The 144,179-nt window shown below is 43.8% G+C and overlaps 3 protein-coding genes across 4 annotated transcripts; 1 reads left to right on the top strand and 2 right to left on the bottom strand.

The window, feature by feature from the left end:
- Nucleotides 1-23,525: 23,525 nt before the first annotated feature.
- Nucleotides 23,526-64,198, bottom strand: LOC149466272 (uncharacterized). Its single transcript, XM_089672724.1, has 8 exons — nt 64,084-64,198; nt 58,502-58,620; nt 58,295-58,392; nt 54,297-54,408; nt 52,885-52,982; nt 51,177-51,288; nt 40,820-41,899; nt 23,526-24,734 (listed from the first exon to the last, which is right to left on the bottom strand). The coding sequence occupies exons 2-8, from the start codon at nt 58,617-58,619 to the stop codon at nt 23,644-23,646; spliced, it is 2,709 nt and encodes a 902-aa protein (XP_089528850.1). The 5' UTR covers nt 58,620; nt 64,084-64,198; the 3' UTR covers nt 23,526-23,643.
- A 9,144-nt stretch (nt 64,199-73,342) lies between these two features.
- LOC149466270 (uncharacterized) lies at nt 73,343-132,827 on the top strand. The gene is given in 14 exon segments (XM_089672723.1): nt 73,343-74,395; nt 74,982-75,173; nt 75,260-75,383; nt 75,493-75,653; nt 75,782-75,872; nt 78,256-79,246; nt 92,378-92,588; nt 97,927-98,035; nt 123,353-123,548; nt 123,668-123,716; nt 125,502-125,636; nt 129,571-129,685; nt 129,964-130,065; nt 130,672-132,827. Coding segments are annotated over 14 exon segments (4,728 nt in total). The 5' UTR covers nt 73,343-74,299.
- LOC149466271 (uncharacterized) lies at nt 100,006-122,994 on the bottom strand. 2 transcript variants are annotated; one of them, XM_089672913.1, is made up of 8 exons: nt 122,954-122,994; nt 122,386-122,517; nt 114,018-114,217; nt 113,823-113,931; nt 112,598-112,690; nt 111,708-111,826; nt 108,361-108,448; nt 100,006-104,447 (listed from the first exon to the last, which is right to left on the bottom strand). In XM_089672913.1, exons 2-8 carry the CDS (start codon nt 122,417-122,419, stop codon nt 103,018-103,020), a joined length of 2,073 nt encoding a protein of 690 aa, XP_089529039.1. In that variant the 5' UTR covers nt 122,420-122,517; nt 122,954-122,994; the 3' UTR covers nt 100,006-103,017. The 2 variants fall into 2 exon arrangements, with proteins under 2 accessions (XP_089529039.1, XP_089529038.1); XM_089672912.1 differs by having other exon boundaries at nt 122,851-122,972.
- Nucleotides 132,828-144,179: the final 11,352 nt, after the last annotated feature.

Genomic DNA, 144,179 nt, shown 5'->3' with positions numbered 1-144,179 from the left:
AAAAAAAAAAAAAAAAGTTATAATCCTACACCCACCGTTGATCCAGAGGAAGGCAAAAAACCCAGCAAAGCATAATCCAATTTGCTCCTGCAGGAGAAAAAATTCCTTCCTGATCCCCCGAGAGGCGATCAGATATTCCCTGAATCAACTTTATCTATAAATGTTAGTATCCAGTTATATTCTGTGTATCTAAGGCTCAAGGTTTTTTACCTTCATGCATTCTATGCATGATGGTAAAAAACCTGTGTGCAGCAGCTCCCCCCAGCCCCCTCATTACTTACCTGAGCCTCATCACGATCCAGCCTCGGTTGTTTCAGGTCTCTGCCCCCTTATTGGTTGAGACAGCAAGCGGGAGCCATTGACTCTCACTGCTGTCAATCTCAGCCAATGTGGAGAGAGAAGGGGTGGGGCCAAATCGTGGCTCTGTGTGTCAATGGACACATGGAGCAGCGGCTGCCCCCATAGCCAGCTGCTTGCTGTGGGGGCACCCAACAGACAGGAGAGCCTGTGGGGGATCTGAGAAGAGGAGGATCAGGGCTGCTCTGTGCAAAACCAATGCACACAGCAGGTAAGTATAGACATGTTTATTATTAAAAAAAAAAATCGGATCCTGAAATCCGATTCCTTTAAAGGAGGTTTGGCAAATATTTATGGGTAATTTATTGTACAATACTACAAGAGGTGCAGTGACAAAACTAAGCACATGGAAAGTCTCTGAAAAGTGTCCGAAGCTGGACTCATGTGCTTTAGTCCACCGTGTTCCAAATTATTATGCAAATGATATTTTTCTCATTTACCTAAATAATTGATGTATATAACAGTCAGCATAATTCTCATGTTATCAACTATTAAGAGTACAATTCAGATTTTATTGAACAAACCTCCTAATGATGACAGTATTTATTTTAAACATAAAACACGTACAATGCACTGTTCCAAATTATTACGCACAGTAAATTTCAAAACACTTTATAGGTTGTAAAGAACTGAAAATTGTCATTTGTTGTGTTTGCAGCATATTTACTGAAATCAAAAGCTATTTCAATCAAACTTTTAACAACATTTAACTTTTTAAACATTTTAACAGGTCATGTTACATTGTAACATAGGACCCCTTATTTGATAGCAGCTTCACAAGTCTTGCATCCATTGAACTTGTGAGTTTTTAGACAGTTTCTGCTTGAATTTGTTTGCAAGATGTCAGAATAGCCTCCCAGAGCTGCTGTTTCGATGTAAACTGCCTCCCACTCTCATAGATCTTTTGCTTGAGGATGCTCCAAAGGTTCTCAATAGGACTGAGGTCAGGGGAGGATGGAGGCCACACCGTGACTTTCTCTCCTTTTATCCCCATAGCAGCCATTGATGCAGAGGTATTCTTTGCAGCATGAGATGGTGCATTGTCATGCATGAAAATTATTTTATTACAGAAAGCATAGTTCTTCCTTCTGTACCAGGGAAGAAAGTGGTCTGTCATAAACTCCACATACTTTGCATTGGTCATCTTTACACCTTCGGGGGCTCTAAAGGGGCCGACCCGCTCTGTTCCCATGATTCCGGCCCAAAACATCACTCCACCACCGCCTTGCTGACGTCGCAGCATTGTTGGAACAGGGTGGCCGTCCACCAACCATCCATTACTCTATCCATCTGGACCATCCAGGGTTGCACGGCACTCATCAGTGAACAGGACATTTTGAAAATTAGTCTTCATGTATTTTTCTGCCCAATGCAGCCATTTCTGCTTGTTAGTGGTGGCCGAATAGAAGGTTTATGCACAGTTGCAAGACTCTGGAGGACTCTACACCTTGATGTCCGTGGGACTCCAGAGGCACCAGCAGCTTCAAATATCTGCTGCTATGTAATGGTATTTTAGCAGCTGCTCTCTTGATCCGATGCATGGATCTGGCAGAAATCTTCCTCAATGTGCCTGCACGAACCCGTCTGTGCTCTGAATCAGCCACAAATCTCTTAATAGTGCGATGATCACGCTTAAGTTTTCGTGAAATATCTAATGTTTCCATACCTCGTCCAAGGCATTGAACTATTTCACTCTTTTCGGCAGCAGAGAGATCCTTTTTCTTCCCCATATTGCTTGATAATGTGGAACACCCTCCTTTAGTAGTTTTTCCTTAAATTGGGCTCACCGGCCAATCTAATTATCACAGGTGTCTGAGATTGTTTTCAGTGATCAAAAGAGCCCTGACACACAATGCCATCCATGAGTTAAACTGAAAAACAAAATATTTAATCTTTGTGACACTTTAGTAGAATTTGCATAATAATTTGGAATGCGGTGTAGTTTGGGGCAGCAAAACTAAACCTATTAAGTTTCATTGCCACATGTAACTATGAGCTCATGATTCCATAAATTCCCTAAATGCTGGTCAAGGCATATGTTCATACTGGGATATCTTAAGAGAGTCAGCTCATAATGTAAACCTAGAGGTGCTCATACATAAACCAACAGTAGGTTCAAGAAGGCCCTATACCGGAGACACTCAATTCTGGATTCAAGTACCCTTGGGTTACAACATTGATTTCTTAAAACAGAAAGCATTTCCTTATAACTTACAGCAAAATCCCCAAAAACAAGGAGCTCAGTCGCTATGAATAGGTGAGTCGTGCAAATAATTTTTTTTTTGTCCATTTTAGCCATATTTTGTACTGATGAGGGCTAAGAGTCCTGAAACAGCTGTATGCAAGTTGGTATTCATGGTTCCGTACAATTATGGCTTTAGCTGATCTTATACACCAGCAGTTCTGGATGCACTGACGGCTAAAGGGCCAAAAAGGAATGACTTGCCTGACTCCATCCATTTACCCATAAACTCCTTGTTTTTGGGTTCTGTGCTGGAACCTTTTGTTTTTGGGAAGGCAATGCTTTATTTCACAGGACTTGAGGTCCAAAGACAGGCTCTAGCCCAAGACCTCCACACTGTTTGTTAGTGGGGCTGCACATCACCTTGAGGTGCCAACAGAGAGATGTGTGTTGGGGTATTTCAGAGCTTGACCTTGCTAGCTGAAGTCAGTATTTGTATATTTGAGCCCTCTGGGTCTTAAAGTCTAACTCCACTTTTTATATCATGTTACACTGGACTGGACTGAACTGGACTGGCCTGGCCTTGGGTAGCCCCTAAAGAGGGAGGTCTCTAGCTTCTGCCTAGGTAGGCCTAGGTGTACTTTGCCTGTCAGGAGTGTTGCTTCAGGAGAGCCCCTCACGGAGTACTTGATGGACTGGCCTTGAGTAGTCCCTAAAGAGGTAGGTCCAATAGCTTCTGCCTAGGTAGGCCTAGGTATACTTTGCCTCTGGCAGGAGCCTTGCTTCAGGAGAGCCCCTCAATAAGTAACTGATGGACTGGCCTTGGGTAATCCCTAATGAGGGAGGTCCAATAGCTTCTGCCTAGGTAGGCCTAGGTAACTAAGCACCACACTGAGGAGCGTAAAAAAAAATGACATCACAGGTTACACCCATATTTAGGGTGTAATGTGGTTGCAAGCAGCCCCTCACTGCTGACAGGGTTTGAGGGTTCTTCTCTCCCGCAGCAACTGTTACTCGAAACAAATTAACTATGCCACAAAGAAGTTGTTCTCAATGGAACACAAGTGCAGTAATCACTACCTTCACAATCCATTGACACTTCCTCCAGCTCTGTACCTGGAGGTCCGTACCCTGGTATAGACAAGGAGCTGGAAGAAGAGCCTGTGCATTGCACCCATGATCACGGTTGCAATGTTTTGCCGGCTCATTTGCAAAAAAAAACCCTAAAAAGATGCACTTTTTGTGCTGCAAATATGAGTGCATTTATTATTTTTTTCAAAAAGTGGAGTTAGCCTTTAAAGTGTACCCAAAATCATTACATTCATTTCACATTGTATTTCAATGTTTTCTAGTCTACGCCTATTAATCTGAACGATCTTAAAAGTTTGTAAACTTACTTTATAAAGATCCCCACACATTTACACCCTCGAATTCTGCAACACGCGATCTTTGTGCCCTATGAATAGGCACTGTTGTCTTGCACAGAGCCTGCCTTCTGAACTGATAGGAGGCAAGAGTCCGTACAGGAATCACTGTTTGCAGGCATCAGGGTACCATGGGATACATAGTCCTTAAAAATGGAAAGCAAAAAAGCGGAGGAGAAGCTGCAAAGCATGCCGGGAATGCAAGAAGTTGTGGAATGAGATGACCAGCAGACAGGCAAAATATTTAGTCCTCACGCACACCGGACATTTTTACAGCGGCTGTTTTTGGCTTTTGACTTTTTTTTTCTACCGCCAATAAACCCCCCAGCATGTTATCCTATGTTTCCATTCACACATAGACTGGAATCAACATTTTTTGACTGGGACGTTTTTTGGCTGGACTAGTGGGTTTCTAGCAGAGTTTTTTAGCTGTAAAAATGCAGAAAAATGTGGTAAACCGCCTCAAACCAGTGTTTCTGGATGTTTTGACAAAAACATTTTTTTTTGTTAAAAAGAAAGCTAAACGCAAATGCAGAAAAACACTAAAAAAAGCTGAAAAACGCACGTTTTTGTCAAGGTCCTACCTTTTCCCAGAGGTTATGTTACTCCATGTGCTGGCATCCATCTTGGATTTTGGCTGAGCATGATGGGAATCTTTTATGCCTTCAGGTCTCTGAGGTCCATCCCCCAGAGGGGTGTGGCTGAGTACATATAAGCCTGGGATCTGCACATGCTCTTTGCACTTGTGTCTTGTGTCTTTGTCTTGCTACAGCTCTGTGTATACGCTCGTGACTCTTCTGGTATTCTGACTCGGCTTGTGACTAAGACCATTCTCTGTGTTTCCTTTTGATCTGACCTTCCGTTGCTGAACCCGGCCCGTGACCTGTGATTCTGTCTACTGTTCTGTACTGTTTTGTCCCGTTGTTGTTGACCCGGCTTGCCTGACTACGCTATTGTCATTCTCACCAGCTACACGCCATTGGCGGCGGCCATTACCGCAGCCGGGGTTTCTCGGGGGCCGCGACTTGGTTCCTGGCTGCGTCAAGTCCATCCCCACCATCAGGGGCCCTGGTGAAGGGCAGCCTGGGACTTAGACTCCGCGCCCTGAGGGACTTCGGTCTGTTGGTCGTGACTTGTCGTCAGCCAGTGCATTACCCTGCCACTAGGCCTACCTGTCCGTTCCACAGCCCTGCCCAGACATTACACAAGTGCCATGAATCCTGACGGTGCAGGTACGCCTTCACTTCCAATGTTGGTCGCCAGACTGGATCAGCAGGATCTCCTGTTGGATCAGTTCGCTCAGGCGTTGCAAACTCTGCTGGCACGCACCGCGCACCTTACTCCTGGTGTTATTAGGCCGGTCGTCACTCCGGTGGTCGCTCCCGCTGCTGTTCCGCTTGTTGCGCCTACCGCCGTGGCTGCTGCGGCACCCGCGGCGCCCAGAGGTATGACTGGTTCAGCCCCTCTTCCACAGCGCTTTGGGGGTGAGCCGAGTCAGTGTCGTGGGTTCCTCATCCAGGTGGGGATTTACTTTGAATTAATACCCCACGCTTTTCCGACTGAGAGGTCAAAGGTGGGTTTCCTAATATCGCTACTCTCAGACAAGGCCTTGGCCTGGGCGAATCCCTTATGGGAGAGGAATGACCCAGTGATTCACAAATTTTCTGGTTTTGTCGATGCCTTCCGTAGGGTATTCGACGTACCGGCTCGCTCCTCCTCGGCTGCCAAGCTGCTCATGTCTATGCATCAGGGTTCACGGACCATGGCCGAGTACGCCATAGAGTTTCGTACCCTGGCAGCAGAGGTGGGTTGGAACAATGAGGCTCTGGTGGCTGCTTTTTCTCAGGGTCTTTCTGATGCATTGAAGGATGAGATCGCAGCCAAGGAATTGCCTGTGGAGCTGGAAGCACTAATTTCCTTCCTGATCCTGATTGATACCAGGCTCAGGGAGAGGCCTTCACTCAAGGAACGCCTGCAGAGGCCTTCCAATCGACTGGCACCTGCGTTTTCTGTCCCACCCATTCCTCCCTCTCCTGCCACACCTCCTGGGGATAGATTGTCTGGTGGTGAGCCCATGCAGCTGGGGTTTGCTCGCCTTTCCAAGGGAGAGCGGGCCGCTCGGCGTCGGGAGGGTCGCTGCCTGTACTGTGGTCTTGGTGGGCACTTTCGGCAGTCCTGTCCGGTCCGTCCGGGAAACGCTCGCACCTGAGATCCTGTCGGGGACAGATCTTGGGTGGAGTCTCCTCGTCCCCGGCGTTCCGCAGAGATAAGCCACTGATCACCGTTGTCCTCTCTTGGGCGGAGGGCTCGGTGACGGCCCAGGCGTTGGTAGATTCTGGGGCCGGCGGGTTGTTTATGGACAGCTTGTTTGCTGCCCAGCACTCCATTCCCCTGCAGGCTCGAGTTACCCCATTGGTTCTCGAGGCGATAGATGGCAGGCCCCTGCAACCACCGCAGGTTACCCACAAGACTATGCCAGTTGAAGTAGCTATTGGGGCTGTTCACAGGGAGTTGGCCTGTTTCCAGGTGATTTCTTCCCCGCACTATTCGGTGGTTTTGGGGTATCCCTGGCTCCAGATGCACAATCCAACCTTCAATTGGCAAACTGCCGAGATTCTCTCGTGGTCTCCACAGTGTGGGGCCGGGTGCATCCGTGGGCCGGTTAAGGTGTTGTGTGCCTCCTCGGACTCTGCGTTGCCCACTGATTATGGGGAGTACCAGGACGTGTTTGATAAGGTACGCGCTGGTGCCTTACCTGCTCATCGTCCTCACGACTGCGCCATATCCTTGCAACCCGGTGCCACTCCTCCACGTGGCAGGGTGTATCCTCTCTCGGTTGCGGAGAATAAGGCCATGGAGGAGTATGTTGCGGATGCGCTTTCCCGGGGGCACATTCGTAAGTCTACTTCCCCAGCAGGAGCGGGCTTTTTCTTTGTAAAGAAGAAGGGTGGTGAATTGAGGCCTTGCATTCATTATAGGGGTCTCAATCGAATCACCACTAAGAATGCATACCCGATACCCTTGATTACTGAGTTGTTCGACCGCCTTAAGGGGGCAACAGTCTTTACCAAACTTGACCTTAGGGCGGCGTACAACCTCCTACGGATCAAACAGGGGGATGAGTGGAAGACCGCGTTTAACACCAGAACCGGTCACTACGAATACCTGGTGATGCCCTTCGGGTTGTGTAACGCGCCTGCAGTTTTTCAGGAATTCATAAATGATGTCCTTCGTGACTTGTTGCAGCAGTGCGTGGTAGTTTACTTGGATGACATCCTGGTTTACTCTGCCTCCATGGAGTCCCATATCCAGGATGTCAAGCAGGTGCTGCAACGATTACGTGAGAACGAACTTTTTTGTAAACTTGAGAAGTGCGAATTCCATCTATCCCAAGTTGCCTTTTTCGGCTACATCATTTCTGCGGAGGGATTCTCCATGGACCCTCAGAAGGTTTCGGCGGTTCTGCAGTGGCCTCGTCCCAATGGTCTTCGGCCCATTCAGCGCTTTTTGGGTTTTGCCAACTACTATCGGAAGTTCATCAGGAACTTCTCCACGCTGGCAAAACCTCTCTCAGACCTAACCAAGAAGGGCAGTAATCCTCACGAGTGGCCATCCGAGGCCATCGTAGCTTTTGAGGCTCTGAAATCCACCTTCGCTTCAGCTCCGATACTGTCTCATCCCAATCCTGGATTGCCCTTCGTCCTTGAGGTTGATGCATCCGAGACGGGAGTAGGCGCTCTCCTGTCTCAACGTCGGTCGCCCGATCGACCCCTACTTCCCTGTGGGTTCTACTCCAGGAAGCTTTCCTCTGCAGAGTGCAACTACCAGATTGGAGATAGGGAGTTGTTGGCAATCATTCTGGCTCTCAAGGAATGGAGGCACCTGCTCGAGGGCTCCGCGGTTCCGGTCCTCATTCTTACCGATCATAAGAACCTGACTTATCTTTCGGAGGCCAAAAGATTGACACCCCATCAGGCCAGATGGGCCTTGTTCTTGTCGCGGTTCAACTATGTGGTCTCCTATTTGCCTGGTTCCAAGAATGTCAGGGCTGATGCATTATCGCGGCAATACTCTGAGTTGTCCAGGGAGGACTCTGAGCCAACCTCGGTCATACCTCCGGATCAGATCCTGGCTGCCATTCGTACCAGTCTGACTTCTCCCCTTGGGGAGCAGATTTTGGCGGCTCAGACTGACGCTCCTCCCGAGAGACCGGAGGGTAGATGTTTTGTACCCGAGGGGTTGCGCACCCGTCTGCTGCGTACCTACCATAACTCCAAAACTGCCGGGCATCCGGGGAGGAACCAGTTGTCTTGGGTCGTCTCTCGGTTGTTCTGGTGGCCAACTCTCCGTGCCGACATCGCCTCTTATGTAGCGGCATGTTCGATCTGTGCCCAGAATAAATCTCCACGGCATCTTCCAATGGGTCTTCTGCAACCCATTCCCAATGGGGAGCGTCCTTGGTCACACCTGGGCATGGACTTTATTGTAGACCTCCCTGTGTCTCGGGGTCATACGGTCATCCTCATGGTCGTCGATCGTTTTTCCAAAATGTGCCATTGTATTCCACTCAGGAAATTACCAACAGCGCAAGAACTGGCCACGGTCTTTTCCAGGGAGATTTTTCGCCTGCATGGGTTGCCCAAGGTGATTGTCTCGGACCGCGGGAGTCAGTTCGTGTCCAGATTCTGGCGCGCCTTCTGCTCCCAGTTGGGTATTAGTCTCTCCTTTTCTTCAGCCTACCACCCGCAGTCCAATGGGGCTGCGGAGCGTTCCAATCAAGCCTTAGAACAATTCCTTCGGTGTTATATCTCGGACCATCAGGACGATTGGGCCGATCTCCTGCCTTGGGCAGAGTTTGCCAGGAACTCAGCGGTCAACTCCTCCTCCGGGATGTCCCCCTTCATGGCCAACTATGGGTACCAACCCGCGATATTACCTGAGAGGTTCTCACCACAGGACATTCCGGCTGTGGAGAACCATCTTGCTGCCCTGCGTTCTTCATGGGCGCAGATCCAGAGGGCTTTGAGGGACTCGGCTCAGCGTCAGAAGTTCCAGGCTGATCGCAGACGGTTGCCCGCTCCTTCATACCAGGTCGGCGATCGGGTGTGGTTGTCTACTCGTAACCTCAATCTTCGGGTTCCCACACCCAAACTAGCTCCCCGTTTTGTCGGTCCTTTTCGCATTCTCCGCAAGGTGAATCCGGTGGCCTATGCCCTTGCCCTTCCACCTGGGATGCGGATCTCCAATATCTTTCATGTATCACTGTTGAAACCTCTGATCTGCAATCGCTTCACTACCTCTCTGCCTCGGCCCCGTCCCATTCGGGTTGACGGTCATGAGGAGTATGAGGTGAGCCGGATCCTGGACTCTCGATTGGTGCGCGGCCGATTACAGTTCCTGGTTCATTGGTGCGGTTATGGTCCCGAGGAGCGTTCCTGGGTTCCTTCCGCGGATGTCCATGCTCCTGCCCTCCTCCGCGCGTTTCGTACCCGCTTTCCTCAGAAACCTTTTGTTGAGCCACGGAGGGGGAGGGGCCCTTGAGGAGGAGGTACTGTCAAGGTCCTACCTTTTCCCAGAGGTTATGTTACTCCATGTGCTGGCATCCATCTTGGATTTCTGCTGAGCATGATGGGAATCTTTTATGCCTTCAGGTCTCTGAGGTCCATCCCCCAGAGGGGTGTGGCTGAGTACATATAAGCCTGGGATCTGCACATGCTCTTTGCACTTGTGTCTTGTGTCTTTGTCTTGCTACAGCTCTGTGTATACGCTCGTGACTCTTCTGGTATTCTGACTCGGCTTGTGACTAAGACCATTCTCTGTGTTTCCCTTTGATCTGACCTTCCGTTGCTGAACCCGGCCCGTGACCTGTGATTCTCTGTCTACTGTTCTGTACTGTTTTGTCCCGTTGTTGTTGACCCGGCTTGCCTGACTACGCTATTGTCATTCTCACCAGCTACACGCCATTGGCGGCGGCCATTACCGCAGCCGGGGTGTCTCGGGGGCCGCAACCTGGTTCCTGGCTGCGTCAAGTCCATCCCCACCATCAGGGGCCCTGGTGAAGGGCAGCCTGGGACCTAGACTCCGCGCCCTGAGGGACTTCGGTCTGTTGGTCGTGACTTGTCGTCAGCCAGTGCATTACCCTGCCACTAGGCCTACCTGTCCGTTCCACAGCCCTGCCCAGACAGTTTTTAACATGACTTTACACAGCTAACATTACCAGCATAATCAAAACGTCCCGTGTGCATGGAGCCTTACTAAAAGGAGATTTTTCAAGTAAGCCTTTTTGTAATGTTCTTACAATGCTGTGACTACAGGACTCTTAAGACGCCTTTCATACTCTGAAAGCCTTCCCGAGGTTGGTACTCCTTAGTCTTGCTTGCATTGTACCATGCATATTCATTCGTATCCACAAAACACCTCAATATTTTATTACAACAGTTGCAAAGCCAAATGCTAAGATGCAATGGTGGACAATAATTTAGACATTGCTTCCCTTCCAGTGTGCAAACCAGGCCTCCATCAGCAGCATCCACACAAACACACATCTTTGGCGAAAATGTGTTGCAAAACTTTAATAGAGACTCAGACCTGCATCTGTTAACTACTGTAGATATTGAGATTGGCTATTGCAGGGATGTCAAACTGGCGGCCCTCCAGCTGTTGCAAAACTACAAGTCCCATCATGCCTCTGCCTTTGGGAGTCATGCTTGTAACTGTCAATCTTGCAATGCCTCATGGGACTTGTAGTTTGGCAACAGCTGGAGGGCTGCCAGTTTGACACCCATGGGCTATTGCTATGTACTTAATACAATCTTCCAACATGAACCCTAAGTTGGGCTTTCTGCCTCCGCTGTAATTCTATGTAAGAAACCTGCAGCAGCTATATTGGTAATGAACCTCCGGATGCAGAAAATTTAACAATAGCGACAGGACGCCATATTTCTTACAGCTTTGCGCAAACTTCTAGGGAAAGGCAGTGACGGAGGGGAGGGATGAGGGTGATTTTAAAAAACGTTGTCTATAAACCGAAGACTTACGAGAAAATTGTAGGCAATTATGGAAAAACTATTACTGACATTGATTCACAAATTAAATAGATGTGCAGATATTTAGGGGTTTGGCGATAAGTGATTGAGTGATTTTTTTCCCATTCAGTCATTAATGAAATTCGTAGCTTGGATCAGATTAAAGTAAAGGGTTATTATGTTGAAATTTTAGGATGGATTGGGTTGTGTTAGTTTCTAATGAAGGTGGATGTGACCATAGCTTGGAGTATTAGGAGAAAATATGACATAACGCTCAAGTTTTTCTTTTCTGCTTCTTGAGCTCCTATAGACAATGACTTTGTACATTTCATATTGCTCACCGGTAATTTATTTCTCTCTGTATATATCCTTAGCCATGCTGTGCACATCTTTTTACTCTTTCAGTGCTAAAATTCCAAATTTTCTTTGGTGTCCATGGCCACATGGGAGGCTGCCTCAAGCTCCAATGATTTTCCTGCTGAAAGACTGACCTAATAAACTTAGGAACATTTGTGAACTGGTGTCCACTATCTTCTTTATTGTGATCTGTATCAAGTGTTCCTTACTAAGATCTTAAAGGATAAGTTCACCTTTGGGCACGTTACATGTTCCCAATGCCGCAGCCGTCGCCCGGTCACCCTCCCCATGATAGAAGTATGGTGAAAGGTTCCCCGTATTAGCTGTCACTTTTTAAAAAACAGCACAGCTATCCTGGGCTCCGCCCACACAGCCACATCATTCATTCTCAGTGTTATGTGAATGAATGAACTACAAGTCCTGACAGCCTTAGCGGCTGTCGGCTTGTAGTTCTCAATGAACTACCACGGTGTTGTGGAAGTTACATAATTAGTCTGGCTGAAAAAAAGACAAAAGTCCTTCCAGTGCAACCATTAAAAAAAAAAAAAGTTATAATCTTATACCCACAGTTGATCCAGAGGAAGGTAAAAACCCAGCAAAGCACAATCCAATTTGCTCCTGCAGAAAAAAAAACTCCTTCCTGATCCCCCGAGAGGCAATAGGATATTCCCTGGATCAACTTTACCTATAAATGTTATATCCAGTTATATTCTGTGTATCCAAGAAAGAATCCAGGACTTTCCTACAGCAACCCACTGAGCTGACCAGAACCAACTCTTGAGGGAGTCTGTTCCACAGCTCTTACTGTGAAGAAGCCTTTCCGTATTTGGAGATTAAATCTCTTTTCCTCCAGACGTAAAGAGCGCCCCCTTGTCCTCTGTGATGACCTCAGGGTGAATACACCAAGTTCACTATATGAACCACTGATGCATTTATACATGGAGATCAAATCCCCCCTTGTGTATTATACATGGAGATCATATCCCCCTTATGTATTATACATGGTGATCATATCCCCCCTTATGTATTATACATGGAGATCATATCCCCCCTTATGTATTATACATGGTGATCATATCCCCCCTTATGTACAGTTGCAAGAAAAAGTATGTGAACCCCTTGAGATTACGTGAAGTTTTGCATGAATTGGGCATAAAATGTGCTCTGAACGTCATCTAAGTCACAACAATAGAAGAACACAGTCTGCTGAACATAATACTACACAAACATTAGATGTAGCCATGGTTTAATTGCACATAACACGTAAACATTCACAGTGCAGGGAGGAAAAAGTATGTGAACCTTTGGACTTAATAACTGGTTGACCCTCCTTTGGCAGCAATAACCTCAACCAAACGTTTCCTGTAGTTGCAGATCAGACCTGCACAACGATCTGGAGTAATTTTGGACCACTCCTCTTCACAAAACTGTTTCAGTGTAGCAATATTCTTGGGATGTCTGGTGTGAATCGCTCTCTTAAGGTCATGCTACAGCATTTCAATCGGGTTGAGGTCAGGACTCTGACTGGGCCACTCCAGAAGGCGTATTCTGTGCTGTTGCAGCCATTGTTTTGTTGAATTACTTGTATGCTTTGGGTCATTGTCCTGTTGCATCACCCATCCTCTGCGGAGCTTCAGTTGGCGGACAGATGGTCGTACGTTTTCCTGCAAAATGTCTTGATAAACTCTGGAATTCATTTTCCCATCAATGACAACAATCCATCCAGGCCCTGAGGCAGCAAAGCAGCCCCAAACCATGATGCTCCCTCCGCCATGTTTTACAGTGGGGATGAGGTTTTGATGTTGGTGTGCTGTGCCTTTTTTTCTCCACACATAGTGTTGTGTGTTCTTCCCAAACAACTCAATCTTGGTTTCATCTGCTGTGGAACATCCAGGTGCTCTTTTGCAAACTTCAAACGTGGTGCAATATTCTTTTTGGACAGCAATGGCTTCCTCCGTGGTGTCCTCCCATGTACTCCTTTCTTGTTTAATGTTTTCCTTATTGTAGATGTGTCAACAAAAATGTTAGCATGTGCCAGAGATTTCTGTAGGTCTTTAGCTGACACTCTGGGATTCTTCTTTACCTCATGCAGCATTCTGCGCTGTGCTCTTGCAGTCATTTTTACAGGACGACCATGCCTAGGGAGAGTAGCAACAGTGCTAAACTTTCTCCATTTGTAGACAGTCTGTCTTACCGTGGACACATGAACATCAAGGCTTTTGGAGATACTTTTGTAACCCTTTCCAGCTTCATGCAAGTCAACAATTCTTGATCTTAGGTCTTCTGAGAGCTCTTTTCTGCGAGGCATGGTTCACATCAGACAGTGCTTCTTGAAACCAGTAAACCCAAAACAGGTGTGTGTTTTTTAAGGGCAGGACAGCTGTCACCAACACACCCAATATCACACTGATTGGAGTCAAGGTTGGCTCACTCCTGGCTCCAATTAGCTCTGGGAGAAGTCATTAAGCGAGGGCCTCACATACTTTTTCCTCCCTGCACTGTGAATGTTTACATGTTATGTGCAATTAAACCATGGCTACATCTAATGTTTGTGTAGTATTATGTTCAGCAGACTGTGTTCTTCTATTGTTGTGACTTAGATGACGTTCAGAGCACATTTTATGCCCAATTCATGCAAAACTCCACGTAATCCCAAGGGGTTCACATACTTTTTCTTGCAACTGTATTATACATGGAGATCATATCCCCCCTTATGTATTATACATGGAGATCGTATCCCCCTTATGTATTATACATGGAGATCGTATCCCCCTTAAGTATTATACTTGGAGATCGTATCCCCCCCTTATGTATTATACTTGGAGATCGTATCCCCACTTATGTATTATACATGGTGATCGTATTCCCCCCTTATGTATTATACATGGTGATCATATCCAATGAGCAATGGTAGGCAATGAGCATACCCCTGAGGATGTGCTGTCGCATAAAATGCGGTGCTGAAGTCGCTACCGAGGAGCGGTGGCCATCTTGTTTCTGATTCACAGCCATCCTAACATCCAGAGAGGGAGCCTCCATTAGATACAGAGGACTGTACCCACCTATCCCATAAAAGGGAACTCTGGATGACCTTGATACCAGTAAATCCACACCTCAGACCCCATCCACCCATAGAGGAAAGGCTTAGGATTCCTGCCATCATCCCATGATGACCATTTGATAACATCTAATTTAATTACTAACGCGTATTTACTGCGCTTTCTGGTGAGTGCGCATTGCTTATACACCTATATGCACATCCACTGGGTCCAGGAAGACGCATGATTAATGAGCACCATAGTCACCTGATGAACTTTTATATGATTTATCAACAATCAGTATTTTATGTTTATATGCTAACTTATAGACATTTTTTTGATCTTCGCTCCACACATCATTTTATTATATTTTTTTGAGGTTTTCTTGGTTACCTTGTGCTTGGCTGCTTTTATTTAAATTTATTCATTTTCTTTATTTATTTGGTTTCATTGGGCGCTCACATCTACCTATTCTTTATCATATCCCCCCTTATGTATTATACATGGAGATCATATTTCCCTTATGTATTATACATGGTGATCGTATCCCCTCTTATGTATTATACATGGAGATCATATCCCCCCTTATGTATCATACATGGTGATCATATCCCCCCTTATGTATTATACATGGTGATCGTATCCCCCTTATGTATCATACATGGTGATCATATCCCCCCTTATGTATTATACATGGAGAGCATATCCCCCTTATGTATTATACATGGTGATCGTATCCCCCCTATGTAATATACATGGTGATCATATCCGCCTCTATGTAATATACAGTCAGGTCCATAAATATTGGGACATCAACACAATTCTAACATTTTTGGCTCTATACACCACCACAATGGATTTGAAATAAAACGAACAAGATGTGCTTTAACTGCAGACTGTCAGCTTTAATTTGAGGGTATTTACATCCAAATAAGTTGAACGTTGTAGGAATTAAACAGTTTGCATATGTGCCTCCAACTTGTTCAGGGACCAAAAGTAATGGGACAATTGGCTTCTCAGCTGTTCCATGGCCAGGTGTGTATTATTCCCTCATTATCCCAATTACAATGAGCAAATAAAAGGTCCAGAGTTCATTTCAAGTGTGCTATTTGCATTTGGAATCTGTTGCTGTAAACTCTCAAGATGAGATCCAAAGAGCTGTCACTATCAGTGAAGCAAGCCATCATTAGGCTGAAAAAACAAACCCATCCGAGAGATAGCAAAAACATTAGGCGTGGCTAAAACAACTGTTTGGAACATTCTTAAAAAGAAGGAATGCATTGGTGAGCTCAGCAACACCAAAAGACCCGGAAGACCACAGAAAACAACTGTGGTGGATGACCGAAGAATTCTTTCCCTGGTGAAGAAAACACCCTTCACAACAATTGGCCAGATCAAGAACACTCTCCAGGAGGTAGGTGTATGTGTGTCAAAGTCAACAATCAAGAGAAGACTTCACCAGAGTGAATACAGAGGGTTCACCACAAGATGGAAACCATTGGTGAGCCTCAAAAACAGGAAGGCCAGATTGGAGTTTGCCAAACGACATCTAAAAAAGCCTTCACAGTTCTGGAACAACATCCTATGGACAGATGAGACCAAGATCAACTTGTACCAGAGTGATGGGAAGAGAAGAGTATGGAGAAGGAAAGGAACTGCTCATGATCCTAAGCAAACCACCTCATCAGTGAAGCATGGTGGTGGTAGTGTCATGACGTGGGCATGTATGGCTGCCAATGGAACTGGTTCTCTTGTATTTATTGATGATGTGACTGCTGACAAAAGCAGCAGGATGAATTCTGAAGTGTTTCGGGCAATATTATCTGCTCATATTCAGCCAAATGCTTCAGAACTCATTGGACGCCGCTTCACAGTGTGGATGGACAATGACCCAAAGCATACTGCAAAAGCAACCAAAGAGTTTTTTAAGGGAAAGAAGGGGAATGTTATGCAATGGCCAAGTCAATCACCTGACCTGAATCTGATTGAGCATGCATTTCACTTGCTGAAGACAAAACTGAAGGGAAAATGCCCCAAGAACAAGCAGGAACTGAAGACAGTTGCAGTAGAGGCCTGGCAGAGCACCAGGGATGAAACCCAGCGTCTGGTGATGCCTATGTGTTCCAGACATCAGGCTGTAATTGACTGCAAAGGATTTGCAACCAAGTTTTAAAAAGTGAAAGTTTGATTTATGATTATTATTCTGTCCCATTACTTTTGGTCCCTTAACAAGTGGGAGGCACATATGCAAACTGTTGTAATTCCTACACCGTTCACCTGATTTGGATGTAAATACCCTAAAATTAAAGCTAACCGTCTGAAGTTAAAGCACATCTTGTTTGTTTCATTTCAAATCCATTGTGGTGGTGTAAAGAGCCAAAAATGTTAGAATTGTGTCGATGTCCCAATATTTATGGACCTGACTGTACATGGTGATCGTATCCCCCCTTATGTATTATACATGGAGATCGTATCCCCCTTATGTATTATACATGGAGATCGTATCCCCCTTATGTATTATACCTGGAGATCGTATCCCCCTTATGTATTATACATGGTGATCGTATCCCCCCTTATGTATTATACATGGTGATCGTATCCCCCCTTATGTATTATACATGGAGATCATATCCCTCCTTATGTATTATACATGGAGATCTATCCCCCCTTATGTATTATACATGGAGATCGTATCCCCCCTTATGCATTATACATGGAGATCATATCCCCCCCTTATGTATTATACATGGAGATCATGTCCACTTTAATCTCCTCTTCTCTAGAGAGAATTCAGTGCCTCTAATCTTTCCTCATAGCTGAGCTCCTCCATGCCTTGTATTAGTTTAGTATAAATTTCAAGGAGTGGAAACTGCATTTATATATCGACATACTCCCCTGCTACATTTATATACTTATCCCAGTGTTTAACTAATGCCTGGAAAGCTTCGGCATAGAAAGATTTGTCAGTGCGCCTGAACTATCCTAGGACAGCCGGCTTCACTTCCTCATCGTGTTCATCGTTCCCGCAGAAAGATTTGTCTCTTGTGCGATTTCAAGATAGGTTATGGATCGATTATCCAGGATCAGGCAGTCCACGCACTGACTGTTCACAGGAATGATTGCTGTGGGCTGGGAACCACCATGGCCAAGATCCTCACTGATGGACGTACGGCCATCTTTGAAATGTTTCCACCATTCAAATGTCTTACTGCAGTTGAGCGCCGCATCACCGTACTGTGCTTTAAGTCTTCTATGGATATTTGTGGGTTTTACACCTTCTTGCACTTCACCACCACAAGTTGTTATACAAGAAACTTCACCACAAGTTGTTCCATACATGCACTAACACCGTTATCTGCCATCTTGATTACCGGTCTCTGGATTGGCACGGGTCATGTGCGCCTCCTATCAGTAATAGGACACACTTGGCACTTACTACTGCGTGTAGTACCACCAAGCTAGCATCCATTTTTATACCTGGAAAGTGAAAGTCTCGGTTTGACTTGACCACCCCTCGTAAAATCAATAATTTAAAAAACCCTGTGGGAATGGTGGAAGGTCCTCACAATAGTCACAGTTGCCATGGAGAGCTGGGAGATTACCAATGGAGCCCCCAAGAGAAGAGAGTGTGAGGTGACTTCACACTCCAACATCTACCAAATACTGAAATATCAGCTTTAGGTTTACACACTGTTGAAAGTGTAGGTTCAACATTTCAGAATAAATTAAAAGGTCGGTTCCAGCCCTTTGGGTCTGGTACGGATTTTAAGGAAAATCCCAACGCCAAAATTAAAAAAAAAAAAAAGGCCCTTGGGTCTGGTATTAATTTTGGGGGAACACCATGCCAAAACTTAAAAAAAATGGCATGGGGTCCTCCCAAATCCATACCAGACCTAAGGGTCTGGCATGGATTTTAAGGAAAAACCAAAACCAAAATAAAAAAAAAAAAAAATGGCCCTTAGGTCTGGTACTAATTTTGGGGGAACCCCCACGCCAAAACTTTTAAAAAATGGCATGGGGTCTCCCATATCCAAATTTGGGGGGACTCCACGCTGGTTTTTGAAAAAGAATTTGGCACAGGGTTCCCCTTAAAATCAATGCCAGTTCTGAAAAAATACCACGTGATCAGTGGTGTATTTAGGTTTTGTGCTGTCTTAGGCAACACAAAAATCGTCTGCCCCCACAGACACGACCAACACAACCCCTCCTTCCACCTCCTGCAGAGAAAGCCTGACATTGACCAATAACACCCCTACCCCCCACCTGGGAGAGCCTTCTACTAAACCCCCCCCCCCAGCCACAGAGAGACACTCATCTTCACAGCTCTGGATATCCCCGGGAACGAGAGTCAGTCTCTACATACACCATCAAGCAGCCCATATCCTCTCAGATCCCACCTGGTTCCCATGGTGTGTGTGTCCCTTCTTTCATCCCTTCTTTTGGGGAGAGGTGCTGACCCCCTGAAAAATGCCGACCTAGGCAAGTGCCTTGTTTGCCTTGTGGTAAATACACCCTTGCATGTGATATCGCCAGCAAAACCCTGGTGATAAATATTGCATCGTTTGTTTAACTTTTTATTCCATTTGTGAATTGGACTTCACAGCTTGCCGCATGGTTTTTTGCAATATTTACTGGCACATTTTTAATTCTGCATTAAAAAATGCAGAATTGTTTTTTTTTTTTTGTGAATTGGACATTTTTCTTTTACCGCATTCGATAAAAGCAATCCACTGAGCTGGCCTGAACCAACCAACATCTGTTTGCTGACCATAGACCAAGTACAAGTTGATGTTCATCAAAGAAAACTTTTCTATACAAGAATATCCGTACAACAGGCTTTTTCAACAAAAGAACCCCTTGGGGTTTAACCACTTTATATACATGGGCCGGACAGGAGCAGTGCAGAGGCAGGTGGCCGTTCATAAATTGCGCCCACCATTTTAGCCTGTGCGTGCTCCCTGGGAGCACGCAGCACCGCGATCTGGTGCCCGCTGTGTACTCCGGACACAGATGAACACCGATTGCTGTACGGGACCTCTGTGAGAGGTCCCGATCATGTGATCACTGATTGGCCAATCAGTGATCACATGAATAGTAATAAGCAAGGTGTCACTTCTGACATCATTGCTTACTACGTGTGAAATCTGTGAATGATCACAGAGATCACATGGTACAGGGCTATTCACAACAGCCTTGCACCATGTGACAAGCTGTGACCAATCACAGCTCTCACAGTATTTCTCAATGGCTGCAAGAATGCAGCCAGAGAGAAGGAGAAATTATTGCTTTTACAGCCTTTATGGGTGTAAAAACAATCAGTGTGAAAAATAAAATCTTCATGGTGACACTGTACTGCCAGGGTGACAGTATGTTTAAAAAAACAAACAAATAATAATATAAAAAAAATAAAAAATGTAAAACAATGTTTTGAAAAATTATAATTTTTGGTTATAAACTAATTTGGGTTATTTTTATTTACTAAAAAGATAGCTGAATACATTTTGGCCAAGATTTATGAAGAAAGCATATTTATTTGCAAAATGTTATAAGAAAAACACTTTTTTTCAAAATGTTTGGACTTTTTCATTTATATAGCAAAAAAAAATCCCAGTGGTGAATAAATACCACCAAAATAAAGTTTTATCTGTCTCAAAAAAATGCTAAAAATTCATATGGGTACAGCATTGCATGACCGCACAATTGTCCTTAAAAGTGTGACAGCGCTGAAAGCTGAAAATTGGCCTGGACAGGAAAGGGGTGAAAGTGGTTAAGAACTTTTAGCAGCATATCGCTCAATTTGTGGACCTCCTGCCCATTTAATCGGTATAGACTTAATATATCTTCTATCTATAGTCGATCTATATTCGTAGAGTACAAGAAACTGGTCACTGACAATGCTTTTGAGGACACGTATATAAATCTACTCCACTGCTTGAGTCCTCGTTTTTTTTTTTTGCTGGTGTCCTAAGATGGACATCTTCTCCCTTATGGAGAAATCAGTTTAAAGGGCCCTTGTTTGGAGATAAGTGTGTGCTTCAGCCAGGAAAGGTGAACAGCTTGAGAGATGAGACTCCATATTGGAGAGATTTCATAACCACAGGACTGGGAGAGTTGGGACAGCTGGACAAATCTTCAGAACTGAGGTAACTAGCGAACCTAAGGGACGGGAGGGATTCTATAAGTCTTGGAAGAGTGAGAGAGCCTGGGTTGCCAGGAGAACCCCTATCTAGAGGCCAGGAGTGGGCCCATGCAGTGACGTGCTGTAATTAGGTTTGAGCCAGGAGAGCCAGAGAGCTGGGTCTGAGGGACCAGAGCCAATAGCTGTGGTGCTGCTAAGAGCCAGGTGGTGTGGCATTTTTCAGCTCTCCCCTTAGGAGGTACTTCATCTTGGATGGATTGGTGACTGGTGGTAGGAAGTAGGCGGATATGTTCCAAGGAGTCATTTCCATTCAATGCTGGCTTGCTTTTTACTTCTGGTGAGTGCATAGTGGTGGAGGAGTATCACCAAAGTCACAGTTATTACTGGTCATTACTGGTTAACATCAGTTTTTGGACTATTTTCGGTCATTTTTGGCACATTTTTTGGGACATATAGTGAATCACATTCATATTTTTGCTATTCATATGTTGGACGTTTATTTTTGGTTATTATTCTTTTCATCATTTTGTTACACTACAATATTGTCCGGTATATTCATGGATATTGATTACAATTGGAACAGAAGACTCCCATATGGAAGAAAAATATATTTTAAAAATATTCTTCCCCAATATTTATTTCAGATACTTATATAGCGCCGTCAATTTAAGCAGCGCTTTACATATATATTGTACATTCACATATATATATTTCCAAATATATTGACATATATTTGAAATGCTACAATTTTGGCCATATTCAGTATATTTCAATATGTATATACATATATACAGTATATATGTATATATATAAATACACACACACACATATATATATATACACATACACACACTGTATGTTGAAATGCGTTTTTATTACAAAATATATGAAAAATATTTTTAAAAATACATTTCAAATATACTGTGTCTTTAAAAATACAAAACTACATTTTTGGAATGCATTTACAAATATATGTTAAAATGACTTTTTTATATGTTAAAAAAATCTGAAGAATATATTTAAAGAAAATATATTTTTTTAAATATATTCAGATTTTTTTTAACATATAAAAAAGTCATTTTAACATATATTTGTAAATGCATTCCAAAAAAAATATAGATTTGTATTTTTAAAAGACATACAGTATATTTGAAATGCATTTTTTTAAAATATTGTTCATATATTTTGTACTAAAAACGCATTTCAACATACAATATATATACAGGTAACAAAATGAGATTAGCAGCATGGCCTTTAAGAGACTGCTTCTAATCTCAGTTTGTTACCTGTATGAAAGACATCTGGTAGCCAGAAATCCTACTGAATGATAGGGGATCAAATACTTATTTCCCTCATGAACATGCAAATCAGTCATCATTTGTTAGACATGCATTTCTGCTGAATTTTTTGTTGCTATTCTGTCTCTGTGTTACAATACATTTACCATTTGATTTTTAGACCGATCATTTCTTTGTGAGTGGGAAAACATTAAAAATCAGCAGGTGATCAAATACGCATTTCCTTCACTGTATATATATTTATTGAAATATATTTTGAAATATATTGAATACGACCAAAATTGTAGCATTTCAAATATATGTCAATATATTTGAGAAGAATATTTTTTAAATATATTTCAAATACATTTTTCTTCCATGTGGGCTGCCCTGATACAAAACTTTTGTTATTTTAATGCCTGTAAATCCTTCAGAATTCGAATTTTCCTGGTAAGTCCTTTATACGAAAAGCATCCTCTGCTAAAACAGTGACCACTATTAGTCCTCTCTGCTAATGTTCTTGAAGTCATTGATCACAAGGAAACTACTTTGGGTCTTAATTTTAGCATTATCATTAACGTGTATTTTTTTTTTATTGCAAATATTTTCTGTTACATTTTTTAACTCCACTTCAAGTCCGGATACTTTTACCCCCTTCCTGTCCAGGCCAATTTTCAGCTTTCAGCGCTATCACACTTTGAATGACAATTGCGTGGTCGTGCAACACTGTACCCATAGAAATTTTTATCATTTATTTGAGACAGCTTTCTTTTGGTGGTACTTAATCACCTCTGGGTTTTTTATTTTTTGCTAAACAAACCAGAAACTGAAAATTTTGAAAAAAAAAACATTTTTTTTCTTAGTTTCTGTTATAAAATTTTGTAAATAAGTGATTTTTCTCCTTCACTGATGTGCGCTAATGAGGCTGCTGTGATGTGCACTGATAGGCTGCTGTGATGGGCACTGATAGGTGGCACTGATAGACTGCACTGATGGGCACTGACTGGCACTGTTAGGTGTTACTGACTGGCACTGTTAGGTGGCACTGATAGGCAGCACTGATGCACACTGATAGGCGGCACTGATAGGTGGCACTGACTGGCATTGATAGGTGGCACTGAAAGGCAGCTCAGATGGGCACTGATATCTGACATTGATGTGCACTGGTAGGCACTGATATGTTGCACTGATGGGCACTGGCAGGTGGCATTGATGGACACTAATAGGTGGCACTGATGGGGCTACACTGATCATCAGTGTCCTGATGATCAGTGTACATATCCCCTCTGAGGAATGCTGATTACCGGCTCTCCTCTCCTCTCGAGCTGTCAGTGTGACAGCTCGTGAGGAGAGAAATGCCGATAACCAGCATTTCCCTATTTACATGCGATCAGCTGTGATTGGACACAGCTGATCACATGACTAAGCCGTCTTCTTTGGCTCTTTCCATTGATCAGTGATCCGCTGTGTCCCAGTGATCTGTGATCTGCTGTGTCTAACCACGAACGCGTGGTTAGAGTGGGAGGACGTCAGGAACAAGAGAACTGCATAGCGCCCGTCATTTCCTTATATGGCGGGCGGGAGGCGGTTAAAAACGCTTCTAAACACAAACAAACGCAGCTACATTTTCTAGCAGTCAGTTTCCATCGTTCAGAAGAGTTTTCCAAACGCCCCGCGTACATGGGCCCTAAGGAAACAGATTTTTTAAAAATAAGTCAATAAGGCATAATGGCAAAGTAAATTCAAAGTTTAATGGACCTTGCAAAAAAAAAGATCAAAACTTCAATACTCACTCACAAATTTTGTAGAAGTAAATAAAAGAAGCTGTCTATTCATTCACTTACTCAGCTGCCACTACTTGAAGCAAGGTCCTCTTGGCTGTTGTGGGAACCGAGATGTGACTTCCAGTGAAATTTCTGAGAAAACCGTTTCCCACATTCAGAACATGAATAAGGCTTCTCCCCCAAATGAATGGCTTCATGTCTGATAAGAGAAGACGTCCGGGCGAAGGGTTTCCCACAACTGGAACATGAATATGGCTTCTCCCCCGTATGAATTCTTCGATGTTCAACCAAATCCTTTCTTTTGGCAAAACGCCGACCACAGTCTGCACAGGAAAATGGGTTCTCTCCGGTGTGAGTTCGTTCGTGCGAAAGGAGACCGCTCTTTCCAGTAAAATACTTCCCGCATTTGGAACATGAAAATGGTTTCTCACCAGTGTGAGACCTCTGATGGAAAAGAAGGCTTTCTTTCCGAGTAAAATATTTGCCGCATTCGTTGCAGGAAAATGGCTTTACCCCAGTGTGAGTTCTTTGGTGTGTAACAAGACCTAATCTCTGGCTGAAGCATTTCCCACATTCTGAACAGGCAAACGGCTTTTCGCCGGTGTGGGTCCTCTGGTGGGAAGTTAGACTGGTCCTCTGGGTAAAATATTTTCCACATTCGGAACAGAAAAATGGTTTCTCTCCGGTGTGAATCTTCTGGTGTCGAATAAGAGCCGAGTTGAGCGTAAAACATTTGCCACATTCGGAACATGAAAATGGCTTCAACCCCGTGTGGATTTGCTTGTGTTTGGTGTAGGACGAGCTAAGAGAAAAACATTTGCCGCAATCCAAACATGAATAAGTCTTCTTTATGGCATCAGTTTTGTTTTGTGAGAAGAGCTTCGCCCGTTCGGTAAAACATTCGCGAGACTCAAAACTCGGGAATACTTCCTTCCCCCTATGAAGTATATGATGGGTGACAGCAGGTAGGTGATCATTACAACTACCTCCATGTGTAGAGGGATCAAGTGGTCCATGGAGCAGTACTGGATGGATCTTTGGGGCAATGGGATTTCCATCTAAAGGATAAGATTCAAGGTCATCAGCTTCAACGGTGTCATCTGAAGACCTAATGGGATGTTTCTGGATGCTGTACCTCCTGTATCGTCCATCTAGAGAAATTAAGAAGAAAGAGAAAAGAAAAATAATAACTGTGGTCTAGTACGACATCGTGAAATTGAAGAGCGGTTGATGTCCCTAAATATATTTGTCCTCCATAAATCTGAATAGACTTCTTGACACCATCATCGAGGATCCTTAACCACCTGACCCTTTAAGAGTTTCAGAAGCCTGGAGACGGGCGGGGTTTTAGGGTCATGTGACCACCGTGATTTACCGTCACATGATCGGAAAAAGTCCCGATCGAAAGGGGAGATTGGGACCTTTCCGTGTGTCACGGACATATGTGCTGGGAGCGCAGGCTCTCAGCACATATGTATTTTCTAATTGCACGCAAATATGCGGCTGCTCGGCGTCAAGGGGTTAAACACTTTTCTACCGGGCACTTCTACCCCCTTCCTGCCCAGGCCAATTTTCAGCTTTCAGCGGCTGTCGCACTTTGAATGACAAATTGCGCCGTCATGCAACACATTTTTATCATTTTTTTCAGACAAATAGAGCTTTCTTTTGGTGGTATTTACTCGCTGCTGGGGGTTTTATTTTTTGCGCTATAAACAAAAAAAAGAGCAAAAAATTTGAAAAAAAAAGGTTTTTGTTTCTTTCTATTATAAAATTTTGCAAACAGGTAATTTTTCTCCTTCACTGATGTGCGTTGATGAGGCTGCACTGATAGGCAGCACTGATGGGCACTGATGAGGTGGCACAGATAGGCAGCACTGATAGGTGGCACTGATGGGCAGCACTGATGATTGGGCACTGATGGGTGGCACTGCAGGGCACAGGTGGGTGGCACTGATTATCAGGGCACTGATGATCAATGCCGATCCCTTCGCTGACAATTGCCAGTTCTCGGCAGTACTTTCCTCATGCTATCACAGTGTGAGGAAAGTGCAGCCAATAACCAGCAACTGTATTTATCCGGGGATCTGCTGTGTCATTGGGCACAGCTGATCATGTGATAAAAGGCCGCCTTAATTGGCCGTTTACCGTATCGTGATCAGCTGTGTCTGTAGGCGATGGGTGCGCTCCGCTGGCGGTGCGTTATGGAATGACGTCCATGGACATCATCCCAGGATTACACAACCACGCTGTAGCCGTCCTTCGGTACCCGGTTAAACACCCTTGATGAAGCATCCAATTGTGATGAGTGGTTATCTTGCAAAACTACCATTGAATCTATAGCCCAAAGCAAGAGTCACATTTCTTGAACCGTGCAAGGATCTGCCCTTGTGCTAAGATCTTGTGGTCTCACTGATTTTAAGGTCTTTTCCACCATGTCCTGGCTTTCCACTATCCATTGCATCTTACATTCATGGAGCTCTCTAAACTCCTGGTCAATACCTCCCAACTTTTATTCAGTCAAGGCACCCTTTAAAATTCTGCACAAATCTCAAGGACCCCATAAAAAATGTAGAAACTATACTAATAGTTTTACATAACGCAGCCACATTCGCACAACCAACCAACACATCCAACATCTCTTAGATTGTAAGCTCCAAGGAGCAGGACCCTCCTAACCCTGACACCCCGTGTCCTAGAGGGATCCCACAGGTATGTTAACCACCTCCCATCCGCCATATAGTCCAATGACGGGCGCAAGGCGGTTCTCTCGTTCTGGGAGGACATCATATGATGTCCTTCCATTCTCACCGCGCATGCGCGCTCAGGGAGCGCACAGCGCGGAGATCGGCGGTGCGCTGTGTGCCTCGGACACAGCGGATCACCGATCCACGGAAAGAGCTGAAGATGTCGGCTCGGTCATGTGATCAGCTGTGTCCAATCACAGCTGATCACATGTAAACAGGGAAATGCCGGTTATCGGCATTTCTCTCCTCATGAGCTGTCACGCCGACAGAGGAGAGGAGAAGAGAGCCGGTAATCGGCATTCCGCGGAGGGGACATCTACACTGATCATCAGAGCACTGATGATCAGTGTGCCCTGATGATCAATGTAGCCCCAGCAGTGCCACTTGTCAGTGTTCCTCAGTGCCACATCAATGCCACATATCAGTGCCTACCAGTGCACATCAATGCCACATATCAGTGCCCATCTGAGCTGCCTTTCAGTGTCACCCATCAGTGCAAATCAGTGCCACCTATCAGTGCACATCAGTGCCACCTATCAGTGCCAGTCAGTGCCGTCTTTCAGTGCCCATTAGTGATGCCTGTCAATGCCCATCAGTGCCACCTACCAATGCCTCCTCATCAGTGCCACCTTTCACTGTCCATCAGTGCAGCCTATCAGTACCCATCACTGCAGCCTCATTAGCGCACATCAGTGAAGGAGAAAAAAATCACTTATTTACAAAATTTTATAACAAAAACTAAGAAAAAACATTATTTTTTTCCAAATTTTCAGCGGTTTTTGGTTTGTTTAAGAAAAAATAAAAAACCCAGAGGTGATTAAATACCACCAAAATAAAGCTCTATCTGTCTCAAAAAAAATGATAAAAATTTCATATGGGTACAGTGTTGCATGACTGCACAATTGTCAAAGTGTGACAGCGCTGAAAGCTGGAAATTCTCCTGGGCAGGAAGGAGGTATAAGTGCCCAGTAGGCAAGGGGTTAAAGGAGTAGTTACATGAGTCCGAGCTGGACAAGCGTAACTATGTATAAAATGTCCAGTTTATCAGGTGTCAATGTAGGGGTTCTTCAATGTCACAATGATTGGTTTTGGGGATTCTCCACCAGAGGAAGTGGTGGTGGCACAATTAAATATAACATGGACTATGTTGTCTCGTGATTATCTTTTGTTATATGTATTGAGTTTCTTGCCTATGATAGTTTGATGTTTGGGGTTTTTTTTTTTTGTTTGTTTTGGATCCCCTTTTCTGTATTATGTACCCTTATTTTTTGTTTAGTTTTTTTGTTTGAACTCCTGTTATTATTTATATCTTCCTTGTTCTGTTTTTGTTTGTGTTTCATAAATGCAAAAAATAAACACCTTTAAAAAAAAAAAAAATTTAACATGGACTGCATATCTTTTTTTTTTTTACTAGAATTTGTGTCACCTCAATAACTGGTAGGTTTGATTAATGGCGTGATAAATCCTGGGAATTACTCTGTCTACCCTTGCTGATGGAAGGAGGTTTGCACTCAAAATCTCACGATACATGGCCCCATTCATTCTGTCCTGTACATGGAACAGTCGTCCTGGTCCCTTTGCGGAGAAACAGCTCCAAAGCATGATGTTGCCACCCCCATGCTTCACAGTAGGTATGGTGTTCTTTGGATGCATTCTCTCTCCTCCAAATACGACGAGTTGTGTTTCTACCAAACAGTTCTATTTTGGTTTCATCTGACCATATGACATTCTCCCAATCCTCTTCTGGATCATCCAAATGCTCTCTAGCAAACTTCAGATGGGTCCGGACATGTACTGGCTTAAGCAGGGGGACACATCTGGCACTGCAGGATCTGAGTCCCTGGCGGCGTAGTGTGTTACTGATGGTAGCCTTTGTTACGTTGGTCCCAGCTCTCTGCAGGTCATTCACTAGGTCCCCCCAAGTGGTCCTGGGATTTTTGCTCACCGTTCTTGTGATCATTTTGACCCCACGGGGTGAGATCTTGCGTGGAGCCCCAGATCGAGGGAGATTATCAGTGGTCTTGTATGTCTTCCATTTTCTAATTATTGCTCCCACAGTTGATTTGTTCACACCAAGCTGCTTGCCTATTGCAGATTGTCTTCCCAGCCTGGTGCAGGTCTAAAATTTTGTTTCTGGTGTCCTTCGACAGCTCTTTGGTCTTCACCATAGTGGAGTTTGGAGTGTGACTGTTTGAGGTTGTGGACAGGTGTCTTTTATACTGATAACAAGTTAAAACAGGTGCCATTGATACAGGTAATGAGTGCAGGACAGAGGAGCCTCTTAACCACTTGCCTACCAGGCACTTATACCCCCTTCCTTACCAGGCCAATTTTCAGCTTTCAGCGCTGCCGCACTTTGATTGACAATTGCGCGGTCATGCAACATTGTACCCATATGAAATTTTGATCATTTTTTTCTCACAAATAGAGCTTTCTTTTGGTGGTATTTAATCGCCACTGGGCGCTTTACTTTTTGCGCTATAAATTAAAAAAAGTGCAAAAAATTTGAAAAAAAAAAAAAAAGTTTATTTGTTTCTTTTATAAAATTTTTCAAACAGGTATTTTTTCTCCTTCACTGATTTGCGTTGATGAGGCGGCACTGATGGGCACTGATAGGCGGCACTGATGGGCACTGATAGGCAGCACTAAAGGGCACTGATAGGCAGTACTAATGAGGTGGCACGGATAGGCGGCACTGATAGACAGCACTAATTAGGGGTCACGGATAGGCGGCACTGATATGCAGCACTGATAGGCGGCACTGATAGGTGACACTGATGATGGGTACTGATAGACGGCACTGACTGGCATCACTTCTGGGCACTGACTGGCGGCACTGACTGGCACAACCCCTGGGCACTGACTGGTGGCACTGACTGGCAGCACTGGTGGGTGGCACTGGTGGGTGGCACTGGTGGACAGCACTGGTGGGTGGGCACAGGTGGGTGGCACTGGTGGGCACAGGTGGGTGGCGCTGGTGGGCACAGGTGGGTGGGCACAGGTGGGTGGCACTGCTGGGCACATGTAGGTGGCACTGCTGGGCACAGGTAGGTGGCACTGCAGAGTGGCACAGGTGGGGGCACTGCTGGGCACAGGTGGGGGCACTGCTGGGAATGGGTGGGCGGGGCTAGTGGGCGCACAGCTGATCGGAACTTGCGGGGGTCACTGCTGGGCACCGATCATCAGGGCACTGATCATCAGTGCCCTGATGATCGGTGCCGATCCCCGCTCTGACAACTGCCGGTTCTCGGCAGTACTTTCCTCACGATCTGACAGCGTGAGGAAAGTGCAGCCGAGAACCGGCACTTGCATTTTCCTGTGATCAGCGTGTCATTGGACACCGCTGATCACGTGGTAAAAGGCCGGTGGAATCGGCCTTTCACCACATCTCGTGATCAGCTGTGTCCGTAGGACACAGCGATCACGGAGATCGCCGGGTGCGCGCCCCCTGGGGCGCGCAGGAGAGCGCGTTCTGGGAGGACGTCATATGACGTCCACTCAGAACTGGCCGGCCGCGGTGAAGCCGTCATTCGGCTATGCGCGGTCAGCAAGTGGTTAAAGAAGAAGGTACAGGTCTGTGAGAGCCAGAAATCTTGCTTGTTTGTAGGTGACCAAATACTTATTTTCCACCATAATTTGCAAATAAATTCTTTCCAAATCAGCCAATGTGATTGTCTGGATTTTTTTTCTCATTTTTTCTCTCATAGTTGAGGTCTACCTATGATGTCAATTACAGGCCTCTCTCATCTTTTTAAGTGGGAGAACTTGCACAATTGGTGGCTGACTAAATACTTTTTTGCCCCACTGTATTTGAAAAACCACATCCCCTTCTAAAATATATTATCCCCTTCACGTCTAAGGGTAAAACAAATCTTAATGCTGAAGCACAATTTTGCAACGTTGACGTGTTAGTAAAACCGTACATATCACCACAACTACTTTGTACATCCAGGTGGATTATACCGCTTTTCAGGACAAATTGGGCTTTCATTTGGTGGTAAATGGTAATAGATATTGCCTGATTTTTATTATCAAAGGAAAACTGACCCAAAATAGGAAAAAAATAATAATTTTTTTAAATTTAGCTGTGTGTTTCTAGTTACTACCATAACCTACCACCAAAGAACAACCCAAAATACATTTTCCAGCTCTTGACGATCGCAGCGATACTATATATGTGTATGTTATTTGTTGTTTGTACCCATAGTACAGCCCAGAAACAATAGTGCGCATTTTTTTTTTTTACCTAAAACACACTGACACCAATTTTTTCTGACAAATCCTGACCTTTGACCTTGACCCACTTACCCTGGCACTGAACTAGATCAAACCTTGATCTAGGTATTTTTTCTTTTCTTTTTTAATATTTATTTATCTTGTTGGTTTTTTTTTTGCCTTTCCCAAACATTTGTTTTTTTTCCCTCTATGCCAGGAGTTAGAGAGATACAATGTATCTCTCTCCTCCATTCATAGAGAAAAAAAAACAAGGGGGGTCAGGCTGTACAGTGACTGATCACTGTGATAGCCAATCAGAGGTTATCACAGCCATCATTTGACCCGGAATCGGGAATCCCGGGTCCCAATCGTTAGAACGGGACCTGGGGCTCTCAGTGACGGTGCGCTCCCAGCAGAAAGACATGTACGCAAACATGCGGACCCATGGAAAAAAAGCCCAGTTCTGCAAGGCCGCATATTTGTGTTACGTCAGTGTCAAGGGGTAAAAAAAAAGGAAAAAAAAAATAAAAAAAAAAAAAAATAGGAGGGGAAAAAAAAGGAAGAAAAAAAAAAGAAAAACTCTCAGGAAGACAGGTGAGGTCTTACATGTTTCTTGTAATATATATATACACACACACATTTTATATATATATATATATATATATATATATATATATATATATATATATATATATATATATATATATATATATATATATATACATACATACATACACACATACGGGTGGACAAAATTATGGAAACATCAGGTGAAAGAACAAAATCCTAATATGGTGTTGGACCGAAAAAAAAAGAACAAACAAAAAACAACAACAGTAACCCTATCCTTTATCCCTATCACTTCTGGTTTCAATGTCTCGGATAGCCCAGAGGTTGCTGCCATAGATACAATTTTCAAAGTGTAGTAAACCTTTGAATTTCTGCTTGCGTCAAGCAGATATGCAGACAATACGTCCTTGTCCTATAGCGAGCATAAACGTGGCATGGTAAGGCACTTACTTAAATTTTCCTGACTACAAAGAAGGTATGGTGTATGTAAAAGAAAAAGGTAACCAAATCTAGGACATCTGGATATGTGTTCCTGAAGTCAATATGTGAAAGAAGAACATATTTGGAAGAACATTGGTTTCAAATATTTTTTATGGCAAGACATCATAAAATTGAAGAGCTGTTGCTGTCACTAAATATAATTATTCTCCAAAAATTTTAATTGACTTCTTGACACCATCATCGAGCATCCTTAACCACTTCAAGTCCGGACACTTTCACCCCCTTCCTGTCCAGGCCAATTTGCAGCGCTATCACAATTTGAATGACAATTGCGCGGTCATGCAACACTGTACCCATATGAATTTTTTTACATTTTTTTTGAGACAGATAAAACTTTATTTTGGTGGTATTTATTCACCACTGGGATTTTTATTTTTTTGCTTTGTAACTGAAAAAGTCCACAAATTTTGAAAAAAAAAGTGTTTTTCTTATACAATTTTGCAGATAAATAATCTTTCTTCATAAATCTTGGCCAAAGTGTATTCAGCTATCTTTTCAGTAAAAAAAAAATAACCCAAATTAGTTTATAACCAAAAATTATAATTTTTCAAAAATTTTTTTTACATTTTTATATTATTATTTATGGGGTTTTTTTTAACATACTGCCACCCTAGCATAGTGACACTACTTGGGGGGGGGGGGGGGGTGATGAAGGTTTTTTTTTTCTTTTTTTTACACTGATTGCTTTTACACCCATAAAGGCTGTAAAAGCAATAATTTCTCCTTCTCTCTGGCTGCATTCCTGCTGCTGTTGTGAATGGCCCTGTACCATGTGACCTCTGTGATCATTCGCAGATTTCACACATAGTAAGCAATGATGTCAGGAAGTGACGTCTTGTTTACTACTATTCATGTGATCACTAATTGGCCAATCAGTGATCACATGAATCGGGACCTCACACAGAGGTCCTGTACTGCGATCGGTGTTCTGAAGGACACAGCGGGCATCGATCACAGTGCAGCGCGCTACCAGGGAGCACGCACAGACAAGGAATGCGGGGGGATGTTTAGAAACGTCCACCCGGTTGCGAGCTACTGTCCAGCCATTTATCTACATGGGCCGGACAGGAAGTGGTTAAACACACTTGATGAAGCATCTAAATTTGATTTGAGACGTTATCCTGCAAACCTACCACTAAATCTACAGCCCAAAGCAAGAGTCACAATTCTCATTGGGTTAGTATATTTTTTATGGCAAATGTCTTGCCATGTATTACTAGAGAAAGTTCCTGAAGTACAAACTTTACAAAAGGCTTCACAGGTAGGAAGGTAGAAAAGGATGAGTAGTGTCTTTCACTTTCTTCATCTACTCATTGCCGGTGTTTAATTCTTTCATTTAGGTATGTTTTTCAACTCACAATGTCTTTTTTTAACCTCTTGTGACAGCATCCATTTGTAGGACTTTATACAAAAATTTCAATAAAATCAGCGAAAGGAAAGAAAAAGCATAAAATAATTTGGAAAAGATAAATGTGATAGTGGGACGGGCACATGTCTCTTGCAAGTCTACCAATTGAAGACAGTTAATTGAAGGTGTAGGCTAAGGCTTGATTTACATATGCGCGGGTGGTGTCGCTGCGGATACGTGCAGCCGCACCACCCACACAGGAATGCGGACCCGTGGGCGGGTGCCATTAGTTCTCAGGTACATTGGGATTTCCAAAAGCAGACCAACTGAGGAGTAGGCAAAAACAGCTAAATTAATACTAAAAGCCTGTGAGAACCAACAGGTTAATTGAAAGGTCCCACCACTAAGTCACCTGAACAACCTTATGACCAAAGCTGGCATCAGCTAAGGCCTAAACATCCACCTGGTAAAATGTAGCAAAGTGTGACCCAAAGACCAGATGGAAACTCTGCAATTGCAGAAACAAATGCCTGAGGCTGAAAAACCCAGGAAGCTCATACCAATCTGGTAAGAAAAGGGGACACTTGCCCATGGGTTCATTAGACTGAATGATGAACTGTCAAGTCCATCTGGCAATAATGGAATGATAAGCGGACTGTTCCTTATGGGGACCTTCAGTTAAAACAAGAGGGCGTCAAACTGTCTAAAAAGAGCTGTAGCTGAGAGACAGACTCAAACAGTGCATACCACATCCAGACAATGGAGAAAAACCCCTTAGGATGCTTCTGAGCTGGAAAGAGAGACGGTAGGTAGGCAAAGGTAGAAGGAAAAAAAAGAAGCAGTGTGCCTCAACATAAGCTTGTCCTTGTAAAGAAACCAACAAAAAAACTGAACTCACAGAAGCCATAGTGACGAGAAACTTGCAAGTAGGAAAGATAAAGGAATATTCCCAAGAGGTTTAAAGGGCAGTTTCTAGATAACTGAAAGAACCAGGATGAGACCCCACTGAGTCACTGGGGAACGTACAAGAGAGACAGTATGAGCAACATCCTGTATGAAGGCATTTGCAGAGGAGTGAGAGATGGGTAGACTTTGATAAAGGACTGCTAAGGCCAAGATGTAACCCTTGAGGGTACTCAAGGACAAACAGTGATCCAAACAAGTCCAGAGAAAAGATAGGGTTACTCCCGTGAATTGAATTTCCTTGCCTCACACCAAGTAGAATTTGCCTTTCAAGCATGATGGTAGAATTTGCAAGTCAATTTCCTAGCCTTCAGTAGCATATGGATGACTTCATGTGATAGGTTGCTGTTCCTCAGAACTAGGGCTTCAACAGCTAGACCTATAAAGCTAGCAACTGAGAAGCAGGGTGTTAACCGGCCATTGGTACAGAAGATACAGATGATCTTGGAGGGCTCACAGAGCATCTCTCAGGAGCCTGACAAAGTCACGCAATCCTATGCCAAGTCAGTGAGATGAGAATTCCCTCAATCTTGATCCTGCAGAGTAGGCAAGGAAGGCTAGAGGATCACTGGGCCTTGGGAGAACAACCTGCTCAGTTTTTTGCTAAAGTGCACACTAGGCACTCTCCTCCCCCCAAACGAAACAGGTCTTGAAACACTTTGGGGTGAACTGGCCCTTCTGCAGAGTCAAAAATGTTGATAACTGAGGAAGTCCACCTGGGATACAGAAAGGGCTGGTTCATGAAGTTATACCCAAGTCAGAATGGGATCAACTTTTTTTGAGCCTTGAGAATTCTGGTTCTTTCCTGATGGTTAATGAATGTGGTGGCATTGTCTGAACGAATCCTGGTTTAAAAACCTTGCAGATCAGGGGTCCAGCATCAAAGGGATAACTGAATCACCCCGAAGTCCCTTGTACCGAGGGGATATCTAGAATTCCTCCCTATCCTGATAGGCTGGCATCTATCATGAGAACCTTCCAAACCACTGAGACAAAGGTGTTTCTCAACTCTAACTTTTGATGAATTAAGCTAGGGCAAGCCTGGTGTTGCTTGTGAAGCACTTGGGATGATCCACAGACTGAGCCTGCCTGTCCCATGCAAAATTGCAATGGTCTGGAAAGTGGGCTTATGGAGGCCTCTATAGGGCACAAAACCCTCATGGAAAATTGAATGACTGGTTGGCTTCTGGACTGGAGAGTCTGAATGTGGATTGAAAAGTCTGGACTATGTCCGGAAGAATAAAGACCTTGGACAGGGCCGTATATAAGATTGGGCCTGATACTCCAAACAATGAGATGGTACCAGTACTGCTCTCTGGAGATTTAAGATTAACCCAAACCTCTGTGGGGTCTGCAAAGTCAGTTGGAGACCAGGTGACAGGACCTGAGTTGACTGTTTCCTCAGAAAAAGGTTGTACAGATATCCCATCACAGGGATACCTTGAGAGCAAGGCAAGCCGGAACCAGAACAGGGTCTAGCACCTTGGTGAAGACCGGAGATGCAGGGGACAAGCGAAAGACAAGGGCAACAAAATTATGTTTGGTGTTCACAGCAAAACTCAGGTAGCGTTGATGTGCCAGGAAGAAGGGAACATGCAAGTAAGCATCCTCGGTGTTCACAGAGGCCAGGGGGTCACCCAGGTGAAGGTAAGCATCAAATGAACTGGTGTAATGCATGCAGAATTCTGGAGGAAGGTGTCAAGAACCTTTCTGACCCCCTGATGGACTCCAAAGACATGCTGGTAAGTTAATTGGCTCCTGTCTAAATTGACCGTAGTATGTGTACGTATGAATGTGAGTTAGGGACATTAGATTGTGAGCTCCTTGAGGACAAGGACTGATGTAAATCTACAATATACAGTATCTCACAGAAGTGAGTCCACCCCTCACATTTTTGTAAATATTTGATTCAATCTTTTCATGTGACAACACTGAAGAAATTACACTTTGCTACAATGTGACGTAGTCAGTGTACAGCTTGTATAACATGTAAATTAGCTGTCCCCTCAAAATAACTCAACACACAGCCATTAATGTCTAAACCACTGGCAACAAAAGTGAGTACATCCCTAAGTGAAAATGTCCAAATTGGGCCCAAAGTGTCAATATTTTGTGTGGCCGCCATTATTTTCCAGCACTGCCTTAACCCTCTTGGGCATTAGTTTCCCCAGAGCTGGTGGATGTTAGAGACCTTGCGCTCCTCCACCTTCCATTTGAGGATGCCCCACAGATGCTCAATAGAGTTTAGGTCTGGAGACATGCTTGGCCAGTCCATCACCTTTACCCTCAGCTTCTTTAGCAAGGCAGTGGTCATCTTGGAGGTGTGTTTGGGGTCGTTATCATGTTGGAATACTGCCCTGCGGCCCAGTCTCCAAAGCGAGGGGATCATGCTCTGCTTCAGTATGTCACAGTATATGTTGGCATTAATGGTTCCCTCAATGAACTGTAGCTCCCCAGTGCCAGCAGCACTTGTGCAGCCCCAGACCATGACACTCCCACCACCATGCTTGTACTCATCACCTGGTTGCTGCCGCACACACTTGACACCATCTGAACCAAATCAGTTTATCTTGGTGTCATCAGACCACAGGACATGGTTCCAGTAATCCATGTCCTTAGTCTGCTTGTCTTCAGCAAACTGTTTGCGGGCTTTCTTGTGCATCATCTTTAGAAGAGGCTTTCTTGTGGGATGACAGCCATGCAGACCAATTTGATGCAGTGTGCGGTGTATGGTCTAAGCACTGACAGGCTGACACCCCACCCCTTCAACCTCTGCAGCAATGCTGGCAACACTCATACGTCTATTTCCCAAAAACAACCTCTGAATATGACACTGAGCACGTGCAATCAACTTCTTTGGTGGACCATGGCAAGGCCTGTTCTGAGTGGAACCTGTCCTGTTAAACCGCTGTATGGTCTTGGCCACCGTGCTGCAGCTCAGTTTCAGGGTCTTGGCAATCTTCTTATAGCCTAGGCCAGGGGTGGGCAATGTGCGGCTCTCCAGCTGTTGCAGAACTACAAGTTAGGCCATCTTTATGTAGAGCAACAATTCTTTTTTTCAGATCCTCAGAGAGTTCTTTGCCATGAGGTGCCATGTTGAACCTCCAGTGACCAGTATGAGAGAGTGAGAGCGATAACAACAAATTTAACATACCTGCTCCCCATTCACACCTGAGACCTTGAAACACTAACGAGTCACATGACACCGGGGAGGGAAAATTCCTATTCGGGCCTAATTTGGACATTTTCACTTAGGGGTGGACTCACTTTTGTTGCCAGCGGTTTAGACATTAATGGCTGTGTGTTGAGTTATTTTGAGGGGACAGCAAATTTACATTTTATACAAGCTGTACACTCACTATGTCACATTGTAGCAAAGTGTCATTTCTTCAGTGCTGTCACATGAAAAGACAGAATCAAATATTTACAAAAATGTGAGGAGTGGACTCACTTCCTTGAGATACTATGTGTGTACAGGTGAAACTCGAAAAATTTGAATATTGTGCAAAAGTTCATTTATTTCAGTAATGCAACTTAAAAGGTGAAGCTAATATATGAAATAGACTCATTACATGCAAAGCAAGATAGTTCAAACCATGATTTGTCATAATTGTGATGATTATGGCTTACAGCTCATGAAAACCCCAAATCCACAATCTCGGAAAATGAGAATATTGTGAAAAGGTGCAATATTCTCGGCTCAAAGTGTCCCACTCTAATCAGCTAATTAAACCATAACACCTGCAAAGGGTTCCTGAGCCTTTAAATGGTCTCTCAGTCTGGTTCAGTAGGAATCACAATCATGGGAAAGATTGCTGACCTGACAGTTGTGCAGAAAACCATCATTGACACCCTCCATAAGGAGGGAAAGCCTCAAAAGGTAATTGCAAAAGAAGTTGGATGTTCCCAAAGTGCTGTATCAAAGCACATTAATAGAAAGTTATGTGGAAGGGAAAAGTGTGGAAGAAAAAGGTGCACAAGCAGCAGGGATGACCACAGCCTGGAGAGGATTGTCAGAAAAAGGCCATTCAAAAGTGTTGGGGACTTTCACAAGGAGTGGACTGAGGCTGGAGTCAGTGCATCAAGAGCCACCACATACAGACGGATCCTGGACATGGGCTTCAAATGTCGTATTCCTCTTCTGTTGGTGTTGGTCCATTGTGCTTCATTAAGTCCAGGGTCAACGCAGCTGTCTACCAGGAGATTTTGGAGAACTTCATACTTCCTTCCGCAGACAAGCTTTATGGGGATGCTGACTTCATTTTCCAGCAGGACTTGGCAGCTGCCCACACTGCCAAAAGCACCAAAACCTGGTTCAATGACCGTGGGATTACTGTGCTTGATTGGCCAGCAAACTCGCCTGACCTGAACCCCATAGAGAATCTATGGGGCATTGCCAAGAGAAAGATGAGAGACATGAGACCAAACAATGCAGAAGAGCTGAAGGCCGCTATTGAAGCATCCTTATCTTCCATAACACCTCAGCAGTGCCACAGGCTGATAGCTTCCATGCCACGCCGCATTGAGGCAGTAATTGCTGCAAAAGGGGCCCAAACCAAGTGCTGAGTACATATGCATGCTTATACTTTTCAGAGGTCCGATATTGTTCTATGTACAATCCTTGTTTTATTGATTGCATGTAATATTCTAATTTTCTGAGATTGTGGATTTGGGGTTTTCATTAGCTGTAAGCCGTAATCATCACAATTATGACAAATCACGGCTTGAACTATCTTGCTTTGCATGTAATGAGTCTATCTCATATATTAGTTTCACCTTTTAAGTTGCATTACTGAAATAAATTAACTTTTGCACGATATTCTAATTTTTCGAGTTTCACATGTATGTATGTATATATATATATATATATATATATATAAATAAATTAAAAAAAAAAGACACTGTGAAAATTGTGGGCACAATTGACAAAAGCATATTCTATTCATTATGTTCATGTACACTCACCGGCCACTTTATTAGGTACACCTGTTCAACTGCTTGGTAACACAAATTGCTAATCAGCCAATCACATGGCAGCAACTCAGTGCATTTAGGCATCTATACATGGTGAAGACGACTTGCTGAGGTTCAAACTGAGCATCAGAATGGGGAAGAAAGGGGATTTAAGTGACTTTGAACGTGGCATGGTTGTTGGTGCCAGGCGACTGGTCTGAGTATTTCAAAAACTGCTGATCTACTGGGATTTTCATGCACAATAATCTCTGGGGTTTACAGAAAATGGTCCGAAAAGGAGAAAGTATCCAGTGAGCGGCAGTTGTGTGGAGGAAAATGTCTTGTTGATGTCAGAGGGGAATAGGCAGACTGGTTCTAGATGATAGAAAGGTAACTCATGTCAATATGGACCAAAATCTCTAAGGAATGTTTCCAACACCTTGTTGAATCTATGCCATGAAGAATGAAGACAGTTCTGAAGGCCCGGGACTAACATGGTAGACCTAATAAAGTGGCCGCTGAGTGTATCTTTATTACTAGTCTTAAAAAAGGGATACAGATCAACAAAACACATTGGCTTCCCTTGGATCTTTAATAAATCTTTTTCAGTTGTTTTCAAAGATCAGTGCCTACTATGAGCAAATAGAAGATTGGGACAATCATGGTAATTAAAGAAGCAAATAAGGGCTTTTGGCCAAAAAAAGTGATAGGAATTGAAATTTTAGGTTGGCATGCCTCTTAACCATTTCCTGTCCGGCTCATGTACATAAACGGTCAGACGGGAGCAGTGCAGGAGCGGGTGGCCATTTATAAATGGCCTCTGCATTTACTGCTTCTGCACGCTCCCTGGGAGCACGTGGCACCGCGATCCAGAGCACCGATCACTGTATGGGACCTCTGTGTGAGGTTCCGACTCATGTGATCACTGATTGGCCAACATCCACTTTTGGGTGGAACTCCACTTTAACCTCTTCCCGTCTGGCCCATGTTGATAAACGGGAGCGCTGCCAATGCGGTTGGACGTTTCTAAACATCGCCCCACATCCACTGCCTGTGCGCGCTCCCTGGGATCTGGGACCTGTCCGGAGGAACACAGATCGCTGTATGGGACCTCGGTGTGATGTCCCAATTCATGTGATCCATGATTGGCCAATCAGTGATTACATGAATAGTAGTAAGCAAGATGTCACTTCCTGACATCATTGCTTACTACTTGTGAAATCTGTGAATGATCACAGAGGTCACATGGTATAAGGCTATTCACAACAGCCTTGTACCATGTGACAAGCTGTGACCAATCACATCTCACACAGTATTTCCCAATGGCTGCAAGAATGCAGCCAGAGAGGAGAAATGATTGATTTTACAGCCTTTATGGGTGTAAAAGCAATCAGTGTAAAAAAAGAAAATCTTCATCACCCTCCCACATGTAGTACAATGTAAAAAAACAAAAAAAACAAAACATAAATAATATAAAAAAAAAAATAGAAATGTAAAACATTTTTTTTAAAAATGATAATTTTTGGTTATAAACTAATTTGGGTTATTTTTTTTTTACTAAAAAGATATATGAATACATTTTGGCCAAGATTTATGAAGAGATTATTTGCTAAATATTATAAAAAAACACTTTTTTTTCAAAATGTTTGGACTTTTTCATTTATATAGCAAAAAAATAGAAATCCCAGTGGTGAATAAATATCACCAAAATAAAGTTTCATCTGTCTCAAAAAAATGCTAAAAAATTCATATGGGTACAGTGTTGCATGACTGCGCAATTGTCATTCAAAGTGTGATAGCGCCGAAAGCTGAAACTTGGCCTGGACAGGAAGGGGGTGAAAGTGTCCGGACTTGAAGTGTTTAAACCTACAGTTTAATAAAACGATTCTTTCTTTCAAGGTTTGGCAAAGACGCCTATATTTCGATACCTGTACTCAGCTGCTACTTCCCGTCACCAGAAGATCCTGTTTCTTGTGGGAACCGAGATGAGACATAAGATACGTTTTTTTGGAGAACCGTTTCCCACATTCAGAACATAGATATGGCTTCTCCCCCGTATGGACCTTCTCATGTGTAATAAGATACGATCGTTCTGAAAAACACTTCCCACAGTCAGAACATGAAAAAGGCTTCTCTCCGGTGTGAGTTCTCTGATGTTTGACAAGATTCGACCTTTCTGCAAAACATTTCCCACATTCAGAACAGGAAAACGGCTTGACCCCCGAGTGAGTTCTTTCATGCGAAATCAGGTGGACTCTCTGGATGAAGCTCTTCCCGCATGATGAACAGGAATACGGCTTTTCTCCTGTATGATTTCTTTCATGTGATAGGAGATGTGCCCTCTGGGTAAAACTTTTCCCGCAATCCAAACAGGAGTATGGTTTCATCCCCGTGTGAATCCTTTGATGTAGGACCAGGGTTTCCCTCTGGCTAAAACATTTCTTACACTCAGAACAGGAATATGGCTTCTCCCCCGTGTGGGATCTCTGATGAGAGGTTAGCGTTTCTTTTCGGGAAAAGGATTTCCCACATTCAGGGCAGGAAAACGGTTTCACTCCAGTGTGAGTTCTCTGATGTAAGATAAGAATGTCTTTCCGGGTAAAGCATCTCCCACACTCGCTGCAGGTAAATGGCTTCACTCCAGTGTGAGATCTTTGATGCAAGATGAGATTTTCCTTTCGGCCAAAACATTTCCCGCATTCAGAGCATGGATAAGGCTTCTCCCCCGTAAGGGATCTCTGGTGTGAGGCGAGGTCCTCACTCTGGGTAAAACATTCGCTATGCTGAGAACATGAGAGGGTTTCAATCCCTCTACAATCTGGATGATGGGTGAAAAGGGGCGAGTAATCAGGAAAACTCCTCCAAGGACTAGATGGTAGATCGGCACTGGGAGGTGTCTGGTAGAGATTTGGGGAGGTGGGATTGTCTTCTATAGAGTCAGATGTTATGCCTTTGCCTTCTATTTTTCCAACTGGAGAGATAACAGGAGGTTTTTCTGGGTTATTTCCACTGTGTTGTCCATCTGGAGGAAATAAGTAAAAGGGAACAACTGCGGTCTAATTAAACAGATGGAAACTGTCTTTAAGCGAGCAACGGCTGAAAGTGCTAAATACAACCAAGTCTTGGACCTGGTCTTTCAGTGTCCTAAATTTCCTTCCCCACATCGTGAGAGATATCATCTTTTAACCATCCCGCCCAGCCTATAGCATATTGACGGCCGGGAGGGACACTCCTCGTTGTGACTGGGTGTCATATGACATCCTGTCAAAACGAACCGCTCCCACGGCTATGACGCAATCTGTCGCCAGCTGTATCCACGGGACACAGCCTGTGACATACCACTACGCCATGTAACCGCTGTGACCAATCACAGTAGATCACATGTCAATTGTAGAGAGGCGGGGTGGTGATGTGACACCTTCCACCTTGTCCAGTCAGAGAAAGCTTTGCATTTATTGAGAAAACGCAGAGTGTTCTCTGGATGACACCCATGCCCAGTGGCTGGCCTGCTTGGTTCAATAAGCACAAGGCCAGCTTCACAGCACTAGACCCAGAAGCTAGTAGATATTGCTGTAGTAGAGGTGTCTACTACACTAATCTCTAGTGTCCAGAAGGATACCACAGGTATGGTATAGGCATAGTTACCTTGATTCAAACTGGACCAATGTAAAAATATCCATACCTGGAATTCTTCTTTAGCACCTTCTCGCCCGGCCTATAGCAGACTGATGGCCAGGCGGGACACTCACCGTTGTGACTGGGCGTCATATGACATCCTGTCAAAATGAGCAGCTCCCACGGCCGCGATCTGTCGCCAGCTGTGTCCACGTGACACAGCCGAAGACACATCACTACGCCGGCCCGTTGCCAGTGTCATGTGACCGCTGTGACCAATTGCAGCAGATCACATGTCAATTGCATACAATGGATGGCTTCCCGTCATGCCATCCATTGTATACAATTATGTTGTTAGCTATGACTTGTCAAGGTAGTCACATGATACAGACAGGGCCAATCACAGCCCATCTGTATCATGTGATCAGCTTTGCCCAATCACAGCCAATCACAACAAAAGACTGAATGAATCAGTTTCATTCAGTAACAGATTGCAAATATCAATGAAATACATCGGTATTACCAATCATAATGTGTTAAAAAAAAAAAATCATGATCACTTGACCAGAGTAGTTCAATGTTACTATGGTAACATTGTATTGCTTTGGTCACAGTGTGCTGCAAGATATAATAGTAAAAAAAAAAAAAAAAAGACAACATTTTATAAAAAAAAATAAACATTTGAAAAAAAAAATACAAATTCAATCATTATTATTATTTTCACCAAAGAAATGTAGCAGAATACATTTTGACCTGAATTTATGCAGAAATCTTATTTATTTGCAAAAGTTTATAACAGAAACGAAGAAAAGAGCGTTTTTTTCCCCCAAAAGTTTCAGGTGTTTTTTGTTATATTTAGCAAAAAATAAAAAAACTCAGCGGTGATTAAATACCACCAAAAGAAAGCTCTATTTGTGTGAAAAAAAATGATAAAAATGTACAGTGTTGCATGACCACGCAACTGTCTTTCAAAGTGCGACAGTGCTGAAAGCTGAAAATTGACCTGGGCGGGGGGGGGGGGGGGGGGGGGGGGAAGTGGTCGGTATTGAAGTATTGAAGTGGTTAAGCATCTAAGAGTATGGAAAATACTTTACCCAACAACTACAATCCACAGCCTAGAAGGAACGGGAATCATAATTCATAGATATGCAGTCCTAACTTGCTTAGCTTTTAATGTTGCTCAAGGTTGACTGATAAGAAAAGAATATTTGATACACGATTTCTCTGTACAAAAAAAAAAAAATGATAAAGTCCTTTCTATTAACAACTTATCTATTATCAACTCAGTTAATAACTTGACCCAGGGTTGTACCTACAGGGGTCGCAACTGTGAAATGGCCCCATGCTCCAGGGGGCCCATGCGGCTCCCCTGTACAACTGGATAGGATGGGCGGTGGGAGGCAGCATTTTCTTCCTGCAGCTGCTGAAAGCTGGCTTCTCCTCCATTCTCTCCTGCAAGCATTCAGCTGCATTCAGCTGCTGCAGGAGGAAAATGGAGGAGATCGGTACTTCTTTATGCCGCCCCTGCTATCCAGGTCCTGGTACCCCCCCCAAATCACTGTCAGGTTCCCCCCTTTCCTCTCCCGCTAGCTGCTGCGGGACATGTGTCAGGATGGAGAGCGGGGAAGGGGCTGGTAAATATTTAGTTTACTGGCCCCTTCCTTTTATGAATGGAAAGAGTCAATGATCCATACCGATCACAAAGGCTGGCCATACATTATACAATTTTCTTGAGATTTTTGGTTTAGATTTACCAAAAACCATATAACAGGAGGTCAAAACTAATAACACTTTCAATTGTATCCAATTAGGCAAGCCCTTGCACTACATAGTTGACGGTAAATCTAAAGGAAATTGGGCAGAAATTGGACAGAAATCTGTATAGTGTATGGCCAGCCTTACTCTGTCCATTCATAACTGAAGCATAGTAAACTGTTTACTATGCTTCAGTTTGTGAATGAATGGGAAGCCTCTGTACAAAGCTATTTCTGTCCAATCTTTTTACTACTGCTGGAGCTGCAGAGATGGAGATTGGGGGCTTGTGTCCTCAGTCTCCTTTCTCTGTCTCAAAGGTGAAACATCAGAGGTTTGCTTAGACCCCTCATATTTCACCAAAGCCCCCCAGCGGGGCTTTGAAAAAAAACTGTAAAGAAAATAATGAAAAATAAAAGTGTAACAATAAATAAATAAAAAGAAAGTGTTAAGAAAAAATAAAATAACAAAAATAAAAACTACTGACACCAGTGGCTGAACTACCAGGGTTGCAAAGGTCGCACTTGTGACTGGGTCCCAGCGTTCCCCCAACGAGTTTGGAGGGCCTCAGTCTGCAGTTGGGGGCTCTTCATGGTTTCACAGTTGGGCATCTTTGCCCTAACCCTCCAGCATACCTCTTTGACTTCTGATGCAACACACTAAAAATTTCTTCCCTCGAAGGGTGACGGAGTGTTAGAGAATGAAAAGTCCAAGACACCCTTCTTCAGTCTGACCTTCTTCCATCACTGCAACACGTGATAGATGACCTAAGACACCCATGTGGACTTTTCTCCTTAAAGTGTAACCACTAACGATGGACTCCTCTTATTTGTTCCCTTTTAGTCTGAAAATTCTCCAGTGAAAGTTTATTGTTTCAGAATTGCAAAAAATAACTGCGGATTGTGCCAGAAATCTTGTGAGCTGCCAAACGTCCTGTACAAGGAGGGGATATGGAGAAGAGAAAAGAGACAAGAGAGGGAGAGAAGAAAAGAGGGGGGGGGAGAAGAAAAGAGAGAACAAAAGAAAAGAGGAGAGAGGGGAGAGAAGGGAAGAAAATAGGAGAGAAGAAAAGAGAAGAGAGGGGGAGAGAAGAGAAGAAAAGAGGAGAGAAGTGAAGAAAAGAGGAGAGAGGGGAGAGAAGAGTAGAAAAGAGAAGAGAGGGGAGAGAATGAGGGGAGAGAATAAGAGAAAAGAGGAGAGAGGGGAGAGAAGGGAAGGAGAGAGGAGAGAGAAGGGAAGAAAAGGAGAGAAGAGAGAGAAGGGAAGAAAAGAGAAGAGAGGGGAGAGAAGAGAAGAAAAGAGGAGAGAGGGGAGAGAAGAGAATAAAAGAGGAGAGAGGAGAGAGAAGGGAAGAAAAGAGGAGAGAGGAGAGAGAAGAGAAGGGAAAAAAGAGAAGAAAAGAGGAGAGAGGGGAGAGAAGAGAAAATCAGGAAGAGAAGAGGAGAGAGGGGAGAGAAGAGAAGGGAGAGAAGAGGAGAAAGGGGAGAGAAGAGAAGAGGAGAAAGGGGAGAGAAGAGAAGAAAAGAGGAGAGGAGAGAAGAGAAGAGGAGAAAGGGGAGAGAAGAGAAGAGGAGAAAGGGGAGAGAAGAGAAGAAAAGAGGAGAGGAGAGAAGAAAAGAGGAGAGAGGGGAGAGAAGAGAAAAGGGGGAGGAGAGAGAAGAGGGCTCTGTTCTTTGTAATGCATTAAAAATGAAGTAGGCAGGGCTGACACCACGGGCCTTGAAATTCAGATTTAATAATAGACTGTCGTGCTCCTCCCTCCCTCTGTGACATCATCCATGGTTATTTTTCTGTAATGCAATGTGATTAATAAGATTAAACGCTTGTGGTCCAGCCCACTTATATATACGATGGCTGGGCGCCAGCTCTGTGCTAGATCACGTACCTAGTATGCGATCTGCTTTTTTGAGTTGGTGGGAATCAACTCCAGACCTTTTACCTACTTCATTGATGAAGAAATAACGAAGGAGTAGCCCACACCTGGCCATGAAACAGCTTTTGATTCAATTGTCCAATTACTTTTGGTCCCTTGAAAAAGAGGGGATGGCTACTCTTAAGAGCTGTAATTCCTAAACCCTTCCTCCAATTTGGGTGTGCATACCCTCAATTTATACTTGAGAGTGTGCACTGTCTGCCCATAACCATTATAGAACTAGAGCTTGAATATATGTTTTGGTAAATCCCTGAAAAAATCTAAAATTGTGTCTGTGTCCAAATATATATGGACCTAACTGTATACAAATAAAACAAAAAAAAAAACAAAACACATAACATGTTCTCTTCATTTATAATATTTTTTCTGTTATCTGACAGCTGAACTCATAAACAGATGGCAGATGGACACTGCAGGGTAAAGGTGGAATTGTTCATCAAACAAGCGAAACAAATGGCAACCACCCCAATTTATAGCTAGCCTTTCCAGTAAGGTGCATATAGAAGGGCAACACATATCACAAACAAAAATGTTTCAGGATAATTATCAGCTAGTCTGCAAACAAACCACATTGACCCCGTCTAACAGAGGGTTTTTGTTGCGAACATTTGCAAATATACGCGGAAGCCACGTTGCCCGCGTCAAGGCTCCTCTGTATACTGCGGTCCTAACTCTATCACTTTGAGAGTCTCCAATTTGGAGCCCATACAGCGATGGATGAATGAAGGGGCAGATTTGCCTGGAGGGAGCCCATTCCTCCTTAAAAAGGTACAGGTGCACATTCGACACCCAGCAATTGCACAATGGCAGCCGAAAGCACCAAATGCATTCCCAGACTAATGCAGGCCATAGATGGGTCGAAAATCGGCTGATTTTCGCACCGTTAATGGGTTAATTGGTCAGCCGTTTTTCTGGATTTTGGCACTTTTTTTGTTCGGCAAAGTTGAAAAAAAAAAAACTGGACGATTTTGCTGATCGGACGATTTTTGCGGCAATGATGGGCAAATCGGCCAATCTTTTTACCGATAAAAAATCTGCGCATGAGAGAAAAAGAAGAAGAAGAAGAAGAAAGAAGAGGAAGAAGAGGAAGAAGAAGAAGAAGAAAAAGAAGAAGAATTCCAGTCCGCTATTATATTTGACATGAAAAAGTCTTACGGTTGCAACAATGTATCTATTTGTATCCAAATAAAAACATCTGTATCCGAAATGGATACAAATACATTGTTGCAACCGCAAGACGTTTTCATGTCAAATATAATAGCGGAGCTCTTTGCAGGGACAGAAGTAATTAAATGCCGGCCGTAGACATTGGTGGTAATGTTGGCCTATTGAACAACCGATTTTTTGTTTTTTTGTTAAAGAAACGGTTGTTTTTCGACCCATCTATGGCCTGCATAAGTCTCCACACACACGGGGCGTTTAATTAAAGCTGGTAACGTTAGCTGTGTATCATGTTAAAAACGCGAGTTTTTATGCTTTTTTTTTAGCGTTTAGACGCGTTTGCGTTTTTTAACAGAAAATTTTTTTTTTTCTGTCTAATGCCGGTTTGAAGCAATTTACTGCATTTTTCAGCATTAGAGCATTTTTACAGATAAAAAAACTCCTCTAGAAATCCACTAGTTTTTTTTTTTTTAGCCAAAAAACGTTGATTCCAGTCTAAGGCCGGCCATACATGGGTCGAAAATCAACCGATTTTTTGTCCGAAAATCAGACCTAAACATAATCAGCCGATTTTCGCTCTGTTAGTGGGGTTAACGGCACCGGCTGATTTTCGCGGTTCCTCCCCTTTTCAGTGATCGGACATATTGGAAAATTTGTGAAAAACAACCGATTTTTGACTCCATGATGGTCAAATCGTACGATCCTTTTCTGAAAAGAATATGCGCATGAGCCGTGACCTGGAAGGAAAAGAAGTTTCGCCTGTTATATGGGGTGAACTTTATGACTTGGTCGGCCGATTTTCAAATTCAATGATGGCGCCATTGGATTACTGATATATATTTATATTTACTGAAATATATTGAATATGGCCAAAATTGTAGCATTTTCAAATATGTCAATATATTCGGGAAGAATATTTCGAAACTATATTTCAAATATATTTTCTTCCATATGAGGTTCCGTGAAGCCCTCAGGGGTTTGTTAGAGAACATTAGTGAACAAACAGCATCATGAAGGCCAAGGAACACACCAGACAGGTCAAGGATAAAGTTGTGGAGAAGTGTAAAGCAGGGTTAGGATATAAAAAATCTCCCAAGCTTGGACCATCTCACGGAGCACTGTTCAATCCGTCATCCAAAAATGGGAAGAGTATGGCACAACTGCAAACCTACCAAGACATGGCCACCCACCTAAACTGACAGGTCGGGCAAGGAGAGCATTCATCACAGAAGCAGCCAAGAGGCCCATGGGAACTCAGGAGGAGCTGCAGAGATCCACAGCTCAGGTCCGGGAATCTGTCCACAGGACAACTATTGGTCGTCCACAAATCTGCCTTTATGGAAGAGTGGCAAGAAGAAAGCCATTGTTGGAAGAAAGCCATAAGAAATCCAGATTTCAGTTTGTGAGAAGCCATGTGGGGGACACAGCAAACATGTGGAAGAAGGGGCTCTGGTCAGATGAGACCAAAACTGAACTTTTTGGCCTAAAAGCAAAACGTGGAAAGCTAACACTGAGCGTGAAACATGGTGGTGGCAGCATCATGTTATGGAGATGCCTTTCCTCAGCAGGGACAGGGAAGCTGGTCAGAGTTGATGGGAAGATGGATGGAGCCAAATACAGGGCAATCTTAGAAGAAAACCTGTTAGAGTCTACAGAAGACTTGAGACCGGGGCGGAGGTTCCCCTTCCAGCAGGAAAACGACCTGAAACATCCAGCCAGAGCTACAATGGAATGGTTCAGATCAAAGCATCTTCATGTGTTAGAATAGCCCAGTCAAAGTCCAGACCAAAATCCAATGGAGAATCTGTGGCCAGACCTGAAAATTGCTGTTCCCAGATGCTCTCCATCCAATCTGACAGAGCTTGAGCGATTCTGCAAAGAAGAATGGGCAGAAATATCCCTCTCTAGATGTGCAGAGACATCCCCAAAAAGACTTGCAGCTGGAATTGCAGCCAAAGGGGGTCCTACAAAGTATTGACTCCGGGGGACTGAATACAAATGCCACCACACTTTTCACAGATTTATTGGTCACAAATGTTGAAAACAATTTCTCATTTTCTTTCCACTTCACAATTATGTGCCACTTTGTGTCGGTCTATCACATCAAATCCCAAAAAATACATTGTAACATGACAACATGGGGGACATATCAAAGGGGAGGAAGACTCCTTCAAGGGGGAGGAAGACTCCTTCAAGGGGGAGGAAGACTCCTTCAAGGGGGTGGAAGACTCCTTCAAGGGGGTGGAAGACTCCTTCAAGGGGGAGGAAGACTCCTTCAAGGGGGAGGAAGACTCCTTCAAGGGGGTGGAAGACTCCTTCAAGGGGGTGGAAGACTCCTTCAAGGGGGTGGAAGACTCCTTCAAGGGGGTGGAAGACTCCTTCAAGGGAGAGGAAGACTCCTTCAAGGGAGAGGAAGACTCCTTCAAGGGAGAGGAAGACTCCTTCAAGGGGGAGGAAGACTTCTTCAAAAGTCCGGTACCTCCTATATGTGCACCCTTTAGGAGATATTTACTGTAGATGTCACCGGCGCATGCACACTGCGCTCTCAATGGACAGCGCATTGAGAGAGCCATGCCGCGGCTGAAACTCCCGCACGCATGCGTGATGTTGCAATCAGATGGCTGCAGCCCACGTGAACCCTGAAGGAAGACCGGGTGAAGGTGGAAGCTGTAGGGAGCCATGACAGCGCTCCACTGGAGGGCTTTGTTTTCAGGTAGGTCCTTCATAATCTGCTAGTATGTGACGCTTTTAACTTGCAGGGAGATTTTGTTTGATTTTTTTTTTTTTGCGGTTTCCTACCGCTTTAAGCAGTAGTAAATGCCGAAAAAAAAAAAAAGGGCAGCCCTATAGCAAGATAATATAATGTGCTAGGGTGCATCGCCCTCCAGCGGCGTGACATTGACAGGGTTTCCATCTTCATCCAGACTTCCATCCAAGTCCGCTTGAACGGCCGTGCCGCGATGACGTCACTCCCGAGCATCACTCCACGGGTCACAGCCGATGACATGTCACTACACCGGCCTGTTGCCAGTGTCATGTGACCGCTGTGACCAATCACAGCAGATCAAATGTCCATTGTATACAATGGATGGCTTCCTGCCATGCCATCCATTGCATACAATTATGTTGTTAGCTGTGACTGGTCAAGGCAGTCACATGATACAGACAGGGCCAATCACAGCCCATCTGCATCATGTGATCACAGCTAATCACAACAAAAGACTGAATGAATCAGTTTCATTCAGTAACAATGATTGCAAATATCAATGAAATATATTGGTATTAACAATCATAATGTGTTAAAAATAAATAAATAAAAATCCTGATCACTTGCCCAGAGTAGTTCAATGTTACTATGGTAACATTGCACTGCTTTGGTCACAGTGTGCTGAAAAATAAAATAGTAAAAAAAAAAAAAAATACAAATTCAATTATTATAAATGTAGCAGAAAACATTTTGACCTAAATTTATGAAATGTTATTTATTTGGAAAATTTTATAACAGAAAGTTTTCAGTTTTTTTTGTTTTATTTAGCAAAAAATAAAAAACTCAGCGGTGATTAAATACCACCAAAAGAAAGCTCTATTTGTGTGAAAAAAATTATAAAATTTCATGCGGGTGAAGTGTTGCATGACCGCGCAATTGTCATTCAAAGTGCGACAGCGCTGAAAGCTGAAAATTTGGCCTGGGCAGGAAGGGGGTAGAAGTGCCCGGTATTGAAGTGGTCAATGACATGAGCATATCCTGATCTCCAGCTCTACATGCTCCCTTACTGGAAAAAAAATAAAATATTAAAATCGAAGGTCAATTTTCTAGGCTTTAGTGTTTATTACCCACCTGTGCCGATCTCAGGAGGAATTTCCTCCTCCATACAAGCCTCGTCTCCCATCCCGTACATGTCTTCCGCTTCCTCTTTCACTTTCACTTTAATATAAATCAGATTTTCATTCTGGATTAACAGATAACACACAAAAAAAAAATTCAATAACAGAAAATAATAAAAAAAAATAATTCAATAACAGCAACGTAAAACGGAGTGCCACACAAAAGTGGAAGCTCCACTTATCTGCCTCCTGCCCCCACTCTGCTGCTACATGTGGCACTTTTTTTTTTGGGGGGGGGGGCGGGTACTCGGTTTCCACTGTGGCGAACTGAGCCGGACGTTACACCCCCCGTAACCCTCTGGCAAACTCAATAGGTCCCAAAGGACTGTGGCCCATTCAGTGCACTCCGCGTATGCACAGAAGGAAAGGATCAGTGTAAAAGTGTCCTAAGACACCGTTCACACCTGAAGCTCGAAGCTCCAAAACGCTCGGGGGGGGGGGGGGGGGGGGCAATCAATATAACTCACATTTCCACTCCAAGTCGCCTGAAGCTCAAAAAAGTTTTGCATCTACTTTTGGAGCTCATATCGGGCAGATTTGCACGCTTTTAGCATGTTTTTTTCTCATTGGAAAGAATAGAAACGCTCAATTGGTGCTTTTTTGAGTGCTTTCGCACATTTTCTGCTCGAATGAAAATATATTTAAAAAAAAAAAAAAATTGTAATAATGTATGAATAAATAAATGTAAAATAAATACACATATAAATAAAAAAATCATGATAAATAAAAATGAACCCTTATCCATAAAAAAAGGAATTCATTATTATTATTATTATTATTATTATTAATAATAATAATAATATGATTGTTGTTATTATTATTTTATAACTTTTTTAAGTTTTAGGGGGTCAAGGTTTTCAGCAAGTTATTATTAATTTATTATTACAAGTATTTATTTATGATTATTTTTATTTATTTGTGTATTTATTTTACATTTAACAATTTATTATCATCATCAGTGTATTTTTTTGTTCGGGTTTAGGTGTATATTATTATTAAGAATTATAATAATAATAATAATTTGTTTAATATATTTTTAAGGGTTGGGGGTTAAGGTTAGGGGTTAATTCTTATTTAATATTACATAGTGTTTGTTTATTTTTATTTACTTGTGTATTTATTTAACATTTATTTATTCATTTTTTAAATTGTCATCACCCGAACAAAAAATAATAAATAATAATAAAATAATAAATTATGATTATTAGTAATAATAATAATAATAATAAAATAAATAAAAGCTGATGGAAAAGCTGAAACAGAAAGACCTAGCAACAAATGATGCAACAGATGATATTTTTCTCTATTGGCTAATAAAAAGACGCCTAAAAAGCTCAAAAACTGCAAACATTTTTGTATGAAAACCCGCAATAATGCAATTAAATATGTGCGAAAAACGCTACGCTCAGATTTGAATGGAGCCTAGGGGTTATTGTTGCGGGACCTTTTGTGCTGAGCTTACCCAGGAGACAGCAGTGAGGCACCGTGACAGTGCCAGCTGACTCTTTGTTTTTTTTTGGTTTTACTCAGCAGCGTGGGGATGGCTTTAAAGGCCATGTTTGCTTTGTGGCTACGGCAATTATGACTCGGCCTACAAAGTTCGACCCTTCCCACTGAGGTCAATAGGAGAACGCTGCAACTGAGAGCCAAATGCTCGGTACCTGATCCTCCTGAGGGATCTCCTGATGTTCCTGTGTGGAGTCCTGGGAATACAGAGGACGGGGACATCTCTCTGGTGGGTTCCCAATACTGGATCCATCTGTAGGAAAGAGGAAATTGTTATAGGGACTGAACAAGGAGAATCTGGGACTCTTCTCTGGATTTAGGGCCGGTTCACACTATAGAAAAGCAGTCCAGATGCCTTCCGGATGCATTTTTTCCCCTCTTTTTTTTCAATTTAACCACTTCAAGTCCAGACACGTTCACCCCCTTCCAGTCCAGGCCAAATTTTCAGCTCTATCACACTTTGAATGACAATTGCGCAGTCATGCAACACTGTACCCATATGAATTGTTTAGCATCTTCTTGAGACAGATAAAACTTTATTTTGGTGGTATTTATTCACCACTGGGATTTTTTTTTTTTCCTATATAACTGAAAAAGTCCAAAAATTTTGAAAAAAAACCCTGTTTTTCTTATAACATTTTGCAAATAAATAATCTTTCTTCATAAATCCTGCCCAAAATGTATTCATCTATCTTTTTAGTAAAAAAAAAAAAAAATAACCCAAATTAGTTTATAACTAAAAATTATAATTTTTCTAAATTTTTTTTACATTTTTATTTAATTTTTTCTATTGTTATTTTTATTTTATTTTTTTTTAAACACACTGTCACCCTAGTAGTACAGTGTCACCATAGTGACAATATACTACTTGTGGGTTTTTTTTTTTTTTTTTTTACACCGTTTGCTTTTACACCCATAAAGGCTGTAAAAGCAATCATTTCTCCTTCTCTCTGGCTGCATTCCTGCAGCCATTGAGAAATACTGTGTGAGCTGTCACATGGTACAAGGCTGTTGTGAATAGCCCTGTACCATGTGACCTCGGCTGATCATTCACAGATTTCACACGTAGTAAGCAATGATGTCAGAAGTGAAATCTTGCTTACTACTATTCATGTGATCACTGATTGGCCAATCGGTGATCACATGATCGTGAGCTCACACAGAGGTCCCATACAGCGATCGGTGTTCCTCCGGACACAGTGGGCACAGGATCGCGGTGCCGCGCACTTCCAGGGAGCGTGTACAGGCTGTAAATATGGGCGCCGTTTATGAATGGCAACCCACCCCTGCACTGCCACCGTCTGGCCGTTTATGTACATGGGCCGGACACAAAGTGGTTCCAGTGCATTTTTGGTGCGTTTTACCGCATTCCAGTACAGTTCTGTGCAGGAAAAATGCTGCCTGCTCTACTTTTTTTTCTGCAACTGGAACACACTGGAACTGCAAGCGCTGGTGTGAACTATGACACTGACCACCATAGAACCTACTTTCTGTGCGTCTTGGATGCAGAAAAAAAGCGCACTGAAATGCCTGTCGTGTGAACTGGCCCTGAGCATTTATTCCTCACCTGTGCTGATCTCTGGAGGGATCTCCTCCTCCTTCCATCGATCATCGCTCTCCTTATACATTTCTTCTGCTTCCTGTTTGACTTCAACTTTCACCTTCATCAGACGTTCACCCTGAAGACACGTAATAATATGACAGGTTCACTTGTATTCAATCAGGAAATTGTGGCATATCGCAGACTACATTGTTGCGATCCTATAGATCACAATAGATCCACTGGATTACTTACAGCGGAATTCAACCCAAAACCAAAAGCTCTTTAACTGCTTCCATACTGGACACTTTCACCCCCTTCCTGTCCAGGCCAATTTTCAGCTTTCAGCGCTCTCACACTTTGAATGGCAATTGCGCGGTTATGCAACACTGTACCCAAACTAAAATTTATCATTTTGTTCACACAACTAGAGCTTTCTTTTTTTTTATTGCTAAATTAACAAAAAAAGACAGAAAATTGTGAAAAATAAAAAAAACATGTTTTTCTTTGTTTCTACTATAAACATTTGCAAATAAATAATTGTTCTTCATAAATTTAGGCCAAAATGTACTCTACTACATGTGTTTGGTGAAAATAACCCAAATCAGTGTTTATGATTTAGTCTGTAGGGAAGTTATAGAGTTCACAAACTATGGGAGATATCTGAAAATTGATCAATCCTGAAATACTGACGGCCAATCTAATTGCTTGAGGTCCAAAAATGTCAGGACAGTACAGATATCCCCCAAATGTCAGGACAGTACAGATATCCCCCAAATGTAAGGACAGGAGAGATATCCCCCAAATGTCAGGACAGTACAGATATCCCCCAAATGTAAGGACAGGACAGATATCCCCCAAATGTAAGGACAGTACAGATATCCCCCAAAAGGACAGGACAGATATCCCCCAAATGTCAGAACAGTACAGATATCCTCCAAATGTCAGGACAGTACAGATATCCCCCAAATGTCAGAATAGTACAGATATCCCCCAAATGTCAGGACAGTACAGATATCCCCCAAATGTCAGAATAGTACAGATATCCCCCAAATGTCAGGACAGTACAGATATCCCCCAAATGTCAGGACAGTACAAATATCCCCCAAATGTCAGAACAGGACAGATATCCCCCAAATGTCAGAACAGTACAGATATCCCCCAAATGACCCCTTTTTGCAAACTAGACAGTCTGACGTATTTCATAATAGGCAAGGCGAGTTTTTTGAAGTTGTAATTTTTTTGTCATCATTTTTCGGAAAATGAAGAAATTAAAAAAATAATTTTCACAATTTTTTTTTTTTTTTTTTTACATACTGTCACCAGTGCAGTACAGCATCAGCATGGTGTGGTGGTGATCAGGGACACTGACCGGTGACAGTACGAAAAAAAAAAATTATAATTTTTTTTCAATTTTGTTTATTATTATTGTTTTAGTTTTTATTACATTTTTCTCTTTTTTTAAGATTTGTTTTTCATATTTCACTATGACCAAAGTAGTACAATGTTACCATAGTAACATTGTACTACTTTGAGGAAGTGATCAGTATTTTTTTTTTTAACACAATTTGATTGCTTATAGCAAAGAATTTATTTGCTATAAGCAAGCATTTAACTGAATGACATCGATTCATTCAGCTTTTTTTTGTTGTGATTAGCTGTGATTGGCCATGGCTAATCACATGACACAGATGGGCTGTGATTGGCCCAGCCTGTGCATGTGATCGCTGTGACCATTCACAGCTAGACACACTTGTATACAATGGATGGCATGAAAGGAAGGCATCCATTGTATACAACTGATTGGTCACAGTAGGTCACATGGTACTGGCAACAGGGCGATACACAGATCTGTCATCGGCCGTGTCTGAGGTACACAGCCGATGACAGATCTCGCCACAGAGCGGCCCTGCGGGCGCATGCAGAGCGCGATCCAGGAAGCACGTCATATGATGCCCTCCCAGAGGAACGAGAGGCTTGCCCGGCTGTCATTAGACCACAGGCCAGGCAGCAAGTGGTTTAAGTGGAGTTCCACCCAAAAGTGGAAGCCTCCCTCCTTCCACTGCCACATTTGGCACCTTTTGGGTGGGTGCAGGGAGCAGGTACCTGGTTTTGACAAGTACCCACTCCCACTTTCAGCTGAGTTCACCGCGGCGAACTGAGCCGGAGGTTCGGCACTTCCAAGGTCACTTCCAAGGACACTTCCAAGGTCCCAAAGGACTGCAGCCCATTCACAAAGTGCAGCCCGCTTCGCACATGTGCAGTAGGAAACTGGCAGTGAAGCCGCAAGGCTTCACCGCCGCTTTCCCTTAGTCAAGATGGCGGCAGCAGCACCCGACAGCCGACTGAAGAATCGGCTTGGGGTGAGGACACCGCCGGATGCCTGGACAGGTAAGTGCCGGAACTCCACTTTAACCACTTCACCTCTGGGCCTTTTTCTGACATTTTTGTTGTTGTAAAAATCAATATTTTTTTCTAGAAAATTAGTTAGAACCCCCAAACATTGTATAATTTTTTTTAAAGCAGAGGCCCCAGAGAATAAAATGGTGGGTTTTGCAATTTTTTTTATATCACGCGGTATTTGAGCAGCAATTATTCAAATGCAATTTTTTAGGAAAAAATACAAAAATGCAAAAAAAAAAAACCCAAACTACATTACCCAATTTTTTTGGTAAAATAGAAGGCCAAGTTCACACCTATGCAGTTACGTTTCTGATACATTTCTGCAGTGCGTTTTACAGTGTGTTTTGTGCACATGCATTTCTGATGCGTTGTTTTTTTTTTTTAAACTGCAAAATACATCAAAAACGTGCCAAAAATGCAATACATGCTTCTCTGCAGCGTTTCCATTGAAGTCTATAGAACCAAAACCGCAACTTTTTGCATTTAAAAAAGTACCTGACCCTTTCCATAAAACACACCGGGTGAAAAAAATGTGAACCTGTCCCATAGGAAATCATTGTACTGTACTGCAAAACGCTGGCAAAAATGCTTGGATGTGAACCTAGGGTAAAAGATAACGTTATGCCAGGTAAATAGATACCAAACATGTCGCACTTTAAAATTGCGCATGCCCGTGCAAAGGCACCAAACAAGGTAAATCTTACTATCCATAGGCAACGCTTTACAGGTTACCACTTTAGATTTACAGAGATCTAGTGCTGAAATTACTGCCGTACGTGGTTTGTCTTTTGATCCTCACATGTGCTCTGTTTGCATGCATGCTGGACCGATGCATGCATTTGCTTTTGTGCAAAAGCACCGGGGGGGGCAAGGGGCACTTTATTTTTATTTTTTTAATTATTTTTTTTTTTTTTAAAAATTGTTAAAAAAAAAATACTAATTATTAATTTATTTAAAAAAATATTTGTATAAATTTTTTTTTACATTTCTACTGTGTTTTTAAACACAGTTTAACACAGGGACGATCGCTGTTTGCGTGCGTTCCGGGACCGACAGATGCGTTCGCCTTTGTGCACAAGAACCGGGGGCACTTTAATTTTTTTTAAATAATTTATTTTTTTTCTAAAATTACTTTTTTTTTTTTTTACACTGTGCTTTTTAAATTTTCCGTTGTGATAGCAATAGACACGTGAAAGGTACTTTTTATGGAGGGATCTGGGCTCTAAAAGACCCCAAATTTCTCCTCTGCATTTAAAAGCATTAAACACCAAGACTGATGCTTTTGAATGCTTTCAATTTTTTTTTTTTTTTTTTTAAATGGCGCCGTTTAGTGCTGAGTAAAGCAGAAGTGTTGTCAGGTCATCACCTTCGGGTTACTATAGCGGACAACCGATCAAAGCTGATCCTGGCTTTGTTCAGCTGTCTGGTCCCTTGGGTCTCCTGGTGGGACAGAAGAACCGTGAAAGGCGACGGGGATGGAGGGGTGTTAATGTCCCCTCCTGCTGCTTGTAAAAGCAATCCAACTGCTAGTTAGCCGCTCTGTTTGCTTTTACAAGAGAGCCTACTGCCCCCTCTAAAAATGTGATGCCTGCAGCTATGTCAAAACCCATAATGTGGTTTACCTGATCCTCCTGAGGGATCTCCTGATGCTCCTGTGTGGAGTCCCGGGAATACAGAGGACGGGGACATCTCTCTGGTGGGTTCCCATTACTGGGTCCATCTGTAGGAAACACACACACTGACTGAATACATTGTTTCTATGTCTGTATATCAGAGGATGTGTGCATCTTGGTGGATCCTCAATACAAGAAATTAAAGTCTCCTCTTACCTGGTGATGTGAGGGGTGGCTGGTTCTCCATCATGACGTCCTTGTAGAGATCCTTGTGTCCTTCTATATACTCCCACTCCTCTGTACATCCAGAGCCATACTGTTTTGTAACGCTCATGCTGTAATGAACAAAACGAAAAAAAAAGTTGTAAAACAAAAAACTGAGAACAAAAGTCAAATTTCGACCCATGTATGGCCGGCATAAGTCCTCATGCACATGGGATGTTTTTACAGAGGCTGTTTTTGGCTTTTGACAGTTTTTTTCTACAGCCAGTAAACCCCCCAGCATGTTATCCTATGTGTCCATACACACATACAGTGAAGGAAATGTGTATTTGCTCCCCTGCTGATTTTGAATGTTTGCCCACTCAGAAAGAAATGATCGGTCTACAAATCGAATGTTCGGTGTATTGTAACACTGAGAGACAGGATAGCAACACAAAATTCAGCAGAAATGCATGTCTAACAAATGATGCACTGATCTGCATGTTCATGAGGGAAATAAGTATTTGATCCCCTTCACAAAACATGACTTACAGTTGCAAGAAAAAGTATGTGAACCCCTTGGGATTACGTGGAGTTTTGCATGAATTGGGCATAAAATGTGCTCTGAACGTCATCTAAGTCACAACAATAGAAGAACACAGTCTGCTGAACATAATACTACACAAACATTAGATGTTGCCATAGTTTAATTGCACTTAACATGTAAACATTCACAGTGCAGGGAGGAAAAAGTATGTGAGGCCCTAGCTTAATGACTTCTCCCAGAGCTAATTGGAGCCAGGAGTGAGCCAACCTTGACTCAAAACAGTGTGATATTGGATTTGTTGCTGACAGCTGTCCTGCCCTTAAAAAACACACACCTGTTTTGGGTTTACTGGTTTCAAGAAGCACTGTCTGATGTGAACCGTACCTCGCAGAAAAGAGCTCTCAGAAGACCTACGATCAAGAATTGTTGACTTGCATGAAGCTGTAAAGGGTTACAAAAGTATCTCCAAAAGCCTTGATGTTCATGTGTCCACTGTAAGACAGACTGTCTACAAATGGAGAAAGTTTAGCACTGTTGCTACTCTCCCTAGGCGTTGTCGTCCTGTAAAAATGACTGCAAGAGCACAGAGCAGAATGCTGCATGAGGTAAAGAAGAATCCCAGAGTGTCAGCTAAAGACCTACAGAAATCTTTGGCACATGCTAACATTTTTGTTGACACATCTAAAATAAGGAAAACATTAAACAAGAATGGAGTACATGGGAGGACACCACGGAGGAAGCCATTGCTGCAACTACAGGAAACGTTTGGTTGAGGTTATTGCTGCAAAAGGAGGGTCAACCAGTTATTAAGTCCAAAGGTTCACATACTTTTTCCTCCCTGCACTGTGAATGTTTACATGTTATGTGCAATTAAACCATGGCAACATCTAATGTTTGTGTAGTATTATGTTCAGCAGACTGTGTTCTTCTATTGTGACTTAGATGACGTTCAGAGCACATTTTATGCCCAATTCATGCAAAACTCCACGGAATCCCAAGGGGTTCACATACTTTTTCTTGCAACTGTAGTACTTGGTGGCAAATCCCTTGTTGGCAATCGCAGAGGTCAGATGTTTCCTGTAGTTGGCCACCAGGTTTGCACACATCTCAGGAGGGATTTTGGCCCACTCCTCTTGGCAGATCCTCTCCAAGTCACTAAGGTTTGGTGGCTGACGTTTGGCAACTCGAACTTTCAGCTCCCTCCATAGATTTTCAATCGGATTAATGTCTGGAGACTGGCTAGGCCACTCCAGGACCTTAATGTGTTTCTTCTTTAGCCACTCCTTTGTTGCCTTGGGCATGTGTTTCGGGTCTTTGTCATGCTGGAACACCCATTCATGACCTATTTTCAATGCCCTGGCTGAGGGAAGAAGGTTCTCACCCAAGATTTGACGGTACATTGCCCCGTCCATTGTCCTTTTGATGCTGTGCAGTTGTCCTGCCCCCTTAGCAGAAAAACACCCCCAAAGCAGAATGTTTCCACCACCATGTTGGACAGTTGGGATGGTGTTCTTGGGGTCATAGGCAGCATTCCTCCTCCTGCAAACACGGCGAGTTGAGTTGATGCCAAAGAGCTCGATTTTGGTCTCATCTGACCACAACACTTGCAACCAGTCCTCCTCTGCATCATTCAGATGTTCAGTGGCAAACTTCAGATGGGCCTGGACATGTGCTTTCTTGAGCAGAGGGACCTTGTGGGCACTGCAGGATTTCAATCCTTGTTGGCGTAGTGTGTTACCAATTGTTTTCTTGGTGACTGTGGTCCCAGCTGCCTGGAGATCATTGACAAGATCCTCACGTGTAGTTCTGGGATGATTCCTGACTGTTCTCATTATCAATGACACTCCACGAGGTGAGATCTTGCACGGTGCACCAGACCTAGAGAGACTAACAGTTGTTTTGTTTTTCTTCCATTTGTGAGTGATTGCACCAACTGTTGTCGGCTTCTCACCAAGCTGCTTGGTGATAGTTTGGTAGCCCAGTCCAGCCTTGTGTAGGTCTACAATCTTGTCCCTGACATCCTTGGACAGCTCTTTGGTCTTTGCCATGGTGGAGAGTTTGGAATCTGATTGTTTGATTGCTCCTGTGGACAGGTGTCTTTTATACAGGTAACAAAATGAGATTAGCAGCACTCCCTTTAAGAGACTGCTTCTAATCTCATCTTGTTACCTGTATGAAAGACACCTGGTAGCCAGAAATCCTGCTGAATGATAGGGGATCAAATACTTATTTCCCCTCATGAACATGCAAATCAGTCATCATTTGTTAGACATGCATTTCTGCTGAATTTTTTGTTGTTATTCTGTCTCTCAGTGTTACAATACACCGAACATTCGATTCTTAGACCGATCATTTCTTTGTCAGTGGGCAAACATTCAACAACAGCAGGGGATCAATACGCATTTCCTTCACTGTAGACTGTAATCAACGTTTTTTGGCTGGAAAAAAACCCCCAAAACTAGTGGAGTTTTTTAGCTGTAAAAACGCTCTAACGCTGAATAAAATGCAGAAAAACTCTGCAAACCGGCACTTTGGGACTTTTCTTGACCACAAAAGTTTTTTTTTGGGTAAAAAAATGCTAAAACCGCAAAAGTGGAAAACCGTGGGAAAACGCAACTAAATGCTAAAAAAAGCTGAAAAACTCTAGTTTTTAATGTGACTTTACACAGCGAGCATCTCCAAAATGCCCCATGTGCGTGGAGCCTACCAATGCAGGTTCACAATAACACACACATACAGTCCACACTTGGGAGCTTTAAATTTTATTTGTCCGTATTTTATATTGTCTATAAAGCTGGCCATACAATCTGATGGTACAATCTCTGTAGAATCGATTTTTTTTTTTTTTACCAAAACTTTATTAGTATGCGATGCCTACAAGCACATTATGATCTTAAATTTCAGGGAGAATTTTTTTTTTTTTTGTGGTTTACTACCTCTTTATTGGTATACTTGTACATAGGGGAGCAGGATTTTAGAGGAAAAAAAAAAGTGAACTTAGCTTTTAATTGAGGGCACGTGAGACAAGAGGTCTTACCCCGGCCTATCAGTGCCGTATATCATTGCCTATCAGTGCTGTATACCATTGCAAATCAGTGTCACCTATCAGTGTCCATCAGTGCCGTATACCATTGCCCATCAGTGCCGTATATCATTGCCCATCAGTGCTGTATATCAGTGCCCATCAGTGCCATATATCAGTGGAGCCTATCAGTGCCCACCACTGCTGTATATCATTGCCCATTAGTGCCGCCTATCAGTGCCCTATATCATTGTCCATTAGTTCCACCTATCATTGCCCATCAGTGCCACATACCAGTACAGCCTTATCAGTGCAGCCTACCAATGCTATATATCATTGCCCATCCGTGCCATATATCATTGCCCATCAGTGGAGCCTATCAGTGGAGCCTATCAGTGCCGTATACCATTTCCCATCAGTGCTGTATATCATTGCACATTAGTGCTGTCTATCAGTGCCCATCAGTTGAGCCTATCAGTGCCATATATCATTACCCATTAGTGCCGCCTATCAGTGCCCATTAGTGCTGCCTATCAGTGCCGTATATCAGTGGAGCCTATCAGTGCCCATCACTGCTGTATATCATTGCCCATTAGTGCCGCCTATCAGTGCCCATCAGTACTGTATATCATTGCACATTAATGCTGCCTATCAGTGCCGTATATCACTGCCCATTGGTGCTCCCTATCACTGCCGCATATCATTGCCCATTAGTGCCGCCTATCAGTGCTGAACATCATTGCCCATTAGTGCTGTATATCACTGCCCATTAGTGCCGCCTATCAATACCGTATATCATTGCCCATTAGTGTCGCCTATCAGTGCCGTATATCATTGCCCATTAGTGTCGCCTATCAGTGCCATATATCATTGCCCATTAGTGCCGCCTATCAGTGCCATATATCATTGCCGCCTATCAGTACCGTATATCATTGCCCATTAGTGCCACCTATCAGTGCCGTATATCATTGCCCATTAGTGCCGTATATCATTGCCCATTAGTGCCACCTATCAGTGCCGTATATCATTGCCCATCAGTACCGTATATCATTGCCCATTACTGCCGCCTATCAGTGCCATATATCATTGCCCATTAGTGCCGCCTATCAGTACCGTATATCATTGCCTATTAGTGCCGTATATCACTGCTGTATATTATTGCCCATCAGTGCCATATATCAGTGGAGCCTATCAGTGCCGTATACCATTGCACATTAGTGCCGCCCATCAGTGCCCATCAGTGAATTAGAAAAATTACATATTTACAAAATCTTATAACAGAAACTAAGGAAAACTTTTTATTTCAAAATTTTCACCCTTTTTAATTTGTTTAGCAAAAAATAACCCCCCCCCCCCAGAGGTGACTAAAAAACACCAAAAGAAAGCTCTGTCTCAAAAAATGTATGAAAATATCATATGAGTAAAGTGTTGCATGACCGTACGATTGCCAATCAAAGTGTGACAACGCTGAAAGCTGAACATTGTCCTGGGCAAGAAGGGGGGGGGGGTGCCCAGCAGGCGAGGGGTGGACTAGTCTATTATCTGATTGCACGGTTGGTAAACCCGCTGTGCGGACATTGTGAAACCTACAAAATTGGAGCCCCCACTATTTTACTCTCCAGGGTCTCCGATCTCAGAACAATCTCTCATGTTTCGGGGGGGGGGGGGTAAACCAATCTTCAGGCCTAAAGTCATATATTAAACATGTGCACAAGCAACGCATAAAGCGGCTCTGGCTGCAATCTGAACACACGGAGCCGGCTGACCTGACTTTTCACGAATACAGGTCGATAACACTTACAGGTCTGGTCCCTCCCCCTGCAGCCTGTGATTGGACAGCAGACTGATGAGCTCATCTCTCTGTGCTGCTTGTGGCTTTGTAGAGAATACACCCCCCCCCCCCAGTGCCATGGTCCCCCCATCCAGGAAAATAAGGATGTGTGAAGGTGACATGACCACCCCCCCCTTGCAGGCCACACACAGTACTGGGACCCCCTTCTCTCATCATAACAACATTATTATTATTACCTCCTCCGCACCGGGCACACACTCTCCAGCCTCACACCCGTCAGCAGCTGCTAGACAGAGAAGAACAAAAAAAAATTAGTAACATTGGTCTCCTCACATTGAGCTACAACAAAATGGCCGCCGACCTCCTACAAGTCAGCCTGTGATTCTGTGAGCGCCTGCGCGTCGCCATAACAACGAAGGAAGATGCGGCTGATTCGTCTCTCCCGCTGGCCTGTGATGCTATAAGATGCGACGCTAGAGGGCGAACTCACATTTTCTTCGGAAGCGGACATTTTTTGTAGCCTCCGTTATACGTGAGAGCAGATAGTTTTAAAACCCTTACTATTTATTGATTCGGTTCCATACCTGTGGAGGACGGAGAATGTTTCTGGGTCCTATTTCGCATTCCGATACTAGGTAACGCGACTGCCGCTGCATGGTTGCTGTGGTGACGCGCACGCGCAGAGTCGAGTTGATGTGAGAAGACTGGTGGACATTTTCTTGTGGTCCAGCTGAGGGCAGACAGCCAAAGTTTTGCCTGTTTCCGGCAGCTGCTTGTGGATGTGAGGCTGGAGAGTGGTATCCAGTGAGGAGGAGGTAATAATAACAATAATCATTATTTTCTCTTTATGAGAGCAGGGGGTCCCAGCACTGTACGTGGACTGGATGGGGGGGGGGGGGCATGTCACCTGCACACATCATCATCTTCCTGCAAGTCCTAGATGGCGGTCTTGGCTGGTGTTGATGACGCTGCCCCCCACCACGTATTCTCCGGAAAACCGTGACCATCTTGTAGAAGTACACCTGTAGACTAATGAAATAACTCGCAGCTCCTGGTCTGGCAGTACACAACATCTGTTGTGTACGCATGTGATGTACACTCACCGGCCTCTTTATTAGGTACACCTGTTGCCTGGTAACACAAATTGCTAATCAGCCAATCACATGGGAGCAACTCAATACATTTAGGCATCTAGATGTGGTGAAGACGACTTGTTGAAGTTCAAACCGAGCATCAGAATGGGGAAGAAAGGGGATTTAAGTGACTTTGAACGTGGCGTAGTTGTTGGTGCCAGACGGGCTGGTTTGAGTATTTCAAAAACTGCTGATCTACTGGGATTTTCACACACAACCATCTCTAGGGTTTACAGAGAATGGTCCGAAAAAGAGAAAATATCCAGTGAGCGGCAGTTGTGTGGAGGAAAATGCCTTGGTGATGTCAGAAGAGAATGGGCAGACTGGTTCGAAATGATAGAAAGGCAACAGTAACTCAAATAAGCACTCGTTACAACCAAGGTATGCAAAATACCATCTCTGGATGCAGAACACATCAAACCTTGAAGCAGATGGGCAGAAGACCACACTGGGTGCCACTCCTGTCAACTAAGAACAGGAAATGGAGGCTACAATTCACACAGGATCACCAAAATTGGACAATAGAAGATTGGAAAAACGCCTGGTCTGATGAGTCTCAATGTCAGCTGCGACATTCAGATGGTAGGGTCAGAATTTGGCTTAGGCAACATGAAAGCATGGATCCATCCTGCCTTGTATCAATGGTTCAGGCTGGTGGTGGTGTCATGGTGTGGTGGATCCATCCTGCCTTGTATTAATGGTTCAGGCTGGTGGTGTCATGGTGTGGGGGATCCATCCTGCCTTGTGACCCGCTGGCCAGCACTGGTACTGCAGTCCACACAGCAGGTGAGTCATTTCCTGACTCTGTGGGGAGAGGCTGTGTGAGAAGCTGCTCTGCTCTGCTGAGCTCCAGGAAGGCCCGAGAAGCCTGGGCTTGCCTGCCCTAACCCATCCCAGGTGGGATGTCGGTCCCTGGGCCTGGTTCTACTGGCCTGAAGGCCTCAAAGCCTGGGACCTCAGGTGATCTATCCAGCCCGGACAGGATGGAAGGCCCTGGGCCTAGTCCTGGAGAGAAGAAGGCCCCAAAGCCTGGGACCCCAAGTGCCCTGCCCAGGCAGGAAGGAGGGGCCTGGGTCCAGCGAGGTTAGTACCCCGGAGGGGCCTAGTACTGGCCTCCGAATCCCAGCAGTGGAGGACCTGGGAACAGCCCCAAAGAAGGGGGAAACCTATGCCACATATCACGACCGTGTGGTTGTTCGGGCCCGGCTGATCGAGAGGGAGGATGCTAAGCTGCAGAAGCTCTCATTAGAGTTCTGGGCCTCTTATGCCCGGGTCTGGTCTAACAAGAGGCAGGCCATGAAGCCAGGCCTGGAGGCCCTGGAGCTCCAGGTCTCCCAGCAGGGACGTTACGTTACTGCACTGCAGCGGAAGAGTGGGGCCTTGTCAGAGAAATACCTACACGAGGCTAGATTTAAGGCCGCAAGAGGCCACAGCGTGGCGGCATTGCGGGGCCAGTGGAAGGGGTCTCCTCAGTAGAAGACCTGTCAGAGGAGCAGCTGGTAGAAGGAGCAAAGGCAGGATGCATCTGCTCCGATGGAAGGAAACATGGCGTCTGCTAATGTGCAGGATGGCGCGGGATCGCAGGAGTCCCTCCCCCCAGGGCAGCAACCCGTGGATTGGGGGACCAAAGTGGAGGAGGCGGAGTCAGCAGGAGAGCTCCGTTTCGTGTCAAGGGAAGTTCCGGAGTTCCGTGAAGAGTCAGAGGTGGAAGGAGGAAGTGACGTCATTCCCAAGAAGCCGGCCAAGATGGTGGTGCGGGACCGCGCCGCGTACGTGAGGCTTGAGTGCATCCCTAAGGATGTGGTCACCAAGGCTGGTGATAATGGACCGGACTCTGCTAGTCATACGGGTGAGGTGACTTTGGGCGATGGGGCAGCGGGCAGTGCCCCTGTGGGTAAAAAGGTGGCGCAGGTTGACCCAGTGGCCTGGGTGGATGAGGTTTCTTCCCCGGAGGTAGTCCCCTTGGTAATTGGGCAAGCCCCTGCTAGTGGATCTGTTGTGCAAGTTCCTGTGTCGGGGGTCTCCGATCTTCAGGGTCAGGCCCCAGAGGGCTGAGTTCATGAGGTTTCTGTCCCTCCGGTTGGGGTTCCACAGTCTCGGGGTCCCGTGCCCTCTGTTTCAGCTTCCGCTGCTCCTGGTGGTAGTGTGGGGGTCCCTTCAGTTCCGACTCCCCCTGCAAGTGCCCCTGGGTCTGGTGCTGCTATAAGTTACTCAGCAGCGGTTAGGGGTACTGTGGGACCAATGGGGTCTGCCAGGGCGAGGGCGGGTAACTTACCCACTTCTGCGGCTCGCCGCAACGTGGTCCAGATAAAATGGACAGGGGAGGCCCCCCCCCCCTTGGGGAGGAGGAAAGTGGTAGACAGAATCCTGGAAATGGGTTTCAAAGTGAGTGAAAGTTTTGCTTTTATAGCCCCTGTGGGAACGGGAGTATGATGTCTCCTTTGTGAAGCTGGAACACCTGGATCTCTTTTGGCAGAGGTTTGAGGCTACCTATATCTCTAGCCCCAGGTGGGCCGGCTTATCCCCCAAGCTTGTGTCCTGCCGGTCGCTGGTAAAGAAAATAACTATACTGGTTCGGAATGAATCTATCCCAGCAGCAGACATCCTGGTGTGGTTAGGCCGGTTTGGGGAGGTGCTTTGGCCCTTGCATAAAGTGGTTGACGACAGGGGGATGTGGACGGGTGGGTGGACTACCACCATCCGCCTGAAGGTGGAGGGTAATGTTATACAGCATTTCCCTTCTTCCGCCTTCCTGGGTAAAGACTGGCTGGTCATATTTTATGAGGGCCAACCCAGGGTATGCCACAGATGTGGGATGAAATGGCACTTTGCGGCCACCTGCCCGGTACAGCGCTGCTTATTGTGCCAAGAAATTGGGCACCTGGCTAAGGACTGCATGGTCATACGGTGCAATCTTTGTGGAAAGATAGGCCACTCGTACAACAGGTGCCGGAGGCTTTGCACAATCTCCCTGAGAGGGAGCTGATTGAGGAGTTTGACAGGATGGATGCAGAGGAGGCGAGTGAGGCGCTGGTTGAGAAGGCCACGGTGCTTGCGGCAACCCTTGCAAGGGAGGTCGGGCCTGCTGATGCTGCAGCTGCCACTGCCCCAACTGGCTTGGTCAGATCCCCTGTCCCCCCCTCAGGTGGGCCTATTCCCCCCCCCCCCCCAGGGTTAAGAAAAACTTGCTTAAGGAAGCTGCTAAAGGGACTGGGGAGAGGAAGGCTGTAAGCGGGTCTAGTTTAGCTATGACAGCTCCCCCTGTGCTCTTACCACTGCGGAGGGAGGAGGCAGGTGTGGGGTCCCACGATCCCGTCTTGGGAAGGGTGCAGGTGGAGGAGGGATGGTCCCTGGTGTCCTTTTGGAAGGCACCGTAAGCCTGTGCTGTCTTCAGCGGGGTCAGTTTCCTCACTGGAGGTGGAGGAAGTGGCCTTGGAAAATCAGTTTGGGGCTCTATCGGGGGAGGAGGATATGTCCAGTGGTCATGCCACCCCGATGGATGATGAGGATGCGGGGGGGGGGCCTCTCAAAAGAGGGAGGGATCCTGCCAAAAGGGTTAGGAGGAGGGTTAAGAAACGTCCCTCTCAATTATCTTAATGGCAGTTCCCGCTCCAATAAAGGTGGCAACCATTAATGTTGCTTACCTACGGTCTGTAAGAAGAAAGGAAACAACCTTATTTTTGATCAGTGGGATGGAAGCTGATATATCTTCTTTTTGCAGGAGACCAGGTTGTCCAGCTTAGCTGACATCCATCTGGCCAAGCGGGAGTGGAGGCGTGGGCCTTCCTACTGGTCTCTTGCGGCTGAGTCTTACAGCGGAGTTGCGGTGCTTTTTACCGGCATGGTAACGTGTCGGCAGATAATTGAGGTAGAGATCGGAAGATATCTGATTCTGGATGTTCTCGTAAGGGGGCAAGAGCTCTGTCTCATTAATATCTATGGCCCACAATCCAAGTGGGACAGGAAGAACCTTTTTGCAAGGATTAAACCTTACCTCTTTACATCTCGGCTGGTGGTCTTTGGAGGTGATTTTAACACCATCACTAGGCCCAACGACAGGATAGGCTTCACTGACAGGCTGGGATACGACAGCGTTTTTCTAAATGCTATAGTCAGGGATGCAGGTCTGGTTGACGCTTAGATTCAAAGTGTCCTAGACGGCACGGGTTTCACCTATAGGAGAGGTAACTGCCAGAGTACGATAGACAGGTTTTTTTTGAAGGAGAACTCTGCCTTCTTGGCACCTGAGTGTCGGGCGGTGGAGTTTTCCAATCACCTTATGCTGTCTGTCACCTTGAATATTTCAGACACGCCGCTGAGAGGAAAGGGCATCTGGAGGATGAATTCGTCTCTGCTGGAGGATGAGGAGGTAAGACAATCTTTCGAGGAGTTCTTTCAGGTGCAGGAGACAGTACTGGATTTCTGCGGCAGTAAGTCTGAGTGGTGAGAGCTTACCAAGGTGCGGATCACCAGGTTTTTCAAGGCCATTGGTAAGAGACAGCAGTTTAAACAGTATAATGCCTACCAGCGGTTGCGGAGGAAGCTCGACCGCCTTGTTGCTAGCAGTGGAGATTCGGGGGCAATCTCGGCGGTAAAGCTTCTCCTTAGGAAACTCCAGTATGATCGGCGTGCCTCTTTAGTTCTAGAGAGGGATTATGGGAAATATCACTCGTCCGACCCTTTCCAGAATTGCAAACGGAGTGCAGCAGTTAAGACAATCTCTGCTCTGAGGGATAGTATGGGGTCCCTGACTAAATCCAGGTCGGAGATTCTGGAGGTCTCCAGGTCCTTTTATGCGGATTTACTGAGTGAGAAGCACCTTGACCGGAGAGGGATGTCAAGCTTTTTGGAATCCATGCCTGGTCTGGACAGTGATATCCCTCTGGCGAGTTTGGATGGGGAGATTACTGCAGAAGAGGTGTCCAGAGCAATTGATAGTCTGGCCATTAAAAAGACTCCTGGGCCAGACTTTCTGACAGCCGAATTTTTTAAGGCTTTTAAATCCTGCCTGGCACCTCGTCTCGTGGAAGTGTATAACAGCTGTTTGGATGAGGGATCTCTCCCTCCTTCCATGAGACAGTCTGCAGTTATCCTTCTGTCAAAGGATAAGGATCCTTCGGCTATTGAGAACTGGTGCCCCATCAGCCTCCTTGATGTCGATAGGTTCTGGCGACGATCTTGTTCTGGCGCTTGTCGTCAGTGGCAGTTTGCTTTCTCATCAGCAGCATTGCTCGGTTCAGGGAGGTTCATCGGCTGGTTGAAGACATTGTACCAAGGGGCTGAGAGCTTCATGTTGGTGAATGGTTGGGCAGCCCTTTGATGTTCAATCTGGGGTGCGCCAGGAGTGCCCGCTGAGTACCTTGCTCTATGCCTTTGCCATCGACCCCTTCGTCAGGAGGCTAGATGGCGGGGCAGTGAGTGGGGTGCCGGAGGGTGCCACTGGAGATCCGCCTTTGAGAATTGTGGCTTATTTTGATGACGTTTCAGTTTTCATTTCTGGACCAGAGGAGGTGCAGGAGGTGGTTTCAGTAATGGATCAGTATGCCAAGGCATCATGTTCCAAGGTCAATCAGGACAAATGTGAAGTTCTCTGGATGGGCAGGGAGGGTGAGAGCTTTTCACTCCTGGACGCCTTCCCGGTGCCTCAGCCAAACATCTAAGTGTTGGGCATCAATTTTGGCCCTGCTGATTACAGCAAGCAAAATTGGGAATCCAAGCTGTCGGATGCCGAGGTCAAAGTGAGATGCTGGAAGGGGTGGCGGCTCTCCTTGAGGGAAAGGGTTTGATTTGATCAAGACTTTCCTGCTCCCAGTCTTTTTGTACGTCAGCTTCGTTTCCCTCTTGCCAGAATCGCTCTATACGAGGATCTATAGCGGTTTCTTCCAGATGTTATGGGGGAATCGGCTGAACCTCGTCAAGAGGGACGTGACTTACTCATCCAGGCGGGAGGGTGGCCTAGGTATGGTAAACCCGGTGGTCTTTTTCTCTCTGATGTTCTTGAAACATAAGTTTGGTAACATGCTGGCAGAGAGACCACCTGCATGGGTAGGACTGTTCCGGATCTGGTTTGGACCCTTTCTGCACAGTTGGGAGAGTGGCGGGCCAGTGAGAAGCCTGCGGGTCAAGCATGGTGAGCTCCCGGCTTATGTGGCCCCATGCCTGAAGTTACTCCGGCGGTGGCATGTGACTGCGGAGGAGGTCTGGTCCCTCCCTAGGAGGCTCCTGGGTGAGAGGATTGTGGCATCTGCTTCCCATGCGCCGCTGGCCTTGAGAGATTGCCCAGGCCATGTTATCAGGGAGGGTTTGCGGTTGATAAATCTGGAGCGGATCCCCCTGAATTTGCGGGACCAGGCCTGGCTCGCCTTCCACGGCAGGCTCTACGTGAGGGGTAACCTGAAGTACCGTCCTCCGGATGATCGTGGTTGTCCGAGGTCGGAGTGTGGGGGTGAAGTGGAGACTATGGACCACTTCTTGCTTCAGTGCCCCTTTAACGTAGAGGTGTATAAACAGGTGGGAGGGGCTCTGGGTGTTCCTTTCCTTCATCGCATGTCGTATGCGGAGTGGGTGTACGGAGCATTCGAGCGTTGCATGGGTTTTGATTTGGATACCTTGTTTTTAGTCAGCTTAGTTGTCCGTTATTACACTTGGATGGCACAGTGTCAAGTCTCCATTCGGCAGAAGGTCCTCCCTGTTCAGGTGGTGGTGAGTGACATCCTTGGTGAGGTGGGGAAAATTCGGGGTCTTGAGAGACAGGCTGCGACGCAGAGCTTGGATGGAGGCATGGAGGAACATCAAACCTGTTGCTGCGGTCTGTTGATCTCGGGTGGTGGGATCTATCCCTAGTTTCTGCCTTCTGCACTCCCTAGATTTCGCGTTCGGATCCTTTTGGTAACCTTTTTGCATGGTAGGTTGTAGGGGTCAGACATGGAAGACCTGCGGGTTCCTTAGCCCTCCCCCGTAGTGTATATAATAGTGTGGTTAGGTTTTTTGTATATAGTTTAGGCCATATAGGCCGTAAGCGGCAGGTTTGCATATGGAAATTGCATATGGTTTATGTTTATGTCTGAGCCATAAAGGCTCCTACTCATATGGTCTCGGCCATAAATGCCTTGTAAATACTGTATATAGTTTCCGTTTTTCTTTTCAGGTTATGGACTTTTATTTATGAGCCGTTCAGGCTATGTTTGAGTTTGTTTTTTTTCCCCAGGGACTGTTGGGACTTTAGTTTCCTTTCTGTTGAGTTTTGTATTTATTTATTTATATTTGTACTTTTGATACATAAGTTTGATGGATATGTATGACATCAATACATAATAAAGAAAAAATTCCATCCTGCCTTGTATCAATGGTTCAGGCTGGTGGTGGAGGTGTCATGGTGTGGGGGATCCATCCTGCCTTGTATCAATGGTTCAGGCTGGTGGTGGTGGTGTCATGGTGTGTTGGATCCATGCTGCCTTGCATCAATGGTTCAGGCTGATGGTGTCAAGGTGTGGTGGATTCATCCTGCCTTGTATCAATGGTTCAGGCTGGTGGTGGTGGTGGTTTTTTCATGGTGTGGGGGATCCATCCTGCCATGTATCAATGGTTCAGGCTGGTGGTGGTGGTGTCGTCATCATGGTGTGGGGGAGATTTTCTTGGCACATTTTGGGCCCCTTAGTCCCAATTGAGCATTGTTTAAACGCCACGGCCTACCTGAGTATTGTTGCTGACCATGTCCATTCCTCATTACTCCAGTGTCCCCATCTTCTGATGGCTCCTTCCAGCAGGATAATGCACCATGTCACAAAGCTCAGATCATCTCCAACTGGTTTCTTGAACATGAAAATGAGATCACTCGTCTCCAATGTCCTCCACAGTCACCAGATCTCCATCCAATAGTAGACCTTTGGGCTGTGGTGGAACAGGAGATTCGCATCATGGATGTGCAGCCAACAAGTCTGCAGCAACTGTGTGATGCTATCATGTCAACATGGACCAAAATCTCAGGAATATTTGCAACATCTTGTTGGATCTATGCCATGAAGAATGAAGGGAAAAGGGGGTCCAACCCGGTACTAGCAAGGTGGACTTAATCAAGTGGCCAGTGAGTGTATATCATAGTGTCGTGGTGTGGCCATATACTCATTGATTATTTTTATTTTTACCAGATGGAACATTTCAATCGATTATTTAACCAATTTTTCTCATTGATTAGGTATATGCAACAATCATTTGACGCGACGCAAATGAGAATTTTTTATGGTGCTGACCTGAAGTGTTGCTCCATCCTCAAGCTTTTAGAGAAGAGATGATGTTATGGCAGCCCCCCCCCACCCCCCCAAGCGGGCTCACCCAAGACACATGCTAAGGCTAGGTTCACATATGTGTGTACGCATTTCATTTGAATGGGCTGCTGTACCTATGAGAAACTCATTAAAAGAAGTCCCCTATCCCTTTTTTCAAAACGCGCCACACAGAATCGCCACCATTTGGTTTCACACATGGGTGCCTATGCGTGGGGGTGCTATTGAGAAACAATGGCGACCCATGTGTTTACGAAAGAGCAACACGTTTCTGTGGGGGTCAGGAGCAAGTGCACAATTATGCACACATTCCCGACCCGCCAATATGTGAACCTAGGCTGTTGACTCATTCTCATTTGCTTTTTTTTCTTTGGGCAAGTGGAATGGTCAGGTCTTGGAAGGGAACGAGCCAGAAAGTAGTCGGGTCCAGGCAGAGTTTGTCGCAGGCATAGGGCAAGAGAATGCTCAGGGTAGGCAGCAGGTGAGAAAGTAGTCAGGTCCAAGCAGAAGTCTAGACAAGTGGCACGCAATGGAATGGTCAGATCTTGGCAGGTGGCAAGCAAGAGAGTAGCTGGATCTACACAGCGGTCATGGGAGACATAAGGTAAGAGACTAGTCAGATCAAGGCAGGCAGCAGGTGAGAAAGTAGTCAGGTCCAAGCAGAAGTCTAGACAAGTGGCATGCAAGAGAATAGTTCTTGGCACGCAGAGGTCATGGCAGGCATAAGACAAGAGAATAGTCAGATCAAGGCAGGAAGCAGGCGGGAGAGTAGTCAGGTCCAAGCAGAAGTCTAGGCAAGTGGCATGCAAGGGAATAGTCAGTTCTTGGCAGGTCCTTTTTGGTTAGAGGAAATACTATTGCACAGGTTACTCTTTTTAGCTGTAGAGGGTAAGTAAGGCCATTGGAGCCGATGTTTGAGGGTACAATAACACCTCTGACCATTAAATTCATAGACCTACTGTTCTGTTTTATCTATAGGTCTAAGTCCTCTCTCTGATTGATGTACAGTATTCTGTGATCATCTCCTCCACTTGGTCATGACTAATTCACAGAAAATGGACAAGGAAAGTAACAAGCTTATGGAGAGGATATTAAACCTCACTCTTGAAATCATCTACCTAATGACCGGAGAGGTGAGGAGGATTGTGGGAGGTCACATGACATCAGTATTATCTCTATTAATAAAACACAGACCTGACCGGAGAGGTGAGGAGGATTCTGGGAGGTCACATGACGGGCTGACTGACCATTTGGAAACTCGGGCACTGCCCGAGGGATCGGGGTCAGTAGAGGGCCCCATGAGATGCCCCTGGTACCTTTTTTTTTTTCATAGGCTTTTTTGAGTTTGGGCAAGGATACAGGGGCCCCATGATCCCCTATTGCCCGGGGCCCCATGAGTTGTCCATCCGCCCCTGCATGACATCACTCTTATCTCTATTAATAAAACAGACCTGACCGGAGAGGTGAGGAGGATTCTGGGAGGTCACATGACATCACTCTCATCTCTATTAATAAAACACAGACCTGACCAGAGAGGGGAGGATGATTCTGGGAGTTCACGACATCACGCTTATCTCTACTAATAAAACACAGACCTGACCGGAGAGGTGAGGAGGATTCTGGGATGTCACATGACTTCACTCATCTCTATTAATAAAACACACACCGGAATGGAGAAGTGAGGAAAAGCTCATTTTTATATTTATTCAATAATCACAGGATTACATTCTAGTGAAGAAGACAGCTTGTGAATATATGACACCCAGTAGTCATCCCTGTATGTCAGGAAGATGTAGTAGGAGCGAACACCGCATCATGGAGCCTTTACCTCAGTCTCTGATACCGAAGATAACCAATGACGCAAAGATTCTGGAAGTTACCCAGAAGATCATTGAGCTGCTGACGGGAGAGGTGAGCGGTGCTGTGAATTCTGGGACATTCTCCAGTAACAGACAAGGGATGTGTCTGGATGGTGACTGTATCATTGTGTGTGTCAGGTTCCTATAAGGTGTCAGGAGGTCACTGTCTATTTCTCCATGGAGGAGTGGGAGTATATAGAAGGACACAAGGATCTCTACAAGGACGCCATGATGGAGAACCGGCCGCCCCTCACATCACCAGGTAAGAGGAGACTTTCATTTTTTGTATTGAGGATCCACCTAGATACACACATCCTCTGATATAAAGACATAGAAACAATGTATTCAGCCAGCGTGTGTGTTTCCTACAGATGAATCCAGTAATGGGAACCCACCAGAGACGTGTCCCCATCCTTTGTATTCCCAGAACTCCACACAGGAACATCAGGAGATCCCTCAGGGGGATCAGGAGATCCCTCAGGGGGATCAGGAGATCCCTCAGGAAGATCAGGAGATCCTTCAGGAGGATCAGGTAAACCACACAGAGGGTTTTGCCGAAAAGTGCAATAAATTTGCCCCGTACTAATTCTAATAACATGAAGGTATCCTATTTTTATCTCAGGTCCTTCAAAATGTAATTATATATTGTGTTTCCATTAGTGTGAAAATCTGTTTGATGTTAAAGTTGAAGTGAAAGAGGAAGCAGAAGAGTCATGTAAGGAGGAGGAAACCCTTCCAGAGATCAGCACGGGTGAGTACTAAACAGTAAATCCAGAAGAAAGTGTTAGATCCTCCTAGTTGGGTTTCCTTTTACTCAGCCTCCATCTCTGAAAATGTCCAAATTCCATGCAGGAACCGTAAACATTGTTAACCGCTTGCAAACCACCCCATATATACTTCAGCGGGGAGGCCACATGCTTCCCCCCTACTCATCTGTGCTGCCCTTCGGCACAGCACAGGTCGATCAGGAGGTCCCGGCCAATGATTTATGGGCAGGACCTGCTGATCGGCCTAGCAAATGACAGTTCAGAGCCCTGTGTTTACTAACACAGGGCTCTGTACATAGAGCAAAGATATGGCTGTTTTTTTTCTCCTTGCAAAGCAGGGAGATAAAACTGTTCCATCTCTTAGTAAAATCAGCATACGTGACACTTGTTAGGCACACAGTTAACCCTTTGGTTACCCCTAGATGTTAACCCCTTTCCAGCCAGTGTCCGTACAGTGACAGTATATAGCAGGCATCACTAAATGACCGTCCGGATCTGGACCCAAAATCATTCGTTTTCGGACAGCAGCCTCGCCAAATGGTTGCCTGAATGTCCTTTCCCTGCTGCCGGCTCGCCCGCCCACCGCTGCCGCTGTTCTCCTCAAGGAAGGGCACAGCATTTGAGGCACAGCAGGTCTATCCCTTTAATAACATCGCAGCACTCCCTCCTCTCCACACATCTTATTCACACCAGATGAGAAGCGCGGCAGGTCTGGACATAGGGCGGGAGTATTCATGTTAGGAAGCAAGTGATTGGTTGCAAAGGATTGGTTGCTAGGCAGCAGGGTGGTCCAAGCAGTCATTTACCCACCTTTTTTAACATGAAAAGTCCCACCCTATGTCCAGACCTGTCGTGCTTGTCGTCTTGTGTGAATAAGGTAGGACAGTGTGGGAGGGGGGAGTGCTACGATGTTATCGTAGCACTCCCCCCTCCCACACTGTCCTACCTTACAGGAATCTGTAATATGCAGGGAGGACTGTGATGGGGTGATCTGAGATGAGCGGGGGTCTGTGATTGGGGGGGAGAGGTCTGTGATGAGAGGTCTGTGCTGAGGGGGATCTGTAATGAGAGGGGTCTGTGCTGATGGGGATCTGTAATGAGAGGGGTCTGTGATGGAGGGCATCCATGCTGAGGGGGTCTGTGATGAGCAGGGTCTGTGATGGGGGGTCTTTGGGGAGTCTGTGATGGGACGGTCTGTGATGGAGCAGTCAGTGATGGGGGGGTCTGTGATGGTGTGAAGGGGGCGGTCTGTGATGTAAAAGGGGGGATGGGGGTGAGGTGAGGAACTGGGATGTGCATGGGAGGTTGTGATGTGCAGGATCTGAGTCATAGCACCAACATGACACTCGGACCTCCACTAAAAGAAAATTTTACTGACCAGACCCCCGTGAATTTTAATTCGGTACCCCTGGTATGTAGTATTATCACTGTATTAGTGTTACTAGTGATGTCAGTGTCAGTTCCCACCCAGTGTCAGATTGCCCGCCGCACTATCGCAGTTCCACTATTAGTTACTGATCACCTCCATTACTAGTATAAAAAAAGAATTCCAATATACATTCCGTAGTTTGTAGACGCTATAACGTTTACACAAACCAATCAAATTTCACTTATTGGGTTTTTTTTTTTCCAAAAAATAAATTTTGGCCACAATTTATTAAGATTTTTTTTATTACCGTTGAATATGTTTTATAGCAGAAAGTTAAAAATATATAATTTTTTCAAAATCTTCAGTCATTTTTGCTTTATATAAGCCCTTATGCACACTGTTTTAACCAAAACCGGTTTGCCGTGTTTTTCAGCGTTAGAGCGTTTTTACAGCTAAATAAAACTACTCTAGGAACCCACTAGTCCTGGTTTGTTGTTTTTTTTTTGTTTTTTTTTCCCAGCCAAAAAAATGCCCCTGCCAAAAAACATTGATTACAGTCTATGTGTGCATGGACACATAGGATAACATGCTGGGGGGTTTACTGGCTGACTTCCCAGCACAAAGACAGGTGCGCAAATATGCAGCCCCCACAGAAACAAATGCCAGTTCTGTGAGGCCGCATATTTGTGTTAAGGGGTTAAACAAGCTCTGGCCCTTTTTTTTGTTGTTTGAGGAGGGCAGTGAAGGTTTTGCGTGGGATAGATCAAGAGGCCTGGGGTCGAAGCTTACATACCCATACAGGTGGATGGCCTTCAAGAAGAATTGAAGAGTAGAATATACTTGGCAAGGAGACAGTAGGGTTAGTTCCTATGAAGGCCTTGTGGTGTTGATGGAACACGTACACATGTAAAAAAAAAAAAACAATTCTTTTAGGATGAACACTAAAATAATTCAAGATATATGATCTCAAAAATCACTTTTACCATTAATTCTTTCAGATGGACAACACAACAGCAGTAACTGGGAAAAAGATCCTGTTATTTCTGTAGATGGTTTGACAGAAGATGATGACATCAAATATGGTTCCTCAGATGATGATGACATCACATCCGAATCTTTTGAAGAAACCCCAAATTTCCATCCAGTGTTTCCCAGTGCAGATCCTTTGTCTAATCCCTCTACATGTGGATGGGATATTCCTAGTCACTCACCTCCCACCACATATCATGGTACAACCTTCCCGTGTTCTGAGGGTGGCGAATGTTTTACCCAAGAAGAGGACCTCACCTTACACCAGGGAAGCCACCAAGGGGAGAAGCCATATTCATGTCGCGAATGTGGCAAATGCTTTACCCGGAAAAGAAATCTAATTTCACATCTAAATTCTCACACGGGGGACAATCAATTTTCCTGTGCGGAATGCGGGAAATGTTTCCCTCAGAGGGCCAGACTTTTTATACACCAGAGGACTCACACGGGGGTGAAACCTTACTCGTGTTCGGAATGTGGGAAATGTTTCATCCAGCGAGTCCGGCTCCGATCGCACGAAAGAACTCACACGGGGATGAAGCCGTTCTTTTGTGCCGAATGTGGGAAATGTTTCGCCGAACGGTCAAATCTGAACGCCCATCAGAGCTGTCATGCTGGGGTGAAGCCGTATTCATGCTCTGCATGCGGGAAGAGTTTCCACCAGAGGCGATATCTTATTTCCCACGAGAGGACTCACACAGGAGAGAAACCGTTTTCCTGCACTGAATGCGGGAGATGTTTTGCTGACAGATCAACTCTAGCCAGACACCAGAGGACTCATTCAGGGGAGAAGCCGTTTTCTTGTGCCGTGTGCGGGAAACGTTTCACTCAGAAATCAAATCTTATTACGCACGAAAAAGTTCACACGGGGGAGAAGCCGTATTCATGTTCCGAATGTGGGAAATGTTTTTCTCGAAAATCCTATCTTATCAGCCACGAAAAGACTCATAGAGGGGCGAAGTCCTAGGACTATACTACATGGGTGGTGGATGTCGTGATTGAAAGAGAAAACATAGTGGGGTTATTTATTAAAACTGAAGAGTGCAAAATCTGGTGCGGCTCTGCATAGAAACCAATGGGCGTCTAGGTTTTATTCTCAAAGCTTCCGCACTGCCCTATAGCAGATACACTGTTACAGAGTGGCACAGGTGCACAAAATCACGTGTGTGTATATATAAGTGATTTTGCAGTTCCGGGTAGGGAGCGCGTGCATACCCTACCCGCGCCACCATTCACGGCCTCGGCTGTCAATCACCGCTTCCTGGCCAGTGATTCCCCGCCAGCATCCAACGATCTCCGAGCATTACCAACGGGGGAGAGACCTGTATGTAAAAAATACAGATCTCTCCCCATCAGCTCCTGCACACTGCTTTGTATGGCTCTGCATAGCACAGCCATCCAAAGCAGTTTGCTTACAGTGGAAAACACGCACACAGTTAACCCTTTGATCGCCCCACGTTAACCCCTTCCTGCCCAGTGCCATTAGTACAGCGTCAGTGTTTTTTATTAGCACTGATCACTGTATTGGTGTCACTGGGGATGTCAGTGGCAGTTAGTCAGTTCTTCCCCCCCACTGTCAGAATGCCCGCCACAGACCCGCTATAAGTCGCTGATCGCCACCATTACTAGTAAAAATAAAAAAAAAATAATTCCAGTATATAAACTGCCATTTGTAGATGCTATGATTTTCACGTAAACCAATTAATTTACACGTATTGGGATTTTTTTTAGCAAAGACATGGAGCAGAATACATTTTGGAAGAAATTTATGATGACATTTTGATTTTTTAAATTTTTTTACTGGACATGTTTACAGTGGAGGAAATAAGTATTTGATCCCCTGCTGATTTTGAATGTTTGCCCACTCACATGATTGGTCTAAAAATCGAATGATCGGTGTATTGTAACACTGAGAGACAGAATAGCAGCAAAAACTTCAGCAGAAATGCATGTCTAACAAATGATGCACTGATTTGCATGGTCATGAGAGAAATAAGTATTTGATCCAAATCTTATAAGAGTGTGTACTTGTGAGCTACTATGGTGGCACAGAGATGCTTATAAGTAATTAACTCCTTTAAATGTGATGGTGCATCAACACATAAAACACATACTCAAAATGCTGTGTGAAAATAAACAAATAAAATATTGAATGTGTCGCGCTCCTCAAAGGGCGTTTAGTGATGTATAATATATACTATGTGTAAATGAAATAAATAAATCTAAATAAATAAATATTAATTCATGGTGATATGATTTAAATTAAATTTAAAACACTCCCAGTGCTATAATTAATTCAATTATAATTATCTAAAAAATATATTTAATAATGTGAAGAAATAATGTATTTAAATTATATAAAGATGACGCTAAAATGAAACAAATCAAGTAAGCAAAGGAACCTCCATGCACAGTGATATATATGTGCAAAGAATGTGTATGTGCAAAAATGCAAATATTGCCCAAAACAGTTATATATAAAAAAATATATATATAATAAAGTGCAATAACCAAATAAATATAAAAAATAAATAATGATAAAACTGTGCAAATAATATGTTATAATCACTTCACTTATGCAACCTAAAGTGGTGATTAGAACTGTATACTACTAATCCTTAGCTTGGATGACATATAGTCGTCCCAATCTATTTATGCAGATATATGGAAAGTCTATTGCTGTTGAAGTAGACTGTGGTGTTACTTTCCTTCCACTAGATCAGGGGTCTGCAACCTTTAAGACATAAAGAGCCACTTGGACCCATTTCCGAGAGGGAAAAAAAGACTGGGAGCCGCAAAACCATTGCAACATTTAAAACAAATCCGACACTGCATATATTGCAAAAAACGCTCTGGTCATGAAGGGGGTTTAAGGGCCCAGTAAGCAAAGGGTTAATCAGGGCCACAGTGTATAGTCATAATCACAATCATAGCCTTAGGTCAGTGGTGGGCAACCTTTTTTTTTCGACTGAGCCAAATCTCGCCAAAACCACGATTGAAATTTATTTTGAGAGAAACATTTTTAAAACTGAAAATACATCCCCCATATAGTAATTCATCCCCCATATAGTAATTCATCCCCCATAGTAATTCATCCCCCATAGTAATTCATCCCCCATATAGTAATTCATCCCCCATATAGTAATTCATCCCCCATAGTAATTCATCCCCCATAGTAATTCATCCCCCATATAGTAATTCATCCCCCATAGTAATTCATCCCCCCTATAGTAATTCATCCCCCATATAGTAATTCATCCCCCGTAGTAATTCATCCCCCCTATAGTAATTCATCCCCCATATAGTAATTCATCCCCCCTATAGTAATTCATCCACCCTATAGTAATTCATCCCCCCTATAGTAATTCATCCCCCCTATAGTAATTCATCCCCCCTATAGTAATTCATCCCCCATAGTAATTCATCCCCCATAGTAATTCATCCCATATAGTAATTCATCCCTCATATAGTAATTCATCCCTCCATATAGTAATTCATCTCCCCTGTAGTAATTCATCCCCCGTAGTAATTCATCCCCCCTATAGTAATTCATCCCCCCTATAGTAATTCATCCCCCATAGTAATTCATTCCCCATATTGTGTGAATTCACTTACCTTTGCTCCGCGCGTTCCTCTCGCTGGGTTCCCGCGCCGTTCTGGTCTTCAGGGCGGACTGTGAGAGGAGAGGAGTTCGTCACGCTGCCCCGCCTACATCCGGGCTGCCCCGCCTACATCCTGACAGCCAATGTTTGCCAGCGGGCGCCCGGCACACAGAAGATCTACATTAAAAGAGCCGCGGCTTGCCGACCCTATTGCCTGTCACCTGGTGGGCAGTGTGCTCCGGAGCCGCAGGAAAGGTGAAAAAGAGCCGCATGCGGCTCCGGAGCCGCGGGTTGCCGACACCCGCACTAGATGGCCTCCCAGTTCCTTCTGAGTTGTGAGGGCTGGATAGATGGATATAGATATCTCCCCTCGTGTTGTTTGGGGTCTATCTCCTATCTCCTCTTCTTCCCTTTTACTCCTCCGATTTAGGCCATGAAAAAGAAAGATTCCCACATGGTGCTTTATCCTTTATAAAAGGTTTTAATGCGTCTCCAGAAAAATGCAAACTCACATTCCACAGAGCAATACAGAGCGTTTTTTTAAAATGTGTGCCCTCGCACAAAGACAGTACTCGCCGTTCCGCTGATAGTGATGTCAGAGCCCCTCCCCTACGCGTTGCGCCACAGGGTCACGTGGCTTCCTCAGGGGGATGTAGACTACATCCCCCTGAGGAAGCCACGTGACCCTGTGGCGTAACGCGTAGGGGAGGGGCTCTGACGTCACGACGCCACTATCAGCGGAACGGCGAGTACTGTCTTTGTGCGAGGGCACACATTTTAAAAAAACGCTCTGTATTGCTCTGTGGAATGTGAGTTTGCATTTTTCTGGAGACGCATTAAAACCTTTTATAAAGGATAAAGCACCATGTGGGAATCTTTCTTTTTCATGGCCTAAATCGGAGGAGTAAAAGGGAAAAAGAGGAGATAGGAGATAGACCCCAAACAACACGAGGGGCGATATCTATATCCATCCATCCAGCCCTCACAACTCAGAAGGAACTGGGAGGCCATCTAGTGGAAGGAAAGTAACACCACAGTCTACTTCAACAGCAATAGACTTTCCATATATCTGCATAAATAGATTGGGACGACTATATGTCATCCAAGCTAAGGATTAGTAGTATACAGTTCTAATCACCACTTTAGGTTGCATAAGTGAAGTGATTATAACATATTATTTGCACAGTTTTATCATTATTTATTTTTTATATTTATTTGGTTATTGCACTTTATTATATATATATTTTTTATATATAACTGTTTTGGGCAATATTTGCATTTTTGCACATACACATTCTTTGCACATATATATCACTGTGCATGGAGGTTCCTTTGCTCGCTTGATTTGTTTCATTTTAGCGTCATGATTATATAATTTAAATACATTATTTCTTCACATTATTAAATATATTTTTTAGCTAATTATAATTGAATTAATTATAGCACTGGGAGTGTTTTAAATTTAATTTAAATCATATCACCATGAATTAATATTTATTTATTTAGATTTATTTATTTCATTTACATATAGTATATATTATACATCACTAAACACCCTTTGAGGAGCGCGACACATTCAATATTTTATTTGTTTAAGTATTTGATCCCCTATCATTCAGCAGCATTTCTGGCTACCAGGTGTCTTTCATACAGGTAACAAGCTGTGATTAGAAGCAGTCTCTTAAAGGGAGTGCTGCTAATCTCATTTTGTTACCTGTATAAAAGACACCTGTCCACAGGAGCAATCAAACAATCTCCTCCATGGCATAGACCAAAGAGCTGTCCAAGGATGTCAGGGACAAGATTGTAGACTTACACAAGGCTGGACTGGGCTACCAAACTATCGCCAAGCAGCTTGGTGAGAAGGTGACAACAGTTGGTGCAATCATTCGCAAATGGAAGAAACACAAAACACCTGTCAGTCTCCCTAGGTCTGGTGCACCGTGCAAGATCTCACCTCGTGGAGTGTCATTGATAATGAGAACATTGAGGAATCATCCGAGAACTACACGTGAGGATCTTGTCAATGATCTCCAGGCAGCTGGGACCACAGTCACCAAGAAAACAATTGGTAACACATTACGCTGACAAGGACTGAAATCCTGCAGTGCCCACACAGTCCCTCTGCTCAAGAAAGCACATGTCCAGGCCCGTCTGAAGTTTGCCACTGAACATCTGAATGATGCAGAGGAGAACTGGTTGAAAGTGTTGTGGTCAGATGAGACCAAAATCGAGCTCTTTGGCATCAACTCAACTCGCCGTGTTTGAAGAAGGAGGAATGCTGCCTATGACCCCAAGAACACCATCCCAACTGTGAAACATGGTGGTGGAAACGTTCTGCTTTGGGGGTGTTTTTCTGCTAAGGGGACAGGACAACTGCACCGCATCAAAGGGACGATGGACAGGGCAATGTACCGACAAATCTTGGATGAGAACCTTCTTCCCTCAGCCAGGGCATTGAAAATGGGTTGTGAATGGGTGTTCCAGCATGAGAATGACCCAAAACACACGGCCAAGGCAACAAAGGAGTGGCTCAAGAAGAAGCACATTAAGGTCCCGGAGTGGCGTAGCCAGTCTCCAGACCTTAATCCGATTGAAAATCTGTGAAGGGAGCTGAAAGTTCGAGTTGCCAAACGTCAGCCACCAAACGTTAATGCCTTGGAGAGGATCTGCCAACTGGAGTGGGCCAAAATCCCTCCTGAGATGTGTGCAAACCTGGTGACCAACTACAGGAAATGTCTGACCTCTGATTGCCAACAAGGGATTTGCCACCAAGTACTAAGTCATGTTTTGTGAAGGGGATCAAATACTTATTTCCCTCATGAACATGCAAATCAGTCATCATTTGTTAGACATGCATTTCTGCTGAATGTTTTGTTACTATTCTGTCTCTCAGTGTTACAATACACCGAACATTCAATTGTTAGACCGATCATTTCTTTGTGAGTGGACAAACATTCAAAATCAGCAGGGGATCAAATACGCATTTCCTTCACTGTAAAAGCAAAAAGTCAAAAATATAGTATTTTTACCAAAATCGGCGTTCTGTTTTTGCTTATAGTGCAAAAACTAAAAACGCAGGGGCAATCAAATACCACCAAAAGAAAGATCAAGTCATTGGCAAAAAGGACTTAAATTTCATTTGGGTGCAGCGTTGCATGACCGCGCAATTGTAAGTTAAAGTAACGCAGCGCCGTACGGCAAAAAATGGCCTGGTCAGGAAGGGGGGGAAATCCTCTGGAGGGCGAGGGGTTAATTGAACAAGCTGAAGTTAGAAGCTGATTGGCTCCCATGCACAGCTGCACCAGATTTTTCAGTTTTAGTAAATCAACCCCAGTGTGTTGTCAGTGATGACATATTATTATGTGTCTTATGAATTATTATTGAAGTGTTTACCTCAAAGTAATGTTCGGCATGACGTTTCACATTCTCGCTTCCATATTGTCATTCTATGTGAAAATTTGTAGATTAGCCACTACAATCACTTTATGCTCCCTGCTGCAAGTGGACATTACATATATTTTTACATGTTAAGTACACGCATGTTAAGTATCTGTGACACCATCTTTGTTCCAGCATTATACAGAGTCAGCATCTATTTCTTGGAATGAGATGCCAGCTCGGATGTAGCAATCATGCAAATCCTGGTACAGTTTTTTGGTTGTGTTCACAATTACCTGACAGAGATTATCCCCTGACGCAGCCTCTTGTGACAAAGTTATGGTGTTACGATCTGAGTGATGGCTGGAGGAGGGGAGACTGAAGGAAATGCTTCCTGTGCCTGCAGCAAACTGTCCTCGTTACTTTACTGAAGCTTAAGGATTTTTTTTTTTTAATAAAAGGTGAAGCTTTTTGCAAAATTATGCTGTTGCTGTATAATGTTGCAAGTCAGGAATTTACTAATTCAGATTTGTAACGTTAGGCCCCTTTCAAATGGGACGGATCTGTCAGCCTGATCCGCCTGCTCAGAAGGGGATCTCTCCGCTGATCCTCGCTCAGCAGGTGGATGATAGGTGTCTGTCCGCTCTGCTGCTGCAGATACAGACACAACCCACTGACTTCAATGGGACGGTCTGATGGAAACGGACCGCCTGTCCGTTTTCTCCCGATTGTCATCTGATCCGCTGGACGGATGGGGAACGGATCCCCATCCGTCTGTTTTTGGCATATATGATAGGATGCCGGCGAGTGTCAGTGGACTATTGTCTGCTGACACTCGCCAGTCGATAGAAGTCTATGGATGGACCGATTGGGTCCACCTAAAAAAAAGGACAGGCAGACCACAGCGGTCTGCTTGTATGAAAGGGGCCTTACTGAAATGCTCACTTTATCAACTGTTGAGATCAGGGCCGTCTTAATAGCATCATTGACCCCTGGGGCAAAGTACTGCCCTATTAACCTGCCCCAATTTACGCACCTACTCTCAAGAATTAAAGTATAAATAGTTGGTAGAATTAAACACATATTTATTAGTACTTTTAATAAAATACATTTTAAACAATAAGAAAACGCCCATTCTGGGATAGCTTAAGTAAAAGCATGACTTTCCCGGCAAATCGGGACACGGCCATTCGGGGATAGCTTAGTTAAAAGCATGACTTTCCTGGCAAATCGGGACACGCCCATTCTGGGATAGCTTAGGTAAAAGTGTGACTATCCCGGAAAATCGGGACACGGCCATTCCGGAATAGCTTAGTTAAAAGCATGACTTTCCCCGCAAATCGGGACACGGCCATTCCGGGATAGCTTAGGTAAAAGCGTGACTTTCCCTCCAAATCAGAACACAGCCATTCCGGGATAGCTTAGTTAAAAGCGTGACTTTCCTGGCAAATCGGAACATGGCCATTCCAGGATAGCTTAGGTAAAAGCGTGACTTTCCTGGCAAATCGGGACACGGCCATTCCGGGATAGTTTAGTTAAAAGCGTGACTTTTCCAGCAAGAGAGGAGGAGGATTCAGGCTGCTCTGTGCAAAATCACTGCACACAGCAGGTAAGTATAGACTTGTTTGTTATTCCCCCCCCCCCTGAAAAAAAATGAACCTTTAGAATTGCTTTAAACCAGGGGTGGGCAACTGCTGCCTTCTAGCTCTTGTGGAATTACATGTCCCATGAGGCATTGCAGAACGGACAGTTACAAGCATGACTCCCAGTGGCATGATGGGAATCATAAAGTAGAAGTGTGTGAGTGCACTTAATATGGACAAAGAACGTCAGCAGCTGTGCACAAAAGTAACCAAATAAAACCTTAAATAAACAATATAAAAGAGGGTGCAGCGCTAAAATTAATAAAAAAATTAAATAAAGGTGCAAAGTCCATATAATAGATTAAATGACATTAAAAGTATATGTAATCAATAGTTCATAAAGGTGACTTTATGTGCTCCTATGATTCCAGTTATCTTGATTAGTCGGTGCTTGTGCATTCAAAAATGGAAGAAATGGGCACTCACCGGACGCACAGTTAGAATGCACATTTAAGAAATATATCCTGATGTCATCAAGGCATCATCGGGGACAGGTCAGGTGCAGAGATAACTCCCTCTTAGGGTGGATAGGTCCTGGGACTTTAAATGATGATCCAGGAATAACCAGAGTTCCCCTTAAGGGATGGATGGGTGCAGCTCACAGGGTATATAGGAGGCTCCCTCTCTGGAGACTGGAAACTTGTGTGGTAATGGGCATCTGGAAATCAATATTCCCCGAGGGAGTTAAAACAGAGAAGTGCCCATAGTGTAGTATATTAAAATGTATTTATTGAAGGGTAAATGATGCATCAAAATGGTGATAAAATCGTAATAAAATCAAGCAGTAGTAGAGTCTGGACTAACCGTCCACAATTAAAGATGGCCACCAGAGCTCCACGATGCTCCAGTGGTGTGACGTCACAGCGTAATTGGCTCCTCGCGTGTTTCGTGCGCATGTGCATTAGGTCAGCGCCATCTTGTTGGAGGCTAAAACCGAGTGCGCACGCATAGGAGCGGGCGCCATTTTTCCATGGCCATTCTTAATTGATGTTAGAAAGCAAAAGGTTTCTATTTATTAGTGATTAATTGCTGAGACGTAAGTGAACTCAAAGTTAAATATTCCTTATACAGAGCCAATACCAACTTTAAGAGGGGTGGTAAGGTGTTTTTAAAAATGAACTATAACAGATCTGATATGCATAAAATTCATAAAAAATTAGAGCAGCAATATGAGTGAAAATATTATTTTGACTGCTTTAAAAATAGGCCATGGAAAAAGGATGGTTAAAACCTCAAAAAACGTGGGAAATGAATGTATCAGTCAATAACACATAAATAGATGCTAAAATTCATTAATAGCATCAAAAACAGGGGATATAGAAATTATTCATATAATCATTCTCATATTCAGAATACAATGAGTGTAAAAGCGATAAAAATAATGTAAAATGAAGTGTATGATAATCCATAGAATACAGTCAGGTCCATAAATATTTGGACGTCTACACAATTCTAACATTTTTGGCTCTATACACCACCACAATGGATTTGAAATGAAACAAGCAAGATGTGCTTTAACTGCAGACTGTCAGCTTTAATTTGAGGGTATTTACATCCAAATCAGGTGAACGGTGTAGGAATTACAACAGTTTGCATATGTGCCTCCCACTTGTTAAGGGACCAAAAGTAATGGGACAATTGGCTTCTCAGCTATTCCATGGCCAGGTGTGTGTTATCCCCTCATTATCCCAATTACAATGAGCAGATAAAAGGTCCAGAGTTCATTTCAAGTGTGCTATTTGCATTTGGAATCTGTTGCTGTCAACTATCAAGATGAGATCCAAAGAGCTGTCACTATCAGTGAAGCAAGCCATCATTAGGCTGAAAAAACAAAACAAACCCATCAGAGAGATAGCAAAAACATTAGGCGTGGCAAAACAACTGTTTGGAACATTCTTAAAAAGAAGGAACGCACCGGTGAGCTCAGCAACACCAAAAGACTCGGAAGACCACGGAAAACAACTGTGGTGGATGACCGAAGAATTCTTTCCCTGGTGAAGAAAACACCCTTCACAACAGTTGGCCAGATCAAGAACACTCTCCAGGAGGTAGGTGTATGTGTGTCAAAGTCAACAATCAAGAGAAGACTTCACCAGAGTGAATACAGAGGGTTCACCACAAGATGGAAACCATTGGTGAGCCTCAAAAACAGGAAGGCCAGATTAGAGTTTGCCAAACAACATCTAAAAAAGCCTTCACAGTTCTGGAAAAACATCCTATGGACAGATGAGACCAAGATCAACTTGTACCAGAGTGATGGGAAGAGAAGAGTATGGAGAAGGAAAGGAACTGCTCATGATCCTAAGCATACCACCTCATCAGTGAAGCATGGTGGTGGTAGTGTCATGGCGTGTGCATGTATGGCTGCCAATAGAGCTGGTTCTCTTGTATTTATTGATGATGTGACTGCTGACAAAAGCAGCAGGATGAATTCTGAAGTGTTTCGGGCAATATTATCTGCTCATATTCAGCCAAATGCTTCAGAACTCATTGGACGCCGCTTCACAGTGCAGATGGACAATGACCCAAAGCATACTGCAAAAGCAACCAAAGAGTTTTTTAAGGGAAAGAAGTGGAATGTTATGCAATGGCCAAGTCAATCACCTGACCTGAATCCGATTGAGCATGCATTTCACTTGCTGAAGACAAAACTGAAGGGAAAATGCCCCAAGAACAAGTAGGAACTGAAGACGGTTGCAGTAGAGTCCTGGCGGAGCATCACCAGGGATGAAACCCAGCGTCTGGTGATGTCTATACGTTCCAGACTTCAGGCTGTAATTGACTGCAAAGGATTTGCAACCAAGTATTAAAAGTGAAAGTTTGATTTATGATTATTATTCTGTCCATTACTTTTGGTCCCTTAACAAGTGGGAGGCACATATGCAAACTGTTGTAATTCCTACACCGTTCACCTGATTTGGATGTAAATACCCTCAAATTAAAGCTGACAGTCTGCAGTTAAAGCACATCTTGTTCGTTTCATTTCAAATCCATTGTGGTGGTGTATAGAGCCAAAAATGTTAGAATTGTGTCGATGTCCCAATATTTATGGACCTGACTGTATATTAAATGCTTAAAAATTGACTGATATTGACAAAAATACATACTAGTAATCAAAATCATATGTAGAATAGAATGCGATAAAAATTAATCATATGTATAAGAACACATAAAATTGAAACTAATGACAAACCCCCATCTAAAAACATGATAAAAAATTATCATAAAAATTAATAGTGGAAATAGAATCAGATAGGTATGAAATCATCAAAAAGTGTGAAGATTCATGAAACTAAGAAGTAGAACCATAAAAAGTTGAACATAGGAAGATGATAAATATTAACTATTCTCAATGAAACAGTTTATGTCAATTTCTACGTTCAGGCCGTTAGGATGTAAAGTGCGAAGTAAATGTATCCATTTTGTTTCCCTTAAGGGGAACTCTGGTTATTCCTGGATCATCATTTAAAGTCCCAGGACCCATCCACCCTAAGAGGGAGTTATCTCTGCACCTGACCTGTCCCCGATGATCCCTTGATGACATCAGGATATATTTCTTAAACGCGCATTCTAACTGCATGTCCATTGAGTGCACATTTCTTTCATTTTTGAATGCACAAGCACCGACTAATCAAGATATCTGGAATCATAGGAGCACATTGTCACCTTTATGAACTATTGATTATATATACTTTTAATGTCATTTAATCTATTATATGGACTTTGCACCTTTATTGAATTTTATCTTAATTTTAGCGCTGCACCCTCTTTTATATGATGGGAATCATAGTTCCTCAACAGCTGAAGGGCTGCAGTTGCCCACCCCTGACTTCACTAATGATTTTATAGCCCAAGATAAGAACTAAAGGGGCTGAGTACAGCTCCGAATTTGTGACATGATCGACTTGGCGCCATGTTACCTGTTACACCTTAATTATGGGTGTTACATGCTGTAAAATGGGGGTCTTGAATTAAAATTCATGGGGATCCAGTTGGTAAAATTTTCTTCTGGCAGAGGTCCAGATCTCATGTTTGCACTCTAACACATTAAATCCCCCTTTTACATGACTGCCCTCAGGCCCCACTTCCCATCACAGCTCACCCTTTACATCCCAGACCCCCTTTAAAGCAGTCCAACAGTGTCCTCAGTTTCCCTTTACATCACAATGGATCGCCCTACCAGGAGGTGAGCAAGTCGAGGTCCAGTAGCAGATAAGCAGGTATGGATCCAGCAGAAGCGTTGTGAGTAAACAAGCCAAAGGCCAGTAACGAATGGCTGCAGGTTGGGATGAAGCAGATGTGTAGTGGAGGAACAAGCCAAAGGTCGGTAACAAATGGCAGCGAAGATACAGACGGCAGCAGGAGAGACAAGATAACGGCCGGGGAGAGCACAATAATCTGGCAAACAGGAAATGTAGAGACATGACTTAAATCTGGAGGTTCTTGGGAGGAGAAAAGAGTTCAAGGTTCAAGACAAACAAGATTCAAGGCAGGATTATTCAAAGAATTGTCCAGGAAGCTCTCCAGCATTCCAGGTGGCTCAGCAAGAAGAGTCGTTGCCAAATGCAGTCCCAGGTTCAAATTCAGGCCCTGACATTAGTCTTCTTGTTTCTGCAACTCTATGTGGACCTGCTTTTTTTAAAACTATTTGCATATGGAAGGCAGTGGTGGGTTGTTGTCGGTCAAGCAGATCTTTCATTTTCGTGGAAGGCCTGTTTAAGCTAAAAGACTCTGTCATATGAGAGGTGAGCAGTGTGATTTGACGGAACGTATCAAGAAAACCGATTTATAGGAAGGGATCACTTCCACCTTCCTAAAGATTGTAAAGAGGGGAAGCTCTTTGATCGTACAAGGTTTTTCAGGTTGGTTTTCATTGGCAACAGCCCCATCTTTCATGAGATAACGTGACTAGTGGCAGCCCACAGGAGGTAAGTTAAGAGCCAACAGTTACCTACCCTCTGTTCTGGAGACATAAATACTCTTACTTTAGCCTGGGTTCAGACCTTTGTGGTCCGTTACTTTGCGTGTTAACGTGCACTGTGTTAGGGCAGTCTGTTCATTTGAATAGGCTCCCTAATGCACTTAAAGAACGACGTTAATCAGTCAAGCTCATTGATGGGAAAAGGATATGAAGCTGTGTTAATTAAATCTTAAAAAGGGATCACGCTCTTCCAGAGTGGAGGGGCGGAAGAGGGAAAGTAGAAGGAGATCTAAGTCAGCTTTCCATACAATATTCCTGCTGAGATCTTCCTTCACACACGAAGATCAAATATAGGCAAACCAGCCACGATGCCCCTGAGGAGGTGAGAAGTCAAGACTTCAGGAGGCACCTGGAGGAGAGAGAACGTGTGGCTGTCCGAGAGAAGACCAGAGAATGACCACCATTAGAGCACACATCATCCATGTCAATGAATGTCCAGACCAGATCCCAGCAGCAAATCTGGATGCAGACGACCCACTCATAGACAATGTGACGACTCAGATGAAGACAGCGATGATGATACCGCAACCCTGCTGGCACAGCTGGAAAGGGTTAAGATGGAGCGAGCAGAAGAACAGGCTCGCAAAGAATTGGAACAGAAAGCAGAAGAGGAGCAAATTTTAATGAGGAATATCTTAAGTGGCAATCCTCTGCTGAACTTCACAGGCCCTGCACAATCTCAAGACAGTTTTAATGTAAAGTGAAGGTGGGATGATGATGATGTGGTGTTTAAGAATTCCACAAAAGGAGTGGACAAAATGAAAAGACGAGATTTGTGAACAACACCCTACATTCTGAGTTCCACAAGACATTTATGGAGAAATACATCAAGTAGTACAGTTTTATGTGCTTCACCCAGAAGACTGAATATTTTAATTTATTAGAGGACATCATTTATCTCTTATTATTATTATTATTATTATACAGGATTTATAGAGCGCCAACAGTTTGCTCAGCACTTTACAATATAACGGGAGACAATGCAGCAACAATACAGTTCAATACAAGAGGGTTAGGAGGGCCTGATCCTTGGAGCTTACAATCTAAGAGGGAGGGCTGGTGCTACAAAAGGTAATAACTTGGGGATGGACTGGTAGGAGGAGTAGAAGATTCCATTATTAGCTGAAGGCAGGATAGCCTTCCCTGAAGAGAGATGTTTTCAGAGATCGCCTAAAAGTGAGCAGAGTAGGCGATAGTCTGATAAATTGGGGTAGAGATTTCGGGAGGATGGGGGAAGCCCTGGAGAAGTCCTGGAGATGAGCATGGGAGGAGGAGACAAGGGAGCTAGAGAGCAGGAGGTCATGCAAGGAGCAGAGAGGACGATTTGGGTGATATTTGGAGACAAGATTGGTGATGTAATTTGGGGCAGAGTTATAAATGGCCTTATATGTTATTGTTAATGTTTTGAACTTTATCCGTTGGGCAATGGGAAGCCAGTGGAGGGATTGGCAGAGAGGGATGGAGGACACTGAATGGAGGCCAGTTGAGGGATTGGTAGAGAGGGATTGCGGACATTGAATGGGGGCCAGTGGAGGGATTGGCAGAGAGGGGTGGAGGACACGGAATGGAGGCCAGTGGAGGGATTGGCAGAGAGGGATGGAGGACACTGAATGGAGGCCAGTGGAGGGATTAGCAGAGAGGGATGGAGAACACTGAATGGGGGCCAGTGGAGGGATTGGCAGAGAGGGGTGGAGGACACTGAGTTGAGGCCAGTGGAGGGATTGGCAGAGAGGGGTGGAGGGCACTGAGTTGAGGCCAGTGGAGGGATTGGCAGAGAGAGATGGCAGATATGGAACGGTTAGTAAGGTGGATGAGTCTGGCAGCAGCATTCATGACAGACTAAAGAGGGGATAGCCTGCGATGAGGTAGGCCAATGAGGAGGGAGTTCTCTTAGCTTGACGTTGTGTTGGGAGTTCCATCACCCAACTAAAGTTGTCAAAATGCTCCATGCCTCTCTCCTCTGATTCTTTTCTCTATATTTTGTAACCCTGTGTGAATAAACGCCAATTATTTTCTTTTTCTAATATATTGTTGGTATGGTTATGTTTTAAGTGTAGAAACACGCCTTATGTTATTAAAAGGATTACCTTTTACCTTCCTAAAAAGGTGTTGGAAATTAGGTGGTCCAATCAACTCACATGTGGATGTGGTCACTTAGTGTTTTGGCTTTGGAGAAGGCTGGAGAGGAAGGTGTAAGGAAACTTAATCAGGGGGAAGCATCGCTAGGGACACGTTTTTCCAATGTGTGTGTTGTTCCTCTGATAATGTAATAGCAACTTTGGGAATTCCAGGAAAACTCCGGACACGAACTTGAGGAAAACAAGCTTTTTATTTACCAGCTGGCTGACCTAGCCAGACTTGTGTCTGCAAGCTAAGTGCCTTGAAAAGCATCTTACATGGTATATATATATCAACAATTACGTCACAATGCATATATTTCCTCTTTACTTCTTTTGTACCTTTAAAATACATTCTGAGCAGTTCAGGATATATCCTTTGTGGTTTCACATTTAGATAAAATATCACCAACTGAAGGTTAGGGTGTCAGCTGCTAGACTGTTCCACAGGAAATGAGGGGGAGGAAGTGAGCTAATGACCTGGTTCTGCAAACAGATGCTTTTATAAATGTTAATGCTTAAAAGGGAACTGTGCAATATTTGGGTGCTGCCACAATAAACCATGGCCATCAAATGCTGCAGATGCCATAAAAAGATAAGATAATTTTTGAGCTGTAGTTTTGGCATCTCATGGCTTCTTAACACATTTTTTTTTTAGCCTGAGAAAGAAACCTTTTATATAGCTACCACTGGTGGCACAACATGCTGTTTAAAATTTATCAATGAAAGTCTAAAAAGCAAGTCCACCTGTAATGATATTTTAGTTTTTGGTATGTGATGGACAGTTAAATCACCTAAAAGTTTCTTCTAGTTATCAGCACTGTGCTGAGTTATTATGAGGAGGTCCAACTCTGACGCTACAGAAGCCAAGATTCTTCAAATCAGTCAACCCTTTCTTATATCATCAGTTACCCAAGTTTGGTGTGCCTGTGCCAACAGTAGTTCTTGGCTGAAAAAAACCTGGAGTTGTCCGCTGCTGTGGCCTGTTGTCACGTACCTGATAGAAGTCTGAATTGACAAGGTCAGTCTCTCTTGTATCTCCAACCCAGGCCCCACTGAAGGTGGAACAGATGGTGATGAGGGACAGGAGAAACACGAGTGCCTGTGGATATTGATTGCAGAACTTGTGGCTGGAGGTGTAACCTCGGTAAATCACAGAGGAGATGCCGTAATGGCCAGCTGAGGTTAAGGAAGCATTCTACTGGAACTGCAAGATCTGGGTATGTGGCTTGCCAGAACTTCTAATAAGCGTGAGGCCGGAACACACCGAGACAACCGGAGCTGATATAATGGATAGCCAAGACAAGCACTAGGCAGGACTGTAGAGCCAAACTGTAGCCGGAAGAGTAGTCAGAGTTATAGCCAGGGTCAGTAATGAGCAGGTGATGAAGTACTGGAACATCAGACAGGGACGAGGTCAGGAGGAAGCCAGGAACAGAAACCGATGAGCAGAAGCATAAACAGAATCCAAGAGCAGGTCAATGGCAAGCCGGGTCAGTAACAGATACACACAGCATACAGCAGGACACAGGGAATTAGCTGAAGACCAGTCAGCACTGACAGAGTAAGAGCCTCCTTTAACCACTTCCCGACTGGCCATTGTATATAAACGGCCGGACGGTGGCACTGCAGGGTCGGGTGGCCATCTATAAACAGCCTCCCCGCACCCTGCTTGTGCGCGCTCCCTGGGAGCACGCAGCACCGCGATCCGGTGCCCGCAGTGAAACACCAATCGTCGGACGGGACCTCTGTACGAGGTCCCGATCATGTGATCACTGATTGGCCAATCAGTGATCACATGCAAAGTAGTAAGCAAGATGTCACTTCTGACATCATTGCTTACTATGTGTGAAATCTGTGAATGATCACAGAGGTCACATGGTACAAGGCTATTCACAAAAGCCTTGTACCATGTGACAAGCTGTGACCAATCACAGCTCACTCTGTATTTCTCAATGAGTGCAGGAATGCACACAGAGAGAAAGAGAAATTATTGCTTTTACATACTATATGGGTGTAAAAGCAATCAGTGTAAAAAAAAAAAAAAAAATCTTTATCACCCCTCACAAGTAGTACAGTGTCACCATGGTGACACTGTACTGCTAGGGTGACAGTATGTAAGAAAAAAAAAAAAAAATAATAATATAAAAAAATAAAATAAAAATGTAAAAAAAAATGTTTAAAAATTATAATTTTTGCTTATAAACTAATTTTGATTTTTTTTTTTTCTTACTAAAAAGATAACGGAATAAATTTTGGCTAAGATTTATGATGAAATATTATTTATTTGCAAAATTTTATTAAAAAACTTTTTTAAAATTTTTTTTGGACATTTCATTTACATACCAAAAAAAATACAAATCCCAGTGGTGAATAAATACCACCAAAATAAAGCTTTATCTATCTAAAAAAAATGGTAAAAAATTCATTTGGGTACAGTGTTGCATGACCGCGCAATTGTCATTCAAAGTGTGTTAGCGCTAAAAGCTGAAAATTGCCCTGGTCAGGAAGGGGGTAAAAGTGTCCGGTCTGGAAGTTGTTAAATAGTCTGGAGCCAGAAACTATGGGCACGTTCCAGATTTCTTCCGTTGAGTCTGCTTCTACTCTTGGGTCAGCGGCCATAAATGTGGTAGGTGTTCCTGGGGCTACTCCACCAAAGACTTTATAATTGGACTTTTGTCCTTATTGTTTACTACCATTGCCATTTGTTATAAAACTGCCCCAGGGGTACCTATCTACCTGAGTGCACCATCTATTTGCTTTATTTATAGCCACATTTTGGTGTTTGGCTATTTTTGTGCAAAAACCAATGCACCTAATGATATTCCGACAGACTGTATAACAGTATCAACATACTATATGGTTACAGAGTACTTTAAAATATAATTTCTAACACATGCGAACTGACAGTGCATCTAATATAAACGCAAGAATGAGTATGATCAGTGATTTTGAAATAAAGGCCTCTGTTCTCTGCATAATATAGCAGTATAAGGGTTTTATTTAAACATTTTCTATATTGCCAAAAGTTTTTAGATACCTATCACAGTTTATGGCCAAAAGCTGGTGGTAGTTTTTATTCCCTCTTGTGATTTTTTTTGGAGTTTCCTCCAAAGTGACTTCGTGAACCTGGTGGGCCAAACCACGCAGGAGTTTCTTATGGGGGCACCCCCACAAATGATTGAGCTCAGGTATTTCCAGTGAAGAGTACTGTTAATACTACAAGACATTTAAAAAAATTGCCTCCATCCTTGTGGTAATGGTTGAGGGAAGGCCCTCTTCTGCTCCAACATGATTGTGCCACTGCACACAAAGCCAACTCCACAAGGACATGGTTTGTACAGTCTGGTGGAAGAACATGGATGGCCTGCAGAGCGCCCTGATCTCAACCTTACTGAACACTTTTAAGAGGAATTGGGAGTGCTGATACAATCCAATTTTTTATTTTCCAACATCCGTACCTGACCTGAAAAATGCTTTTTGCTGAATGGGCGTAAAATTCCCAGACACACTCCAAAACCTTGTGGAAATCCTTCCCATATTACCACTTATGGTTTTGGAATGGGATGTCCAACAAGTACACACAAGTGTGATGCATAGGCTTCCCCACAGTTTTGACCACATAGTGTAACTGGGACTTTCTGGTCTGGAGCCACTGCTTAAAAAAAATATTTGATAGGATTCATGATCTTCTATAGACTGCAGCTGTGGCCCCATGTCTGCTGCCCCCTTCTTCTTTTTTTTTAACACTGAAGGTGGCGAACTAGAGGAGATGGGTTTTGGTAAGTGTCAGCATTGTGTATTTGAGAGGGGCCTATTTTAGTTTTTTTTATTATTATATGGTTTAGTCAACAGTGGCACAAATACAGAAATTCAACATATAAAATAATACATAAAGATGTTACATAATTTGCAGTATGGCTTTCATGAAAAGTTCATGGATCTCACAGCTGAGATCCGGAGGTTGAGCAACTCTGTAGTTACCAAATTGACAGATTTACATGAACAAAGCAATATTCGTGAAAGTTTGTTTACAATATGTGATAGTAAGGTCTTTATCCATGTGTAGGCAGGTGCAGTCTGTCATCTCCACTGCAGGTGGCGCTCGTCCACAGCAACAATGCAGATGTGGAAGGAAGCTGAGAGGAACTGAGCTTCTCTATAATTTCCTCAGGCACATGGGCCAGAGATCTGGTTAGATGCTCATGCCTTGTGTGACCCTGGCGTTCATCTTGGGTCAGGCAGAGTCTATTTGGCATGCTTTATTCGATTGGCTAGTGTAGGGACAGATTTACCATCTGGCAGGGATAGTGCTGAGCAATAGGTAAAGATTCTGGCAAGGTAGGTAGAGTGTAGGGACGTCTACCTCATGTGGAAGCTTCCGCTTTGGGTTGGACTGGCCAAGCCACATTCTGCCCCTCGTGTCAAATACTATCAGCATCCTTGGGTCTTCGGACTGTTGCTTCTCAATGCACAGTTGTGTCACTGGATGGTGATCCTTCCCTCTGGGCCTGTTTGTACAAGTTAAACTCTTTTTACAACGCATGTTTTTTGGCAATCGGGACTCACAGCCTGCCACACGACACTGCACCTAACCAACACACGTCAAACAGACAAAAATAGCAGCAAACAAAACCCTTCATCAGGAAGTTAGGTTGATGTCCCAGTGGCGACTCTGTGACGGGAAATGGTAAGATCCCCAAAGTGAAACTCTGCTAAACCTAATGGATGTTGTCCTCACATTGGCCAAGACCCGGCAGAATCTTGATTGCTAGCGAACCAGAGTGACATCTCACTGAAGTGGCAAGAAAGTAAGCAACACCAGAGAAGGTTCTGATGCTGGTGATTTGCTTGTGTAACATGACCCTTAGTCCCTCAAAGAAGGACCCTTTCCCCAATAAGTTCGCTGCATTCATGTTAGCAACATGTATAATGTTCCCCTGAGTTGTTTCAAAAGATATCATTCTATTTTCTTTATCGTGCATCATGAAATACAGAGCATTTTCATATCTATTAGGATAGGGTTATGCTACCATCTTCAAGTGTTTGGGCACTGGCAAAAAATGACAGGAAGCCCCCTCCTAAGTATAGCCCCTCTCCCTTCAGCAAGACTTCAGTTTTTTTTCTTCTAGTGTCTTAGGTGCTTCCTGAAGGCCCATCAAAGGGTCGCGTAGCTTACAAATCTACCATTTCTTGATGGATTCGTCAGCTTATTTCTCAAGCATACAGTCTAACGGGCAATGTTCCACCTTTGACAGCTCATTCTACCAGGAGTGTTGGTGCCTCCTGGGCTATCGTCAGGCTTCGAAATAAGTGTAAATGGCGCACTAATAAGAGGGCCTCTTATGTTCTCTTGAGATGATGTCCCATATTTTAATCAAAAGGCAGCAATGCACTGGGCAGCTTATCAGGAGTGGAATGAACTCTGAAAAAGAAAGGAAAAGCGCATCTAAGTGCAGCATCCAAAGGACATTTTATTGGGATACAAACTTCTTTGACTGCTGCACTTAGAGGCGCTTTTCCTTTCTGAGACGGTCATCAGGCTTCGGCAACTTCAAGTTTGTAAAGCTGCTCTCTTTGGTTCGTACTTTCACAAATGGATGTAAGAGCCACTGAAGACACTACCTTTTGGTTTCTCCTCAAAACAAGCAATGTCCAATGAATTCCCTTCCTTCCTTGGAGTTTTCTTTATGTCTTCACGGCCAGTCAGCAATTTTCTGTGTTGGCTTTGTAGGTCTTTTAGGTCTACTCATTCTAGCAAGGTACATTTCATGGCAGTGCATTTGAAAAAAGTATCCTCTATTGGCTAACTTCACTCGTGTTTCTGATACGAATGACTAAATAGTAGCAACGTAGAACCTTTTTTGTCACAATAGTGCATTCCTCTGGTATATATTTAGTTATGTTACCTTTTTATAACTCACCAAGCAATGTTTTTATAAAAGAAACTTATAGTTTGATTCTAGGAAGGCAAATTCTTTATACATCTGATAGATGCTCTGTGGCAGTGGGTGTTCATTTTTAATAGGATCATAGACCTTACTTAGTACAAGATTTCAAAACAAATTAGGTTAGAACATCCAAACCATTTTCCAAAAATGGGGTCAATATAGAGGCATTTTTTTTTACTTCGTGGATCTTAAGAAAAATAAAACTGCTCTAGAAATCATCAATTTTTTAAAAATCACCATAATAGTCCTTGCCACATACAGGAAGGGCTTTCCTGTTCTGAAGGTGCTGGGGCAGCTTCCCCTGTGGTACACTGAAGACAGTGTCACCTCCACCATTCAGAAAATGTGTTATATTCTGTTCAGGGAATACAAGGCATTCTCAGATTGGACAAGGTGGAGAGAATGGGCTGATCATATCACGATCTTCCCTAGTTGAATCAGAGAGTGCCTTGTATGCAATAAAAAGAATACAATGCATTTTCTGAAGGGCAGAGGTGCAGAGTGAGCAACTTTCTGGGGGAGATTTACTAAAACGAGCATGCAGAATCTGGTGCAACTGTGCATAGTAACCAATCAGCTTCCAGGTTTTATTGTCAAAGCTTAAAGTATAACTAAAAGCAAAACTTTGTTTTGTTTTTTTGGTGTTGGCTAGAGTGGAGGATTCCCATATGGAAGAGAAAAATATTTCCAATATATTTGAAAAAAAAATTATACATGCGACATATATTTACAATATATTGGTCTACACCGGTATATTTTAACACGTATTCCAAAAATGTAAATCTAAATATATTTTCCAAAGGTATATATTTAAAAATACATTTTTTTAAAATATATTTTCAAAATATATTTGAACATCTAAAAAAATGTATTTAAACATAGATTTTTAAATATACTTGTAAATGCATTCCAAATTAGACTTTGAAATATATTGCAACATGTGTTCTGAATATATTTTTAATAATATATTCACAAATATATTGAAATATATTTTTGAAATATATTGAATATGACCCCTGTCAAGTCTTTATTGCTGTCTGTGCCCCCGTTAGAGAGATTTCGCCTCTCTGTTTGTTCTGTTTACCCTTATCATTGAAAGTGAAACTAAAAGCAAATCCAAAATTTTGGGCTGTCTCCAGAAAAGTAATAGAGGGGAAATCTTCCAATGGGACACTAGTTCTGCTGACCTGGGGCTCCTCAAGGAATTCCCTTAATTTTTAGGGATTTCCTCTCACTTCCTGTTTGTCTTTGATACAGGAAGTGAAGGGAAATCTCCGCAATGGTGGGAAAAAAAAAATCTAAGATGGGGTTATAACCTCCTCTTGCTCTATCCAAAATGAAAAAAAAATTTTTTGCCTATAGTTCTACTTTATTTGAACAAAAGATGTTAAAATAATCAACTCAAAACAACCTGATGCTGAGGTCTCTTGCTATAATGTATTCATTAAGGTGTGATGTGTTTACTGTGTCTTTGTCCCATTGTTAATTGAGTAAATTGAGTCACATCTTGCTCCTGTGTGTTGGCTAGTCCTCCTGGAGGTTCCTACATGATGTGATTAGTCTTGTGCCAACAACCTCATTATCTAATCAGTGCGGGATTGTTTATCTGGGGATTACCCCTATTTTTGAAGTGTACAAAAACCTGTATTTCTGTTTAAGTTGCACTTAAGCTAGTGTCATCTAGTTCGGGTGCAATGCCCAGCTATAATACATTGCCCCTGTGTGCCAGCGGAAAGGAAGCAGTTCTCTGACAGAGGTACTCAAGCGGGGTGCCAGGCGATCCGTCACAAATAATTACAGGTAACCAAGCTGGAACAATGTAAATGTAACACGTAGATTATTTCTGGAGTTCTTTTTTAAGGGGACTGACAATAATTCATAGATATTTTGGTTATAGTGCCGCCTTCAGGAGGAATTGGCAAACAAAAAAAGTCCTTGGCCAGTCAGATATGACCCTTCCCACTCCATAATGCTTTAGTTTTTTGCTAATGTCCTAGGAAGATGGAAGTCTTTTGGGAATAGTTTAACCATTTCTCCTTTTCTCAGACAAAATATTATTTAGACCAAGGGTGTCAAACTGGCGGCCCTCCAGCTGTTGCCAAACTACAAGCCCCATGAGGCATTGCAAGATTTACCGTTACAAGCATGACTCCCAAAGGCAGAGGCATGATGGGACTTGTAGTTTCGCAACAGCTGGAGGGCCGCCAGTTTGACACCCCTGGTTTAGACTTATGGCCTTAAAGAGAAAGTTCCACCTTTTCCTGTTATAGCTCCCTCTACTAAATCCGTAAGTGCTTCTCGGGCTTTTAGACATCAGGCAATTGTTTCCCAGATTTGCAAAGCTGCCACCTGGTCTTCTGTTCACACGTTCTCGAAGTTCTACCAGGTAGATGTTTAGTCCTCATCTGATGCCAGCTTCAGGTAAAAGGTCCTTCCGGTGGCTCTTTGAGCTGCATGCTGCCTCCAGGTTTTTCCTTCCTGTTATGTGGGCCTGTTGGTGTACTTTTTAACCCCTCAGTCGGACTACTTTTTCAACATCTCAAGCTCCAAGAATTATTTCTGATCCTGTGGCCTTTAATGAATAATTAAGAAATTAGGATTTTTGTGCTTACCTCACAACCATCCAAAGCAGTGTGCACAAGCTGAAAGGGAGGAGAACTGTTAGTAAACAAAACAGTTCTCCTCCCCATTGGAGATCCTTGGAAATCGCGGGCGTCGGCGAGTGGCAGCGCAGGTAGGGCGCGCGCCCCGTACCCGGAAATGCGAAATCACGTATATATACGTGATTTTGCGCACCCGTGCTGCTCCGTAGCAGTATTTCTGCTATATGGTGGTCAGGAGGCGGTTAAGGAACATTTTTTAAGACTTAATCAGGTTTTGGGGTGATGGTGTAACGAATAAGCGCTGTTTTTAGCGTGAAACACGTTTACCTGCCAGTCCCTCGCTGTATTTCCACTGTCTGTATCGATTTTATCAATAAAGTGGATGGTTTGGAGTGCAGCTGATCGGACTTCCTTTTTCTCACCAGATTTTATAGAAAGCACAAAAATCATGACTTACAGAGGAACACATACTATATGGACTTTTTCATGTCTCATCAGATACGATTTCCGAGAAAAACATTTTCCGCATTCGGAACACGAATATGGCTTGTTCCCCTTATGAACATTTTCATGCGCGACAAGATTCGATTTGCGAGAAAAACTTTTCCCGCATTCGGAACAGGAAAGCGGCTTGTCCCCCTTATGAACATTTTCGTGCGCGATCAGATTGGATTTGCTGGAAAAACATTTGCCGCATTCCGAACACGAATATGGCTTCAGCCCCGAGTGGGTCCTCTGGTGTTTAGTAAGGTTCGAGCTTTCAGCAAAACACCTCCCGCATTCGCTGCAGGAGAATGGCTTCTCCCCCGTGTGAGTCCTTTCGTGCAAAACGAGATGGGCTCTTTGGCTAAAACACTTCCCGCACACTGGACACGTGAACGGTTTGAAACCCGTGTGAGACCTCTGATGGGAGATCAGCTTGTCTCGCCATGTAAAGCATTTCCCGCAGATTGCACATGAAAACGGTCTCTCGCCCGAGTGACTTCTTTGGTGTCTAACCAGATTAGATCTTTTGCCGAAACATTTGCTGCATTCGCTGCAGGAAAACTTCTTCAGCCCGGCGTGAGTTCTTTCATGTGAAACAAGGTCGGCTCTCTGGTCAAAGCGAGTCCCACATGCCGAACATGAATATGGCTCCTCCTCGACTCCAGCTTCGGGATTCATATATAGCTTCTCTTCTATGTGACGCTTCTGGTGCGAAAGAAGTTCTTCCTTTTCGGTAAAACGCTCCTCGCATTCCGTACAGGAAAATGGCTTCACCCCCGGGTGCGACCTCAGATGTAGGAGAAGGTTTTCTCTCCGGGTAAAACTTTTGCTGCATTCGGAACAGGAAAATGGCTTTTCCCCGGTGTGAGACCTCTGATGGTAGATGAGCTTTTCTCTCCGGGCAAAACATTTCCCGCACTCGGCGCAGGGAAACGGCTTCAGCCCCGTGTGCGATCGTTGATGTATGATGAGATTTTCTCTCTGGGTAAAACGTTTGCCGCATTCCGAACAGCCGAACGGCTTCTCCCCCGTGTGGATTCTCTGATGCGCCATGAGGATTTTTCTACGGGTAAACCGTTTCCCGCACTCGGCACAGGAGAAGGGCCTGATCCCCGTGTGAGATCTCTGGTGTAGTTTAAGATTCTCTCTGCGGGTGAAACTTTTTCCGCACTCAGAACACGGATAAGTCCGCTCCCCCGCGTGGCTTTTCTGGTGTGACCTGAACTCTGCTCGGTCGTTAAAACATTGACCACAGGCAGAGCATGAGAAAATTCTGTAGAGTCCTGCGATGGTGGGGTTTACTAATGAAGAACCAGCTGTGACCTTGTCGTCTTCTTGTTCCCCGTCTGGGAAAGGAACGTAATTCTGCTTTGTGTTATTCCTGATGTATCGTCCATCTGGAACAGAAAAAAAAAAGAATAACTGTGGCCGCATAAAACATACGGAGGGCATTTTACAGTCAGCCATTCTTGATCCCAAATTAAAGCACATAACTAGAACTGACCCCTATAAACCACAGGAGTCGGTACCGATGTGTCCATTTGCAGAGAATCCTAGCAAATGCTATTCTCTATGCCTGCTGGGGACGCCTCAGCCAAGAACAAAACTCATAGCTCCCTAAAAGCACAAGGGTGCAAATGTAAATCTGAATTCCAACACCAAACGTTCATTTAAAACTAAACCCACACCAGAAAAATCAGTCTGTATATGCAGTAAAGCATGCTTGTCATACTCACTGTGGAACCTAAGGGGTTAATCCTCTGCATTGTGTAAAAAGGCTGTTTGATCCTGTCTTCTCTGATCCTCCACTTCTTCCAGTGCACCCCTCTTATCTCCTGATAAGACATGTCATGTGGAGTCATTCTGCACATGCTCAGTTTGGTATGTATTGCCTCCCCTTCTTCTACTGTCCCCAATCCATCTGCCATAGGACAGAGCAGCAGTGGCAAGTCTGCACATGCTCAGTTTGGTGTGTATTGCTGCACAGGGCCAATCTGCACTGTTCAGACAGAGGTCAGGGGTTCTGCCCCTTCCTAGAGCAGAATGGAAAAACCTCCTACAATCTTTAACCAGTGCTCTGCCGGACACTGATAGAAATCACCATACTGCTATATATTGATGATGAGAAAAGGTATTAAGCAGTTTATATTTACTAAAATAATTGCATTTCCATGTTGTGTGTACTGTGGAAGACCGGATATAGTGAATGCAGGGTTCGGGGTGACCAGATATAATGAATGCAGGGTCTGGGGAGAGCAGATATAGTGAATGCGGGGTTCGGGGAGAGCAGATATAGTGAATTCAGGGTCCGGGAAGACGGAAATAGTGAATGCAGGGTCTGGAGAGAGTGGATATAGTGAATGCAGGGTCCGGGGAGACCGGATATAGTGAATACAGAGTCTGGAGAGAGTGGATATAGTGAATGCAGGGTCCGGGGAGAGCAGATATAGTAAATGCGGGGTGCGGGGAGAGCGGATATAGTGAATGCGGGGTCCGGGGAGAGCGGATATAGTGCATGCAGGGTCCGGGGAGAGCAGATATAGTGAATGCGGGGTGCGGGGAGAGCGGATATAGTGAATGCGGGGTCCTGGGAGAGCGGATATAGTGAATGCAGGGTTTGGGGAGAGCGGATATAGTTAATGCAGGGTCCGGAGAGAGCGGATATAGTGAATGCAGGGTCCGAAGAGAGCGGATATAGTGAATGCAGGGTCTGGAGAGAGCAAATATAGTGAATGCAGGGTCCGGGGAGAGCGGATATAGTGAATGCAGGGTCTGGAGAGAGCAAATATAGTGAATGCGGGGTCCGGTGAGAGCGGATATAGTGAATGCAGGGTCCGGGGAGAGAGGATATAGTGAATGCAGGGTCCGGGGAGAGCGGATATAGTGAATGCAGGGCCTGGAGAGAGCAAATATAGTGAATGCAGGGTCCGGGGAGAGCGGATATAGTGAATGCAGGGTCTGGAGAGAGCAAATATAGTGAATGCAGGGTTCGGAATTTAAATATATTTCTCAATAGCCACAAAGGCTATAGATTCACTTTGCCTGCACTAAATGCTTTTTAAACCCAATTATTACCTTTTAAAATGTAGCAGTGACATCATCACTGTGCAGTACATAGTTTGTGCCAGTACATAGCTTGGTCCGAGCGGCGTCCCTTTTTTTGGGAAGGTTGCTATGATGACGCGTTTTGGAGGCATGGCCTTCTTTATCAAGTCACCTATCACAGTTTTGCTCCCTAGCAAACGCGGCATCACAGCAACCTTCCCAAAAAAAAAGAGATGCTGCTCTGACCAGCCCATGGAGTTCGGTGTAGTCAGTCGCTGCTCTGTCCACGCCCACTGATGAGTTTTGCCCCGCCCACCAAAGCTTGATCACAGAAGGGTACGTGTTGAGCAAAGACTGGTGGGCATTTGTGAAGTCTTATCCCTTTGGGGTGTCTGGATGCTGATGGCAAAGGAGAGCTCTGGAGTAACAGCTTATATATCCATAGTGGGCAGCACAGTGGCTAAATGGTTAGCACTTCCACCTGGCAATACTATGGTCATTGATTCAAATCCCAACCCCCAAAAAGTATAGCTCGGCCAACGTGTTTCGTCACAGGAGATGTCTCCCGGGACACGGACGGTATATTGGAGTCATTCGAAGCCCAGTTCTTGGGAAAAATACGATTCCCCCTCTAACCAATCCTGCAGGGTATATTTATTCTTAAACAACACATAGGCAGCAGAGTGGCTACATGGTTAGCACTTCCACCTGGCAGTACTAGGGTCATTGGTTTGAATCCCAACCATGGCACAACCTGCCTAGAGTTTGCATGTTCTCCCTGTGCCTGCGTGGGTTTCCTCTGGGTACTCCGGTTTCCTCCCACACTCCAAAGACATGCTGGTAGGTTAATTGGCTCCTGTCTAAATTGGCCCTAGTATGTGTATGTATGAATGTGAGTTAGGGACTTTAGATTGTACACCCCTTGAGGGTTAGGGGCTGATGTGAATGTACAATATATATGTAAAATGCTGCGTAAATTGACGGTGCTATATAAGTACCTGAAATAATAAATCAATAATACTGCACAATATATGACTTTTGTCTAACCGCTGTATATACACTCACCAGCCTCTTTATTAGGTACACTTGTTCAATTGCTTGGTAACACAAACTACTAATCAGCCAATCACGTGGCAGCAACTCAATGAATTTAGGCATCTAGACGTGGTGTAGATGACTTGCTGAAGTTCAAATCGAATGAGGGAAGAAAGGGAAGTTAAGTGACTTTGAATGTGGCATGGTTATTGGTGGAAAATGGGCTAGTCTGAGTATTTGAGAAAGTGCTGATCTACTGGAATTTTCATGCACAACCATCTCTAAGGTTTACAGAAAATGGTCCGAAAAAGAAAAAATGCCTTGTTGAGGTTGGAGATCAGAGGAGAATGGGCAGAGTGGTTGCTGTGACATTCAGATGGTAGGGTGAGAATTTGGTATAAACAACATGAAAGAACGGATCCATTCAGCCTTGTATCAACAGTTCAGTGTGGTGGTGTCATGGTGTGGTGGATCCATCCTGCCTTGTATCAACAGTTCAGGCTGGTGGTGGTGGTGTCATGGTGTGGTGGATCCATCCTGCCTTGTACCAACGGTTCAAGCTGGTGGTGGTGTCATGGTGTGGTGGATGCATCCTGCCTTGTATCAACTGTTCAGGCTGGTGGTGGTGTCATGGTGTGGTGGATCCATCCTGCCTTGTATCAACGGTTCAAGCTGGTGGTGGTGTCATGGTGTGGTGGATCCATTCTGCCTTGTATCAACTGTTCAGGCTGGTGGTGGTGTCATGGTGGGGTGGATCCGTCCTGCCTTGTATCAACGGTTCAGGCTGGTGGTGGTGGTGTCATGGTGTGGTGGATCCATCTTGCCTTGTATCATCGGTTCAGGCTGGTGGTGGTGTCATGGTATGGGGAGATTTTTTTTTTGGCACTAGCAAGGTGGACCTAATAAAGTGGCCGGTGAGTGTACATCCGGTAAGCCCATTGGAGTGTTTATCTGGTAGTGGAGACATCCTTGGCATGCAGTCTTGGATTCACTTATATTTTCTTATTACATGGACTTTATTGCACTAAATGTATGGTTATTCACTGCATTATGCTCACTTTTGATTGCTGAATTAATGTTTAAGAAATTTACCGTAGCACAGTACTTTGACTTCAAAGTAACCTGGTGCTTTATCCTGCATGGGCAAGACACAGGTTCACTTCAAGGTCTAGAGTTCCCGAACAAGGAAAATGTGTAAATCTTTATGATATAGAAGCATTTAATGCTCACCTGTGCCAATTTCCTGGTCATCACCCCTCACCATTGTCTCTTCTGGGTCCTCTTTAGCTTCAACTTTAAGGACAACAAGATTTTCACTCTGAAGAACAGACAACAATATAAAACAGGAAATTCTCAAAGAAATACATCAAGCTGCGGAAATCCAAAAACTAGAACTATACAGCAGAATGAGTGACATCTAAGAATGGCCACCAACAGAGAGTCTCATTACTTCAAAGCAAAACTCCACCCTAAAGGGTAAGTTCTGCTTTATATCCTCCTCCTCTAACACTTTTGGGCATTTTTTTTTTTTTGAGGGGGGGGAATACCTAGTTTTGGTAGGTACCTGCTCCGACTTTTGGTTGGATCGAACCAGAAGTTTGTCCCTCCGCTCCCTGCCTGCAACCTCTTGGGACAAATCACAGGTCCCGTGAGGCTGTGCAACCATTCAAACAGTGCAGTGGGAAGCCAGCTTTGAAGCCACAAGGAGTCACAGCCAGCTTTCCACACTTAAAGCAGAGTTCCAGCTAAAAAAATAAAAATAAAAGTCAGCAGCTACAAAGACTGTACCTGCTGACTTTTAAAATACATCCACTTACCTGTCCCTCGGTCCAGCAGTGTCCTCACCACGGCTGGCTTCACCGGCCGTCTTCTCTCCCCAGAGCCGGCATCTTCAGTGTGGGCACCCGGCTGTGACAGCTTGTGGCTTCACAGCCGGGTGCCCACTGCGCATGCGCAAGAAGCGCTGCTCTTTTTGAATGGCCCCGTAGTCTTCTGGGACCTGTCACGTGTCCCAGAAGACTACGGGGGGGGGAGGACAACTTCCGCTTCCAATAGCCTATGTGATCGCAGCAGAAGTGGGAGTGGGTACCTGTCAAATTCGGATACCTGCTCCCCCCGTCCGCTCCCCAAAGGTGCCAATCCTTAATGCTTAAAGCGGAACTTCCTCTTTTGGGTGGAGCTCCACTTTAATATGTCCGCACGCGTACAATGGATATAAAAAGTCTACACGCCCCTGTTAAAATGTCAGGTTTCTGTGATGTAAAAAAAAATGAGACAAGATAAATCATTTCAAAACTTTTTCCACATTTAATGTGACCTAAAAATTGTACAACTCAGTTGAACAACAAACTGAAATCTTTTAGGGGGGGAAGTAAACATAAAATACTAAAATAATGTGGTTGCATAAGTGTGCACACCCTCTTATAACTGGGGATGTAGCGGTGTTCAGAATGAAGCAATCACATTCAATATCATGTTAAATAGGAGTCAGTACACACCTGCCATCATTTAAAGTGCCTCAGATTAGGCCCAAAAAATTTCAGCTGTTCTAGTAGGTCTTTCCTGACATTTTCTTAGTTGCATCCTACAGCAGAAGCCATGGTCTACAGAGAGCTTCCAAAGCATCAGAGGGATTTCATTGTTAAAAGGTAACAGTCAGGAGAAGGGTACAAAAGAATTTCCAACGCATTAAATATAGCATGGAACACAGTAAAGACAGTCATCATCAAGTGGAGAAAATATGGCGCAACAGTGACATCACCAAGAACTGGACGTCCCTCCAAAATGGATGAAAAGATGAGAAGAAAACTGATCTGGGAGGCTGCCAAGAGGCCTACAGCAACATTAAAGGAGTTGCAGGAATATCTGGCAAGTACTGGCTGTGTGGTATGCGTGACAACAATCTCCCGTATTCTTCATATGTCTGGGCTATGGGGTAGAGTGGCAAGATGGAAGCCTTTTCTTAGGAAGAAAAACATCCAAGCTCGGCTAAATTTTGCAAAAACACATCTGAAGTCTCCCAAAAGTATGTGGGAAAATGTGTTCTGGTCTGATGAAACCAAGGGTGACGTTTTTGGCCATAATTCCAAAAGATGTGTTTGGCGCAAAAACAACCCTGCACATCACCAAAAGAACACCATACCCACCGTGAAGCATGGTGGGGGCAGCATTTGGGGCTGTTTTTCTCCAGCTGGAACTGGGGCCTTAGTAAAGGTAGAGGGAATGATGAACAGTTCCAAATACCAGTCAATATCAGCACAAAACCTTCAGGCTTCTGCTAGAAAGCTGAACATGAAGAGGAACTTCATCTTTCAGCATGACAACGACCCAAAGCATACATCCAAATCAACAAAGAAATGGCTTCACCAGAAGAAGAGGAAACTTCTGGAATGGCCCAGCCAGAGCCCAGACCAGAATCCGATGGAAAATCTGTGGGGTGATCTGAAGAGGGCTGTGCACAGGAGATGTCTGACAGATTTGGAGTGTTTTTGCAAGGAAGACTGGGCAAATATTGCCAAGTCAAGATGTGCCATGCTGAGAGACTCCTCCCCAAAAAGACTGAGTTCTGGAATCACATCAAAAGGCGCTTCAACAAAGGATTAGTCTACGGGTGTACACACTTATGCAACCCTATTATTTTAGGTTTTTGGCTGTATGGGTCCCCATGGTTTCTACCAGCAGCTCTGCCCACCGGCCACTATTTTAGGTACACCAGTTCAATTGCTTGGTAACACAAATAGCTAATCAGCCAATTACATGGTAGCAACTCAATGCATTTAGGCATCTAGATGTGGTGAAGACGACTTGCTGAAGCATCAGAATGGGGAAGAAAGGGGATTTAAGTGACTTTGAACGTGACATGGTTGTTGGTGCCTGACGTGCTGGTCTGAATATTTCAGAAACTGCTTATCTACTGGGATTTTCACACACAACCATCTCTACAGTTTACAGAGAATGGTCCGAAAAAGAGAAAATATCCAGTGAGCGGCAGTTGTGTGGAGGAAAATGCCTTGTTGATGTCAGAGGAGAATGGGCAGACTAGCTCGATAGACAGAAAGGCAACAGTAACTCAAATAACCACTCGTTACAACCAAAGTATGCAGAATACCAACTCTGAACGCACAACACATCCAACCTTGAAGCAGATGGGCTACAGCAGCAGAAGACCACACCAGGTGCCACTCCTGTCAGCCAAGAACAGGAAACGGAGGCTACAATTGGCACAGGATCACCAACAATGGACAATAGGAGATTGGAAAAACATTGCCTGCTCTGATTAGGACTACAATGGACGTTTTTAAAATTAAAATAGGAAAGATTCCACAAATATAACATCCGTTGTTTGAAATATTGAGGCAAAATGCATGATCTTTTTTTTTTTTTCATTCAACCACAGAAATTCCCTTGGCTAAGGGGGGGTCACTTGACCTACAGATACAAAGGTCACAAAGTCATACCCAACTCATAATGACTAAGGTGCAGTTAGCAATGGAAGTCCATAGAAGTCTGATTTTGTCCAAGACTGTTTCCACAAATCTCTCCCATTGTGTCATTTTGCAAAACTAAAGTCCACCTACTTGACATTCCTGAGGGATCTCCTGATGTTCCTGAGGGATCTCCTGATGTTCCTGTGTGGAGTCCCAGGAATACAGAGGATGGGGACATCTCCCTGGGATACTTCTGTTTGTGGATCCATCTGTAGAGACAGATCCAGTTCAACTAAAGAACAATTTTTTTTATTTTTTTGCATACATCTCAAAAGTCTCAATGTTTGGTAATAAAATTACTTAAACCCCCCCAAACTGAAAAGTGGAGGCCCTGTAGAAAAATTTTATGTCACATGATATTTGCGCCACTGTATATTAACCACTTCAAGTCCGGACACTTTTACCCCCTTCCTGCCCAGACCAATTTTCAGCTTTCAGCGCTGTCACACTTTGAATAACAATTGCGCGGTCATGCAACATTCTACCCACATTAATTTTTTAGCATTTTTTTGAGACAGATAAAACTTTTTTTCGGTGATATTTATTCACCACTGGGATTTTAATATCTTTTTTGCTATATAAATGAAAAAGTCCAAAAATTAAAAAAAAAAAAGTTTTTCTTATAAAATTTTGCAAATAATATTTCTTCATAAATCTTGGCCAAAATGTATTCAGTTATCTTTTTAGTAAAAAAAATAAATAACACAAATTAGTTTATAACCAAAAATAAAAATTTTTCAAAATCTTTTTTTACATTTTTATATTATTTTATTATATTATTATTTATAGGTTTTTTTTTTTTTTTTAACATACTGTCACCCTAGCAGTACAGTGTCACTATAGTCATATGACGCCCAATCACAAGGAGGAGTGTCCCGCCCGGCTGTCAATCTGCTATAGGAAGGTGTTAATGATCGCAACTACTTTTTCATACCTCTCTGGATCTGTGAATGGCTTCTGTATTAGTGATCTTGACTCACCTGAGCTGATCTCTATAGGAATGTGCTCCTCTTTAGTCTTGATCACTTTCTCAGCTTTGATGTCTCTCTGAGTGTCTCTGGTGTTTCCGGGATCTGTGAATAAAGATGAGAGTGAAGCCCCCTGTACTGAGATGTATGAGAGACCCCAGAGAGTGTGTGTGGGTGGAGACTGGTCACATCTCAATGACATGATGTGAGGAGGAGAGCTGGAGTCTAATAGAGGCTGATGGCCCCTGACTCCCCCACTGAGCACATACTGTCCCCCCATTACTGTTTACTGACAGAGGAGGGGGGAGAAGAAGAGATGGTTGTAGTGACTGAACAAGGAGGATCTGGGACTCTTCTCTGGATTTATTATTATTATTATTATACAGCATTTATATAGCGCCAACAGTCTGCGCAGTGTTTTACAATATAAAGGGAGACAGTACAGTTACAATACAATAAAAAACAAGAGGATTAAGAGGGCCCTGCTCATAAGAGCTTCCAATCTAATAGGGTGGGGCAAGTGGTACAAAAGGTTATAACTGTGGGGGATGAGCTGATGGAAGTGATAAATATTTATTTGGAGGCGTGATAGGCCTGAAGAGATGGGTTTTCAGGGATCGCCTAAAAGCAGACAGCATAAGGGATAGGCGGACAGATTGAGATAGAGAGTTCCAGAAGATGGGAGAGGCTCTGGCGAAGTCCTGGAGACAAGAATGGGAGGAGGAGACAAGGGAGCTTGAGAGCAGTAGATCATAAGAGGGGTGGAGAGGACAGTTTGGGTGATATTTGGGGACAGGATTGGTGATGTAGCTTGAGGCAGAGTTGAGAATAGCTTTGTATGTTGTTGTTAGAATTTTGAATTTAATTTACTGAGCAATCGGAAGGCAGTGGAGGGGTTGGCAGAGAGGGGCAGAGGACACTGAACGGTTGGTAAGGTAGATAAGTCTGGCAGCAGCATTCATTATAGTCTGAAGAAGGGATAGCCTACAGAGAGGTAGGCCCATGAGAAGGGAGTTGCAATAGTCAAGGCGAGAGATACCAAGGGAGTGAATGAGTATCTTGGTGGTTTCATTAGTTAAATAGGGGTGAATTTTAGAGATGTTACGGAGGTGAAGTCTACAAGCTTTTGACAGCAATTGGACTTGGGGCCAAAAAGATAGGTCAGAGTCCAGGATTACACCCAGTACCCTGGCTTGAGGGGAGGGACTGATACTTGCATTTAGTGATTATAACTAACCTGTGCTGATCTCTGGAGGGTTCTCCTCCTCCTTACATGGCTCATCATTCCATACATACAGCTCTTCTTCTTCTTCATCTTTTATTTCAAATTGAAGCAGATTTTGACTCTTAAAATACAAAATAAAACCCAACTAGTATATGAGCCAATAAGTAAAAATCCAACAGTATTGCTAAGACCTTCAGTTCCATCTACCTGATCCTCCTGAGGGATCTCTTGATGTTCCTGTGTGGAGTTCCAGCAATACAGAGGATGGGTACATCTCTCTGGTGGGTTCCCAATACTGGTTCCATCTACCTGATCCTCCTGAGGGATCTCTTGATGTTCCTGTGTGGAGTCCCGGGAATACAGAGGATGGGGACATCTCTCTGGTGGGTTCCCATTACTGGATCCATCTGTAGGAAACACACACACTGACTGAATACATTGTTTCTATGTCTTTATATCAGAGGATGTGTGTATCTATCTATAGTGGGAGAGAAACCCAGACTGTGTGTGCTATATGTCCACATCCTAGCAAATCATATACAACTATGAACAGAATATGTAGTCATGGACTTTGTATGGACATATAGAAGAGAAACTGAGTGCCATAAAAACTTTATGTACCATTAAAGATCTTTTACCCAACATTAAAAATGATTCTCTACATAGGGGTTCACAACATGCAACAATTCCAATTACAGTTGCCATGTGGACTTGACAAGTTTCGGGAATCCAGGAGAACATGTGACAGAATTAGTACACTGGAACCCATTCCTAATCTTTAATAGAGTAATATCAGCCAGTAGGATAGACTGAGATTCAAAGCCCGCGCATGTTGTCCATAGAGGTGCAAATGAGTAAGCCAAGGTGAAGCCACTGCCTTTCAGGTGGGAAATTCAGGTACAATCAGTAAACAGCCATTGCTCTAGTACACATGAATCTTAAAATAGAAGGATCAACTTCCCAATGGGGAACCCTCCAGACCCAATGTAAGTCACCATAAAGACAGCATGGAAGTCAAGGTATACTGCAAAAAGAGAGCATTTGATAATGTAGTACTCCCGTAGGAGCCACAGGGATACTGTGCAGATCCTATCCAGTTATTTTGCCCTGTAGCTGGGCACATAGGCTGATTCACACCTTCCTCCAATAACTAGTCTAAAGCCAGCCATACACGGGTCAAATTCCAAAATAATTTTCTTTCGAAAATCTTTTTCTAAGCATTTTCATTAGAATTTTGTACCATTAGTGAGCCACAGCAATGGCCGATTTTTGAGTGACCATTGAATTTGAGTGATTATAATATGTTGGAAGTGATTTTTTAATCAGTGATAGGAGAATCGTGAGAGAAATGTAATCGATAAAGAAATGAGCTGTGACCTGGAAAGAAAAGAAAATATTTTGGTCAAGAGAATTCTTTTATGTTGCAGCATGAGGTGAAATTAAAGGCTTGGCTGGTCAATTTTTTAAATCAGTGGTAGCACCATCGGATTGCAAAATGCATGAAATGTCCGATTTTCTGAAGAAAATTGGGTCGAAATTCGACCCATGTATGGCCTGCATAAGGGTCTTATTTTTGCTGTTTTTATTTTTGGAAAATTGTGAGATGAGTGGGATACTCCAAAAATAATAACTATGTACACTTGAGGACTTTATCTAATCTCTAGGGCAAGCTACGTCAAAGTCTTTGCTTGAACCAAACAGTGGATAGTAAAAAGTAGCAGTAGTAGCAGTAACTTCTTTAGAGCCCCAAAGCAACATCCGTTTGGACAAAGATCTTCGGGACACCAGCTGGTCTTTCCCTTTGCTAGACCCACAGCTGACTTCCTAGCACCAGAGGGAGTTAAACAGCACTCAATCTCCAAGATTTTTTAGGGATGTCTGTTCGCACAAGGACCAAGAGCAGCTGGACACCTTCCTCCATGATAGTTACATAGTTAGTCTGGCAAAAAAAAGACAAAAGTCCATCCAGTTCAACCATTAAAAAAAAAAACAAGTTATAATCCTACACCCATAGTTGATCCAGAGGAAAGCAAAAAACCCAGCAAAGCATGATCCAATTAGTTCCTGCAGGGAAAACAATTCCTTCCTGACCCCCGAGAGGCAATCGGATATTCCCTGAATCAACTTTACCTATAAATGTTAGTATCCAGTTATATTCTGTGTATCTAGGAAAGAATCCAGGACTTTGCTACAGCAATCCACTGAGCTGGCCAGAACCAACTCTTGGAGAGTCTATTGCACATTTTCACAGCTCTCACTGTGAAGAAACCTTTCCGTGTTTGCAGATTAAATTTATTCTCCTCCAGACATAAAGTGCGCCCCCTTGTCCTCTGTGATGACCTCAGGGTGAATAACTCTACACCGAGCTCACTATATTAACCACTGATGTATTTATACATGGAGATCATATCCCTCCTTATGTATTATACATGGAGATCATATCCCCCCTTATGTATTATACATGGTGATCATATCCCCCCTTATGTATTATACATAGAGATCGTATCCCCCCTTATGTATTATGCATGGAGATCGTATCCCCCCTTATGTATTATACATGGAGATCGTATCCCCCCTTATGTATTATACACGGAGATCATATCCCCCCTTATGTATTATACATGTAGATCATATCCCTCTTATGTATTATACACGGTGATCATATCCCCCTTATGTATTATACATGGCGATCATATCCCCCTTATGTATTATACATGGAGATCATATCCCCCTTATGTATTATACATGGAGATCATATCCCCCTTATGTATTATACATGGAGATCATATCCCCCCCTTATGTATTATACACGGAGATCATATCCCCCCCTTATGTATTATACATGGAGATCATATCCCCCCTTATGTATTATACATGGAGATCATATCCCCCCTTATGTATTATACATGGTGATCATATCCCCCCTTATGTATTATACATAGAGATCATATCCCCCTTATGTATTATACATGGAGATCATATCCCCCCTTATGTATTATACATGGAGATCATATCCCCCCTTATGTATTATACATGGAGATCATATCCCCCCTTATGTATTATACACAGAGATCATATCCCTCTTATGTATTATACATGGAGATCATATCCCCCCTTATGTATTATACATGGTGATCATATCCCCCCTTATGTATTATACATGGTGATCATATCCATCCCTTATGTATTATACATGGAGATCGTATCCCCCCTTATGTATTATACATGGTGATCGTATCCCCCCTTATGTATTATACATGGTGATCGTATCCCCCCTTATGTATTATACATGGAGATCATATCCCCCTTATGTATTATACATGGTGATCATATCCCCCCTTATGTATTATACATGGAGATCATATCCCCTTTATGTATTATACATGGAGATCATATCCCCCCTTATGTATTATACATGGAGATCATATCCCCCCTTAATCTCCTCTTCTCAAAAGAGAATTAATTCAGTTCCTCTACTCTTTCCTCATAGCTGAGCTACTCCATGCCTCTTACCAGTTTGGTTGCCCTTCTCTGTACTTTCTCCAGTTCCCCAATGTTCTTTTTGTGAATTGGTGCCCAAAGCTGAACTGAATATTCCAGATGAGGTCTTACACTAATGATTTGTACCGGGGGGGGATTATACCTCTCTCTCTGGAGTCTATACCTCTCCTAATACAAGATTATTTTGCTTGCTTTAGAAGCCGCAGATTGGCATTGCATGCCATTATTAAGCTCGTGATCTACCAGAACCCCCAGATCCTTCTCCACCATTGATTCCCCCAGATCCTTTGCCAAGATTGATTCCCCCAGTTGTACCCCCCCTAGTATGTATGATGCATACATATTCTTAGCCCCCAAGTGCAGAACCTTACATTTTTCAACATTAAACCTGATTTGCCACATAGTTGCCCAATTACACAGAGCATTGACGTCGGCTTGTAAACTGGAGACATCCTGTAAGGACGTTATTCCACTGCACAGCTTGGTGTCATCTGAAAAGACTGAAATGGGATTATTAATACCAAACCAGATCTTTAGTAGACAGCCCCTCAATCTGCATGGCACAACCCAGGTCTAAGCATTCAGGTCCTAAGGTTGCCCATCTGAGGCTGCACGGCAGTGGCTGCCAGGGAGGGCAACGTGTCATCTCCCAGGCTTGGGCAATCCTAGCCAGGAATGACCCAAAGCCCTGTGTGCTTACAAAATATATACAGTTGCCCAGCATGCCTTAGAGCCCCTCTGTCTGGGATAGGCTGAGGCTGAATCAATATCCATGCTGCCATCTGCATAACTCCACACCTATCATCCAGAAACTTCTAAAGTTTCCTGGATACAGAGGAAGCAAAGCAGACTGGAAGTAGCAGAGCACACAAAGCAGACCTAACTAAATGATCACAGCTCACCCAGTACAGTGAGCTCATGATGCTTATTCCTAACTAATAATTACAGCCACTCTGACTAGAGAGTGACAACTAAATTTACCAATCAAAGATAACTAATTCTATTTCTATTAGAGGTCAGTATAACTGGACATATATATATTGAGTGGTTACATTCTGCCATTTCAGATTTTTGTGTCTCTATGCTGCCTGTGGCAGCTTTCCACCGTGTGGGTTTAGTCCTTGTGCCCGTGTCCGCCCCCAGGCCTTTTGGTGGATTCCCCATGATCCACCACACGGATGTGAGCACATTTTTGTATTAATGTTGGATGTATTACTATATACTATGTTTGTTATTGATAAAAATGTACTATTTTTTATACAGTTGTGTTCAAAATAATAGCAGTCAGACATCACTAACCTGATCAATCACTGTTTTTGGTAGAAATGATATTTCTACATGGCAAATAATTTACTAGCAGGTGTAGTAGAGTAATAGAAATCCAACAGACCCAACAGTCATGACATGCATGATGCTGATTCTGTGTAATTGAATCACTAATTGAAAGGGGCATGTTCAAAATAATAGCAGCGTGGAGTTCTATTAGTGAGGTCTTTCATTGTTTGAAAAACAGGTGGCAATTATTGCCCTTATTTAAGGAAGGAAGGCAGCAAATGTTGTACATGTTGGTTACAGTGCATTTCTCTCTGAAATTCTGAGGAAAATGGCTCGTTCCAGACATTGTTCAGAAGAACAGCGTACCTTGATTAAAATTTGATTGGAGAGGGGAAAACATATAAAGAAGTGCAGAAAATGATAGGCTGCTCAGCTAAAATGATCGCAAATGCTTTAAAATGGCAACCAAAACCTGAAAGACGTGGAAGAAAGCGAAAAACTACCATTCGAATGGATAGAAGAATAGCCAAAATGGCAAGGACTCAGCCAACAATCAGCTCCAGGAAGATCAAAGAAGGTCTAAAGTTACCTGTGAGTACTGTTACAATTAGAAGACGCCTATGTGAAGCCAAGCTATCTGCAAGAAGTTCCCGCAAAGTCCCACTGTTGAAAAAAATACATGCTGAAGAGGTTACAATTTGCAAAGAGCACATTGACTGGCCTAAAGAGAAATGGCACAACATTTTGTGGACTGATGAAAGTAAGATTGTTCTTTTTGGGTCTAGTGGCCGGAGACAGTTTGTCAGACGATCCCCAAACACTGAATTCAAGCCACAGTACACTGTGAAGACAGTGAAGCTTGGTTGCGCAAGCATCATGATATGGGGATGTTTCTCATACTACGGTGTTGGGCCTATTTATCGCATACCAGGGGTAATGGATCAGTTTGAATACATCAGAATACTTGAAGAGGTCATGCTGCCTTATGCTGAAGAGGAAATGCCCTTGAAATGGGTGTTCCAACAAGACAACGACCCCAAACACACCAGTAAACGTGCAACATCTTGGTTCCAGACCAACAAGATTGACGTTATGGAGTGGCCAGCCCAATCCCCGAATCTTAATCCAATAGAAAACTTGTGGGGTGACATCAAAAATGCAGTTTCTGAGGCAAAACCAAGAAATAGAGAACTGTGGAATGTAGTCTAATCATCCTGGGCTGGAATACCTGTTCACAGATGCCAGAAGTTGGTTGACTCCATGCAACACAGATGTACAGCAGTTCTCAGAAACAGTGCTTATACAACTAAATATTAATTAAGTGATTCAAAGGAAAGCAAAATCTTCAAACATTTTTCAGTCTAATATTCACTTTTCTTCAATTTTTTTAGAGGAACAACACAAATTTGATATATTTTTCTTCATGTTTTGATTTGGAATAGAATGTGTAGTGTTCCCAATGCATTTGTGTGTATAGAAATAAAAGCTATTAGAAGGATTTTGAGCTTTATTCACTTTTTTCAACACACTGCTATTATTTTGAACACAACTGTGTGTAGTGATGTCCTATCATTATATTTGGTCCTGAATAAGCCAGAATTGGCGAAACTCGTTGACCCTCTTCCAGAAGTATACAGACTCTGCATCTATATTTAGTACTCCGCTGTACTTGTTGTTATTAAAGCGGAGTTCCACCTACAAAAAAAATAAATAAAAGTCAGCAGCTACAAAAACTGTAGCTGCTGACTTTTAAAATACAGCCACTTACCTGTCCCTCGGTCCAGCGGTGTCTTCGCCACCGCTGGTTTCACTGGCCATCTTCTCTCCCTGGCTCTGGCATCTTCAGTGTGGGCACCCAGCTGTGACAGCTTGCGGCTTCACAGCCGGTTGCCCACTGCACATGCACGAGAAGCGCTGCGCTTTGTGAATGGCCCAATAGTCTTCTGGGACCTGGGACATGTCCCAGAAGACTACGGGGAGGGAGGGGGGAGGACAACTTGTCCCATGAGGCATTGCAAGATTGACAGTTATGTCAAGTATGACTCCCAAAGGCAGAGGCATGATGGGACTTGTAGTTTGGTAACAGCTAGAGGGCCGCCAGTTTGACACCCCTGGCCTAGGCGATTGAAGCAGAAGTGGGAGCGGGTACCTGTCAAATTCAGGTACCCGCTCCCCAAAGGTGCCAATCCTTAATGGGGAGCGGCGGACAAAGGCTTAAAGCAGAACTTCCCCTTTTGGGTGGAGTTCCGCTATAACATGACGTCCATGTTTAGACGTCCGGTATCTCGGGTAGGTTATTTACCTTAAATCCAGCTAGTTTTCTGGATCATTTTGGGGTATTTTTTATGCTTGTATTTTAATTCATATTTTTAATGTGTATAATAAAGTGATTCCTGTTTTATAAATATGTGCGATCTCCCATATCAGTAACGTCCGGCCTCTTCATGTTGGGTTTGAGTTAGTCAACCCACACTATTTGTCTAAATTTTCGGATGTGGCTTGTGAAAGTCAAAACGTTTGTCCAATTCTGTCTAATCTAGCACCTACCTAGGAGGGCGCTGCAATAGGTATCTTAGAAACACATTCAGTTCACATCAATCCAGCCTGTGATGTATCTAGGTGGATCCTCAATACTCTTCTCTCCTTTACAAGAAATGAAAGTCTCCTCTTACCCGGTGATATGAGGGGCGGCTAGTTCTCCATCATGACGTCCTTGTAGAGATCCTTGTGTACTTCTATATACTCCCACTCCTCTATTTCTATGTCTTTATATCAGAGGATGTGTGTATCTAGGTGGATCCTCAATACTCTTCTCTCCTTTACAAAAAATAAAAGTCTCCTCTTACCCAGTGATGTGAGGGGCAGCCAGTTCTCCATCATGACCTCCTTCTACAGATCCTTGTGTCCTCCTATATACTACCACTTCTCCATGGAGAAATAAACAGTGACATCCTGACACCTTACGGGAACCTAACATACTATGTCCTTATATCAGAGGATGTGTGTATCTGGGTGGATCTTCAATATAAGAAATTAAATTCTCCTCCTACATGGTGATGTGAGGGTCAGTTGGCTCACCATAATGACCTCCTTCTACAGATCTTTGTGTCCTTCAATATACTCCCACTATAGGAACCTGACATACTATTTCCTTATATCAGAGGATGTGTGTATCTAGGTAGATCCTCAATACTCTTCTCTCCTTTACAAGAAATGAAAGTCTCCTCTTACCCGGTGATGTGAGGGGCAGCCGGTTCTTCATCATGACGTCCTTCTACAGATCCTTGTGTCCTTCTATATACTACCACTCCTCCATGGAGAATAGACAGTGACATCCTGACACCGTATAGGAACCTGACATACTATGACCTTATATCAGAGGATGTGTGTATCTAGGTGGATCTTCAATATAAGAAATTAAAGTCTCCTCTTACCCGGTGATGTGAGGGGCGGCCGGTTCTCCATCATGGCGTCCTTGTAGAGATCCTTGTGTCCTTCTATATACTCCCACTCCTCCATGGAGAATAGACAGTGACATCCTGACACCGTATAGGAACCTGACATACTATAACCTTATATCAGAGGATGTGTGTATCTAGGTGGATCTTCAATACAAGAAATGAAAGTCTCCACTTACCCGGTGATGTGAGGGGCGGCCGGTTCTCCATCATGGCGTTCTTCTACAGATCCTGGTGTCCTTCTATATACTCTCAATCCTCTATTGTTTCTATGTCTTTATATCAGAGGATGTGTGTATCTAGGTGGATCCTCAATACAAGAAATGAAAGTCTCCTCTTACCCGGTGATGTGAGGGGCGGCCGGTTCTCCATCATGACCTCCTTCTACAGATCCTTGTGTACTTCTATACACTTCCACTCCTCTGTACATTCGGGACTGTAGCTGAAATAATCTTTGATGTTTGAAGCTCACACTGCAATAAATCAATAATAAAACTTTATTTGTAAAAAAACAAAAAAAAAAACGGTAAAGTGTGAATTTCAGTCAAATCTTTATAATGCAGCTCCAGGCAAAACCAATGGCAGCTTAGGATAGTACTGATAAGAGCCAGTCTGCTCTGAAGTGTTTTGCTGGCCATGGCTCCAATGGGGAGATTCCACTCACTTCCTGTCCTGATAAAAAGAAGTGAGCGTAACTCATCCCAACAGTAACACAAACAGCAAAAATAAACTGATTAAAAAAAAAACGCTGACTGAAATGTTGAACCTTTCATATAAATACCTAGCAAGCTGCACACAAGACTTACAGGAAGATGAGGATTTGTGGGGGTGACATGATGATCCCCCCCAATCCAAAGACTGCTGGGACCCCTTTTCCTCTCATAATTAGAATATTATTATCATCATTACCTCACTGGATAACTCCAGCCTCACAGCTCCAGCAGCTGCCGGAAACACACAAAAAAAGTTTGTCTGTCTGTTCTGTGTACCTCAATTGGGCTACAAGAAAATGGCCGCCGTTCTCTGGGCTCTCGAGTCTCCATAGCAACCAGGCAGCAGCCTTGGGGGCCCGAGGCTGTTCTGGGGGAGCTCTGTCCTCCAGGGAAGCCATACACAGAACTCCTTTCTTGTGAAATAGGAATTACAGTACTCATTATATATCCCCAACCTCTATATGGTATTAATATTGATAACAAGTTAACAAGTTGCTATTAATAATAAATAAGCACAGAACGATGTCCTCAGTCTGTGGCCATGTTCTTGAAGCCCTTAGTGGTCAAACGGTTTTTGTTTTGTTTTATTAACCAGTAAAAATCGTTTGTGAGCTACAGGAAAATGGCCGCGCCTCTCTGCTGGAGAGCCATTTCTCCAATGGTTTGACCTCTAACGTTTACTTTGGTGAATGGCTGGAAAAAGGGAACCTTGTTGGTAAGCAACACCAGAAAGCCCAGCTGCGTTCTGCGTGCGCACATTCCAGCGGCCTGTCTGCTGACCGGTTGTTATGGTGACGTACTCGCACGCAAGGGAAATGGAATGGTAAGAGGAAACTGGCGGCCATTTTGTTGTAGCTCTGTTGAACAACCCATGAAGCAGATTTGGGACTTTTTTTCCCTCTATTTCCAGCAGCTGGAGGGTGTGTGAGTGTGGAGAGTGTGTGCCCAGTGAGGAGGAGGTAATAATAATAATATGAGAGGAGGTCCCAGCACTGTGTGGGGACTGGATGGGGTGGGGGGGTGGTATGTCGCCTCAACAAATACTCATCTTCCTGGAAGTCCTCCGATATATTGGGGGGGCTCTGCTGGAAACGGGTAATGGTGTTGGTGACGCGTTCTCACTCAGGAATATCGGTTTTGACAGGCTATGTGCCATTGTTTAGGAATTATATTTTACAATTTTTCCTTGCAGTTTTATTCATTTATTGCAGCGTGAGCTGTATGGAGAATTCGGTGTTCCAAGTGTGGAGCGGCAGCATTTAGGAGAACACGAGGGGCCTGCAGAAGGACGTCATTATGGCAAGCCAACTGGGTAAGAGGAGACTTTCATTTCTTGTGGAGGAAAGAAGAGTATTGAGGATCCACCTAGATCGGGGGAGGGGGGTCGGCAAGCTGTCGATTGCGATTGACCGGTCGACCGTGGGGAGTCAATAGGTTGATCATGACCGTGGCTCTACCTCCCCCTAGCCTCAGGTGCTCTCATATTACTTGAGAGCGGGAGGCAGCGTAGTGCTTGATGGAGGGAGTGGACAGGAGCTGCTCAGTGATTGGTTGCTAGCAACCAATCACCAGTCTGGTATTATGAACTCCAGCAGCTCCCACCCAGCACTATGCTGTCTTATGATCTCCGCTCTGCACTGCACATGCTGGTAGGTAGGAGGTGCTACTTTGTGTGTGTGGGATGCGAAGGGGACAGAGGAGACGCTGGAGGAGGGTGGACATAGGAGACACTGGGGGAGGGGGGAAACAGGAGATACTGGGGGGAGGGGGGGCACAGGAGACACTGGGGGAGGGAGGACACAGGAGACACTGAGGGAGGGGGGATCAGAGGAAACTACAGTGGGTGAGGGAGATTCTGATGAGAAAAGGACAGAAGACACTGCTTTGTGGGATGGGGAGGCAGAGGAGACTTTGTGGGGGCAGAGGACACTGCTATGGGGCATGATAGAGGACAATACACAGTGTGGGGGGGGGGTGATGTGAAGGGGGGCAGAGGACACTGATTTGGGGGTACAGGACACTACTGGGGGAAAGGGGGCAGGGGATACGACAGTGGGAGGGGGATGTGGTGTGAAGGGGGGCAGAGGACACTGCTGGGGGGGTACAGTGAGGGGAGGGGATGGAGGACACTACAGAGGAGGTACAGGACACTACTGTGGGGAGTGATGTAAAAGAGGGCAGAGGACACAGAATCGTGGGGGTACAGGACACTACTGTGGGGGGATGGGGGCAGAGGACACTACAGTGGAGGTATATGACACGACAATGGGGGGTGATGTAAAGGAGGGCAGAGGACACTACAGTGGGGGGTGATGTAAAGGAGGGCAGATGACACAGAATTGGGGGGGGTACAGGACACTACTGTGGGGGGATGGGGGTATAGCGACACTACAATGGGGGGTGATGTAAAGGAGGACAAAGGACACTATTGTGGGGGGTGATGTAAAGGACGGCAGAGGGTACAGAATTGGGGTGTACAGGACACTACTATGGGGGGAGGGGGCAAAGGACACTACAATGGGGGTATAGGACACTACAGTGGGGGGTGATGTAAAGGAGGGCAGAGGACACTAAGGGTGCTGCCTAGTAACACCAACCCCCCCCCACCCCGGATCTTTGCTTCACTCCATGTTGTCACAGGTAGATCTCATCCTCTGAAAGGTTGCCTACCCCTAGATACATCCTCTGATATAAAGACATAGAAACAATGTATTCAGTCAGTGTGTGTGTTTCCTACAGATGGATCCAGTAATGGGAACCCACCAGAGAGATGTCCCTGTCTTCTGTATTCCCGGGACTCCACACAGGAACATCAGGAGATCCCTCAGGAGGATCAGGAGATCCTTCAGGAACATCAGGAGATCCCTCAAGAGGATCAGGTAAACCAAACTGAGGGTTCTGCTACTAAATCTAACAACATGAGGGTATCCTATTTAATCTTCAAAATGGAACATCAGGAGATCCCTCAGGAGGATCAGGTAGATGGGATCGGGGTTCTTTCTCATTTTTCTGTATATAATCTGTACAGAGACTGATATGTTTAAACATGTACAGTCAATAGTGCTTGCTATCTTATGTGCAATTGATCGCACAACATAAATGTGCTAAAAAAAAAACATTTTCCTCATAGAAAAGTGCAAAGTCCAAAATATAATGTGCTTCAAAAATTCCAACTATTATTATATATAATAAATCTAAATATAAAGAGTGCGCTGATCCTTTTGAATACAAATAAACAGGTTCCAAATGAAGCAACAACTAATCAGTACAATGTGCAATAAGTGATCAATGAGTATATAAATTAATATATGTATATGTATAAAAATAAATAATTTCAAAGTCACAAACTAGTGAAGAAAGTTCTCTGTGCTGCAAAACATCAAATAAGGTGCTTCGGTGCTCTTCAAAGGAAACAAGCAACTCTCTTACCGGATCGGTGTGATCTCAAGCTATAGAGGTCCGATATGTATCTATATCATAACAGCAAGCTGGCCCTCTCACAATAAAATCATTGCTGGAGAAAGGCGTGGCTGTATCCAACAGCCAAAAAATCAAATGTTGACAAAAGGTTCTGCATTTGTAGGCTAAGAATATGCATGCATCATACATACTAGGGGGAGTACAACTGGGGGGGGGGGGGTCAATGGTGGAGAAAGATCTGGGGGTCAGTGGTGGAGAAAGATCTGGGGGTCAATGGTGGAGAAAGATCTGGGGGTCAATGGTGGAGAAAGATCTGGAGGTCAATGGTGGAGAAGGATCTGGGGGTCAATGGTGGAGAAGGATCTGGGTGTTCTGGTAGATTACAAGCTTAATAATGGCAGCAATGCCAAGCTGCAGTTTCTAAAGCGAGCAAAATCCTCTTGTATTAGGAGAGGTATAGATTCCAGAGAGAGAGATATAACTTCCCCCGGTACAAACCATTAGTAAGACCTCATCTGGAATATACAGTTCAGTTTTGGGCACCAATTCATAAAAAGAACATTGGGGAACTGGAGAAAGTACAGAGAAGGGCAACCAAACTGATAAGAGGCATGGAGGAGATCAGCTATGAGGAAAGATTAGAGGAACTGAATTTATTCTCTTTTGGGAAGACGAGATTCTCTGAGAGAAAAAAAAGCCCAGGTAGAAGGAAACCGGAGTACCCGGAGGAAATGCACAGAGACAGGTAGTGCTTTGGTTGGGATTTGAACCACTTAGCCACTGTTCTTTTGCAGTATCACAAGATCACCTATGCACCAAACTGTCCATTGAACTACACGGTACATATCACCGCACATGATTCTAGGGCCATTATTCATGGTTAACTCTACACTGATGATCTGTAAAAGCTTTTAATCATCAGCTATGGACAATTTTGGGTGCCAAGGTTTGTTTTTGTTTTATGGGCGCATGCAATTTTAACCGCTTTTCCGCCGCCCTATAACAGATATATATTTGTGATTTTGCATCTCCAGGTAGGGGGCGCGCACGAGCGCCCTACTCGTGCTGCCATTCATAGCCACGGCTGTCAATCACTGGGTCACGGCTGTCAATCACCAGTGATTACAGAGCATCTCCGACGGGAAGGAGGACTGTTTTGTTTATTAACAGTTCTCCTCCCTGTCAGCTCGGGCACACTGCTCTGGATGGCTGTGCATAGCACAGCCATCCAGAGCAGTGTGATTACAGTGAAGCACACAGACATCGCCCCCTTGTGAAACACTCCCAGCACACAGTTAACCCTTTGGTTGTCCCTCATATTACCCCCTTCCTGCCCAGTGCCATTAGTACAGTGCTTTTTTTTTAGCACTGATCACTATATTGGTGTCACTGGGGATGTCATTGACACCAAGTCAGTCCCCCCCCCCCCAGTGTTAGAGTGTCTGCCGCAGTCCCGCTATAAGTCGCTGATCGCTGCCATTACTAGTAGAAAAAAAAAATCCCAGTATATATACCACCATTTGTAGACGCTATAACTTTCACGTAAACCAAATAATTTACACGTATTGGGATTTCTTTTAGCAAAGACATGGAGCAGAATACATTTTGGCCTAAATTTATGATGAAATTTGATTTTTTAAATTTTTTTACTTGACATGTTTAATAGCAAAATGTAAAAAATATAGTTTTTTTTTCCAAAATTGTTGGTCTGTTTTTTTATATATATAGCGCAAAAAATAAAAAAACACACAGGCGATCAAATACCACTGTTAGAAAGCTCAATTTGTGGGATAAAAAGAACACAAATTTCATTTGGGTGCAGCGTTGCATGACCGCGCAATTGTCAGTTAAAGTAACGCAGCGCTGTATTGCAAAAAATGTCCTGGTCAGGAAGGGAGGTGGGGGGGGGAATCCTCTGGAGGGCAAGTGGTTAATACAGGGGGTGGACAAAATTATGGAAACACCAGCTAAAAGAACAAAATTGTTTCCTAATATGTTGTTGGACCGCCTTTGGCATCCAAGACGGCCTGAATTTTCCTGAGAATTGACAAATATAAGTCTTGGATGGTCTCTGATTTCACTCTTATTGCAGAAATCATTCCACTTCTCACAGAGATGCCAGAGGAGGAAAACGAGCCGGAACCTTGTTCTCCGAGATCGACCATAGTGGCTCTATGATATGGTCCGGTGACTGTGGTGCCCAGGGAAGGTGCGAGACTTCATCTGCATGCTTATCAAACCACGATTTGAGAACAGCAGCTGTGTGAATCGGAGTATTATCGTTTTGGTAAATGGCGCTGTCTTCAGGAAGCAATTTCTGCCACATGGGGTGCACATAGTTGACCAAAATTTGTACATAGTCGCTGGCAGTGACTCTACCTTTCAAGGTGATGATGGGGCCTGCAGAATATGAAGATATGGCTGCCCAAACCATAATTGTGCCACCACCATGCTTTACCATTGGCACAAGACAGTCCTGGTGGTAAGCTTGGGATGGTGTTGGCAAACATGTAAACACAGCTGATGGTTGGGAACAGTGTGAAGCTCCATTCTTCTGACTATATTACACTCTTCCATTGATCGTTAGTCGATTGGGAAATGCACCATTCTCTCCTTTTCTGAGCATTAATATTGGTCACTACTGGTTTGGCAATTGCAGCTCGCCCCATGAATGTTCTGCTTATGGCATTCCCTTCACACAGTTTTTGTGGAGACGGGATTTGCAAGACTGAGAATGAGCTCTGCAGTCACTTTTGGCAGCAGTTGTTTTCTTATTCCGGGTCACAATCCTGCGCAATGTCCTTTTGTCTCTTTCGGTCAGGTGACCATGTCCACCGCGCTTATACTCATCAGAGGACAATTTCCCAGATACTGTATATGCCGTCATATGATTTGGACCTTGTCACACGGCAAATAAATTGGCAACTTCAGTCACAGAGGCACCAGCTAAGCGGCACCAACAATTTGCCCTCTTTGAAGCTCAGTAAGCTCTGACATGCTCCATATTACTAGCAGCACACGCAGTGAATGAAGAAAGTGAGGCTTCCCACCTGTTAGCTAGGTGTCTCATCACACAGCAGAGGCAAAAGAATGTTACATCAATTCCGCTTTCAGCACAAAACAAGTCGTCACTTTCACACCTGCAAGTCATGGAGAGTTTTCATATTTTTGTCCAACCCCTGTATCATGTGACATAAAAAATTGGAACTACTACCCTTTGTATTTTCCTGGGTCTTTGGTTTCAGAGAATATATAATGTTTGAAAGTTTTAACCAGTCCTCATGCCTAATATGATTTTTTAAAAGAAAAAAAAAGTTCACAAATACATTTCTGGCAGGTCAGTGAAAGTATTTTGAGTTTAAATCCTGTAGTATTTGTATTTTTGTTATTTAGGATGAAAACCTAATTTATGTTAAAGTTGAAGTTAAAGATGAAGAAGATGAAGATCCCTCTGTGAAAGGCGAAGGTCAATGTAAGGAGGAGGAGATCCCTCCAGAGATCAGCATAGGTGAGGAATAAATACTAAATCCAGAGAAGAGTCCCAGATCCTCCTTGTTCAGTCACTACAACAATCTCTTCTTCTCCCCCCTCTTCTGTCAGTAGACAGTAATGGGGGGACAGTATGTGCCCATTGGGGGGAGGTCAGGAGCCATCAGCCTCTATTAGACTCCGGCTCTCCTCCTCAAATCATGTCATTGAGAAGTGACCAGTCTCCCCCCACACACACTCTCTGGGGTCTCTCATACATCTCAGTACAGGGGGCTTCACTCTCATCTTTCTTCACAGACCCCGGAGATACCAGAGACACTCAGCGAGACATCAAAGCTGAGGAGGAGGAAGAAGGACCTGTAAAGATTAAAGAGGAGGATGATCCAGAAATCAGCGCAGGTGAGACAAAAACATGAAGCTAACATTCTAATTCTTCCCAATTCTATCCAAAACTGGAAAAAAAATTGGAATTGCAGTTTCTCTAAAATTATAAAAATTAATTTGTCCTGGAAATTATATGGTCAGAGTGTGGGCCGTGACAAAAAAACATCCCATAAATGGACAACATTTCAGGAATATAATGACTAGTGATTGGCAAACTTGGATGTTCTATTGCCCCGGTCAAGAATATAATGACTAGTGATTGGCAAACTTGGATGTTCTATTGGCCCGTTCAAGAATATAATGACTAGTGATTGGCAAACTTGGATGTTCTATTGCCCCGTTCAAGAATATAATGACTAGGGATTGGCAAACTTGGATGTTTTATCACCCCGTTCAAGAATATAATGACTAGGGATTGGCAAACTTGGATGTTTTATCACCCCGTTCAAGAATATAATGACTAGGGATTGGCAAACTTGGATGTTTTATCACCCCGTTCAAGAATATAATGACTAGGGATTGACACACTTGGATGTTCTATCACCCCGTTCAAGAATATAATGACTAGGGATTGGCAAACGTGGATATTCTTTCACCCCTTTCATATTTTCTTTCCTCCAGATGGACAACACAATCAAAAAAAGTTGGAGAAGCACCTCGTCATCTCTTCAAATGGTGAAACGGCAGAGGACACCAGCTCTTCAGAAGAGACCTCTATCTCCCCAAATCTCCATCCAGGTCTTCACAGTACAGAACTATCTTCAGATGCCTCCACACATAGAGGCTCTTTTTCCAATCACTCGCCCAACGTCACTCATTGTTGTAAAATGGATGAAACAAACCCATCTTCTGCATGTGGCCAATGTTTTGCCCGGAATGCAAACCTCCCCTTACACCAGATAACTCATGAAGGGGAGAAGTCACAAATATGTTCCGAATGTGGAAAATGTTTTTCTCAGAAACAGCAATTGTTAAGACACCAGAGAACCCACTCAGCGGCGAAGCCTTTTTTGTGTTCGGAATGCGGAAAATGTTTCAGCTGTACGACCAGGCTTATTGAACACCAAAGAACTCACACGGGGGAGAAGCCATATTCCTGTTTGGAGTGCGGGAAATTTTTTTCCCAGAAGTCAAATCTTATCACACACAAAAAAGTTCACAAGGGGGAGAAGCCGTATTCATGTCCTGAATGCGGGAGATGTTTTAGACAGAGAGCCAATCTTATTCTACATCAAGGAACTCACACGGGTGTGAAACCATATTCATGTTCCGACTGCGGGAAGTCCTTCTCGTCGAAATATTTGCTGATTATCCACCACAAAGCTCACATGGGGGAGAAGCCATTTTCATGTTCAGACTGCGGGAAAAGTTTTTCCCAGCGAGGACAGCTTATCTCGCATCAGATGACCCACACAGGGGTGAAGCCATATTCATGTTCAGAGTGTGGGAAGTGTTTTTCTGAAAGGTCGCATCTTGCTATCCACCAGACCACTCACACGGGGGTTAAGCCGTTTTCTTGTCCCGAATGCAACGAATGTTTTTCCCGTAAATCGTCTCTCACAAGACATGAAAAAGTGCACAAAGGGGAGAAGCCGTATTCATGTTCAGAATGCGGGAGATGTTTTACCGAAAAAGTGAATCTGACAGCACATCAAATAATTCACACCGGTGACCGCCCATATTCCTGTTTTGAGTGCGGGAAAAGTTTCGCTAGCAAATCAAATCTGGCTGCTCACAGTCGACTCCACACAGGAGTGAAGCCGTATTCCTGTTCAGAATGTGGGAAACGTTTTTCCCAAAGAGCCCATCTTATCTCTCATCAGAAAAATCACACGGGCGAGAAACCTTATTCATGTTTGGACTGCGGGAAGTCGTTTGCAGAAAGGTCCTACCTTATTACACATCAGACCACTCACACCGGGGAGAAACCATTCTCTTGTTCTGAGTGCAATGAATGTTTTTCTCGCAAGTCGTCCCTTCTGAGACACAAAAAGGTTCACGTGGGACAAATGCCATTTTCGTGTTCTGAATGTGGAAAATGTTTTCTTCAGAAGTTGTCTCTCCTCGCCCACGAAAAGGTTCACACAGGGGAAAAGCTGTATGCATGTTCAGAATGCGGGAAAAGTTTCTTCCGAAAATCTTGTCTCATCAAGCATGAAAAAGTTCACACCGGGGAAAAGCTTTATTCGTGTTCTGAATGCGCTAAATGTTTTTCTGAGAAGTCATATCTCGCTAGACATCAGACGACTCACACAGGGGAGAAGCCATTTCCTTGTTCCGAATGCGGTGAATGCTTTTCTTGGAAATCTTCCCTTATCATACATAAAAGAGTGCATACGGGAGAAAAGCCGTATTTATGTTCGGAATGCGGAAAATCTTTTTCTCGAAAATCGTCTCTCATCACGCATGAAAGAGTTCACACGGGGGAGAAGCCTTATGCCTGTTCAGAATGCGGGAAATGCTTTACTGATCGTGCAAACCTTGCCACACATCAGATAATCCACAGAGGAAATCTCCCGTATTCCTGTTCTGAGTGCGGTAAAGGTTTTGCCAAGAAATCAAATCTAGCTGCTCATAATCGAATCCATACTGGAGTCAAACCGTATTCATGTTCGGAATGTGGAAAGCAGTTTTCACAGAAATCCTCTCTTGGAACGCATCTCATATCTCACAGGTGACAACAGGTTGTGATACGGTGGCTGAATTACACATGTGGCTTCTTCTGTAGAACCGCCAGGTCCTGCAAGATTCCGTTTTTAAAGTTTCAATATCACTAAGTACACTTCAGGTACCTTCTGGATGCTAAGAGTAGATGGAACCATAGATTATGGAGGCTTAACCCCTTCACGCCTAAGGGTAAAACAAATCTTACCGCCTAAGCACAATTTTGCAACTTTAACCTTTTTTTAGTAAAACCGTACATATGATCACAACTACTTTGTACATCGAGGTGAATTATTTTTCATGAGAAATTGGGCTTTCATTTGGTGGTAAATGGTAACTGATATCTCCTCTTTTTTTTATTATGAAAAGGAAAACTGGCCCAAAATAGTAAAAAAAAAAATTTAGCTGTGTGTTTCTTGTTACTACCATAACCGACCACCAAAGAACAACTCAAAATAAATTTTCCAGCTCCTGACGATCGCAGCGATATATAACATATGTGTATGTTATTTGTTGTTTGTACCCGTAGTACAGCCCAGAAACAATAGTGCGCTTTTTTTTTTTTTACCTAAAACACACTGACACTGATACCAATTTTAAAAAAAACTAAAAAATACTGACTCTTGACCCAGACACTAAGACTGGCACTGAACTAGCTCAAACCTTGTTTTAGTTATTTTTTAATATTTATTTACCTTTTTCTTTAACAAGCAGATTTTTTTCCCTTTATGCAAGGAGAGATACAATTTATCTCTCTCCTCCATTCAGAGAAAAAAAAATGAGGGGCGGGCTGTACAGTGACTGATCATTGTGATAGCCAATCAGAGGCCAGAATCTGAAGCTTCGAGTCCCGATCGTTAATGGGACCCAGAGTCCCGGGTCCTGATCGTTAGAACGGGACCCGGGGCTCTTACTGACACCCTGGTCTTTGTGCAGGGAGCGCATTGTGTTCTCAGCACAAAGACAGTTATGCAAATATGGAAAAAAGCCCAGTTCTGTGAGGCTGCATATTTGTGTGACGTCGGCAGGAAGGGGTTAAAGTCCTTAAAGTTTCTACTTTTCTTACAAGAACTTATATAACTTATGTGATATGTTATGTGTTTTGTGACTTATAGGAAGGTTCTTATCTAGATATAAACGCATTTTTATTTTCTAACTTGTTTTTTCTTCCACCCACTTCCTTTTCTTCTTCTACAATTCCCAGCCAATTCAAGCCTTGGGCTATGTCTCCTCACTTGTAGAGGGTGGGGCACCTGCTCTCCAAGGTATGGGTTGGAGACAGCTTGGCTCATGATTGACCAGGCTCAGCAACATGTATTTTTATTTTTAATTAGGCACTGATTCCAAGTGGACAACGCATGCGGGGAGGACAATTTAGGGTTGACCATACATGTAGAAAACTAAACACCGCCTCAAGTGGCAGTCCACGCCACTCTAAGCTGGCCCTAAGACATTTCCTCATGGGTCAGGGTAGAAAACTCAGGTAAGATTGATGGAGTGGCTTAGAGACCAACTAATGGATAAGCTGTTGTGAATAGACATTTGCGTTTTCATTTTGATAAATTTTTGGACGAAAATTAAATTTTCAATGATTCAGACGTATATGAATCTCTGAATAGACATCGTCAACGAATCCAATAAAAAGTCAAAACAGTTAACTAAAGCATTTGTTTCATTCGGATGACGTCACATGATGCAATAGTAGTTCAAGCCCGTGGGGAAATTAATTTCATTTTTCAAATTTGTTGGATCATTCGGATTCAGATAACAAATAGATCCGAATTTAATTCCATTCGTTAATTGGGATGTACGTGATGCCAGTGGATATTTTCCAATCAGCTCATGCCATTTCTCTTGGTGGGTTGAACTGATGTCTGAAAATATTGAATCTTTCCAGTTTAATTCCGTCCGATTTGATAATATATCGACTATACCAGGGCACAACAAATTTGGTTTGAATCTAGGAGCCAGCTAAAAAAAGTTAGGAGCCAGGATTTTTTTTAGGGTAGTGTGGGTTGTCAGCTCCCAGGGCAAGGCAAGTAATTTGCGCCCCCTGACCCTAACTTACTTACAACAGTGTGGCCAGCCAATAACTCCAACCTGTGACTTCAAGTGCTCTCCTCTATTTCATATCCTCCTGATAATCAGGTGCTGTGCGAAATAGTGCTGAAGAAATGCACACTCACCAGAACGCACAGTTAAATGGGCGTTTATAAATATAAATTTCCCTTGGAGTCATCAGCTGGTCAGGATGGGGTCTGCAATATGATAGCCTCCCTCCAGAGCTCCTGGATATTACTGTGTAATCCCTTGGAAGGTAGCCTGTGGACTGCTCCTTAATGCCTACACACGTTCCTTTCCCAGCAGAGAGATGAGTAGCTGCAGGACGGGGGAGGAGTCCGTGTCATCAGGCGGAGCAGGTCAGCAGGTCAGCTGTAACAGAGAGGCAGGGGGGTGCTGGAGAGCTGACCTGCTCCACCTGATGACACGGACTCCTCCCCCGTCCTGCAGCTACTCATCTCTCTGCTGGGAAAGGAACGTGTGTAGGCATTAAGGAGCAGTCCAAGGCTACCTTCCAAGGGATTACACAGTAATATCCAGGAGCTCTGGAGGGAGGCTATCATATTGCAGACCCCATCCTGACCAGCTGATGACTCCAAGGGAAATTTATATTTATAAACGCCCATTTAACTGTGCGTTCTGGTGAGTGTGCATTTCTTCAGCACTATTTCGCACAGCACCTGATTATCAGGAGGATATGAAATAGAAGAGAGCACTTGAAGTCACCTTGATATTATCATATGAACTGTTCTATTCATTTATTTATTCATGTGTATACATATTTGTATCTATACATCCATTCATTTATTTATAGTGTTCCTCTTCTGTAGCGCTGCATCTTTTGATTTATATTGTTTTGTTTTTTTGGGGGTTTATGGTTACCTGGTGCACAACTGCTACTTTGCATTTATAGGTGCGCTCGTATACATTTTTTATCATCAATAACTCCAACCTAACGCCATTACGTCAGGGATATAGGCTGGCCGAAAGAATGACAATAAAAACCTGTTATGTGGGAAGCTCATTATTATGCTGAGCCCCCCACTCTTCACAAATCCCCCCCTTCACAAATTCCAGCCCCACTATGGACTTTGCTCAGTGTCCATTAGCTCACTCACCTCTCCTCCTAGGACAATGTAGTCGGCAAGGCTTGTGATCTTTTGCCTCCTGCAATTTCCGACTACAGCACAGCCTGGGCACCCCACCTGAGATCGGCCGATACCACACATATCTTGATCTCCCACCCCAACTACTGACCCAGATCCAATCTTCAATGTATGACAGCAGGAATGGAATGGGTGTCCGGGCACAGCCTCCAAGAAGAGTGGAGGAAGGTCACAGCCTGCATTTTTCTCTAACTTCCCCTGAGTGGCTCCAGCAGAGTTGAAAGCCAGTGATCATGGCCATCCTTCCATCCAAAAAACAGCAAACCCAAATACTCCTGTGCTTGGGGATGGACTCAGCATAGGCTATGGCTACATCTCGGATGTCCTGGAGAGTGTACTCCTTGCTGCCCTCAACGGACCAGGGTAATCCAAATGCACTGGATATAAAGAAAACAAACAGAGGGCGCACTGGCCTAGTGCATTACCGTAAAGAACATTTATTGAGGAAATAAAAATAGGTATCGTACTCACAAATGACATAGATGTCAAAGGCACATCATAAAGAACATCACTGTCCAATCCACACTACGTGGCCATCCACAATGTGAACCCTGGACTTCCAACAGGCTAATGTGTTTCAAGGACCTGCCTCTTCTTCAGAGCCATCCTCCGTGTCCACCATCCTGTCACATCTGTCTTCCTCCCGGAGCAGACTGATGGAGAGGCCAGCGTGAGCTGACACCCTGTACACAGCAGCCCAGAGTGCCGGTACATGAAGACAAATGTTAAAACTAAATCAGTTGCCCGACGCCCCGAACTGTATGTCTGGGGCATCGGGCAATAGGAATGGCTCATGCCTGGTGCCAGCAGTTAATGGGCTGACAAAAACCCAGGTGCCAGGATGCAAAAAAAAAAAGTTGTGTATGGCATATCCTGCAGGCTGCTGCCACATAGAAACGTTCACTCTTCATTGCCACTGGATATTTCCCCGAACGGCTTTCTCCATGTGAAGAGTGTCAGGCTCCGTTCACACTTGTTCGACTCCCAACGTTGTGTGACTTTGAAGCGCAACTTTGGATGGGTGGGACTTTGGCTTTGACCAAAGATAACAGACAACTGTTGAAAAACTGTCACACGTATAAGATTCAAGTGTGACTTTCATGCCACATTTGAGGGTTAGCATTGAAATCTATGGACCTTGAGTTGCATGAAAGTCAGACCACAGTAGTACGTGAACTACTTTGAAGTCGCTGTGACTTTCAGTCATGTAGAGAAGAACGTTACTCCTTGGAAAACATGGGGTGTGACTTGTCATGCAACTTTAGTGTTCAAAGTCACGTCACAAGTCGCACAAGTGTGAATGGGGCCTTAGTTTTTAGAGTTGGGCCTCTTGCCATTCAGGTATATCTTCAGCCTGCTCCATTCCGGTCACGTGATCAGCCAGGGGTGGCTGCAGGGGAGAGGGAAGAGCTCTCAACTACAGCTGGAAAATTTGGGAGCAGTGATGTCACTCACAGGTGCTCCCTCCTCCATCCTGCAGCTGCCGCTGGCTGATGCAAGGGGAGCTGGATCACATGACTGGACCGGAGCGGGCTGACAATAGGTAAGTATATGCTTAGTCAGCATGGGTGTTAGGAAGGGGAAAGGAACGCTTTTAAGATTAGTTAGGTTGAAGCTGAACTCCAGGCAGACATAGAAGACAAATATTAATGTAGCTCTATATTAAAGTGTTACTAAACCCCGGACCCTGCATTCGCTATATCCAGGCTTCCCGGATATATAAACAAATCTCAATCACTAATCACTCTTGCCACCTCAGCAAACATTCCCCGTGCAAGTCAAATTTCTCCCTACACAAAAAATGTACCATCTTTCAGTAAAAATCTCTCCCCACCCCCAGCTCAAATCTGCTCCCTCACCGAATCCCCCCCCACTTCCAGCACAAATCTTCTACCCTTCAAATTTCCCCTCTGAGCATAAATGTTCTCCCCCCTCCAATCCCCCTTTCCCAGCCAAAATCCCCTCTCCTAGCATCAATCCTCCCTCCCATTTCTCCTACTAGCACAAATCTCCCCAATCATCACTAGTAGCACAAATCCCCCCCCTCCCCAAATCCCTCTTCCTCACATAAATCCACCCTCCTAGTACTAATCCCCCTCCAAATCACCCCTTCTAGCACAGCCCCCCAAATCTCCAAATGCGCCCAGAGTAGTCGCCCCCTTCTGACCCCCTCCTTGTCTCGGCCCTGTGTGCAGACTCGCCACTACTGCTCCATCTATGGCAGATGGAATAGGGAATGTTGAAGAAGGGGAGGATCAGAGCAGACAGGATCAAACTGCCTTTTTACACAATGCAGAGGATTAACCCCTTAGGTTCCACAGTGAGTATAACAAACATGCTTTACTGCAGATAGACTGATTGTACTGTTGTGGGTTTAGTAACACTTTAAAGGTGAAGAGGTTGGCCTTATTTCATTGTATGTTAATAAGGACAGACTTGGGACAGGCTCACTTTAACATTGTTTTAAAAAAAACCTTGCAGCTAGCCAAGACACCACCTCTTAAAAACCATTTGAAAGGTAAGAAATATTTTTTTAAAAATGCAGACATGCTGTGTGAATGGGAACACTCATATTTGGGGAGTTTTCTCAAATTTGGCTGCAAAAGTGGCGATACGCTTTAAAGCTGTAAAAAGAAAAAGATCAAATATAAAGTGAAAATGATGGAAAAATACAGCCCATTTGATACTTTTGATCACGTTTATTCATGTTTAGCACAGAAGAATACATGACTAAGCTAAACAATACACAAACACAACCCTCTCCTATAAAAGGTCAGATGGCTGTTCTACATATAGAATACAACACATAAAATCTACATGGATTGATAGAGCTTGGTTACTAATAGGGATGCAGTGATCGGCGAGTAAACTGTCAGTCAAGTACTCGCTGATGCCGATACCGAAACTTTGCGGTACGATTTGTGTCAATACAAAATGTATGGATGCAAATTTCACAGCAGAGAATAGCATGCAATTGCTGTCCAAATTGCATGCAGTTTCCCCACTGCTCCTGTGTTAACCCAGATCATCATAACCCAAGTTCACACAGGAGCAGTGCGGGAAACCTCCCTGCACCGATCCCATGCTGAATGGAGAGTGGGAGAGAAGGGCGTGTGGGGAATGTATACCTTGGTGGCAAATGGAGGCAGGTGCTCTGGATTCTTAGCTGTAGGAGAGGAGAGAAAGCTGCGGCGTTTTCTCCTCTCCTTGCAGGGATGACAGTTCGTGCTAGAGGACTTTTGATTGGTCATCACCATCACATGGATGGTGCTGACCAGTCAGAAGCCGTCTAGCCCTTACTGTCTTCCCTGCAAGGAAAAGAGAGAAAACTGCTTCGCAGATCTGGGGATTTGAAATCCCCACGGCTTTCTCCCCTCTCCTTTCAGCGATGACAGTATGGGCTAGACGGCTTCCGATTGGTCAGCACCTCCCATGTGACGGTACTGACCAGTCAAAAGCCCTCTAGCCCAAACTGGAGAGAAAGCTGTGGGGATTTCAAGTCCCCAGATTTGTGAAGCAGCTTTCTCTCCTCTCCTTGCAGGTATGACAGTTCAGGCTAGAGGGCTTATGACTAGTCAGTACCGTCACATGGATGGTGCTGACCAATCAGAAGCCGTGTAGCCCGTACTGTCATCCCTGCAAAAACAGAAAAAGCTGTTTGTAGATCTGGGGATTTGAATTCCCCACAACTTGCTCTCCTCTCCTTGCAGGGATGACAGTATGGGCTAGACGGCTTCTGATTGGTCAGCACCGTCCATGTGACAGGACTGACCAGTCAAAAGACCTCTAACCCGAACTGTCATCCCTGCAAGGAGAGGATTAAAAGCTGCAGGGATTTGAAATCCCCAGATCTGCGAAGCTGCTTTCTCTCTTCTTGCAGGGATGACATTACAGACAAGACAGCTTCCGATTGGTCAGCACCATCCATGTGACAGTACTGACCAGTCAAAAGTCCTCTAGCCCAAACTGTCATCTCTGTATGGATAAGAGAGAAAAATCTGCGAGGAATTGAAATCTCTCTCCTTTCTCTCCTCTCCTACATCCCCACATGCCCTTCTCTCCCACTCCCCGCTCAGCCTGGGATGCCTGCAGGAAGGTTTCCTGCACTGCTCCTATGTGAACTCGGGCTATGACAAGCCCAGGTTACCCACATGGAAGAAAAATATATTTTAAATATATTCTTACCAAATATATTGACCTATATGTGAAATGCTACAATTTTGGCCGTATTCTATATATTTCAAAATATTTTTTAATATATGTACAGTATATACTGTATGTTGAAATGCGTTTTTTTATTTATTACAAAATATATGAAAAATATTTTTCAAAATATATATTTTTTAAATATATTCTTCAGATTTTAACATATATTTTTACATATATTTGTAAATGCATTCCAAAAATGTAGATTAAATGTATTTTTAAAGACATACAGTATATTTGAAAATGTATTTTTAAAAAATATTTTTCATATATTTTGTAATATATAAAAAACACATTTCAACATACAGTTCATACACACACACACACACACATATATATTTATTTATTTATTTTTTTAAATATATTGAATACGGCCAAAATTGTAGTATTTCAAATATATGTCAACATATTTGGGAAGAATATTTTTAAAATATATTTAAAATATATTTTTCTTCCATGTGGGTTCACACAGAAGCAGTGGGGGAAACCGCATGCAATTTGGACAGGAATAGCATTCCTGTTTAAATCGCATACTATTCTTTGCGTTGCATGTTACATTGACGCAAATCGCACCGCAAAGTATTGCTTTCTGGTATCGGGAGCATTTTCACGAGTATTACTGCTGAAAACACTTGGTATCGGTGCATCCCTAGTTACTAACCTGTACACACAGTGCAGGCAATATACTAACATATAATAGTTTCCAATACTTTCAACGTGCAGCCTGCAGGTCACACAGCCTAATAAACTGGGACATTGCCCATAGACAGTGGCGTCCCTATGGGGGTACGGGCCGCACCAGGTGACACCATCACAGGGGGTGCAGGAGCAGGATGCCGGCACAGTGACAGCTGCCCCCGCCCCGGTGTAGCGGTAAAATGAGTATCCCCTGAAGCAACTGCGCATGTGCCGGTTTCAGGCCGAATAAGCCGATTGCTGGCTCTGTGCTAAAGTCGGAGATCGGCTTCTTTGGCCTGAAACCAGCACATGCGCAGTTGCTTCAGGGGATACATATCTTCACGGGATACTCATTTTACCGTTACACCGACACTGCTCCTTCCTCTCTGGAGAGGTGACACCACGTGTTACCGCACCTGGTGACACCAACCCTAGGGATGCCTCTGCTCGTAGAAATGATGTAATCAGCCCATTCCAACGCAACTGCTAAAGTTGAAGATTACAGAGTATTACCCATTCCAAATAATACTAGGGTAGTACTACTGTGCTCTCAGAATGGGGCAGCATAGTGACTCAGTGGTGAACATTCTTGCCATGCAGAACTGGGTTCCTGGACTCAAATCCCATCTAGCAGTCTATAGGAATTTGCCACGTTGGCATGGTTTGCTTCCAAAAGCCTGCAGGCAGATTTGTTGGTTTGTGATCAAAACTGTCCATAAGATGCATACATGTGCATGGAACTGTGCTACAATTAGACTGTAAGCTCCTTTGTGGTTGAATCTGATGTCAATGGTTCAATCCCCTCGATAGAGCAAAAAAAACAAAAGACAACAATAACAACCAATAAAGCCTAAGTGCAGCCAAACTAAATGACACAAAAATCAGCACAATGGATAAAACATACATTCATCATAGTTACATAGTGAGTCTGGCTGAAAAAAGACAAAAGTCCATCCAGTTCAACCATTAAAAAAAAAAAGTTATAATCCTACACCCACAGTTGATCCAGAGGAAGGCAAAAAACCCAGCAAAGCACGATCCAATTTGCTCCTGCAGGGAAAAAAATTCCTTCCTGATCCCCCGAGAGGCAATCGGATATTCCCTGGATCAACTTTACCTAAAAATGTTAGTATCCAGTTATATTCTGTGTATCCAAAGAAAGAATCCAGGACTTTCCTACAGCAATCCACTGAGCTGGCCAGAACACATTCTTGAGGGAGTCTATTCCACATTTTCACAGCTCTCACTGTAAAGAAACCTTTCCGTATTCAGAGATTAAATCTCTTTTCCTCCAGACGTAAAGAGTGCCCCCTTGTCCTCTGTGATGACCTCAGGGTGAATAACTCTACACCGAGTTCACTATATGAACCACTGATGTATATATATATATATGGAGATCATATCCCCCCTTATGTATTATACATGTTGATCATATCCCCCCTTATGTATTATACATGGAGATCATATCCCCCCTTATGTATTATACATGGAGATCATATACCCCCCTTATGTATTATACATGGAGATCATATCCCCCTTATGTATTATACATGGAGATCATATCCCCCTTATGTATTATACATGGAGATCATATCCCCCTTATGTATTATACATGGAGATCATATCCCCCTTATGCATTATACATGGAGATCATATCCTCCTTATGTATTATACATGGAGATCATATCCCCCCTTATGTATTATACATGGTGATCATATCCCCCTTATGTATTATACATGGTGATCATATCCCCCCTTATGTATTATACATGGTGATCATATCCCCCCTTATGTATTATACATGGAGATCATATCCCGCCTTATGTATTATACATGGAGATCATATCCCCCTTATGCATTATACAGGTGAAACTCGAAAAATTAGAATATCGTGCAAAAGTTAATTTATTTCAGTAATGCAACTTAAAAGGTGAAACTAATATATGAGATAGACTCATTACATGCAAAGCAAGATAGTTCAAGCCGTGATTTGTCATAATTGTGATGATTATGGCTTACAGCTCATGAAAACCCCAAGTCCACAATCTCAGAAAATTAGAATATTACATGCAATCAATAAAATAAGGATTGTACATAGAACAATATCGGACCTATGAAAAGTATAAGAATACATATGTACTCAGTACAGTAATACCTCCGTTTAAGAATTTAATTCGTTCTGCAGGACTTTTCTTATAGCAAAAAATTCTTAAACTGAAACGCCGTTTCCTAAAGGAATGCATTGAAAGCCAATTAATCTGTTCCGGAGATCAGAAAAAAGTAAACACTAATAAATACCACATGAGTTATTTTATCAAGTCATGTGGCATTTTAGTAGTGACAACCATGTGCTACTATTTCAGCTGTCAAGGGGTTCCCCACTGACAGCTGAATGTAAAAGAATTGCCGGCAATTAAAAAAATAATTTAAAAAACTGCGTGGGGTCCCCCTTCCCATCCATACCAAGCCCTTTGTGTCTGGTATGGATTTTGAGGGGAACTCCCATGCCAAAATTTAAAACAGAGCATGCAGCCTGGCAGGTCAGGAAAGGGGGGGGGGGGGCAAACAATGTTTCTTTTTAGTTTCTTAAAAGTAACAACATTTCCGTTAACTTTGGGGAAAGTGACAGCTAATTCTGTGAGCTATAGTGAAGAAAAAAAAAAAAGAGCCAGCAATTGCATTTAAAAATCAACACTGACATACACTTCGTATTGCGAAAAAAATTCATACAAAATTTGTAAACCGAGGCATTATTTTCAGTGGATTTTCATTTGTAAACCGAAAATTACTTTAACCGAGGCGTTCTTAAACCGAGGTATTACTGTACTTGGTTTGGGCCCCTTTTGCAGCAATTACTGCCTCAATGCGGCATGGCGTGGAAGCTATCAGCCTGTGGCACTGCTGAGGTGTTATGGAAGACCAGGATGCTTCAATAGCGGCCTTCAGCTCTTCTGCATTGTTCGGTCTCATGTCTCTCATCTTTCTCTTGGCAATGCCCCATAGATTCTCTATGGGGTTCAGGTCAGGCGAGTTTGCTGGCCAATCAAGCACAGTAATCCCATGGTCATTGAACCAGGTTTTGGTGCTTTTGTCAGTGTGGGCAGGTGCCAAGTCCTGCTGGAAAATGAAGTCAGCATCCCCATAAAGCTCGTCTGCGGAAGGAAGCATGAAGTGCTCCAAAATCTCCTGGTAGACGGCTGCGTTGACCCTGGACTTAATGAAGCACAGTGGACCAGCACCAGCAGATGACATGGCTCCCAAAATCAACACAGACTGTGGAAACTTCACACTGGACTTCAAGCATCTTGCAGTGTGCGCCTCTCCATTCTTCCTCCATACTCTGGGTCCTTGGTT

Source organism: Staurois parvus, unplaced genomic scaffold (genome assembly GCF_062004578.1).
Source record: "Staurois parvus isolate SC_StPar_1 unplaced genomic scaffold, SC_StPar_1.0 ptg000132l, whole genome shotgun sequence".
NCBI classification, from domain to species: Eukaryota; Metazoa; Chordata; class Amphibia; order Anura; family Ranidae; genus Staurois; species Staurois parvus.
This window is presented reverse-complemented; position numbering and strand designations above follow the sequence as displayed.

Bases quoted from the DNA above. Each gene is read 5' to 3' on its own strand.
- LOC149466272 (XM_089672724.1), bottom strand. From the start codon at position 58,619: ATGAGCGTTACAAAACAGTATGGCTCTGGATGTACAGAGGAGTGGGAG. The intron at 52,983-54,296 runs GTGAGGAATAAA...TCTTTCCTACAG, and splicing joins CCCTCCAGAGATCAGCACAG to ATGGATCCAGTATTGGGAAC. The intron at 41,900-51,176 runs GTGGGTAATAAA...TATTTCCTCCAG, and splicing joins TCCTCCTGAGATCGGCACAG to ATGGACAACACAGTGGAAAT.
- LOC149466271 (XM_089672913.1), bottom strand. From the start codon at position 122,419: ATGATGGAGAACCGGCCGCCCCTCACATCACCGG. The intron at 113,932-114,017 runs GTAGATGGAACT...TTGTATTTTAAG, and splicing joins AGATCCCTCAGGAGGATCAG to AGTCAAAATCTGCTTCAATT. The intron at 111,827-112,597 runs GTGAGTCAAGAT...CTGTCTCTACAG, and splicing joins TCCTATAGAGATCAGCTCAG to ATGGATCCACAAACAGAAGT.